Source organism: Pyrgilauda ruficollis, unplaced genomic scaffold, assembly GCF_017590135.1.
Source record: "Pyrgilauda ruficollis isolate IOZ18807 unplaced genomic scaffold, ASM1759013v1 scaffold20, whole genome shotgun sequence".
NCBI classification, from domain to species: Eukaryota; Metazoa; Chordata; class Aves; order Passeriformes; family Passeridae; genus Pyrgilauda; species Pyrgilauda ruficollis.
Window position 1 is genome coordinate 3,465,737 of NW_024519207.1, and position 117,153 is coordinate 3,582,889.

The following is a 117,153-nucleotide window of genomic DNA, read 5'->3' on the forward strand; positions in this document are numbered from 1 at the left end:
TCACTGGGAAAGATTAAGGGTTTCAGGAATATTTCAAAAGAAGCTGAGAACTCAAATTGTCCGTGTCCAGTTTATAGCTCCAGCTTTTTCCCCTAAGCAACTTGTTTATTTTCCTTTCCCCATGTATTTCAAGAACTAATGGTTACATATGGTAACAATGGTTTCACTTTGGGGAAAATGAAACATAGTAGACCCAGATTTTTTGCTTAATTGGTTCATCTTCATTTCAAATTCTCAGTCTATTTTTTTATGTTGCTCTTTAATAAACATGACCATCTATTTTCCTTAAGTGTGGTGCTCTGTAAATCATCTGTAGAGCTGCTATATCAGAGATTAGTGTAGCACTTTATGTATATCAAGATCTATATATGGAGTAGACTTCATAATGAGCATATGGTAGAATACTACAACGCTGCTAATGGCAACAAAATACATTTATACAGAACATACAGTATGCTTTCTTTTCAAAGCTATTAATTTCTGTATGCTTTAATATAGTAGTATATAAGACACCTTCAGTGTTAGATTTAGTGTGAGTTGGGGCATGCTTGGCTGCCCAGCTGGTCTTACAGGGAATTTTCAACTTGTCCGAAATCTTCAGTCCCTCTGACCTTAACAGGGAGTAATCCTTACATCAACAAACAGCAACACTGCTTCCATTAAAAACAAAACACAAAAAAATACTCCAATCCCAGAAAGCATGGAGCATTTCCTCACAGGAAATAAAAAGTGCATATCAGTGTTATGCAGTGTCAAAAGCTAGACACATACTTCAACATCCTCTGCATAAGGGCACATAATGGGAAAAGTGCCATAAGAGGTCAGGCCTTCTAACAAAATCTGATCTCTGGCAGTGAGTTAGAAAAGAACAGGGTAAGTAAATATGAAACTTCCTTTAAATATTATCCTAGGCTTTGAACACTCATAGCTCAGAGATTTCTCAGCAGGAGACCCTCATGAGCAATCTCAGTCGAGTGCTCTCTCTTGACTCGTTCATGCAAAGTTCTAGCACTTCCAGAATCTTAAAAAGGAAAGTTCTGAAAGTTGAGTTGCAGGAGGAAAACTACTATTTTTGAGTTCTTAGGATTAAAGTTGTACATTGAAAAAAAAAAGTCTTCTCCTGACAATTATTTTTATAAGTTCACATTTTGACAGCAATCATAAATAATGTAATGTTGCTCTTGGCTTCTGATAAAATGGGATGCTCTATCATCTGTAACAATCTTTCTAATACACATCCAAAAAGCAATTGCTTGATTTTATGTAGCTTTTCAACAGCCCATACAGTGACTTGCAAATTATTTCCAACGGAAAAAATGCAGACTGTTTTTAAATTGTTTGCACCAAGTAATAGAAATCCCACAAAACCTGAGATATAAGTCATTACCTCTTACAAGGTTAATGTCTATGTTCCTTCCCAGAAAGATATCTGAGAGCAATGCTAAAGCATTTGCTTAAAATTAGGAATTACCTTGTCTTTCAATAACACAATTACACAACTAAAGGCAGTTTGGTGAAAAATGTTACACCTCATCAAACACATGCTACCATAAATTTTATATTTTTAGTTCAGGAAACTGCTTTATTCCTGAGGGTCAAGGACAATGTCTGCTCTACAGAAAGCAGATGATGATAATGGATACAATACACTATCCATAAATAGCATTCACTTTGCCTTACTTATTATTTATTGCTAGAGTCCAATAATAGAAAATCAATCTACTTTAGCTTCACCATTATTAGATTCAGTGCAACCAATTTTGTATTCTTTTGGAATTATATAAATCAAGGTTGTGAGTACATTTTCCTGCTCCACAAACACTTCATATTTTTACACTCATCCTCAGTGAGTGACATGTATGATTACACTAATGTCACCTTCTTTCAGATGCTGTAATAGATTGTGCAGTCAGCACTGGGTTGCATGACTGGGACCAACTCTTTGTAAGAATACTTTATTCACTCTCTTCCAGTCTAAGAAAAAGCAAACAAACAAACAAACAAACCCCCAGAAGACACCAGCAGATTCTGTTTCCTTGGGTATTTTTCCAAGAATACATTCAGGATGTGCATGCAAAGTATAGTTATCCACAACACACCAATAATTTTCTTTTTTTTTTTTCAAATTCAACCCTATCCCAAAGCCTTGACCTCCAGATTCTTCTTTCCTCAGGGTTTTCCAACAGACATAAAGCTTAAGGCAAAATGTTACTTAGACTCCATAAACTCCCCATGCCTGACCACTTGACCTCTGATCACCCAGGCTGCTGCTTAGCTGATTTCCCAGCAGACTTGACCTGTGCCAACTAGAACAGTTCAAGGGTAGTGCACATTAAACACCATTTCCAATGGCTCTATGGGTAACCCTGCTCCAAGTCTACAGACTCCCTCAATGCCATCTCAGCAGGTGTTGCACCCTCAAATACTACATGCTTTCATTTAAGGGACCTAATTTTTGTTTTTTTTTTTTTTAAACTGTGGGAAAGAAAACTGTGGGTGAAACTTTTAAACAAAAGGTAGTGAACAGCCACTTTCAAATACAATGAACTGGATAAAAAACCTTGCAGACATAAGCAAATTAGGTTTGAAGGCCACAGGATGACAGAGAGCACAGGGGAGCTCCAGGGCCATTTGAGATGTAGTGTTGATTGGCCAGTCTGATCTTAAGGGGAATACATCCCTAAATAATATGGACATGAGCTATGCCTCCAGGCAGGGAGAGAGGCTGTGTTCCGGCCATCTACAGTTTAGCAGAGGCATAGCTAAATATGCCTCCAATCTTCGAGTGACTGAGGACCAGACTGAGCTGTATGATAGTTAGTGATGCTCTCACCGCTTACAAAGTAAGTAGGTGGGTACAAAAATGGCAAAAGCAGATCTGCTGACTGAAAAGATATTTTGATAACTGAAAAATGTGATTCATGTCACAATTCTTGAATGAAGTCTCCTTTGCAAGGACAATGCTTCAAAACTGCTTAGAAAGTGACAAATTTCTTCTAGTGTTCTTCAGGTCAATTCAAGTCCAAGTCTGTATTAAACAACAAGATCCTACATGAAGTCCCACCTTCTCATCTAAAGTTATTCTGGAAGCTCACTGAAACCACTGGGCTCACAGCAGACAATGCTCTATTTGGAATATTGAGGAACCTCCACCCTTCTGGGAATTCCCTGTTCCCAGAATGCTGTGCAGTTATTGCTCCTTCATTTAGTGCCCCAGATGAAGTTGAAATGAAGGGAAACGGACAATACAAACTCTTGCATGACATTATAATTAAATGTGTGACTTGTCAAAATCTTTGTTTAACAGGATGAGCACACTTAGCCAGATGCCATATGTGTGTTAATTATAGCAAGAAAGCAAACAAAATGTCAATATTCAAAACAAGTCCTACCAACAGGAAATGGTTATCAAGCTGTGATAAAATGTTTATCAGGAAATGTTTTTACACTATCCAAAACATTTCCTGTCTGTAACCTTTTTTTTGTGGGAAAAAGAATATCTGCTGTGCTAGAAATAGAACCTTTGCAAATAATTAAATGACAGTGCTTATAGAAAATGGTAATAGTCACAGATCTAGCTTCTTTCCTGTTTACTTCTTTGTACATAGTATGATGTAACTCCGAAAGCAAACTGTTTTCGCAAGTTTCATGGGCATCACTAAAGTTTGTACTTCGCAGATTTAAAAATAATTCAAAGCAATTTTTTCACAGGTAATATCTAAGCAATGTAATCATGGAGGGAGTGGAAACTTGAGCCTTTGCTCCCTGAGACTGACAGTGAAACAGTATTTCTATTAAAATATCTGGAAAAGATTAAAGATATTAACCAGGATGAAAAACAGCACTACTGAAGGTATCAAAAGATGATACTCAAAGGGAAGGGGAGTCAGAGATTATCTGTTGAAATGCTTACTCAAAAATCACGAAGAATTATATTTCCATAATCATGACTTTTCAAAACTGGGAAAATTCTGATTTGCTGCAAACATTATGGGTAGTACCACAAAATCACAACAGAGCTTGCATTTGAATATAAGAAAATACTTGTCAGGATCAACCTATAAGACATTACTGAAAATAGAAGCATGATAAACAATTCTTCCTAGATTTTTTCTATCAGCCATACGACAACTTACTTGGAGTCTGTTATTCCATTCTTAAAATAGTCCATCCTTCCAAAAAAGAACAGTGAACTTTAATGGCTTTTTAAAGGGAATTCAGCCACTAAAACTGCTCGAGTATTTGGGAAAATTAGGTTATTGTGAAATAATCTTTTTATTAATCAACACATATAAAAGACATTTTGCTTTGATTAAAAACTGTCATTTGTTCCTATTTTAACTGCACATTTTATACCTTTTATATATATTGGGGTTTTTTTCTTTCCTGTACATGGAAAATGCAATGGAACTAATTTCTTGTACAATGGAACTAATGATAAAATCCTGAAAGTGGAAAGAACTTCAGCAGGTCATCTGATCAATTTTCATGACCTGAATTAGGATCAACAAAAGTTACTTTAATTTTGATCTACAATCTCAAATCATGGAAACTGCAACTGCACTGGGCAATCAATACCCAACTTCCTCATTATCACTGTGAGAACAGTCTTCCCTACTGCCAAGCTGAATCTCCTTTGCTTCAATATTTTTCCTGATTTTTCCTGATCCTGATGCAGTGATCAAAAATTCTCCTTGCTCTTTGCAGCAGCATTTTCTCACAACCTGGCAACATTTCTGCCTTAAGATACTATTTTTTGACATCCCAGTATGAGGTTTACCTGTTTTCATGTGATGCTACTGTACAAGTTAAACTGGACTGCCTTGCAGTGCACCATCAGTCCTTCCTGGCTTCATGTCAAACAGAAATGGAATGAGCATCATCCTAGTCATTAACTGAAATATTGGAAGGATCTACAAGCTGTTTGCAAGATGAGACAGGCACATATTAGAATCATACAATCATATAATAGTTTTGGGTTTGAAGGGACCTTTAAAGGTCATCTAGACTAACCCCCCTGCAATGAGCATTCCTTTCCATTCCAATTCCCTTTCATTCATTGCTGCTGAGTTCTAAATTTGGCATTACATTTAGAAAGAAGAAAAACAACCCTGAGATAATTCAAATGAAAGGAAGAAAATGAGACAGGAGTTCAACAAATGGCATGTAAGGGAAGGCAGAAATAACTGGATCAGGCTTTTACTTGAAGGCATAAATAATGGAGGCCACTTTCCGCTTTCGCTGTCAGAAATTTGTGCACCATTTCTCGTTTGAACTCCTGAGGCTTTAATATAGACCCACTGCTTTTTATTATGGTTTTTTCTTTTCCATTAAATTAAAATGCCACTCAGTACCTAATATTTTGTCACTGTAAGGAAGCCATAAACGGCAATTACCTTTAAACTCTTTCCAATAAGCTAAACAAATAATCCCTTTAGCTATGTCTTATTTTCAAACCATTGATCATCTTCATGCAGCCTATCCCACTTTCACCATCCCTATCCAAATGTATAGTAGCATTATATGCAGCATCCTAATAACTGGCCTAAAATACTAATTACTGGATGCAAATTACCTTTCAATTACTGTTGATTCCTGTCTTGGCACATTCATGAATGAAATTAGCCTTTTTCACTTCTACATCCTCTGGCATTCAGCTGCTGTTCACGGAACTCAATCCTTTAGCTAAATGTTTCAGAATGCAGTTTGTCTGCTTGTAGATCCACATCTATTGCTTGTAGATTTAGGGACATCGCCGTATCAAACTGCATTTTGTCTCAGAGGATCAAATACACCACCTGTTCCACTGCTTCTAAGTGCGACCTTCAGCCTAACACAGTACACAGCACTGCCGAGAGTCACATCGAGCGTAACTCCTAGAAAAATACCCACTATTGTTTTAAAATATGCACTGTAGAATCGATACACACAATTGTTTTAGGGGACAATTACTCTTTGCTTTACTGCCAATCCAAATATTAATATCTTCAGCTTCCAGCCCAAACCATTCTGTGATTCCTTGACTCCATGCACTGGGGAGCACATCAGGGAAGAGCACTGGTAGTCGGCATGGCTCTGCAGGCACTCCATGTCTGATATGGATGAAGAATGGGATCGAAGGCACGTGTAGCCCATAGACTGAGACTGCCATGCAACAGAGCAAGTATGGAGAACATACAAGTATGGGACCTCTGCTTCTTTGGTAACTCTAAGGACAGGTTTTTGCAACTTTAGGTACTTACATAAACCTCCTTTTTGGACAGCCAAAGGCTCGCATCTGAGTACATCAATCTTTAAAATGTCAAAACATCCTTATGAAGCTGTCATTCCCACAAGAAAAACTGAAACATTCCCTAGGTTAAAAAAGAATTTTTGATGGGCTTTCCTTAGCTCCAGAGCAAACTTTCTCTTTCTGAATAAGGTTTCCACTGCAATAATGTAAGAATATCATCGGGTATGGCAGCAAGGGTCTCTGAGTATTTCCCACAGCAAAATAGCAGGCAATTGTCACACAAGGTAAGAGATACAACCAGGCATAACAGACAGGTTATTCCTTTTAGGAAAACTTATCAGGTGTATCTTCTTTGGGTGTGCCTAATTTTAAACATAAGCCATAGGAGATACAGAATACTTAGTATCTCCTCACTTCCTCTGGGAAAGAAAAAAATCAAATGATTGCGGGTTGGAACAGCATAGCAATATTTGACATTCCCCTTTGACCATGTGTCTCCCAGTGTGTGGTTGACACGTGTATTTTGGCCCAGGCAACAGCCTGGAAGGGGCTGCCCAGGGACCTGCTGGAACCACCACCCCTGGAGGTGTTTAAGGAAAGACTGGATGTGGCACTCGGTGCTCCGGTCCAGCTGTCACAGTGGTGCCGGGTCACAGGCTGGGCTCGGGACCTCAGAGGTCTTCTCCAAGCTCAGTGATTCCGTGATTCCGAGGCGGGTAGGGCTGGTGTCTCCCGCGACGCCGAGCTCGCCCTGGGCATGCCTCTTCCCAACGCAGCCATGTCATCCCAGGGGCCAGGCCCTGGCAGAGCTCCAGCCTCTCCCGCAGCGCTCCCCTCGGCCGCGGGGCCCTACCCACGGGCCCCGAGGACAGCGGCCGCCGCTTTCCAGGCGCCAGCTGCAGTGGGTGGATCCTGGGAGGTGCCAGCCGCTTCCCTCCCCTTCCCCTCTCCCTGCGGGCTCGGCGGTGAGGAGGCGCCTGAGCGCGGCAGCATCTTCGCTTGGCTCGCCGGGGCGGGGGGAGGAGCCGCCGCCGCCGCCTCGGAGAAGGAAGGTAAGCTGCGGAGCACGGGGGTGGGAAGGGGAGGGAAGGGGCTTGGCTCCCCCCCTTCGCCGTGCTTCCCTTCCCCGTGCTTCCCTTCCCCGGGCGGCCGGCGGCGGGGAGCGGGGCCGGGGCAGGGCGCGGCCGCCCGTGCTGCGTGTGCTGGGCCGGGCTGGGGCTGCGCTCCGCGGGGCCTCGTTCCTCAGGCACCCGGTGTGTAAATGGCCGATAGCGGGGATGGCGGTGTGTCTGTCTGTGTGTGTCTGCGAGTCTGTCTGCGTGGTGCCGTGCGCGCTGCCCGCAGGTGCGCAGAGGTGCGGCAGTGGCAGCGCTACAGGCGAGCTGAGCTTGGCGGCCCGGTTATGGTTTTAAGGAGAAGAAGGGATACTTTGGAAACCAGTCACTGTTTGATTATTGTGTGGGAGATGGGAGGATTTCATGGCGTTTCCTTGGGCAAGTGAAATTGCTAATGTCAGGCACAGTCAGCAGAGAGGTTTTACTCAGGCTGCGAGTGGGGTGAGGTCTGTAGGGAGTGATGCTTGTGCACCATCAGAAACTATTTGGGCTGATGAACCGATGTGCTTTCCAGTACGTCAAGGGAACTTACAGGAAAGATGGGGAAAGAGAATGTAGTGAGAGGACAAGGGGGAACAGGTTCAAATTGAAAGGGAGTACGTTTGGATTAGATGTTAGGAAAAAATCTTCAGTGTGCTTGGTGAGGCACTGGCACAGGCTGCCCAGAGAGTTGTGGATGCCCCATTTCTGGAGGTGTTCAAGGCCGATTTGGATGGGGCTCTGAGCAACCTGGTCTAGTGGAAGGTGTCCCTGCCCATGGCAAAGGTTGGAACAAAGTTATGTGTGTGATCCCTTCCAAGCCAAATCATTTTGTGATTCCATATTGCAGGATGTGAAGGCAAACACGGGGTAAAGGAAACATTTAGAAGTAATTGTCCTGCTCAGTGTTGATAGACGAGATAATACTGCCCAGATATAGGAAATAAATGTGACAGAACTATGTAGGATGTGAATGATGTGATGGACTGTAAAGTAGCAGGAAGAGACTGTGGATAAAGAAAAATAATCAAGCATATCATTGCTTTGAGACAAGAAAATTATAAAGCTTTTGATGTTGCCTGCTATCAACCACAGGAGTTGGATTTGTATAAGAATATTGCTTACTGAGAGATACTGTCAGGAATTATGTTACAGATGGATTTCTTTCTTAGACTGTAGAATCACAGAATGGTTTGTGTTGGAAGGGACCTTAAAGATCATCTGGTTCCAACCTCCCTGCCATGGGCAGGAATACCATTCACCTGGACCAGGTTGCCCCTGACCCCATCCAGTGGCCGTGAGTACTGCCAGGGCTGAGGCATCCACAACTTTTCTCAGCAAACCTTTTGTGCCCTCACCACCATCTGAGTAAAGAATTTCTTCCTGGGATCTGATCTGATTCTGTCCTCTTGTAGTTTAAATCCATTTCCCCTTGTTCAGTCACTCTCTCCCTGTGTAAAAAGTTACTCTCCCTCCTTTTTATAAGCCCCCTTTAAATACTGAAAGGCCACAGCGAGGTCTCTCTGGAGCCTCTTCTTCAGCCAAGAGATACAGATCATTTAGACACACAGTGATCCAGATGATCTTACATACAGCTGCTGTAAGCTTGCCCAATAAGCACTGAATTGCCTTAGACTTGCTCTCAGGTAAGCAGTGTGAAAATTCTGGGAAAAGGTGGTTCGTTAGTCAGCTTGTGATCTTGGATCACATTTTTAATTAGATTAAATAAGTAGAAATAAAATAGGTGACTAAGCAGGTTTGAAGTTTTTCATTTTAGAAACTTGGAAAAATCAAGAGGCTTAATTAGTGCTGTTGTTTGTACAGGAATCCTGAGGGCCCTAGTAAGTAAAGAAGGTAGAAAACTGTTTTATGCCAAAGGTAGAATCCATTTAGGATTTATGTCCAAAAAAAAATTTTAAAAGGTCTATTGAAAACAACTTCTAACCATCAAAAAGGATTTTAGAAATAAAGACTAGAAAAATGATACTTAAGCAAAGTGACAATGAAAAGGTAAAGTGCCAGTTTGACAGTAAGAACTGGCAAAAATAATTCTGAGTTAGTTACAGACAATTGCTTTTTAAGGTTTCTCTAATCATGTAAGTGAAAACAGTAACAGAAATAAGACCACTGAGTGATACATTTGAGGTAAAATGGCCTTGGCATCATGATGCATATCATCTGTTGCAGTTTGGAGGAGGCTATTGCAGTGGATGTATTTAATGTTAGATACTCCAACTTTTGCCTTGAAAGAATAACATTTTGTCTCTCAATTATTTTTTAAGGGTTAAGAAACCTCTGTTTGTTATGTCTGATCCAGTGCTCTTGCCACTTAACGTCCAGTAGTTCCAGTATCAGAAGACCGGAACAGTGCATTTGGGTATTCAACAGTATCATTTATTGGTAGAGGAAGGGGGTAACTTTTCTTTCCTGTGCACATTCTATTTACTGTTTCCTGTCTTTTCTACAACATGCAGTATCTTCACAGGCAGACAGCATTAAGAGTATTAACAAACTTAATAAAATTCTTAGCTCCAGGTATGCAATACCTGTTTGATGGATATACCTAGGTAAATTCTGGCTTTGTCAGGCTTCCACATGCAGGTACAATGCCACCTGATATCTGAAGCTGGTACATGGTTTATCCTGAACAACTGACCTATTGGTATTTCTTAAGTTCTTAGAGCTTTAATATTTTCTGTACTACAATTCCTTAACCTTATTTTTTTAAGGCTGTTTATTTTGTATATTTACTGCACTATTCTGAGTGGTTTTGTTCTGTTGCATGGTCGATATTTTTAAGAAAGTGTTTTTTTTCTTAAGCTGAATCTTTGGATTAATTTTGTTTCCCTAAAGCTGGTTCCTTGACCTCTCATCTTGGAAGGTCAAAATGAAGTTATCAATTCTACCAAATCAGTTGTATAGTAAATGAAGTTTTATGTAGCATATAAAGTAGGCAAGAGCCAACAATTGCATCAGTTGTATTTTATTATGTTTGTGTTTCTGTATGGATTGCAGGAGCTGAACTGTATTTAGAGTTTGGGTAACAATTCAGCAAAGAGGAGGAACTTTTCAAGTTGTTTTTTTTTTTTTTTTAATCTTGCATTAGCCATATCAAAATTGCGAACAGATGTTTTTCTTCACCTCAGGTTAGATTTAGATTACATTAGATTACACAAGGTTAGATTTTGATGCAGGAATGGCATCTTGTTCCCAAGAGAATGGGATTCCCAAAATGTTTGATTATTTTAACACATCTCAAGGTCCAGAGATAATGCTCATTATGTTTTTTCCTTTTACTGGAGAAGTAAACCAGTAATTATGTGAAACTGACTCCAGCATCTTCCTATAATGCTTTTCAGCACTTAAAGTAGTTGCATTGTTTCCATGATCTGAAACACTTGTTTGCCTTCAAAAGGTATTTTTGCATGTGCAGAAGGAAGTGTAAATACTTTTAAGTGAAAATGTGTTTTGATTGACATTTTTTTATTGGGTTTTTTAGCTGCTGACTTGGACATTTCAGTAAGTCTACTGGTGGCTTAATTTTTTAATAAACACTACTGTTTTCTTGTCTTTGTATTTCTGTCATTTATTTATTTGTTGTATAGCTTCTCTTTGTTAGTAGTTGCCAGCATCTTCTTCAAATCTTCTTTTTTTAAAGTCAGGTAGATAGATAGCCAAAGGTGTGGTATTATTTTTTCCAGATTGACTCTAGGGTTTGTAGAATGAGAAAAGAATTTGGGATTATTTTTTTATTTCTGCTTTAAATATTTTCTTTCTGGTGGGTGATGATAATTTTTTTCCAGTTGCTTCCTCTCTTGTTGCTGGCTGGTCAACAATCCACCATTCTACATCAGTGAAGGTGATAGGCATTTCTAAAGGGGGAAAAGTAAGTGGAATAGGAATGAGAAAAATGAAGAAATTTAATATGAGCACTTGTCTTAGCATCACTAAGAATATGCATTCTGCGTGTGAACGTCTGGAAACTTCAGTAGGGTCATGCTAGAGGTCCCTGGAGCCTACAGGTGGAACTGGATGTCGTGCCAAAAGACAGGTGGTGTCTGACAAGGTGCTTTTGGCTGAAGTTTTACCTCTGGAGATGGAGCCAATAAAGAGTTTCTTGGATCTAGCCTCTAAACTGTGCGTTGATTTGCTTGTGTAATGAGTAGGCACACAGTGGAACTTGCATCAGGAGCAAAGAATTCAGTCTGGTGTCATGGAGCAAGAAAGGAAGGAGAGAAGATTATACTTTAGTTGATGTTTGAAGTTTTCCAAACAACCACTTGTCAAGGTCTGCAATTTCTTGGTAATGGAAAATACCCCATCAGTGGAAGAATAAATGATAAGCTGAGTCCTGTCAATTTATTGTCAGCACTGGGTGTAGTACTGGCATTTCACTGTACATGAAGAAAGAAGATAATTTTGGAAATAGTCTTCCTAGAGAGGAATGTGACCTGTTCAAGGAGTGCATGTTGGCAGTATTGGTGATCTGATCTCTCCTGAAAAATTGCTTGGACAAGTTAGCATCATGTAATGATACTCTGGTAGGAAACTGCTGAGAAATCAGGAATATCAGAGAAGGTTGAGTTCCTTTTCTAAAAGTCTTACCAAGTCCCTTTTCGCTGTGACTTTTGCTTTGTAATCTTTCCTAAGCCTGTGGTTAGAGTCCTTGGGGAAGCTGCAGACAGACGTTTGAATCAGCAGATGAGGTTCATAAATGTTCAAGTTAAGTGGGAGGAAATACTAAGTGGAGTTCTGAAAATTTTTGTTTGCTTGCCAAGTTCCTAGAGAGAGAATCTACAAGAATGTTTACATTCACATGAATCAGTGAACCTGTTTAAATATTTAGGGTTAAATGGTCTTGGACTACTAATGAGGCTTGACTAGCAGATTTAGTATTTATGTTCCTTAACTCAATGTTACGTGTACTGCAGACTTGTGTCTTACTCAAAGATCTATTGTGGCTGGACCAAAACAATGGTCAAAGCTTCCAGTTTCCAAGACCTAAACTCAGACTGCCAGAGTATGCTGTCCAGATTCTTAATTGTACTTGGATTCCAGATAAGAGATTTGTGGAAGCTTAATATAAATATTTTTGCATCAAAAGGCTGTGCACGTCCTCAAGAAATGGATGTTTACAATAATGATGTTTTCTCCTTTAGATTTGCACTTCACAAATTTTTTTTGGGAAATACAGATAGTGAGAGTTATAAAAAGTTTTCAGGCATGAGAAATATTTCTGGCTTACCTTTTTACTTTCTAAAATAAGTATTGCATTCTTATTAAAGGTAGTGGCTAGCTATTTTAAAGTAATGGGATTTTGGCAGTTGTGCACATATTATAAGATTTAGTAGACAGACAATCACAGTAACTTGTCTGAAATAGGTAGGATATTTTTTTCTCCTGTACCTGATTTACTGAAATATACAGGTTTTTGTATTTTCATTTTTGATGAAAATACTGTTTTTAATTTGCTTGACTGCCTTCACAATGGTTATTTTTCTGGAGAAAAGTTTGTGCACAACTCATTGTGCTAATATTTTAAACATATATGAATAAGAATGGTTCTTTAACAGGCTTTTTTTTTCTGTCTTTATTTTTGGGATCCCCAGGTGGATATATACTCTTAAGTCAATTACAGGTTTTTAGAAAGAACAGCTTTGCAGATACAGATACGTGGCACCCGGTACGTACTTTTATTAGAAGACATGAATTTGAATGAAAGAATGAACTGGCATAATTTGAGTCACCCCGTGTACTCCTGTGGGGCTGCTCAGAAATAAGGTGTCTGTGTTTGCAGAGCAAACTGAAAATAGAGTTGCAGGGTAATTTTCTCATAGTTATATATAAGATAAAACCTGTTCCTACTTTTGAGTTGGGAGGCCATGTAACTGATCTTTGTTATAGAAAACTCAAGGCAAAACTGTCGGGAGTCTGAAAAGTAATTAAGTGGAGCATTTTTTATTAATTAACTGAGGTGGTTAGATCCTAATGTATCTTTATGCTAACAAGTCAACTGCTTTTAAGTGAAACTGATTTTGCCTGAACAGGTGCAATTGAAGTGAAATATTGGAATGTGAAGAATCATGGGTATCAAAAGGCTTGAGGAAGGAAATATGGAATTCTACATCTGTTTGAGCTAGAAAATTCAGTTAGTAATTATTCCTTTGGGATCTGAGTGTAGGCTAAAGATGGTCAAAAAGTGGGTAACATGTCAGCATTGCATGGGAGTGCTGGAAGTTGGTGCTGCAAAATATTGGGTAGCCTCGATAATCAGTTTCACTGTAGGACTACTGGCATACTTGCAATTAAATGTTTCAGAACAGTTCAGTAGTACAGGCAAAGGTCTTGATTAGAGGAGTTGTTTCTGCTTTAACTACAGATATTGTGCATAAAATCAACTGTTGCATTCTTGTTTCTTGAACAAATATGTTGAAGAAAATAAGCAATTGCTTAACTTCAAGAGCTCAGCAAGTTCCCCCATTTCCATGAAGGTGTAAAGCTTGGTAAAAGGCTGAGAGTGCTTATCCAGGGCTCTGCTCAGCTCCACAGGCAGGACTGTCTGGTGCCATTTAGCTGCTCCAGCTTACTGCAAGAGCTCAGCAAGTCCCCCATTTCCATGAAGGTGTAAAGCTTGGTAAAAGGCTGAGAGTGCTTATCCAGGGCTCTGCTCAGCTCCACAGGCAGGACTGTCTGGTGCCATTTAGTTCTTGGCGGCTGCTCCAGCTGGGCATGGATGTGTGGATATCCCGTGGGTCCTGTATCTTATCTGCCAGCACTGTTTGGTGTCAGGGGTCCCCAAGGTCATCTCAAATACCAGTAGGTGCTGATGTGTAGCTGACTGAGTCAGCCCTTTTGTCTGTTGTAGTTGAAGGGGAATATAACTTGGCTTCCAGTTGTTCCAGTTTGGTTGTGTATTTGAGCCTTAAGCTCAAAGTCACTGTGGACTTTGACATGAGCTGAATTCTTTTAATGTGCAATTCTTGTAATGTCTCAACCTAGGTGTATAAAATACACTCTGTGTGTGTGTAGATTTGTGGGTTTTGTTGAAGCGTGAGCTTAACAGTTGTGCATATTCAGTATGGTCAAGCTGCAGCAGTTGTTCAGATTTTAATTTTTTCAAGAAAACAATTTTTGGTTTTTTATTTAGTAGATTACATGTTGAATCATTAACATTATCATACTTAAGTCATACTAATTTAATATATTTTGTGTAATTGGGTTAGGTCTTATGGCATGAAGTCTTACATAAGTGATGTATTCAGGAGAAAGGTAGTTTTATGCAGTTACATTTGATACTTGTTTTAATGTGGTATTAGTCTGAAAATTAACTCAGTAAAATGGTAACTTGTTTGTTGGATGTTATTCTGCCTGTAGTCCGAATTTTAGAGATGTGATTTTTTGGGAGAAGTGAACAGATTTTAGCTGTGTCTGAACCAATGTACCTCAAAGAAAATTATGTATACAGTCTTCATCACTGCTCAGTAAAAGAGGCTTGTACAGCTTCAGAGCTGCTTCTAATTTTTGTAGTTTTACTGAAAACAGAGTTTCATGGCTTTATGTTAGGAAATAATTTTAGGATAGTAGAGTTGTGCATATTTGGGAAGAAACATCTGTTCTGAAGATCTCTTTCTATTGTAATGTATGTCATAGAAATTATACAGGTAATTTACAGGGCTGACAATATTTTCACAAGCAGAATGAATTTTTTAGTAGCTCTCAGTAAACCTGAAAAGACACAAATGTTTTTCTAGCATTGGTTTCAGAATGGAACTGGAAAAAGTAAATTTGAAGGCTTAAGCCAGAAATTGAATTCTCTGAGCAGTGTGCTTTTTCTTTGCTGAAAGAAATGTCTTAAAGCATTATGTCAGGAAGGTTCTCAATTTATTTTTACTGCAATGAAAAGACATTGGAGTATGGTGCTCATAAAACATCTTTCTTTCCAATCACAATCTGATTAATTTTCCTATTTGTTTTTAAAAAACATTTTGTCCAAGAATTAACATTCTAGGTAAGAATACAGAAGAGCAGAGTTTGCCTAACTGGTCTTTGTATAGTTGTATGTAAAAGCAAAACTGAGAGAACTTTTTATTTCTTGTTTTCTCACCCCAAAGAAGAAGATAGTTCTGGCTTAATATTAAGTTACAGAAAGTATTGTTGCACCAATATGATATGATGATTTTAACCAAAGCTCTCTCTCTGCAGGGGGACCCAAGCACAAATCCATATGGAGGATGAACCTCCTCCTCAAGGAGTCAGTGCCAAGGTCAGAGTATCGATTTGTATTGGGAATTCTGTACTGCTCTGCTCAAAAGGTTCCATCTAGCAGTAGCTTAGTACGTGCAAGTACTTGTCAAGGTAGACAGAAACAAAAGCTGTGGTTAGAAGAAATGATACTAGCTGAAGAAATCTTGCTTAAGTCATCCACAAAATTTTAAAAGAACAATATGTTCATATATAACGTCTGAGATTCATGTCTAAGTCTGCCTTTCATGACTTCATGCAATATAATGAGGGAACTGATCACTTATGGGATATAAATATTGGTAGGCTAAGAGTTGAAGTTGGTTTTAATGTTTTTGAAACAAAATATAACGTGGAACTGTGTGAGGGGAGAAAGTCTTAAAACGTGGAAGAATGTCTCTTACTGAGTGTAACTAATAATTCCAGAGACAGGATTTAGATTATGGATTTTTTTGTCTGATAACGCTTTGGTTCTTTCTTTTATTTTTTAATCAGTATCATAAGTATTTCCTTGGGTGCTTTTTATAAGAGTAGTTGGGAATTTTTTTCTTTCAGTGTATTATTTTAGTGTTAAGAAATGCTACAGTTTGGGGTTTTTTTTTAACCTGTTAATTATGAGGATATGACATAAGTGCTTTGTAGAATGAGGTTACAGATTAAAAACAACTTTTCTATATAAGACAAATGGGTTCTGACCCACTGAGCACTTGGAATTTACAGCCCACATTATAAAGAAACCAATATGTTGTTCCAGTAAAGGAATCTGTAAAATTGAAGGACACCCTGACTGTCCTTTTGAATTTCAGGCTTCTTCAGTCTTGAGCAAAAGTGGGATACAGTTTTGTTGATGCAGTTGGAAGAATAGTCTGTGGTGCTTTCAGTATTTATTATCATATCTTAAGAGGGCCTAAAATTCTCTGTAGAATACATGGTAACTTCTTGACATAAAAGAAATTATTCTCCAAGCAGCAGATGAATGAAAACTGATTCCATATGGATTCTGGTCCTTCGTTCCTGATAACCCTGCTACGTGTCACAGGGAACAGCGTCTGCTAGGATTAGCTTGGACCTACTTGCTCACTGACTTATTTCATAACATAATGTCTGTTTGTCCAGCTGCCTGCTGCCAAGCTGATTGTGTCAGCAGAATCTTACTTCCCTTTCACTTGCAAATTTGGCTGAAGTTGGTCAGTTATTTGCTGCGAGGAGATGGGGAAAGAACTGGTGTGATCAAAACCGCAACGTTTTTCCTGTGAAGATGGCCAATCCTTCTTTCCCCTTCTCTGAAGTAAATAATAAAGAAATGTGTGATTAGCTGGTATTAGTCAAAAGAAATTAATTTAGGGTGTTGGTTTTGATTTTCTAATGTTATGTATATCCCTGTGCATATTTTTTCATAGTCAATGATACTAATTGAAAAAACAGTATTCTTATGGCTGATATAACATGCTTCAGACTCCAAACTAGTGTTCACATCTTTGTATAATTTGGAGGTAGAAAAAATACATACATGAAAACAAATACACATAATTCTCAAAGATAAGTGTATTCTTGGGCAGAGTTCTTTTATGGTTTCTTTTTTTAACAGCAATTTTAGCACCGAGGGAAAATACACAGATTTCAAATTTTGAATATGCACTTTACACTTTATATTGGAATGCTGTCTTACAGAATTCAATGTATATGGAATTCTGTAAGATAGCACTTATATTGTATGAATATAATGAATATATGACCTCACTATTTAACCTCCTACATGGTACTTTTCTCCATTAATCTTGATCCTTTATTTCTAGATCATGATATATTTTATGTGTTTATTTAATATCTTCCTTTCAAGTATTGTAGAATTAAAATACTGGTTTGTGGCTGAAAAAGGACATGGTGGTGTTTATCTAATTTTTTGCTATGCAAAGGCATATATTTTTTCTGTGCAGATATTTGATAGCATTTTTTATAATACCAGGCCCTGGAGGCAACACTCTTGTCAGCCCTGAAGATGCTGGATGTTGGGAAATGGCCGATTTTTTCTCTCTGCTCCCCAGAAGAGATCAAGTTAATTCGTCAAGCCTGTGTATTTGGCAGTGCTGGTAATGAAGTGTTGTATGCAACTGAAAATGATGAGGTAATTGTCCAAGAGCGTGCATGAACGAGACATGTTTAATCAGTTATGTGTCAAGTTATTCTGAAGGCCAGTAGTATAATACTACACCTAGAGAAAGTTGCATGCGAAAATGTTTGTTTTGTTTGCTACTGAAACATTTTCAGTTTAATTTAAAGGCTTCTTACCACAGTCAGAGAGCAAAGAGAAGATGGAGTTAGGCATTTGTTGCAAGTGCATAGTGGCAGGATGAGAGGCAGTGGATGCAAACTGCAAGATGGCATTTTCTGATTCAGTACTAGGGAAAAAATTACATAAGAGGGGTTAAATCCTGAAGCAGTAGTGAGATTTGTTTTCCTTAGACATGTACAAGAATCTTTTGGACATGGCCTTGAGTCAACTGATCAGTTTAGATCTTTAGTGAGCGCAGGGGTGGACTACTTGACCTTTGGAGGAGGTTCTTCGTTGCAGCCTAAATGATGCGTCTGTGATTCTTTTATGACAGGTTTTTGTGCTTGGCATGAACTGCAGTGGCTGTTTGGGAACAGGAGACATGCAGAGCACTATAGAACCAAGGAGGTTAGATTCCCTGTGTGGCAAAAAGATAGCCTGCCTGAGTTATGGAAGTGGCCCTCATGTTGTTCTTGCTACAGAAGGTAAAGTATGATCTGAATATTGCTTTTTCAGAGTCCACTTAAATTCATCCAGCAGGTGTGAAAGGTCTGGGCTGGTAACATAAGAGAGAGAATTGAGTATTCTGGGCTGTTAAGTCAAAAGTATTTTAGTTGGCAAATATAACATGTCAGGTAGTTTGTTATTTTCAGAAGTTTTTCAAGCCCTACTTTGATCTTTTTACTGCTTTTGGAAGGGTTTTTTCTATCACTTCTCAGTTAAGTTTGAAACTTCTGATTGCTGTTGAAATGCATTAGTGGCTACATTATGACCCTATGTTCTTGTGCCAACACTGTCCTTCAGCTAAAATGCATCTTTTCCCTCCAGTACCTACTTTTGGATGTGCTTTAAAGACCCATTATGTTGCCTTCCAGCCTTCATGCTTCCTGCACTGACACTCTATTATCCTCATTGTGGTAGTGGCTTTTATGTTCATAATTAAGTATATTACACTTGAGGAACAATTATTAATATTGTGTTCCCAGTGAGGTTCTGTTGGAGCCTAATCGATGATATTCACACTTACCTGTCTCTGTTAATGAGAGGAAATGTTTTTCAGTACTCTAGATTATGACTAAAAGTAGATGAGGGGAATTATGTTGTAAATGTGTTCTTTTACATTCAGTTGTGTTCCATCATTTCCTCCAGTCTTCATGGTAGACCATTCTGCATGCTTTTTTATGTGTGCATCTCTATCCCTCTGAGCTTTGTTACTGGCACATCCCACTGACACACTCATACTCCGTAACCTGATGATGAAGTACTACCAAAGAGCAGGTCAAGAATTGATCTTTGATGATTTTTACTCATAACTCCATTTGCTTTAATAGCTTTTCTTCAGCACAGCCTTTTTAAACTTACCTTTTAGAGGGCTGTTATATGTTACACAATTCCTGTGTAAATTATTGTCATTGGCACTTTGCTGTATGTTTCTGTGCCGTATGTTTCACATGTTTACTGAAATTTGTATGCACATGTTGGTGAACTGAGGAAAAAAGGTTGTTGACTCTTGATAGGATAAAGTAATTAGATTTAACCAGTTATTGTAGAGAAGTATTGGTTTAGTGTAGTATATTTTGCCTTTCTAGTTCTGAGGGAATCCTCCGTAGGGAATATGCATATTGTAAGTGAATGAAAGCTTTTTTTTTGAATTTTCCAAAATGGGAAACAGTGCCAGGGCATAGACAAGAAATTTTGATTCGTTGTCAGTAACAGAAATTGAAATGGGGACTCTGACTGTCATTTCATCCTTTCCCCTTCTGTATTACACCATTCCTTTTCTTGCAGCAGTATGTTTTCCTTGCTATGATTATGCTGATACTATCCATTTGGATTTGTGGTCAACACTATGTGAGCCTGGTAGCATTGGTACGTCCGTGGGCTGAACAGCCCCATAGGTCATATATCTATTTATACACTTAAGTATGCATTTTGTTACTGAATTTGGCAGTTTAGTTTAGTTATGTTGTGTACTCATTGGAAAAGTAGAGATTTTTCAACCAGCTCTTTACATTTTCCTTGTAGAAGGAGAAGTGTATACATGGGGTCATAATGCTTACAGTCAGCTGGGCAATGGTACAACAAATCATGGCTTCGTTCCCTGTCAAGTCTCTACTAACTTGGTGAACAAGAAAGTTATTGAGGTTGCCTGTGGCTCTCACCACTCCATGGTGTTAACCTCTGATGGAGAGGTGAGTATAGTGGGAGCCAGTCTGTTTTCTTGTAATGAAACTCACATATGTGAGAAACAGGAAAACACTCTGCACTTCTAGCATTAGACCTTGCTTCCTCCAATCCTCACAGTGCTGATGTAACACAAATGTTTCCAAAAAATTGAAACTTGTGAGGGTGTAGCTGTTTTGAAGTGTGTGCAGAACACTGATTTTTTGCCACATCTGCTTGTAATAGCAAATTATGTAGCCAGTTCCTTCCTATGCTATACTCTACTTTAAATGCTTAGTGGCATTAAAGCTGATGTTAATGTAAATCACATTCACTATAAGGAATTTTATCTGCCAAAGTAAAAAGTTTCCTGGAATTTACCTTGAAGTGCCATTTGTGCCACTTAGATATTCTAGTTTGGGTTCTGGAAAAGTAGCGATGGATTCTTCCAGCATTGACTGCAGCCATCATGTTTCCTCTTGCCTTTGAACAGAGGAACATAAAAGAATGGAATATCTAAATGCTTAGATTGGCATATTTTTGTTAGAAACAGTTCACTTGTAAACCTGTGTGTCTTCCTAGGTCTGTAAAACAATACATCCATTTTCACATAAAAAATGAAATTTTTTATTCATACTGCTTTTTCATCTCTTGAACATGTACTTTGAACTATATATTATAAAGCCATCTTTGATGACAATTCTTTTGCAACAGGTATACACATGGGGTTATAATAACTCGGGCCAGGTTGGATCTGGTTCAACGGCAAATCAGCCAATTCCTCGAAGAGTTACCAGCTGCCTACAAAATAAAATAGTTGTTAATATAGCTTGTGGACAGATGTGCTCTATGGCTGTGGTGGAAAATGGAGAGGTAAGAAATTTCAAGTGAATATTTGGAATGAGTTTTACTTCATGTAATAACTTGGCATGTAGATAATTTCAAACCTGGTAGTCATGAGCTATTATTCAGAAAGGAAGTTTACCTTTCCAAACTCCCTCGAGTCTAGCTCCTTATACTGCTCATAACAACATTTGTTATTTTACCACTGCTGTCTTTAGCATTCATAGACAAATAAATTATTGTCTATACCAGAATGTGAAGTAGTGTATGTGAGAATAATCAGTGAATGTGAGAATAATCACTGTATGATATTTTAATTTTCAGTGCTCATATTCACATATCTTAAGAGAAAACAAAAGTACATTGCATATATTTTTTGTACTGGAGTACCTCTTGAATCTCTCTCATACTTTTTTATCTTCTTTGCAAAGATACAAGGAGGTTGTAGAGTTGTAGATTTTGTTCATATGAGCTGATGATGTTGGGCACTATACATCTTGCTAGCTCTATTTCTCCAAACACTTGAGTTTAGAACTAAGTAGCTATTGACTGCAGTAAAACACAATGTCAGTGAAATTATCAGAGCTCAGTGTTTCCCCTTTTTCTTATATTTGGCATAAAGCTGCTTACTCAAACTGTTGTGCACAGCTTCCATTTTATAATTGTTCTGGTGTGTTTTCTGTTAGAAGATTTTGGAATGAGAAATCAGCTCTTTGAAGAAGGGAAGTATTGTGCTGGATTTACTCTGTGCTGGCAAGCAGCCATATGAGTCACTGATTTTCTGTTCTTCCTATTAAAATATTGTAGCCCTACATAATCTAACTCCTAAAGAGCATGAATGTGGAAGTTAAGATTTCTAGATGAGTACATAACTGGCATTTTAAAGAAAAACATGTGTATGTATATGTGTTTAGATAGGTAGGTATATGTGTGAATATGTTTGTGTTTACCTAAAACAAGAAAAAGAAGTGAATAGTAGCAAACAGCCTAAAGTCCCTGTCTCTGTTTCAAGGTCTATGTCTGGGGGTACAATGGGAATGGCCAGCTGGGGCTGGGCAGCAGCGGGAACCAGCCCACGCCGTGCCGGATCGCAGCCCTGCAGGGCATTCGTGTGCAGCGGGTACGTCTGGGCTGCTCCACCTCAGCCCCTCCAGGAGCCTCTGCAGGAGTCCTGAAGACAGCATATGCTGCCTCTGAAGGAGATAGTCCTTTGTTTAAAAAGTGACATCAGAATAAAACACGTGTCCTAAAGTGGACCTCTCCCAACAGGGGAGAAACTGTGACCCTGTGGAGTTTGGTGGGAATTTTGCCATTGACTGCAGTGAGGTCAGGATTTTACTTAGAGGACTAGACCATTAAAACCGTTTGGTTTTTTTTCTTCTTTTTTATCCTGTGAAAGTTAATTTAAAAATATTGTTGTTATTTTAGTAAATAACAGAGTCTTTCTAGTATATTCCATTCTTCATTAACCCCTGCCTTTTTTTTTTTTTTTCTGGAAAAATGCTGCAGTTTAGCAGTTTGTCTGTCTTGCAGACTGAATTTCATTTTAGATCTGCACTCCAGCCACAGTGACTTACTGGTGTTTGGACACCACACACTGAACAAATTGCCTCCCACTGCATTTGGCTAACATTTGGTATGATTCCACAGTTAGTCTTGACCTTTGGAGATTATTGCACTTTAGCAAGTAGCGGGGCTGCCGTCAGTGTAACTAGCAAAGTGATAACTTCTTTTGTATAATAAGAAATGTTTAAAGTGACTGCAGGACTGTTTCTGGAAGTTTTTAATTGATTCATGCAAAATAGAGGATACTGACAGGAAAATTATACAAGCTGTTAGAAATCATGGGTTTTGTAACCTATTGAAAATTTGCAAGAGCATTTTGAACTTTGGATCCTATTTATTGCATTTACTCAGGAAAGCTATGAATTTAAGTCTTTTAAAATAAACTCATTTAATGACATAATTTTATATTCAGAGCATAGGATGTAGACAGTAGCTTTGCTGGTAGCAATTACTGTTGGATAGTAACATAATAAAGTGAGTATTATGTTCCCCTGTATTTATTCTTCTATTTAGAGAGTGAATGCTCCAGCAAGTTTGGCTTAGATTCTATCCCCATTCACTTCCTTTACTTTGATACTGATTAATACCATGTTGTACATCTCCACTCAGTAAATAACTTGATGGTTTATTTCACTTAAAGAACATCACATGCTTCATGGATGTCAGTGGAGTGTATGTGTTTATAGTGTATCTTTGCAGATCATATGAAGATAGGTGAGCTAGTTATGAACAACATAAATTGGCTTTTGGTAGCCATCTGTCTCTTCTAAATTACACAAACTACTGCAGAGCAGGACTGCTGCTGGTAGTGTTGCCACTGTGTATCTGTCTGTATGTGGGGTATGTGCTGCATATATGAAGTGGATTTTTGGAACAATCTGATGTGAGGAGGCAGCTCAGCAGGACCAAGGGGGTTTCCCTGAAGTTATGAGTTGATAAAGTTGTCTGCTGCCATCAAAATGGAGAGTTTTGTCTCTTCCCTCTCTTTCCTGGCTGATTGCTCGTGTTGATTATCTTGTGTGATTCTCAGACCGCACTGTGAGAGTTTTCTTGCAGTAAGTTTAGAGAATTACAGAATGGCCTGGGTTGAAAGGGACCCTAAAAACCATCCAGTTCCATCCCCTGCCATGGGCAGGGACACCTTCCACTGGACTGGGTTCCTCAGAGCCCCAGTGAACCTGAGGGATGAGCACTTCCAGGGATGGGGATGTACCTCAGCAGAGGATTCTCTGAGCACGAGAGCTGGCACAGGGAGGGGGCAGTTTTGTGTGGCTGTCAGTCAGGGATGAGAGGGTCAGACAGGGAGACCTCAGCTGTTTTTCCAGTGGTGAAGCTATTCGTATTGGAGCAGTTGTCCATGGAGCAACGTCAATGCAAGACAGACAATCTTTTCTGCATATTGCTCAAATTTGTCATATAGCTTCCCTTCTTCCTCAGTTTTCAGCTATTCTTTTTGCTCTGCTCTTGAAATTATCTGTCAGAGTTTCTGACTGGTAAATGTTTTTCCTCAAAGTCACCTCATCTACCTTCCTTTCATTTTTAATAAACTTACCTGTATTTTTAATTTTTACACTAGCCTAGAATCAATGGCATTAACCTATAGCATAAGATATCTATCTGTTTTAACTTACCACTGCATAAAAATGAGGTTTTCTTCTTTTTATTATTCCTTACAGGTTGCCTGTGGCTATGCACATACATTAGTGCTAACAGATGAAGGTCAGATATATGCCTGGGGAGCCAATTCATACGGCCAGTTAGGTACTGGGAATAAAAGTAACCAGTCTTACCCTACAACAGTTATTGTGGATAAGGACAGGTAATACTTACAGTCTTGCAATCAGACATTGGTTGACATACTCACAGAAGAACTACGTAAAATTATGGTATTTTTAATCTATTTATTTTTTGGGAGAAGGAATTTTTTTTTGCAATGGTTCATCTGCTAAATGTGAAGAGAATTATCACTGAAAGTGCTTGAATCTGTCCCATAACCATCCCTGTGAAAGAGAAACTGAACATTCTGAGCCTGAATATGCTATTTTCTGCTTCGGCTCCCACTGTACTTTAAAGGCCTAAATTGCAGTTTCCCTTCAGTGGTGTAGTGTCATTGCTTGAAATCAACAATAAAGGCTTTATTGTCTGTGAATAGAAATTGTATTTTAATATGCTACTTTTGACAAGAAGTGTACTCAGAAAAAGTGAAGTATGGACACCTGCGATTTGTGTTATTTCTGCTATTAAATCTGGTTCATAATCCAGGAGAGAGAAAGGGAGGAGTTATTTCTTGGTATTGTTGCTTAAAAATACAGCTTCGATTTTTGCAAGTTAAATATTTTCCTCTAGGTCCTTGAGGGACAGTAGGGCGGTTGTTTCTGTTGTAAAGCCAAGTATGTATATGATCCGAAATCTTGATTTTGGGCTCCTGTTGTGAAAAGAAGGAAAGTGATATGTCCCTCTTAACCCTGTGTCTGAGTACATCATTGTGAAGAAGTGGCATCTCTGCTCTGGTGATGAGACATGGCCTGATCTTGAACATTGCTATTTCTATGTGTGTACTTGTGGTTTTGCTTCAAATGTTACTGATTTTTTTTCCCCAGACACTTTTAAAATGTTACAGTAAGAATTTAATACAAGTTTTAATGTTGCATGCTGCCTTTGGCTTTTGTTGGTCAGAATATGAATTCTTGGTGTCAGTGAAAATATTGCCTCACTAAAGCCTGCAAGATTTGTGCATACAGCTTTAAGCAAGTTGTTTCCCTGTCATCCCCAGGCAGCTGAGAACACAAGTAAACAAGCAGTAGTTCAGACTGCAAAACAGTGGATTGTGTAATGCTGTACACAGTGGGAGTTTTGAAGTCCTAAATCAGTCTTGGGATTAGAGACATAGCCTAGCTAAAGGACACTTAGAAACAGCTTTAAGTGCTGTTTGGTTTTAAATTTTAGTTTGCAAAATGGAAGTCCTTTAAACATAAGTAATAATAATAATTATATGAGTAAGAAGAAGTATGTTTAACTTGTTGGTTTATAATTGTTACCAATGAGCAAACAGAAAAAAGACTTCCATTGTCTTTCAATTATAAGCCAAAATGCAATTTTCTTTTTTTTTTTTAATCATCCTTATTTCCTTCTTCATCTTCTCCAAGTATTTGCTCTCTACGGCGTAATACAGCTACTCCCCTCACTGCCCAGCACTACCAAGGACATTCAGAGACTTGGAACTCATCATAGCTTTGCTTGAGAGAGCTGAGGGGTCAGCAGAGTATGTGCTGCATACAGGGAGCAGCTCTGGCTGCTCTCTCCCAAGATGCTTTTTCAAAGAGAAACTTGGAGTGCACACTGTTTGCAGAAACACTGCCAGCCCTTTCAATTTTGCTGTGTGTGACCAGAAAGCATTCTTGCTTAAAAGTATGTCTTGCACCAGAGAAAGACAGGAGGCAGTGAGCTTATTCACTGCATTTTGTTCTTAATGAGAGTTACTTGCCTTTCTCCTTTGTGGTGAATGCTTTGTGGGGTGCTCCCAGGATGAGTGGAGAGACGAGAATCTCGACTCCATGTTTCAGAAGGCTGGTTTATTATATTATGATATATATTATTATATTATGATATACATTACATTAAAATGATATAGTAAAACTATACTAAAAGAATAGAGAGAAAAGGATTCATCAGAAGGCTAGAAAGAACAAGAATGGAATGCATTAACAAAGAGCTTGTGACTGCTCGGAACCTTGACACGGGTTTGGTCATCAAGTGAAAACAATCCACATGGGCCAACCTAAGATGCACCTGTTGGTAAACAATGTCCAGCCCACATTCCACAGCCATCAGATAGTTAATTGTTTACATTTCTTTTCTGAGGCTTCTCAGCTAGGAGAAAAATCCTAGCAAAGGATTTTTCATAAAACATCATGGTGACACCACTCCTTTTGTTCGCTCGTCAATTCAGAGTTATCGAGATCGCCGCCTGCCACTCCGCGCACACGTCGGCGGCCAAGACGCAGAGCGGCCAGGTGTACATGTGGGGCCAGTGCCGGGGGCAGTCCGTCACCTTCCCCCACCTCACACACTTCGCCTGCACTGACGACGTGTTCGCCTGCTTCGCCACCCCTGCTGTCATGTGGCGCCTGCTCTCCGTAGGTGAGCCAAAGCGGTTTTTATTCCGATAAAATGGTTGCATGTGTTTGAAGCCTAGACGTAGTTTCTCACAAAAATTTACACCGGGAAGCGTAGTCATAATGGCGTGTTATGTGTGTGTAAGTGGTAATATGGAATGGTGAAAAATTGCTAAAGCCTGATGGCAGAGCTAAACAATTGTCTGTTTTATTGATGTGGCTCATTTCTATGGGGAAGTGCCTCAGGTTTGGGGAGGGGTTTTCTGTGTAACCTCTGTGTGTGACTGTTCAGTGGTTCTGGGTGGAAAATCTGAGTTTGAATTTGGAGATTTGAGTTGAGGAGCTCTGAAGCTTTCTTAAGTAGACTACTAAGAATTGAGGGATCCAAATTCCCATTGGCCACAAGCACTCAGTCTCATCACGAGTGATCGTGACCTGGTCTTCTGAAGAGACAAGTTGCTGGATCGCAGATGTTTGATTAGCATTGGGATCTGTCTTGATGGCCTTGAGTAGAAAGAGTTAAGTATACAGCATTGGCTACCAGAGAACTCATTCTTCAGCTACAATTTAATCCCATAATGGTTTCTAATAAAGTTGCTGAGGCGTTGTTGGATTTTTTGCTTGGTTTCTTGGGTTTTTTTGGGTTGGTTTTTTTTTTTTGGTAGCTTTTTTTTTTTTTTTTTGTAAGTTTGTTTTGGGTTGTGGGTTTTGGGTTTTTGTTTGTTGTTGTTTTTAGGGTGTTTGTGTATTTGTTTATTGTGTGGGTTTTTTGGGGGGGGGGGGGGGGGGGGGTTGGGATATTTTGACCTTGACTTCCAGGTTCCTTTGGAAATAGAGCTATAACACTGTAGCAGTGTTGTACCAAAGCATAAGGTGAAGCCTTACAGAGGAAAAGGTTACTTTACTTCTAAACAAAACAAGTTTCAGATGCACTTCCAAAGCCACTTTTTTGTATGTGCCAAGTAGTCTCTCCAACTTCCTGGCACTATTCAGGAGGTCTGAGCAGGGTTCCTTGTGATGACATGGAAAAAGGATGCTGGCTATCAGGCCCTTGTCATGTCTCCTGGGTTGTTTTTACTTAGGTGACTGTGCTGGTGTCGGTTGTGCCTTTTTGCACACTCCAGGAGCTGAGGGTGACTGGCCTCTTCATCCTGTCCCACCCTGGCAAGCTGTCAGGACTGACTCACTGTTGTTTGTCATCTGATGTATGCGTGGTGAGAATCCTCAGGCAGCTGTCTCCTGGGATCTTACATCTCCTGACCTATATGCCGTGGACATCTGCCATGCTTACAGCCCTTCTCTGCCTTTTTTATTCTGGTGCTTCCACACCCAGGCATTCTCATTCTCTCCATGTTTGTGGCAGTTCTAACATTTCTAATACAATTCTTAGGCTGCCAAGGAGTTTTCTTGGCTTTGTGCCTTGTCAGTGGGAACTGCCTCTTCATTTCCTTCCTCAGGCTCCCCTTTCACTACTGTAACAGATAAAAGCATCTGTTTTTTCTCTAAGAGTTTTAAAGCTGCACCCCACTATATTCAGTTTTCCTCTGATGGCTGTAGAAGTCAACTGGAGATGTGTCTTGGTGGACACCTGGATTGCCAGTTAATTTTGAAGAAGAATTTCACCTTTGCATTAGTTGTTAAAATGCTTACTTGTTTAGCTAGCAGAGGTCTGAATAAATAAACCATGCATTGTACAAAATAAGAACTAACAAAGTATTTTATAGTATTGTTGTTTCAGAAATATTCATCTTTTTTTATCATCACTATATTGGGCTTCTTTCCCCCATCCATGTTATCTGTACCTACCCAAATTGTGCATGCCTGACATTCTCTAAATGAAATGCAAAATGACTGTGCTAAACAAAGTGTAACAGTATCAAAGTGTACGTGTGTGTGTGTGTGTGTGTGTGTGTGTGTGTGTGTGTGTGTTAAGCTTTTTTAGAGCTTGTGGAGAAGGTCTTTCTATTTCCAGCAGAGTACTATTCTAATTTCTAGCTTGATAGGTTACAAGACCTAGCATTTATGTAATTTTCTGTAGAGAACAACTAATTACTGACCCACAAGATCTGTGTAAACCCATAATATGTATTTATATGGTAAGAAGACAAAATGTTGTCACAGTTACGAATGAGGTTTGGGGGTAGAGTGGGTTGTTGATTTTTTTTTAGTAGTATTAAAAAAGATGGTTCTCTGAGGCTCTGTGATGGAGATGTGGATCAGTTCAGTAGGCAAAAATTTTGTGTGCCGATAATGGAGGACTTTTCAAAGCTGTTTGGTAACTTTATAATGCAGATATCATGTGCACTGTGGGATATACAGACATATGACACCAACAGGAGTATGCAGACCTTGACACACTGTGCTTCTAGCACCATTAAGTCTAGGGAAAGCTATTCTTTTAGAATAAACTTGTAAGTGTTGGTATTTACTTTTAGGGACATTGCACTGTGCAATTTTGCTGCCAACCAATATGTTGTTTCTGTAATAGATTCATTTTTGCTGTAATATATGTCTCCTTATGGGAACATTTCAGAAAATTTTATTATTATTTTATTTATTGATCTTCTGAGGCTCTTGTAATAACTAACAGTTTCAATTTGATATAATTTACTCACTAATGGTTGATAGCATTTTCTATCATATGGAGGAGTAAACTTCTGAGACTTTTTTTTTTTCTGACCTTCTATAGATGAGTTAGAGTGGAATTCATGCGTTTTTTAATAGAGATATTTGCTTGGAGCAGGAAACTAGAAAGGACTGAAGAAAGCTGTCCTTTCTTTGCTTTTCTGGCCCAGACAGAACATATAGGCTGCTGGGGGGTTTTACTAGCTTTAAGGAGATGTATTTATTAAGAGTGTTAATTGCTGACAGATACCCAGAATGTTGTAGTGGGAGATATTTGTATTGCTCACTACTTTGTATTAATCCCCTATCTATTCTAGAGCCTGATGACCATCTAACAGTAGCCCAGTCACTAAAGAAGGAATTTGACAACCCTGAAACTGCAGACCTGAAGTTCCTAGTGGATGGAAAATACATTCATGTTCATAAAGTTCTTCTTAAAATTAGGTAAGAAACAAACAGTATAAATTGTATAAACTAAACTGTCCAGCATAATCCATTGTTCTGAGTCATCACTGCAAAAAAATTCTTGACTTATTCTTACAGATTCCCTTTTCTCTGAGTCAGGGGCTCATCTGCTGTTTTTCACTGTTACTCTCTCTGTAATTATCAAACATGTTGCTCTACCTGCCTACACTTCCCTCCATCTGACATTTATCCTCCTTTGTGCTCCTAAATGGCCTCGTCCTTGATTTCCAATAACCTTTTGCTGCCAAGGAAAAGGCTCACTTCCTTCTCCTGTCTTCTCAGTAGTTAGAATCAGGTTTTTCCTCCTTTATGTGCTTGGCTTTTTCCACCAGAATGATTTAAGGGGGTTGTGTTTATTCTTGGCACTCTTTCCTTCCACAGGATCCTTCAGTTGTTTTGGCAGCTTCTGTAGGTGCTATCCAGATGATCTTTTTTCCCCTTTTATGACAGATTTCTTGTTATACATGTTGTAAACATTCTTATCAGTGTTTGACTTTTAAGCTGGCTTTTTTTTTTCTGTTTTTACAACTTTTTTGCAAGTTAAGACCACTTTATGGTGAGATTTTACATAAGCAGATCTACAGAATGATCTCTTTGTTATTATCATGCAGAGAAATTAATTTGTTACTGCTAATGGGGTTTCTCCTGTGATATTCTAGAGACACTGCTTTAGATCTCTTCTGCCTTGCCAACTGCTTCTGCTTCATCCTCCTCATTGTTGTAATATTTTTTCTCTTTGCTATTTTTTTTTCTCAAAATGCTTGGCTATCTCAGCTTATCACCACTTCCATCTTCCTACTTTTGCTCCTGAGTCCTGTTAGTGATTTTTTGTATACTTCTTATGAAATTAAAATTCCCTGTTAATTATTTCCTGTCCTTGTTTTGTTGGGGTTTTTTTCTGCTCTCCTCTGACTACTCTGATTACCTGTATTACTTTTGTCTTCCCATTACTGGTTTCATTGCTTATTCATTACATTCATGCCTATAGTCCACCCTCTTCATTTGGAACGCCATGTGTTCTCCATCAAATACCACAGCAAATCTTGTGTATGTCCAAGATGTTCCTGAGGTTTGTTTTCCTGATAATCAGACTACACGTAGCTTTCCCATTATTTCCTTTTTCTTGTTCTATTTTTCTCAGACTATATGGCATTCTGTGAAGGAAATGTCTAATTCTAAAATGGATTTACATATATGGTGTTACCAAAATAGTGTGAAGGAATAATAAAGCATCAGGCACAGTCTGTAAAATCAATATTTTCTTTGCTCTCATGGTGCAACTGGATCAAAGTATTTAAAAACGTTTTGCAACATTTGGCCTGGAGTATTGTCATGAAAGCAGTGCTGCTAAAAGTTCCTTTTTATTGTTTAGTCATTTCTTTACTGCTCATGAGGACTTCTTTCCATCTTGTTCCATTCCTGTTCTTGAAGTGGATCCCATTGTTGGTGGTTAGTGGCTGGCAGTGCTGGAGGAATGTCAGGGAACACCCGGCCCCGTGGGAGCAGCCCAAGGCCAGCGCTGCCTGCAGGAGCAGACGTCCCCGTGCGTGGGTGGGATTTCCCAGCTCTGCATCAGCCTGCCAGAGCGGGGGTCTGCGCTGGGTCTGCTCGGGGACACTGACAGGGAGAGACACTCCAAGGGATCAGTCACTCCAAGATACTTTGCAGACTGGAGGATGTGTGCTAACCAATTTTTATTTTCATTTACTTAATTTTTCAGGGATCAGTGTGTACCACCTTCTCTCTGACTTTTGTGTGGTGCCATTGGGGCACAGACCATTCCCAAGGTCTGATCCATGCTGGATGGATAATGTTGTCACCACTGCTTAACATGGGGCTCTGGGGTGCAAAACAATGAGGTTTTGTCTGCCTCTCCCAATGCTAGAATGTGGTAAAAGATGTGGCAGAAGCTAAATAATGACTTTTATTTCTTTATGAATTTGACAAGAAGTTCCATTATTCTATTAAAAGCCCCAAAATACTAAGATAAAAAATTCTTTCATTAACAACTAAAATGTGAAGAAATTAAGTCATTTGTTAAATAATTATTTTCCATTTGGATTTAAGTGATACGGGTCTTTAAGTTGTAGTTTTGTCTCAGAGACATTAAAAGGAAACCATCTTACTTTTTACAGGAAAGTTTGAGTAAAAGAAGAGAAAATTCAGATGTGGGAGAATTACAAATTAGCATAGTACAAAGAAGTATGATTAAATTGTGGTTGTTGTAGGAAAAGTTACCAGAAGTGGAGATGTTCATTTTTATCAACAAAAAATTTGAAAACTATGTGCATGTTAGGATGCTTTTTAGGGAACAGTAAGTTACAGTGCATTGTAAATTCCTGTGAACTGGAAGTTGCAGATTACAGCTACTAAAAGCAATGCTTTGTCCTTGTTTGTATCATAAAAGTATTCAGACTTGTAAGGAAAAAATGATGAAAGATCTGAGTGAGAGTGTCTTCACTTTCAGTAATTTAATCCTTGAATGTAGTGATTCATGCTAAATTGTGTATGGACTCTGACACTAAAATAAATGATATCTAAAATCATTAATAATTTCCCTCTTCAGTAGAAAATGCTGGAGAAATCAGGGTCAAATCTCAGAAATGTCTAAGTTAATTGTAAATTTTATGTGCTATGAGACAGGTAATAAAATTGATTGTTAATGTATAATGTATTTTTAAAAATGGCATCAAAACCAGATGGATAATCCATGTAGATATTGTAAGTAGAAATGGATTCTGCCATAAAATATTAACAACAGGAATAAAATTCTGAATTATCTATATCAGGCTTATAAGGCTTAAAGAAATGAATGTGTTCAAAGCAAGAAATCATGTAACTAGAGGTTCTACTTTTAGATTTAGTCTGTAGGACTGACTTATTTTTTTTACCAACTTCTTGCTGCAGCTCATCTTTCAAGCTTAACTCTTTGCAGTGTACAATCTTTGTTCATGTTTTGTAGGTGTGAACATTTTCGCTCCGTACTCAATAATGATGATGAAATTATAGAAATGAGTGAATTTTCTTATCCTGTTTACCGAGCCTTCCTGGAATATCTGTATACAGACAACATTAGGCTCCCTCCTGAAGATGCAATAGGTATTTGCCATAAATGGAAATTACTCCAGATTATTGGTTTTGGAAAGTTCAATCTGTGTGTCATTACAGAGTAAGGAAAGCAGGGCTTGTTGATTTTAGTTTCATTAGCACTTAAATCTTGAATTTGGCAGGTGTCAGGAAGAAAGGATGCAGTAGCAGGAAACATGCCCAAGGAGAATGAGTGGTGGACATGCAATGAGATCAAAGGTGAAATGTTTTCAGAAAGAACTAATTGTTGCTCCTATTAAGAACTTTTTTTTTTTTTATTTAGAAAGGCACTAATGCCATCCTGAAAGTTTACTTGTTTGAGTAGCTGTACTGATTTTTGATCCTGAATGAAAAGGGAGCTCTTCCCTATATGAATTTAAGAGGCTGTAAGTCAGTAATTGATGTCCAGAATGAGAACAAGAGAACAGAACACTTGCATAGTAATAAAATGGTTCCTTTTTTGATGGTTCTGTAGGGGACCTTAAAAAATGCACACATCATCTAGTGGAAAAAAAACAGAGCAAGTCTTTGATTCATTCAGCCTAAAACAAAAGGGTGATTGATTAATTTGAAAAGCCACTAATATATTTTGCACCAGAATAGTTGAAGCTGTATAAATTTTCACAGGGCTGCTAGATTTGGCAACGCTGTATAGAGAAAACAGACTGAAAAAGCTTTGCCAGCAAACGATCAAACAAGGCATTTGTGAAGAGAATGCCATTGCTCTCCTTTCTGCTGCTGTCAAGTATGAAGCTCAGGTAAGAACAACTCCTCAGGTAAGCAGCTGTTTTCTGAGAAATGAAGCTGCCTAATGTAAACATGACTGTATTTAATTGATGAGGCATGATTACTGTAATTTCCCTTTCTGGCTTAACAAATGGGTTTTTTTCCCCTTTTTAAGCTGTTAAATAAAAATTTTAAAACTCCCAGTTTAGTGTTCTCTTCCTGCCCTTTTGGCTTGCCCCTGTGAGTCAGGGTTTTTAATCTGCTTCCTTCCTTGTCATGTGGCACTGCAGGGCTTGGCATGCAGATTTCTCACTGCCATTTACATCTCTGCCTTTGGATTTTGCCCTTTCACTTCCTGAGTTCTCCACCTGATCATTTTGTCTGCTGCTGTCTGGTATAGTCACTCTGGTGCTGACTTTTACAGGCAGTGGGAGGAGTTACCTGTAAAGTCCCTGCATATTTACACTTGTGCTTTTATTTAAAAAATCCACTTTTGCAATACTGTTTACAATGAAATATGCTGACATATAACAAATTACCTATTGTTAATGCTCCCCCCATATCCTGTCATCTGGTCTGCCCTTGGTTCTGGAATGAGTTACTAGCACTCAACCTGTTATCCGTGCTTTTTTGGTAAAGAAATACTTTCAAAGATATTTTCCTTTTCTCATCTTCCTAGTGCTGTGATGATTGTGGAAATAACTGTGTGGTGGGTTTTATTATTCAAAAAGTCTGCTTATGTATTTCAGATGTAGGGGACATTGTTATAAATAATTTTTCAGGTATGGGAGGCAAGTAGAAGTGACTGAAAAAACACTGAATTAAAAATGTTGCAGTAATCCATGCAGCATGGAGACAGCAAACTACCGGAGATGAATTTGTGTAGGAGTTGCAAAGAGGAGATTGGAAGTCAGTGAGTTCTGTGCATGAAAGACAGAATAACAAGAGGCTGGTAGATAGTTAAGAGTGCCAGCTGCCAGTTACAAGGCATTTGTAACCCGGTATCCAAAACAGAAGACATGGATGGCTGGGTCAAAAAAGGACTTGGGCTCTCAGTGTGCTGTGCTGCTACAAGCCCAGCATAGCAGGGAAAACTCTACAGGAAGGCATGACCCAGTGGTTTGGTGCTCTTAACAGCAGATTTTTCATTAAAGTTTTATTCTTTAGTTTCTCCTCTTAAAAGCTTTCCAGAATTTTTGAACATCTTCAAAGCAGAAGTATTTCTGGTTGGTGTGTACCTGGTGAAGGAGTTAAAGATACGTTTAGGTGTGTTGTGAAGTAGTAAAACTAGCCTGAACAAAGAAAATACCGGAGTTCGTAAGGCCTGAGACACAATAAAAGGGATTGGCTGGATAACTAAATACATGTTATCCTCCTCTTCCTTCTATGATTCAGTGTTTTGTTCTTTCAAAACCTGTAACACAGTTTAACACAATTGTCAGGTGATGAATTGGTTCACTTGCCAAATGTGCCAAACTCAGGAGTGCATTGTTGCCCTCCTCCCTGTACCCACAGCTCAGAAAGGGCTGGAAGTGCAGCAAAGATTTCTTTATCAAAGACGTGGGGATAACCTCTGTCTAAGGAATCATGGAATAAACCAGGATCTTCTAGTGTACTACATTAATATAGTAACTCCTGGTTTGAGAACCATGTGCACTGGGTCAGGACTTCAGTAGAAAACTGCCAAAAGAAGGATTATGAAAGAGGCCTCATATTCTGGAAGTTTGAAAAGATAGAATTCCATTTTTTTGTCATTAAATGTGAACACTGCAAGGGAAAGATTATAGTGGTACGTGACATGCCATTCACATTGCAAATTAAATGAAGACTAACTTGACTACTGTATACATCTCCTAGGATTTAAGATGTACAAAAATATTTTTTCCTATCCTCAGAAAATACAAAGAGTTTCTGCTATAAGTTATTTTAAAGCATATTTCTCATACACACTGTAGCAAAGTTTAGACTAATCATCTGCTATAAAACAGAATAAAAAAGACAGTATTTCTTGAAACTGCAAAATGAGTGACCAGGATTCTCTATAATATATGGTCCTCTTCATACCAGCATCAGAAAAATTAGCTGCTGATAGTTTTAACTAGGATAAAAATTCACACATTGACTGTAAAGCAGCTCAGGTTCTAACAGTACCATTTCAGAAGTCTGCTGGAACTTAAGGTGCCATTGTCTTTGATTGTCTACATTTTTTATTTCCTCTGTTTTTTTGCTTCTTCTATTCTCATTCCTTTTCTACTTTCACATTAGTTGTTGATGAGAGATACTTGCTATACCATATTTCTTCTTTAAGGGTATTTTGTGCTTCAGTTTATGCTTTAGTTACATCTTGAAACACAGATTCTAAGGACAAGTTTTCAAAAGGAAATGCACAGGTAGTCTGCTGAGCATCTTTCTACTAGTAATCCTAGGCTGCAATGTTTGTGTAGTTAACATAGAATCAAATTGGCATGGGTTACTCTTTTTGCTGTAGCATTGAGAGTTTTATAGTTTATGGATCAACTCTGACTTCCTTGCTGCTGGCTCCAACTCTGGCTGCAGAAGGTAATTAATTTTTCTTCAAGCAAGTTGTTGCATAGGAGCCAACTAAAGGAGACTGAGCCAGTGCATGGAGAGAAGGATTGCCACTGTTGTGAGGAGTTTGAATGGGAAGAATTTGCTGTGTGCAGTTCTGGTTGTTTGGCTGATGGCTTGCAGCCATCCTGTGCTGAACAGCTGAGCATCCTCTTACAGTGAGACCAGGACAAGACAGAACCTTTTGTGCTATCTGGGACTCCCATTAGACAGAAGGATTCAATTCCTAGGTTTGCCATGAAAGACACATGTATCCTAACATGCAGTTTGTGTTCAGCAAGCATCATCCCCTTTTTCATCATGTTTTGCTTTTATTTCCAGCATGACTAGCAGATCTGCTGTTTTTCACAGGACCACTACTGAATTCAGTGCAGGGAGGACAAGAAATGAGTTCTTGATGCTCTAGTACTGTTTGGGGCAATTTGATGGTTTCACCTGTTGGTAACTTTTCTAATGAATGTGTAGTAAATTCTAGTAAATGTGATGGAGTTCTAGAGTTGATTTAGGTGGCTAATCCTGTTTTCTCCAAGTGGGTTTATTGAATAGTTTGTATGAAAAAACTTCATCCTATCATTTGTGATCTCATCAAAAGGATTGGAAAAGGGGTTGATAATGGGAACAATCTGGTATATTCTCTGCTAATTAAATGACAGATTTGAAACAAAGTAATAATGTTAATAATTTTATTAGTCATTCATATTACAAATTACTCAAATTTGTTCCTAGGACTTGGAAGAATTTTGCTTCAGATTTTGCATAAACCATTTGACTGTTGTTACACAAACTCAAGGCTTTGCAGACATGGACCATGACCTCCTGAAAAACTTCATTAGCAAAGCCAGCAGAGTGGGAGCATTCCGAAATTGAGGTCTGACTACTACCAAGCTGAAGAGTATGTCCTCTTCCCTTCTGGAATACCTTTCCTTTGGAGAACTCCTCTGTGCTCAGAATGTGCAATGGATTGGAAGGACAGTCTCGGTGTCCATCAGCTTAGGGAGTGTGTAGAAGTCCACTAACATGCAGGCTTTGTTGTAAGGATGGCTGCATTTAGGTGTGTGGTGACTGTTCATTGCCAACAGCCAGAATTTAACACAAAAATCTAATGTAGTAACTACCCTTTCCCACCCAAAGTCAAGCAAACTAAGCTTGTCATTATCTAGTCTGTCTAATTTTATTTTTTTTTAAGCAGTATGTGTTTGGATTTTATGGGACAGTGACCTCTTTGCTGCTAAAACTTTGATAGTGTATTTTTGTCTCAAAACTCAGTTAATATGCCATAATGGGCTTCTTTTTATAATCCAGTGAAGATACAAACTTGTTTTTCTGGACATAGGGTAAAATACCTTAAGTTCTTTAGGATGAGAAGCTTTCTGGTGTGTAGGAGGGTTTGTCTCACTTGTTGTTTATTTGGGAGTTAATTTATGAGGAGCTTCAGAAGGATATTACAGTTTTGAGTTCCCAGCACTTGTCTCATTGTTCAGCCAGAATGAAAAGTATCTCCCTTTTCATGGGAGGCATGTCCCTGGCACCCCAATGGAAGCCCTCACCAAGTTTGTCTGGGATGTGAATTGTCATGCTGAGTTTTACTACTAAAAAAACCACCTAGTTACAAACCCAAACAAGCTATCTTCAAGTTCTGCTTGAGGCGTATTTATTCCTGTTTTGCTGTCTCTCCTCAGACAGATCAACTTCAGAAAAATGGAGAAAAAGGTGATTTTGAAGTGGTAACTTCAAATTAATTAAATTTTAAGAGTGAACTGACACTATATTCCAAATGGTGATAAAGGTATCTTGTCCAAATATGGCATTTCAGATTCTCCTGTGGTCAGAGCTGTGAGGTGACCACTCCACTTTCCTGTCAGGGCTGTTCAGGAGAGAGGAGATGCCCTCTGGACACACCTCTCTCCCAGCACTGATCATCAGTGGCTAAGGTGGAGTAGATGCTTAATTCCTAACTGGCTGAAGTGAATTAAGGTGAAAAACCCACCCAGTGCTGCACAGAGAGGTTTGCCCCATTACAGAAGATGTGGAGCTTATGGAGCATTTACTTGAATTTTCTAACAGGTAACTGTGAATTAAAGCTGAGAATTTCAGATTTTGACTGAGTGAAGTGACTTCAAGTGCCTTTTGCAATATTTTACAAATGGGGAAGACAAAAAGCTGGATGACCAGGCTCAGTACACGAATATAATTATATAAGTAATCATGCAACCTTCCTGCAGGTCCCTGCTGTGCCACAGCATCCTTCAATGACCTTTTCTAATCCTCAAATGGGGTTTCTAAGAACTGAAGTCCCTTAAATTATCACATCTTCATGTCTAAGGTGGAAATAGCTGTTCTTTACTCTATTGGAGGCTCATTTCTCAAACAGTCCTGTTCTTTGAGGAAGAGAGGAGGAAAAAGAGGAAGAGGAGTAGTGAGTAGGGCCTTCACCCCAGGCCCTGTGTGTATGAGTGGAAAGGTGAAGCACGCAGGTAGCAGAATTTATTTAGGAAGAGGGTGATGAGCAAGTATTTTAGGAAATGCTGTGGTAAATATTTACTTGTGTTTGAGACATTTGCTTCAGCCCCTCACTAGAAATATACTGGAATATCTACTGCTAACAAACAGATTCTGCCACCCCCTCAGTGATGACTACAACTTCCTCCAGCAGCGTTATTCTCTTCTTAGCAGCTGTGTCAGTATTTTGTATTCAAACAGAAGTGGTCAAAACCTTTCCAATACATAATGCAGATTCATCAAAAACACAGCTTTGCTGGGGGAGGAGATCAGTTTTGTTAAGTTTGTGTTGAGAAGCACTTGACACCAGCACACAGACAGAGGTTACTGCAGACAGGGAAACAGTGTCACTGCAGCGAACAGTTTCAGTGCCAGCCCTGTGTGCTGTAGCCCAGCACTGATCATACCGGTGTGGGCACAAGGAATTCCATTAAGCCAAGGCTGCATATCCCTGGGTAAGCCCCAGAGATGCCAGATTCACCTGCCAGCACTTCCTTCAGGGTAGCAGTGCATGGAACAAGGGTGTACCACCACATCCCAGCCTCGGGGCAGCAGCTGGCGCCAGGCCCTGTCCCACCCACCCCGATGGCATCACGCTGGCACACATCCAGTCTCACTGGGAAATGGAACCAGCTGGGAACCCCCACCCCTGGTAGGCAGTGGTCACTCCAGCTTTCCTAAGGTGTGTATTATGAAAGGTCTCGCCACACGTTTCTGTTGTTTTACTCAGAAGAATCGAACAAAAGACTATAAACATGAAATGATGGGGGTTTTTTTGACTCAACATCTGGTCAGAAACCTTATCTGGCTCTCTAGGGACACTACTGCATGGCATGATAGCACTGGAAAGGGACACCACTCTCCTCCATTAGCTCAAGTTCATGACAAAGTAGTTGAACAGATTGCAGCTGAAATGGCACGCTGCTTAGAACAAGACATTTTTGGCTTAATAGAACAAAGTGTCATTTTTTTCCAATTTACTTCCTTCCTGCTCATTATTTCCACCTAACCATACACATTAAAGCCAACTTGCAATTTCAGAGTAATTGACAAAGCCTGTAATTTTGAGAAAAAGCATCTCTGGACAGAGGGTGATTCTAAAGATCTAATGTGTCAGCATTGGCTTTTATTCTGTATTATCTGACCTGGATGTAATAGTGTTACACTCATAGAAACATTTATTTATTTAATTTTTTAATTTGTGTTGCATGTGTTCAAAGAAAAACCACCCTTACTGGCTTAGGTGGTTAAATGTGGGTGCATGGATGTAAATATGTGCTTGAAACCCAACCATGGGACATTGCAGAAGAAATCAGGGATGTATTTCAATGTGGTGAGATGGACTGCAACAACCTTGTGTTTGTGTATCTTGCAGGTTAAATACTTAATAAAGTATTGTTCTGTTTTAGGATACCACAGAAAAAAGGTATTTATTAAAAAGTGAAAATTTGGTCAAGCAGAAACTGTGTCTGGGGTTTAAATAAAAAGCAATGTTCTGCTTTCCAGAAAGGAGTCTGAAAAGAAAAAAAAATCCATGGGTAGGATCATTTGAAGGTTCTCCAAAGTTACTGAAGCTAAAAGCCAGCACTGCCTTGTCATCTAGTATCCACCTGTAGAGTTCTGTTGCAATGCTTGGTAACCATGTAAACTGCTGCTTTTTTATGATCTGAACACTTTCCATGGGCTTTCCTTGTAAAACAAAGCATTTATTTGCCCCAGAGAGACAGGATTCATTGGCGACCACCCAATGATGTAGAAAGTTTACAGAAAGTTTACACCCTGATTTTACAGAAATGATTTTTTTGTTCTATATAAGCTTACCTGGTTTAATAGACCATTAATAAAATGCCATATTTAAAACAGCTTGAGTGGGACTTTTTTCCTTTCTTTTCAGTAAAAATGAACAAAGTTTGATACTTGTAGATTGAATTGACTGTATGTGGGGGAAAAAAAATGTAAAGCAGATAATATTTCACAGAGGTACCTTGAAGGCTAATTTGTGTTCTTAGGAAATCACTGCCACCAGATAACACATTCGTAAGCTGGACCATTTCTTCAAGTGTATTTCCACCTTTAAAAGAAATCAATGCCCTGGTGACTGAATAAACTGTGATTAATAAAATGGTCCTCAGAATACCAATCATAGTTTCTTAAGCAAATGCATATTATGACAAGCTTGTTACATTTTAAAATATTTCAGCTTGTACTGTGTGCTGGTACCACACAGCCATCATCTTCTCCAGCTGCTTCACATTTGACACAGGTGTCTTCCAGCAGCCACTCCTGTGCCTGAAAATGTGCACTTGCACATTCCCTGTGGCTGTTCTGGTACCTGTGAGGAGCCTGCTCTTCCGTATGGCCCCTCTGCACCAGCACTGCCTCAGCACACAATCCTTCACTTGCAAGTCCAAAGGCAGTGAAGAAGAAATAAGCTCTTATGACATTTAAGAACAAACAGCATTTGGAAACAGTGCAGAGCAGGAAGAAATTAAGGTATAAAACATCAAATGAAGAGAGCTGGGAGTCAGCTCATCCACCCTCACATGGCTACAGAGCCAGGCTGGTAAGATTCCATTCCCTTTACCAATGGACAGAAATGTGCCTTTAAAGGATACAATTTACCTGACCTCATCTTAGACCCAGGGCTTCAGCTTTCTACAGAAATTGGTGCTTGGTGTTAAGCACCTAAAATGGCCATCACATTTTGTGCCCAGCTTCTGCTGTGATTCCAAATTTTCTTTTTTCCTGGAACAGTTTCAACATTCCAGGCCATTTTTAGTACAGCAAGGTCTCACTCTAAGAAAAGTGCTGTCCAACACAGTAAGATCTCCATATCTAATAAAAAGCCTTTAGTTTCAATATGTATTTATTTGGATAGGTACCATATGAAATCACCTAATATAAGAAAATCACTGACTGTAAATCCTTTAAAAGCTATTTTATTTATCTTGAAAGGTGAGAAACTGATTAGTTGTATAAAATAATATTGTACATTTGATGTAAAGCCTTCAGTCTGTTTGAACAAAAAAAAAAAATTACATTGTCACAGTAAAGAAAGAATCTATTTAGATACTGGACTCTGTATCCTCCTTCTAGCCAAAGGACTGCTGTAACAGATCTTACAGTCAGTGCACCCCAATGTTAACATAGATCCTGTCTGTAAAACTGCAAAAAGTGAGAAAATAAACATAAGGTATTCTGGAAAGTTCTGTAAAATTTTCAGTAAGGAAGTTGAAGCCATACTGAGTCTAAAACACCCCTCAATATTATTTTTAATTTAATTTACAGTTTTTGCTGCTCATAGAATTTTTAGTAGTTCTAGGGTTAGCTTTGAACCAACACAACACTGGATCTTTAGAAAATTTCCTACTCTAAATACTCTAGGATCAGCTGAACAATCTGTAAATAAGCTCCCTGGAAGACATTGGTTTAAAATGTTTGTGTAATTAATAGCATGCTTTTTTACTGTACCTGTTCTTAATTTAAGAAGCTGCAAAAGCTAAAATTCATAAAATCAGTAATTTTAAAGCTGGACAACTGATTTGCTTATATTTTAATCCACTGGAAATAAAACATGTGTTTTTGTTAATTAGCTACTTTAACAAAACTTTCTTGTTGCAAGAAAAGTTCCAGAATCTGAATCAGTAACTTACAAATACAAAATATGAAAAAAGTATTAGATGGTTTTGTTTGGGTTTTTTTGCTAGTTGCAACCATTCACAAGTTGCCCAATTAACTGCCTTTTCAGTAAAGGCACATGGATTTTCCCAATGTGGGTTCACCACATTCAGGTTTTTGCAGATGCTGCAGTAAGGCAAATGGGGGATGCCCTGTGCTTTTAGAGACCAGGCTGCTCTTACCTGGAACCCAGCTGGAGACACTCAGCTTCCAGCTGTTTCTCAAGCTGTCTGGCTTGGCTACAATCAGGTGAAAATTTGAAGAAATCAAGAAAATTCTGCATTATTAGAATTTTGAAATCTTGTGCATACCAGGTATGGTTTAGGTTTCTTGGGTTTTTTGGTGGTTTTTGTTGGGTTTTTTTGTTTGTTTTTTCTTTTAATACTTGAGATTTCCCAAGATGAGAAAGGGCACATCAATTACTCCGCATATGGGAAGAAGCTTCAGCTTCTGGGAAGATTCAGTGTGGGATTCTGGGATGAGTCTCTACTCATACTCCATGAAATTCAAACTGAGGGACAGTGTAACTGCCTTCAAAAATGACACTGGGGTGGGAGCTGGGGAAGCAAAACTACAAAATGCCAAGTGTTGATTTCAGTAGTAAGGCTATGAAATTAGTTCACTTTGAATTCAGGTTGTAGTCCTGAGGTGAGGCCCCTTCTCTGCAAGGCCCCCAGCTGCTGTCCCATTTAATTTAATGGGAATTTGATGTGCTAATTATGAACACAGATGGAAATCTTTGCAGTAATTGGCCGACCATTTTCAAAATTTGCAAGTAATGAAAATCTAATAATCAAATCTAAGAAACAAAATTAGTGCATTTCAAATCATTCTAGCTAACATTTCATCTTTAGACATAAAAAATTCAATCCAACGAGACTGAACTGGCTTAAATCAGTAATGCTGCAAAATTTAGACACTTTCCAAGACTTTTTAAAAATCCTCAAAAAATATATAAATTAAATTCAGTGGCTTACATTGTATATATGCTACATCATAAGGCAAAGTATCATGGAAAACATTTAACAATTTAAAAAGTACAAATGCTTTCAACTAGCAGTTTGGAATAAAAAGCAACTAAAAAAGCAACTCTATTAATGAAGGCTGTAAAACAAAAACAATCTTAAGAGGGCCAGCAGTGCAGCCCCTGGTCCTGAGAAGAATCTCACTTTTCTTCACTGGCTGAGGTATCATTTCCATCATTCAGCTTCTGCTTTTGCATTCTTGTTCGAGTAGATGCTACAAAAAAACACAACAAAGAAAAAGAGTTAAATATTTTCTTCATAATTACTTTGGACTGATTATTGGAAAAATTTGTAAAGATACAAGGAATAGAAGTACATTGTTCTATTGTAAGCAAACGGAATCCCTCATTATAGGATTTTGTGCTGTTTCAGCCATTCTTGCTCAATCTTACAGATCTTATGAAATTCCTTCCACCTGTTCACTCCAGTTCTCATTGTCTCTGTGCCCTCATTGTCCATTTCCATTCTCCAGGTGGGCAGATGGTCTGTGTCACATCAGGAATCTCACCTTGCAGCCAGGCAGAAGCTGTGGGCTGAGCAGTGCCCACATCCCAGAGGACAGCCTGCCCAGGAGTGCCTTTTCCCCTCAGTGACACACACCAACACCACTAGACACGAGACAGAGCTCTCCTTCTTAACCCCTGCCATAAGTCAACACTGAAACATTTTCCATACCTTAAAATAGAGGTGCCTGGATCCACACTCCTATATAGCTATATTGATGAATAATCTAAGACTTTTTAATGGGCAAATCTGCTCAGCTGCAGAGCTCAGACTCTCAGAGAGTGAGAATGCCTGGCCAGGCCAAGTGTGCTCCTTCTCACAAGTGGAAAACACAACTCACATGTGGGGTTGGGGCTGTTTTGCTTTTCATGAGCTAGATTTCAATTTCTTTTCAAAACAGAAAAGTGATGCCATAAGATCTGAAAGAAATGCTGACCCACAGTAGAAGAAAAAGCAGTCTCAGACATTTCCCTATAAAAGCAAAGCAACAAAAAACCCTACATATGGTTTTCCTGTGTACATAAATTTCCATTTTGTAATCTGCATTTTCAAGATTATATGCAGGAAGTACAAAAGCTAAGCAAATGACCCAAATCACCTCAGTGTTGAACAATGTTTTCATCTGAGTGGGCCCAAGCTCTCTTATCCAAGGCACTCCAGATTATGAGAAAAGTAATACTCACTCATTTCTGCAAGCTTTTGTTGGAACTTGGACTCCTGTGGTAGGTGTTTGCTACAGAAAGAAAGCATAAGGTTATGTTAATAAAAATACCTTTTTACCTTCATAACCTAAACTGTAAATCCATGGAGTCGCTTTTTGACATCAAAGCGTGTAACTGAGGAGCTTCATGCTTCCATCTCTCATTTGTTACAGCTGCTAAAGCTCACAAATTACCACAAGACAGGATATCAAGAAGAAGTCAAGATGAAGGCCCTGAGAACCCAATACATGCAAGATCTCTGAAAAGCCCAGCGCAATCTCTCACCTTCCATCTGCCTCGTCTGTCCCCTCTATATCGAAGCGCAGCCTCTTCAGTGGCTTCGGGGCAGCAGCTCCTACTTCTGCACTGCGCTTCAGCTGGCACTCACTGTTGCACAACATCTGGTTTATTTTTTGAAACTTTTCAGAAGTCTGAAGTGACAAGAAAATAGGGAAAGAATTGCCAATAATTCCTGAAAACATGCCAACTTTCCAGATTATGGACAAAAAATTAGGAGTTCTAAAACTCTGGAGTTTTAAGAACCATTATCTTGTGCCAAAGCAACTAAAATAAAATGCAACACATTTTGAAGGTGAAGTCTGGATATTTGAAAGGAGTTAACAGAACTTCCCTATAATTACTATATTAAATCAGGTGCACTCATTGGCCTGCTCTAGAGATGTGAGCAGGCTATCCCATTCCTCCAAAAGTTACGTGCATTTAAGACCAGACATCAAAGATGTTAAAACTCACCCCAAATGATTCTCCAATGGACACCAAAATTCTGCCAAATGAAGAAGAGAAGTTTAAGCTCCATTTAACAATGACAGAAGCATTGACTAATTTGCACAGGTTAGCACAAGGCATTAACAAGGTCTCTTCCTCCCTCTCTCTGCGTTAACAGTGCAAATCCATACTGTGCTTTACTGTGTTGAGACATTTCTCTCTGAGCCACAGAATGCTCAATCACCAAATGAACTGAATCACACAGATAGAAATGAATTTGTGGCTTGAAAGAATCAGAGGCCCCCATAGTCTGTCCTGTATCAGCAAGAAGAGCCTTCAGTGCTGGGTGTCCAGACAATCATCCTCTCATCTCTACCTTTAGGTGTCTCCTAATCAAAATCATGCAGAACTTCAACCTAAAATACACAATAATATTGAAACTTTTGTGCACTGTGGGACTCACTTGATCCTAGTCTGGAAAAGCCACTGGATTTTGGTACATTTACTGTCATGCTCGTCTGCTAAGAACCAGTGACCAACAGTTTGAAATCTTCTGTTCAGCCAGCTAAACAAACATTTTGTTGCAAAAAAGTATTTTCTCTTTAAAGAAGCTGACAAAGCTCATCTGTGTTTTTCAGGAGCGTGATGCAGGGTCAAAGCCAACAACATTTATAGCAACCAGGTCAGGAAAGTCCTCTTTGTTGGGGAGTTAAAAAAAAAAAAAAAAGAGGAAAAAACCAACAAAAAACCTCCTTGAGCAGAATAGAAAAGCATTGAATGATGAATAAAGATTCCAAATACAGGAAAAAACTATTAACCGAAATTATATGATAGCCACAGACAAACTAGACTGCAGTTTTTCAATTTGCTTCCACTAAAATCCCCCACATACCTTAAATTTGGTCAAAAAAATGCTTGTCAACAACATACCTAGACCTTGGAGTCATCTTTGTGGGTGACTGAAACCCATCGGAGAATTTGTATGGGCTCTTCAGAGGTGAGATGTAGATGTTATTGCCAGCAGGGACACGCCGAGGAGAGTTGGAGAACTGGTAAGGACTGCGAGGGATGTGGGGGATTGGTGACAGAGTGGGAGGCTATAAAAATAATAAATAAAATAATCATAAGCTTTTATTGCCTATATATTTCTAGTCTACTGAATAATGAATAGAGCTAATGGCTTACCCTGCTGGAAGCATACTGCAAAATGTTTGTTTTCAGCTTCTGCATAAACACTAAGTTGTAAAAGACTATGATGGAGTCATATTGTTCTTCTCGGATAAGAACACGTTTGAAAGTCTGCATAGAGTGAGAAAATCATACACAGATTAAAAAAAAATAAAAGGAATGAAAATTTTACATTTGACAAACTCAAAGTCACTCAACGTCTGTGTTAGATTAAGAGCTAGGATGGCACATGAGTTGTATGCAAGCCATTGTAACTTCTCTAAACTGCTGGAGATTTTTCCAAATGTGTCTGAACACCAGTACAAGCACCTACTTCATTAATTGGCACAGCCCTTTGGTGTGAACACAGTTCTAACATTTTCCAAATTTAAGAACTATTTGCTTTCACACACATGTGTCAAAAAGTCTAGACTACTGTGCATGCCTTGGAAGGCTAAAAAACTCATTACTGTCCTGATGGGGACAAAATAGTTCTATAGGCTTGGAGACAGAAGTCTGGAGTTTAGCCAAGATCCACAAATACACTATGAGAAATTCTGCTACTGAGAGGATGCTACAGTTCCATTAACTGGTGAGGCTTTTTCTATAGATTTCATATACTGTGCTGTGAAAAAACATCAGTACATTGAAGTTCCTGTGAAGGAAGGAACTTCTTCATGTTGCCTGCAACTTTAATACATACACAGCTGTTTGATATATAGCCATACATCTCTATTTGCTGTCAAACCGCGTTTCTGTTGAAAGCTTCTGTAGAAAATAATCTGCTTCTCTTCCCTTCATGCTCCAAGGAACTTAGACAACTCATAAAGAAACTTGTGTTACTTTTGAAAATCTTATTAGCTCTAGACATAAATTTTTCATCTAGACTCCATATACAGTCATAAACCATTGTTACGTATTTTTCAAAAGATGGAATGAAATTTGTTTTCTGAGGAGAGTTACCAAACTATTTCTGCAAGATGTTTAACAGATATTTAGTATTAGAGTCAGTTTTCTCCTCCACAAAATAGAGATGCAGTGAAGCAGAAGTTTTCTTTTGTATGTTCAAGTGTAGCTTATTTTGATTTCAGGGGAAAAGAATTTAAGTTTTTAAGATTTTTATGGAGGTATAACATTTAAGAACTTCCATACCTCTTGATTTGTGTTGCAAAGCTCCTTGTATGCTGAAACTATCATTTTAAATCGAAGATCTACATTCTTTACTTTGCATATGCCATACATGGAACACATCATGATCTATTAAAGAAACAAGACAATTGAAAATTAATTCAGCTTCTTCAAGTTAAGAAATAACTTTCTTTTACTGATTGTCCCCTATAAACTAGCAGACAACTCAAATTAGAAAGAACTTCTAGAACCTAAGTTAACATAATGCTACCTCCATTTCTATGTGATAAACAACTAATTGGAGCAGGTAATAACCTTCTTAAACTCCTACCATGTGCTGCAATTTTAGGGTAGAATAACAAAAAAATTTATCAGCCACACGTGTTGTCTTTGCAAAGAAAATCACTGTATTGTTATGCAAATTATTAGAAACTGTGGTCTTTGTTGTTTTTTTTTTTTTTAACAGTTCAAATTGGTATTTGAAGGTGCCATATTAAGTAATTGCCAGTGCTTAAAAAACTGAGATGACAGACTTCAGTCTAAACTAAGTCCTCCTTTCAGTGATCAACAGATTAATACGAACCTCAGAGTACAGTTTCTAATGGCTAAGAACATACAAAGAACATTTTGTTCAGGAGAGTCTTTTTAACTTTTTAAAACTTTTTTTTTGTTCACATTACCTGGTCCAGGTGCCTGTCTCTCATTAGCTCATACTCATTTTGCAGTGTGTGCTGGAAGAGGGTCCAGATCAAGGGTTCCAGGTCAGGATGGTCGGAGAGAAGGTGAAGGAATAGGGTATGGAGTCGACGATAGGCCAGTAGATACACTTCAGAAACAAAGTAAAATAAACTGAAATTGTTGTAACAGGAGTATACAAAATGAAAGGAATGCAATGAAGGAGGGACAGCATTGTACTACTCGCCGTCTCCAAGGAAAAAAACTACCAGACATCAAGTGAAGGTAGTAGAAGCCAGGCTCAAAATAAATGGAAAAGGTTTTCATACAAGAGACAGTGGACAACATGGAAGGCCACACCAAACACCCCTGTATGTCCATGTCAATTCAAACAAGCACCTGGAACATGAATCTGCTGAGAGTTACTAAGCAGACACAGCACAAAAGGTTCAGAAATCCCCCCAAGTGGGATGAAGATCAAGCCTGGGAAAGCACCAGCCATGTCTGCCCAGTTGTCCAGGTTGACATGACATCTCTTTATGGTCACTGCTGGGAAAAGGATGCTAGGACAGAAGAGCCCTCCATCCGAGGCCATATGGACATTCTTACAGCCAGGATAGGGAAATCTTCACTTCTAACTCTCAGAGTGCACACAGGAACCACCTGCTGGCATCACTTTGCCCTTTCTTCCAGAGGTTTGCCTGGTGTTCACTACAGATTCTACAACAAACTTTTCAGAAATGCTGAGTGCCAAAACCCAGAAAGGATAAACTACAAGAGATAACTTTGCAATGTCAGCACATGCAGAAGGAACAAACCTTTCTTGTAGAACAGAGAGAGGGAGGTAGATTTCTGAGGTTTCTGTGTTTGGGGGGTCACAGCAGGCTGAACATCTGGAGGGGAAGTAGCACTTAGAGGAGGTCCAGATGCCTTCTTCTTAGGAGATTTCACAGGAGAAAGATAGCTGGAGGTGCAACACATATTAAGCATTTAACATCACAGGATGAAGAAATTTCATTATTCAATTTTATATGAATAATACTTGCAGGAACTCTTCCCTTTTTCCCATTAGAAGAAACAAATGGCTATTGTGACCTGTTATCTCCAATACCTGATACAGGGACTTGTTTATTCCTAGGCAAGTAATGTAACAGTTTACAATTACATATTTTATAGGGCTGGGGAAAAATATTTCAAATATTTGAAATATTTTAAATATTTAACTTTCAATGTATAATAAATACCTGCAAATACAATGGTTGAACAAAACTTAAGTACCAAGCCTAAGAAGTAGGAAAACAGAATACAGCTGGATTTGAGTATTAAGGGCAATATCAATTTCACATTTCCCTAGACGTCAGGCATTCACTTACAGGTCTGCAGCAGTGTGGTTGTGCTGGAAAGGCATATTGGGAGTAGAAGGGGGTTCAGGCTGATCAGCTTGGCCTTCTCGCTCTTTTGACTGCTTGATAAGATCAAAGAGAGGTGACCCCTGGAAAAATGACAGGAATCCTGCATCACACTAAGAACAAACAACAACTCTGAATGAATTTCATTCCTTCTCTAAAACCAACCAGCAAAATGTGAACCTCAACAGAAGATTAAAGCTTTGAAGTACTTCAGAGCACTCATACTTTTGCAAATTTTAACCATTTAACTTTGAGTTATTAAATACATCAAATGCTTTTTTTCCTGTTTCAACAGCAGTCCATTAGATATAGGTTAACTGCAGACTTGAGACAGTTGTATTAGTTGTATTCTAGAGTCCCTTACTACTTTTTATTAAAGCCATTTCTGAAGAGTAATCAATACAAGAAAACACACAAAAGGTCACATTTCAAAAACCACAGAACAATACAAACAAAAAAATCCTCCCAACTACCCCAAAAAAATCCAAAACCAAACCATCCAACACCCAAAAAACAGCTAAAGGAAACCTCAGCCCATCGGTGACTGAAAGTTACTGCTGTACCTACTGTCAATCAATTTTTGCTACAACATCTACCCAATATTTTATATTTGATAATATAAACCACAGTCACTTAACTGCACTGGGTACTACTTAGTCTCTGCAGTATCAGGTTCCAGAGCCACCCCTGAAAAGAGTTAAGAGTGACTCTGGATACATTAAGTCTCTGCCCTCGTGGCCCAAAGCAAACCCTAATTTTGATTTGAGTCTAACTATCAGTACTTTAACCAAGTCCTCTGGAATACATCAGAAACTAAGAGCTCGAGGTAGGAGGTGAGAGAGCAGGAGCAGAGAGAACATAAGTGGGATGGAGGAGGTTCTGGCTGAAACCACATCATCCTTCTGCTGACGTTAGCAATAAACAGCAGTCCTGCAGAAACAAAATCTCAGCCTGCCTGCGTGTCACACACAATAGAATTATGCTGAGACAGCAAGACTACATGAGAAAGTATTTTGACACCATATTTATTAATATATTTGAAAGCACAGGGTTGATGGCTTCTGTTTGTTTTATTTTCTTTGAACAGGAGACTCATCCTTGAGTACAATGCTGCCTCTCACCAGTGCAGCATTAGAACTCCTGAAGCAACAGAGAACATTTGAGCAGCAAATATGTGCCTTCTTGAGTGTGAGAGGCGGGGGAAGCAGTGTCCATAAAACTCAGGATTAAGTGGGCAAAACCAGACATGCAGCAATTTCTTCAAATGATCTTCCCAAAAGACAGCAGTAACATCTCTCAGCTCATTGCTCTGTACACAAAGCACTGTCTCATGGTTCCTGATCTGTTTGATCTTCCAAAGGCACATTTTAGATATGAAAATGCACTGGCACAGATGAAAAATCTATAGCTATGAACAGGAGCACAGCATGCATGTAAAGCATGCAGCATCACCTGGCTAAGGCAATAAGAAATCGCCTAGTAAAATTAGACTACATTTACTAGAATTAAAACTAGCATTAAGACATTCCTTATTTAGACTTATTCCTAAAAGAATAACACCTTTTTTTAAGTGCATCAAATAGAAATTCAGAGTAACAAGATGAGAGTGACAAGATTTACAATTTTTCACACTGCAATTTTTAAATTATGATTTTGGCAATACTGGAGCTGTTTCATCCATAGCAGAAAAAAACATCAGTTAGTGATTCATAACCACATAGTTGTTTCTCCATCATTTCTCAACCAGTTCAGCTCTTGGGCTGGTTTGCATCATTTTTCCCTTCATTTAGGAGGGCATGCACTTCTCACTTGTGTCTCCCAGTGCTGCCCTTGCAGGTACATGACCTCCTTTTCTCATTCTTCTGGCCACTTGGCCTCTTCCTTTTTTCTTATTCCCACCAGCACTTCACTTTGCTCTGAGGAATCAAAATTTCTTTCCAGAGCAATCATTGCTGAGATATCTTGACTATGAGTGAACCAGGCTTCATTCGCATCACATTTTATTGATTAATGACTGGAAAAGTATTGTTTTTAATGAAGGAGGAAAAGGGGTTGATGAAAGGGAATGAGAGGTCTAGTAAGAGAGGCAAAAGTTACTATTCTTGAGTTAGCACTTGAGACCAGCAGTTCCAGGTCCTCTCTCACCCCTGCTCCAATTTTGCTCACATTATTCTGAGTGTGATTCCACTAGATAAGGTATGGGGACGCAGCAGTTTGCTACACATGGAAGGGATCTGCCTATTTCTGCATCATTTCCACTCCTCTTCTACCTGCCAGCCTCAACCATCAGTCAACCTCCACATAAGTCAACTAAACCATCAGAAAGCTAACAGAGAAAGCAAACCCAGATTTAAGTCTGCTTGGCAGAGAATCACAGAGCCAGAACAATCAGTAAGAACAGATAGGGCAGCCACACCACGAAGGCTGGGAGCAGAGCAGAACACAAAGTACAAGATGCTGTGCATTTATTGACAACAACCTATTCCATAACCCAATTAGCATGTGGAATTTTATCTGACAGGAATGTAGAGAACTGACTGCTGCTTTCCATCAGTTAGCTGGGCTACCTTCAGCAAGAGGATATTTTTGTGTAGAAACATCTACCCATCGAGCCCGAACAGCAAGATGCAGTGAGTCCCATACATCTCTTTTGGTTCCCACAAATACTAATAGAAGCTGTGGTTAAAAAGCTGGCAAGACAAAGAGGGTGCTGCAAGCCAGCTGGCCCCAGCAGTGCAGAGCTGCCAGCACCAACAATGGCAGGGTGTGAGAAAGCCCCATTCAATGTATGTCCCTGGGCAAACCACAGCCTTGTCACCTATGCTGGCTGCACAAACTTGTCAGCCCTGCGGCTGCATGAGCAAAAAGAGGTTATTTAGCTTTCAGACCTGGTGACATTTAAAGAAGGTGTTTTGTTGATCACCATTTCCACCTTCCTCGCAGACTTCAGGTGCAGCCCCCTCTGCTCTTTCCCCAGGGACCCCTACCACTCTCACAGGTACCCTTCCAAGTGCATGGCCACATAGTTGGAGAAGTAGCTGCTACACTGACAAGACTGATGCCTCACAAAAAACCTGTGTGTGCCACAATGCAGAAACAGAGATGGGTTTTCTCAAGTGCAACTACACTCACACTGTACACCTGATGGATTTAATTACAGCCGTGTCTCCTTTCTTTATACTTGAACACGAAAAACGCTTCTATTCAGTGAATTCAAAGTGCATGCTGCAGCTTGAAGGGCGTTTCCAAGCTTATCGGGGCAAATTTCAGCTTCAGTCCACAATTTGGTATTCAACACTCAAGTGAGAGAAATACAACATCATTTACCAGGCAATTACCAGTCCTCTAAGTAATAATCACAAAAGAACTTTAACCCCCAGGTCCAGATTAATCGAACAGAAACGTTTATCAGGAGCTTGTTTCTAAAGCAATGTTATTCACGCTATCTTTTACAAATTTCATACTGCTTTTTAAAGCTTTTAAGCAGCATTTCAGGTGAACAGGTCACCTCCAATGCATTGCTTTAACAGGAAAGGAGATTTGCAATTTTTACATTAATTTAATGCTCAGTAAGTGATTAATGTTACTAGATGCAGCCACAGAACAAATTTCAGTAATTAAGCAAAATGTTAATTTTCATTCGAGACTTCCCTGTGATGGCTACAGAAACCCCATTTTATTAGTGCAAAAAGTAAGAAAGCAAGAAATGAGGACTTAAAATTTCTCAGGGTCAAAAGGCCGCTGGAATTAGAATGAAGAGTAAGGCTGAAATTTGACTCAGTTCCCTCTCAAAATACCCAGGGCTAACTCTCCAAGGCTAAACTCTGTGAATTAAGTGGGGCTTTGCAGGATGCTTCCCTGCAGCAACACTTCCATCACAAGCATCTGCAGTGATTTTTCCCCATCTGAAAGCTCCTCTTATGGAAAAAACAGGCAGAATTTCTTATTTGTTACTCTTTATTTGGCTACAGTTAAACTACAGGACACACAGGTGCTTCCCTGCTTCCCAGTCTTTGTGTATTGGCTTTATCCTAACTACATGTTTAATTGGACTTTAGTTTCCATGAAAAGACTTTAAAAAACCCTAGATCCTTATATATGAGGAAGAACCACCCTGGGATTTGGGTGTATCCACTGATTAAAGAGGAAAAGCCCTGAGCAGCTTTACTCTAAACAGTGCTATTAGTAGTTCACTATTAAAAAAAAAAATCTCCTTTTGTCTTTGTTTTCTATATGCTTTATGTTTTTGTTCTTGGTAATAATTTCCTAATATATTTCCAGGTTTTAGTTATCTGTTCACATTAAATTTTAATGCAGTGTTTAGCATTTAACTATGTATATATCTCAATGCCAAGGTCCCTCGGGTGCTGGGGTTTTTTTGCCTCAGGCCTTCTTTTTTACTTTTGCTTGTTTTCAAATTATTAAACCAGTCAATACAACACAATGTTAAGACATGTTCTTCATAATGTCATAAAAGATGGCAGTGATTTTGTAAGGCAAAACAGAGCCAGTTTAGAACTGACACCTTTTGAATGGAAGTGCAAGGACTGGATCAGCACAAGCTATTTCTAATCCTTTTTCCCAAGGGAAAACTGCATGCCCAGAAAGTCGGCTTTTGTTTGCAACCTTGTTTTCAGAAGTTTCATGTGACAATTAGTTACCAGAATTCTGAAATAATTCAGACCTGCTAAAACAAAGTAGATGTCACAGTCTAAACTGAAATAATATTGATCATGGAAAAAAACAACAAAATTAGGGATTGTGTCCTAATTTCACACAAGAGTTGTGTTATATAAATTATGTTCGTACTGTGGTTTGTTTTCACAAAATTTATAAAGAAAAACATTAAAAACTACAGTGTTAATAAAATTAATCATTTAAGAATATTGGCAGATCGGCTTTTAACTCCATACAGTATGTGTATGTTTAATACAAGCCCTATTCCTATCCCACCCATCTTGAGCATTTAAGAGTCATCCAGCTTTGTGAGGATCTCCTTTTATCTAGTGATAAAGGAGTTCAAATCTCCCCAGAGAAGGAAAGCCAGGCTGCCACAGTCTGAATACACATCTTACACTTCACTGCTTTAAATGACACTGCAAATCCATTCTCCTCACAGCTTTGCAACAATCTACTCTTCCTCGCAAGTCTCTGGAAAGACCTGGCAAATCTTGTAAGAAAACAGACATTATTTCAGAATAATCAATACCATACTTTTCAGCCCCTCTGCTCCTAAAATTACTCTTCACCAAATTAACCAATTCTCTATGATTTAGAGCATCTCTTAGCAAAGGTCCACAGGACCTACCTCACTCTACAAGAGCATCATGAAAATACCCTTCCTAGCAATGCAGAAGGACTTATGTGAAAACACTTTTTAGCCATAAAGATGATAGACCTCCTGTCAACATAGTGACTAAAACTATTAGTTATGTTCAAAAATGTTACACAAACCAGTGATAATGCTTGGCAAATTGGGAACTTCTGACACAGTTACTGGCTTGTGGCTCTGCAACCAATCACCAGCTCAATACTGAAGGGAAAAAACAAACCCTGGTCAATAGGACTGCTCCTGTTTGCCAAGCCTGTGAGGCTAACCTTTTAAAAACCACTTTGAAAGGAATTTTGAAAGACAGTCTACAAGCAGAACTATGCTTTTATGCAACTGTTTTCTTTACACTGCTCAGAATGACCCTGGGCAGATTGCTGCTACAGGGTTTGCAGCTCTTGCCTCACTTCCTTCAGCAGTTTTTCTGCTCAACTCACACAAGTGCACATGCAGGTACACAAAACAGTACAAAATACAGCAATCCTTGCTTTTTGCTGAACATTATCCAAGAAAATATCATTTTAGGCTCATTTGCCACACTTTTTTTTCCCAGAATCAATTGCTGTGAGCATCTTCCAGAGGGATCTGTGTACTGCACTAGCAGTGCTGCTGCAGAAACAATCTGTATCTGAAGTAATTAGCAAGTTTATCATCTAGCTCCCAGGGCAGCCAGGCTTCAGTATGACAAATTCTTAGAAAAATCTCAGGATTTCTGGGCAAGAGCCAAAGGTCTCAAGGACAACTGAATCAATACCAGTTTCCCGCCACGATCTGCATAGGAAGTTGTGTACAATAAACCAAAACCCACCTGATGTGAACGACTTGACTGCTGGAAATGACAATACATCAAGAAAAAAAATCTTGAGGTTGAGAATTTTTCCAACAGCTTTAAGCTGTGAAAAAACTAAAGGATTTAAAGATTTTCAGCACAGGAAGTAGAGGAGAGATGGTTTAAGGGACTATTATGTTAACTAACATCACACAGTACTAGAAATAACAGTTCTATAATTATTACTATGCAGGAAAAATTCTTACACTGGAGAGCAAAATAGCACTCAAGCACTTACTTTCTTCAGAGGAACTTCTGGGTCACAAAATGCCTATCTTGGTAAAGACAACTTATTTACATAATTACTATTGTAACAATAAAATTGTCATAGCATTGCCTCACATTTTCTATCAGTTTCATTTACACAGTCCCAGTCACCAGAAAAACAATTAAGAGCAGTTCTGGGAAATATTTTCACAAGTACAAGTGGAAAGATGACAATGAAGTGCCTCTGAGACTTTCGGTTAAAGCCTATGATTCAGTTTCAAGTTTAGCGCTCTTTCCAATTTCTCATTAGCTAGACACATTTAGGTACAATGTACAATAAACAATCCTCTTAACAACCTAAAAGCAGTAAGTGTGCCAAGAATCTTTGTAGACAGTGGTTTTTGAAAGAACTGGAGAATATTTTTTAGCAATGTAACCAAGGAGTCCACCAATTACAGACTGAGCAAAAGAAGATGCATCAGATAACCTGCAGAGGATGTAACCAAGCTTCATATACAGAAAGAGCAATTCCCCAGAAAAGATAATACTAGCTAGGGGTTGTTACATGTCTTCAAACCATTAAGAGCAGACTGCTTGTGATATTTAAAAGAAAAAAAGGACTGTAAATATCTTGCATTGTACTTCATATAATCTAGAAGGGAAAAATGGCACAAAATGAAGTTCCAAAAACAACGTGCCATGTTTTGTACGAAAACATGCCAACATGAGCATGCAAACCATTTTATGTCATGGATTTATTAACCAATTCTGGAAAACATTTCCATATGACAAAGAAGAAAAACCTGAAGCTGTAACAAAACTATCCATGTCACAACATTTTGAGCAGAAACGCACCCTCTAAGAAGAGTTTTGATCTCAATTTAAGCCAATATTTGCATGACTATCAAGATGAGATATCTCAAGGTCGTTGTCTATACGCTGGTATGAGCTCAAGGCAGACAAGACCCTGCTGTGCCTGGCTTTTGAAGCAGAAGCATATGCAGAGATTCTGAATGCTCAGTTGGCAGAATTTAAGAAGATATTTCCAATTAAGCACTTCTGCCTTACAAACAGTTATTTAACAATCAGTTAAAATGCAGCATAATAAAGATAAGGAAGACTGCACTGGAAATCAAATTAACCAAAGAATCTTAAAAAAGGTCTTGGGCTATTATTTAGAGTTCATTAAAAAACAAAACAAAACATTCTTCCAAAACCGGGAAAAAAATTTGACAGTGTGATACAAAATAGTATAAAAATCACTAGAAACACCCTGAACTTTTCAACAACTTGTCTTATCAGACCTGAAACAAAAAGCACTGGTACCTATATATTTTTTTATGTTACACCTGTTTCATACTCGCTGTTTAGTAATTGTATACATCTATTATTTTATCAATTACTAAGTGTTTTTCCACGCTGCTTTCTCTCAAAGTGTTGCAGCTGATTCTGAAGGAGATCACAGAATGAGCTGCGGTTCGAAGGGACCTTAAAAGGTCATCTAGGGGTCCAATCCCCTGCCATGGGCAGAGACACCTTCCACTAGACCAGGTTGCTCAGAGCCCCATCCAGCCTGACCTTGAACACTTCCAGGGATGGGATATTCACAGATTCTCTGAGCAACCTGTGCCAGTGTTTCCTACCCTTACAGTAAAGAATTTCCAACTAATATCAAACCTAAACCCAACCTCTTTCAGTTCAAAGCCATTTCCCTTGTCCTTTCACTACACCCCTTGTTAAAAGGGATAAAAGATACTACAGAACTTTCTACTAAAAAAAAACGGAAAGAAAAAGTACTGATCTCCTTACCACACCAGCTTCTTTCTGGTCTTTCCTTCACTTCCCACCACTAACCTCAAGGGTAATTTCACTGATCTACAGCATTAGGTGGCTTCCATAACTACAAACCTAAATTTGTATAACCATAGGAGAAACAATGCAAGAATTACTATGTCAGCAGAATTACTAGGTCAGCATTAGCTTTGCATATAGATCTGAAGCAGAGAAATAATTGTAACTATTATTATCAAAGGTAAGAGTATCCTTTAGCAAATGACAGCAGTCAGAAGTACCTTACTAAAATGTGGAATAGTTGGAATATTCTTATACATGGAATATACATCAAATTATTCTAGGATTCTTAAAAAGAAGACTAAATAAACCTTAAAACAATGCAATACACCAACTTTACTTTATTTGTAATGTAGCTAAAGTGGCAAAGAAGGGCTAAACCAATAAAAAGGTGCAAAAAAATCTAAACAATTTATCTAAGGTCTAAGCAAGCGTGTGGATGTGGTAAATGCAGACCACACTTGGACCACATCAACATCTGCAAGAAGTTTGAGCTCACATTTTTGCAAACTAGGCCAGTACTATTTTTCAGAAAATAATGTAAGACGTGATATTCAGTGCCTTTTCTGATGGCCACACAAGAATCTTTTATGAAGACTGATCAGTGATGGCCAGCTCAGGCTCTGGAAAAACACACTGGAAGGTGCAACACTTCCCCCCTGGATATTTAGAGCAAAATTATGTGGGACATTAGAGAACCACAGAATGGTTAAGGTTGGAAGGGAACACAGTGGGGCATCTGGTCCAACCTCCCTACTCCAGCAGGGTGTTTAAAGCCCAGTGCATTTCTATTTGGATGCATCTAGGATGCATTCACAGGCATCTAGGACAACAACATTTATCTTCTTCAAGGTTTAAAATCTACAGCTACAGAAAGATAAAGATCATATTTGGTTGGTTTTTTTCCAAAACACCAGAAACCAGATCCACCACCTGCCCTGACATTTGAGTAGCACCAATGCAGGAACCTCCCTCCTCACAGGAAACCTTTGTGCTACACATCTATGCAGTGAAGGACCCACACTCAGCATCCCACCTGCAGCCCCTTCGCCCACCCACTGCAGAACCACAACTTGGGCTGGAGGCTTTCTGCAGGACCCATGAGGGCAACCAGTTACCTCAGAGATGCTCTACAAAAGCCATGTTGAGAAATACACACCTAGCTGGGGACTAAAAAGCCAAATCTTGCCAAGGCACAGGCATCTGGGTCTTAATTTTGGGGGTAAAGATAACGAGGAAGCCAAGCCTCCTTTTAAAATGACATTTCAAAAGAAAGGATTTGAAAGACTCTCAAGACTTTTGATGCCCCCTGTTTTGTTTTTTTTTGGTGCTCAGATTCTCCTGAGCAGGGAGTGGATTTAAAATCAAGAAAATTTAATGGCCTCTGCTCTCTCCTTCCTCTGTACAATGCTTGCTCCTTTTAATTATATGACCTTGGCATATAATTAAAAACTGCACCACGTACATAGAAAGAACTTATGAGACTCTCCCTGAAGCAACAAATCAATGACATTAGGCAATACATGAAGAGTACACATCAATAAAGCAGTAAAACTGACTTAGGTGATAAGGTGCACTCAATTACTAAATGATCGAAACATGCTTCCCTGATCTCATTAAACTACAAATATCCTGCTAGAAAACACAAATGAAAAATGTGAAATCCTTCAATGTGCTTTTCTATCGAAGCTCTGCATTTTTATTGTGAAAAATTCTTGGTCATTTTTAAACACAGCAAAACCCGAGTTCAATGTTTCTGAGGCAACCACTATGCTTTGGATCCTAATTTGAGATAATTCAAGTCTTGTAATCCTACTTTTTCTCCCTTAAATTTAAGGAAAGCTTAATCAGCTTCTTAAAACTTTTCTGTTACTTCAGTCAACCTTTTTGGAAGAAATTTTATTGAAACATATTCCTGCAGAAACCCAACATTTTGCCAATGTTTTCCAACAAAAGCATTTCGAACTCTCTCTGCTAGTACTACCAATCTGGTTGTAGTGTCTCTTTTAAAGCAGTGTTTTAAAAGGCATCATATACTCATTTTAAGTCTTGATCACTTCATGAACTGTCATTGTGCATGACTTAATCAAAGTATTTCAGCTCTGTTTTACTGCAGTTACAAACAACCACATTGAATTTGTTACTGTTTACTTCCTGTGGGGTAAGCAGATGCAGGAAGGTTGTGATGACTGGGAAGATAATTCTCTCCTGACAAGGGATTTGAAAGTCCTGAGCTTATACAACCCGCCCCCCCTCCCCCCAAATGTTTCGCTTTAGCTCTCAAGCTCCAGAGCATGTAAAGGTCTCACATCACGTAGACAATAATGCAATTCCAAGTTCTGTTGAATTTTACAGCTTCTCATATTTGCTCTAGAAAAAACAAACCTGAACTGAGCTCAGCCATCTCTCCCAAACTTGCCTCTCACATAATTTCATAAGAGATTAAGAAGTCATAACTCTCATAGCCCTAGGTTGCATTTCAATCAGGATAACCTGCCTGCCTCAGAAAGTATAAAGAATAAAAGGAAGACTTAAAACACAAGCTGACCTTGAGATTTCACCACATTGCTTCTGGTAAAGAAACAGGTAATTTTCACACTGACTTAGGTATATACACTTAAGTTTATCTGGGCATCTATATATACACTCCTGATATTTCAGAGAGAGATGGACAAAGAACACTTGGAAACAGCTGCCAAATTTAAAGGAGTTACTTTGATTTGAATGCACTTTTACTGTGCTATCTTTACTTTCACTGTAAAGAAAATGCTTTTGGTCAGTGTGGGATCTGTTATGGGCAGCTCCACTGCTTTCACCACAAACATATTGGTGTCAAACTCATAGGGAAAGCAAAACCCAAAGTGAGGCCACAAGCACAGCAGAACAGCAGCCAGAAGCCTTACATATACATGACTTGTTAAGAAAAGCTCATACAAGGCACATCAACTAAGACATTCCAATCCAGTAGGAATTCTGATATGTAGACTTCTTTATTTTTTAACTGAGTATCCAATAGGTTCTTTATTTGTCATTCAGTGGGAATTTTCTATAGCTACCCTGAAGCATAGAAACCAATGGCTGAGCTACAGCAAAAACAAAACAGGTTTTATAATTTACTTCCAAGGAAATAAGGCTGCAAATTCATGCATTTCTGAGGTTAGACCCACAAATGACAACCTCAACCTGAATCCATCTCAGGAATGACTATCTATTTTGTCCATTTTATAACTGCAGGTGATACGAGGTACCTGCAGCATATTTATTTGTCTGTGACTTTCTAACTCTTCACTTCAGACTGATTGGCCTGAGACAATGAAAATAAAAACCAATATCAAGAGTGAAGACAGTTGGTCCAAAGCATCCAACACCCTTAAGTCAGTAAAAAAACTTACAGCATCTTCAATGCACTCTGGATCAGATATTTGCCTAGAAAGCTGTCATCCTTTATCACCCCATCAATCTTATGTAAGAAAGCATGACTATGCATACCATGTCTGCATTACTGCTCATTTTTATCCTACTTTGTGGAAAAATCAATTAGGCATACATGGCTCTCTTTTAATACATTATAAACACCATCATTCCAAACAGTTTACATGAAAATAAATTACAGGGTAGTAGACCAAGAGCACAGATCTTACTCTTGAGTTTAGCTGAGGCTTTTAAACCTCACACCGCCAAACACTAGGCTAATGTCTGGCCAAGAGTCAAAACAATACAGATTTGAAAGCCTCAAAGTTGAACATTGCCACAACACTTCCAGCACAGTTTCACTACTGCCTTAAATCAGTTTAAGCACGATGGTGCTTCGCCAAGCTACACATCCGCACTTCGTGCCTCACCCCTTGCTTTAGCATTAGCACAGCTATGACTGCAAATTATGTATTTGTTAGGATTAGTTTTAAACCAAATAGCTGTCCTCATTTGCTGACTGCATATGTACACACAGCACAAAGGAAGAAGCAGAGAGGCTTAAATGGACAACAGTAGGATTACTTCAAGCAACAGCCCACATGTAAACTGTTTAAATCAACCATAAAAAACTGTATCAGGACCCAAGGAGTTCAGGAAGTAAAGAGAAAGTTAAGGGACAGAGAAAGAAGTAGGGCCTTTGTGATCCTTCCACAACAAGAGGTACCTCATACCAACTAAACCACCACGGACAACAGCTGAAGAAGCCTGGCAAAACCCAGAGACTCGAGCAAGGGGTGTGCAGGACATTGTAGGCTGCACAACACTACTTGGAGCTTCCTCTACCACCTTCACTGGAGGAGCAAAATACTATTGCAAGGCTATCTCACCAGGAACTGCAGCACAAAGCTTCTGTTCTCAGTGTAGTGCCTTTTTCTGAGGCTAAATACATTATCACAGAATCACAGAATGGTTTGGGTTGAAAAGGTCTTTAAAGATCATCTAGTTCCAAAACCCTCGCCAGAGGCAGGGACACCTTTGCCTAGACCAGGTGGCTTAAAGTCCCATCCCCCCATGGGCTTGAATACTTCCACAGATGGAGCACCTTTCTTTCAGAGAACCCACTCCCTTGCAGCAAAGGATAAGAATCCCTCATAACAAGAGCACTTGCTCAGGGCATGAGATGTGGGTTCCAGCCTCCTCTCTCCTGGCAGAGTCAAACTAATGTCTCCCAGAAAAACACCTTGCCACTTCCAGAAAGGTTATTAACAGAGATTCAGTGAAAATGGATCATTTATGTTTTGCATTTGAGAACATCACTCCATTTCTCCAAGACTGCAGCAGAAAAAATTTCAATTATCACATGGGAAGCGTGACCTTTGTCCATCCTCCAAAGTTTTGACATTTCCTTTCCTATGTTCTAGGTATTAGCTGATTGCCACATTGAAAAAGCAACTGCTAAATGCGGTCAACACTGCAGTAAAATGGTTCATAAAGTACCAAATTGGTTCCATAAAACTTCAGGACACGGGGTGGAAGGAAAGAGTAGTTGTAAGGGAAAGTCAGCTGAAGTATTTGTAATTGCTGTTTACCAGTACTAATGATATGCTAAATAATCATTTAAGTGATCTTATCATGCAGAATTTAAAGAGGTTGTTTGCTGACTTACACATTTAGAAAGTAATAGTTCTTCACATTAATCAAGCCCAAGTTCTGCTTTTTGGCAGCAGTTTTCCCCTGACAAGCATTTTCATGTCAGTATTTATCTAAACTAATTAGCTTACCAGCTTGAATAATTCTTATGAAACTTTTCTTCTCCCTTTAACTTCTTATGTTCTGGTTTTGTGAAGGAAAACAAATTAATATCATGGGGCTTTGGTTTTTTTAAACAGTATGAACTCACATAGATCTTATTGAATGACTATGGCAAACTGTTTCAATAACTTAATAATGTTATACTTTATAAAAAGCAGTATAGGAATGTGACTGTGGACTTCCTGCTGTCAGCCTCTGACAAATAGAGGTTAAAATCCTCTGTATATGAAGTCAGAGGCCTCCGTTTGGCCAAAACTGAAAGAGGCTGTAAACACTGGATGCAGTATTTGCAAGTAATTTGGCATGAAAATAATCATGTCCTCAAGAACCAGTGCAGTAACACCAGTAATCCTGACACAGAACCAGACTACCTTAATCCTGCCCAGAGAACATATGTTAGGCAAAACCTTACACTAAAGATACTAAAAAATAGTAAGCAATTGCTTTAGAACTACACAAATTACAGATGTTCTTCTACAAGTTCTGTTACCCCGACCACTTCACCCCCTATGCTTGAAAGAGTTTCCAAAATAATATGAGGCTTCTTCTTTCCTATAATTTCTAATGTTTGCTTACTATAGCAAGTGATTTTTAAATTTATTTTAGGTTTTCTTAAAAAAGTCATGTTCTGCACTTGAAAAGTATTTTGAGTAAAAAAAAATTAGCCATGGAACATCTGGCAAATTTCTGCCACCTCAAACTTTGAATTCTTAATCCTGGGGCTTAGAAAGTATAAGAATGAGTAGAGCCAGAACTTGCCACAGTGCTTGGGAAAGGCATTTAACTTATTTCCTGCATCTACAGCAGACAGAAATTTCAAGTATTGATGTTATTTCAATCACGTTTGCAGAGTAACTGAAAAACCACTTTTTTAAGTAAGAGAAAAATGCAAATGAAAGTTTAGGAACTCAGGTATTTTGTTCTAGTTAAGGCATTTCTCTTCCTACCTGATATTTCAGAGATTCCTTTCATTCTATTCCTATCCACTGAAAATCATACTGTTAAGATCGTTCATAGGTTTTTTTCCATTTTCCTTTCCTCTGAAGGATGTCAACATCCACTTTTCAAGCTTTTAATCTCTATGCTCCCTTCCTTCGCTGTCTAGTCCATCCCTTTTAAACCAATCAATCCCTAGATAAAATCTCAAGAAGGTTTCATGTTATCTAACCTCTACTAGCCTACCATGAGATCAACTAGACTTACACCATCAACCCAAGAGTAGAGGGGGAAAAGAAAGTACTCTAGCAGCCTAAAACCTCATATGGAAGGAGAGAAATTGTTTCCTCTATCTACAAGCAGGCGAGGAGCAGTTGTGTCTCTTGTAAAGGAAACTGAAACAATTTTGAAGAGGGAAGAGAGACATTTCAAATGTGTGAGAAGAAAGAAGTCTGGAATTTTATTCTGAGCTTCCTTTTCCCTTTTTAAGTAATTACACAATCAACTTTTACTTGTAATTTGTGATTACATATGCGTTAAGCTAACAAGTTTCCTGACATGGAGGAGCCTTTAACTGCCTCTGCAACAGCTGGAAGGGATTAGGCTGGCTAGATAAAAATACTCTGTTCCTCCTAAGTTTATAACGCTATTTGAAAACTTGCTTGCCACCAACACAGAAAAGGGAAATTTTCAGTTTTATAACAGCTTCACTCTATCTGCATAGGTGGAGACCACCACTGCATTTTAAGATGGCAGTGAGACACCTCTCAGAAGCAGGGTGACTTTGGGGTGGCAGAGCAGGCAGCCCCAAAAGACAGCTGAGAAGGTCAAAATACCCAGCCCTGCTTCCTCTATACCTATTTTTCCAGAGACTTATGGAGGTGAAACAAATTAAGTCTCTTAATGGATCCTTTTGCTTGGCTGGAACCTAATCTAAAAATAAAACTTTTAATGTCTATATTTTTGTCACATTCAGTAGCCACTGTAGTTATCTCAAGATGATATTTAACAGAGGGTTCTCCATCCAGGGGCTTCAAACTATAGCAGTCAAGACAGTCTCACATACCAGTGTGAAAGTGAATGAGCTCTTATGTGGAGGGAAGCTTGAGGACCAAGTCATAGAAAACTTTGCCAGGACTGGAACACAAAATCTGGCACAGCCAAAAAGATTTCCTGGCTCTCAGCCCTACTTCTCAACAATAACAAATTCCTTCCAGCACATACACATGTTCAAAGAGAAACTGCAGTAAATAGACCCAAAAAAAGCTAAAATCCATTAAAATAACTAGATAAATAACAAGACTTATGTCAAAGAAAATGTTATCCTGCCAGGGCTTGTCTTCCCTGCACCAGACAGCACAAGTTCTTCTGCATAAGACTGCTTAAGCCAAGTGAGAACAAATGCCTGTACCATGACACAGGTGCGCCCCTAAAAGCAGTAACAGTAGCTACCGAGTAATGGTCTTACACAGATCATTTTGTGCACCTGACAACCCTTATTTAACAGTGCATACTCTGGCCTTGGAAACACTCTAAGAATTTATTATAATGCTATTGATGTTGAAGTTGCTTTTTCCCACCTCTAAAAAACTTTCAGTATTAGCATCAGCACAGACTAAATGCACACCATTTCAAATGCATTTCACCTTTGACCACAACTTTGGTTTAATTCCAGCTCTGAAGGTGAGGGTATCACCAGAGGAACATACAACACTGGTCAGCACAACTCCAAAAGCTTGAAAAGCCTTCCAAGCAAGTATTTGGTTTATGAAACAAGTATTTATTTGTTTTATTTCAGTGAAATATTTTTTGCCACTCGACTTGGACTTCTGAATTTAAGGGATCCTGCCCCCTGTGTCCTAAATGACAGCAATTAATCAACTCTGTGGCACCTTGGGAGGAAGGTACAGTGTCCTACAGCCACTCTCCTAGGACACTTCTAAGGTTGTAAGCACTTTTCCTTCTGAACCCCTGTGGTGGAGCAGGCTTGCCACACAAATCCAAAATTGCTTAAACAGATATCTAAACTCAGAAACGCAGAATTATGTGGTAACCGCCTGAAGCAGTGCAAAAAACTTGCTGGCTGCTGAAGTGAGAGATGATTTCAAACATCTCATCAGCTCTTGGCTTTAAGGAGCCCATTCTTACTCTGCCTTTGGTGCCTTTTCAAGAGCCACAGGAAGCCTGTTGATGGAAATGCAGGTTTTACTCATATAGCACTAGCAACAAATGACAGGTCCTAACTCATTCCCATCTCTGATGCAGAAAAGGCAGACAGACTCACATATGCATTTCCCTGCAGCAATAGCATTGTTTCCTTTGGAGACAAAAACCCCCTCAGTGTACAAGGCCCGCCCTGCAGCTGCTTCCTCCTGCTTACTCCCTCCTTCCCATCCTACAGGAAAACAGCCTGTGGTGAAGGAGTATAAGCAAGGCCATTACCCTGTCAATTATTCTTCCATAACTGTTAAATTTCTTAAAATTTAAGGGGTTGGGGGCTACTAAACTCTTTTCTGAACCTGTCAGCACAAAGCCCAACATCTTAAAACATGATCCAACAAAAGGAGAGAGCAAAATGAGGCTTCCCCCTTGCTCACGCTGGAGCCTGGCCAGAAGGGAAGCCAGTCCTGATTCCCAACTGTTCCCGGCACACTAACACAGGTTCTTCAGCTTGGACAAGCTCACAAATTAAAACACTGCTTGGCAATAATCAGCTACATCTAAATTAAGCAAGTGGATATACAATTTGCCTTTGCCATTCACACTTTTACACTAAAACGACTCAGCCTGCCTGCTCAGTGGTAACTCTCCTTGCTGAAACAAGAAGGGAAGGAAAAACCTGTCAATTCAGGGATTTCACATTGTCATCTGCAGGTGGAGAAACCCTGCAGCTGAATGCTGTTTCTGGACATACACAAATATCATTAAGGTCATCAATTAGTGCAAAGTGGATGTACTGTACTGCACCAGAAGGATTTAGGGGCAACAGAGCCCTAATGACAACATAACCATACACATAAAGCCCTAAAATAGGCTCTAAGTACTATCCATGCTTGTAACAGGAGCAACAACAAGGAGCCACAGCAAGGCAGGAGCTCTGACAGATAGAGCAAAGGCTGAGGTTGCACCTTCACCACTGCTTTAAAGCACATTTACAGTGGTAAAACGGACCAGACATCCCACCCTGCTTCTGTGCACCCGCACCTTTGTCAAAATGCCAAATCAAGTTCTAATCAGTGAGATACACACTCATTGCCATTAGATTCTCTCCCTAAACATGAATTATTGCTTGAGGCTTTGACCTGTGACACCAAATTTCTGTATGCAGGGATTTTCATTCCAGTAACTGAGCCTGCCCTACAGAGTCTTCATGTGCAATCGAAGTTGGAGCAGTAAAACTGAGCAGAGCTCCTGTGACCTGAAGCAGAACATTTGCAGGAAAGCCCTTCTTTTACCATGCAAGGTTGCCAGGGACAGAAACAAAATTTAGGGTGTGATGACTGCTTTTGTGAGAAAGGCCAGGAAAACCTTTACGCTAAGGTATTTGTTAAGTTGGACATGAGAGACTCTGCCAAGCTCACATTTTCATTTCCGACGGACTTAGAAGTCCAGGATGCACTATGCTTTACATTTAAGCACGGATTTCAATAGTCAAAAAGGTTTCTTGTGGTTATAGCCTATTGAAGTTAAACTCCTTGATTTCACCTCAAAATCAAGGTGAAAATGTTTCACAGAAGACTATAAAGAAAACTTGAAATAAAGTAAGCAAGACCCACTTTTGCATGTTTCTGAATTTTGTCTGACATACTTTACGCTAAGAAACTGTGCCAAAATCCTGTGAAGCGCTATTATTTACTCCTTCACAGCAGACTAGAAAGGTTTTGCCCAGAGCCTTGCTTAGGTGCAACTGATTAAAATACAGTTCAAAAGAACCATGCCACCCAGCCAGATATGAAGAGCTTTGTTATTCTAAGACTTAGAAATAGACTGTGTTTGATGCCAGAAGAGAGTCTATCCAAGTTGTTGTTTAATAAATGAGTCTGTCTAAATTGAGATTTATCTCATATCTGCCCCTAAAGGCAGTAAGAGCTGCTTTTTTTTTAATATTTACTTAACAATGTAATTAGTTACAACATGTTTTTGTTTCAATTATTAGTGACTAATGGGAGTATTTTGTGCATATGTGGTAACTGTCGCCCTTGAAATTACCAGAACCAATTGCACAGTACACTATATGCATTTTGCTGTATTAATTCTGTGCTTACATGTTCAAGAAAATGCTTTCTGTATCACAACATTTCAAAAAACCACTGGAGTCAATTTTTTTTAAAAAAAGAACCACCTTTCTGATTAGAAATAAAGCTTGGGGTGTGCCTTCTAATATGGAACAAGTTTTAAAAAAATCTCTCCTCCCACTGCAACACATCTCAGTCCTGTGAATCTGCAAAAGCAACCCTCTCTTTTTCAGTAATTACTTGGTGCAATTATTTAATTACCTATCAATGTTACTTTGTCCCTCTTGAGGATTGTACTGGTGTATTGGGGGAATTTAGACAGAACCACTCAGCTGATTTCTGGTGATTAATGTGTTCTCTATTACAAGCAAAGCTATTAACAAAAGGCACAATGTTAGTTCAATCCTATATAAAATCCCACAATTACTGCTATTGCCAAACAAAAATAGGAACTTAAGGGCATGAGAGTTTAGATGTTAGACTGTAAAGTCTCACCATAACTAAAGAGAAAGGTTTCCAGACCCCAGCAACACTGACAAAGGACCTCTCAGGGAGCACGGAAAGAGTTAAGAAGCAGCTGCAGCACTCTACAAGCTACATCTGCAAGGTACAGCAGAGAGAGGGGAAGGCAAACAAACCAAACTGAAACCATTCTTCCGCGCCCAGCCTCTTCTTCCTGTGATGTCATGCTACAAATTGCCTGGGCGCTCTGCTCTGCTCTCCAGAAGGAGCTGGGCTGGCAAGAGCTGCCGAGGGCTGCGGGCTGCAGGAACAAACACGCTCTGGAATTCGGTTTCTGCCCTGGCAGGCAGCTGCCTTCTGCTTCTGCCTCCCGCCCCATGGGGCCAGCCAGCCAGCCGACAAACTTGTTGTATAGAAAGAAGGGAGAGGGGGAAATGCAAGTGCCGACACTTTGCAGCGTCCAGGAAATCGTTTCCTAAAGCACACTCTCCCAGTACGTTCGGATGGACAAGGCTTTGCCGGCACAATCTGCAGCCAAGAGTAAGGCAGAAAGTCCTACCATGGCTTCATGGAATCGAGGTGGGAAACGGAACTAAGCAAGCTTTGGGGTGACCTCATCTGCCACAAATGATGCATTTTCTGACTTTTGCAGACTGGCTACGTGATTACAAATAGCACTCGGCAGAGAAGAGAGACTTCCTGGTGATTTCTGCTGGAGATGTACTCCCCTGTCACAGAGCTCACCTTCCTTCCCTGAAGCTTCCCAGCATAACAAACTTGCCAAAGCACACCGTTCAAATACATCTGACCTGACAGTTCTTCTGGAATTTCAAAAAAGTTGCAATAAAAAGACCAGAGAAGACGCCAAATCACAGGCATTTTTAACATACCATTATAATGGTAAGCTCTAATTGTTCCACTGAGGACTCCTTTAAATATACTTTGTACGGGTGTATCTTTAGCATGGTGTTTGTTCTCGGCCTCATAGCGAACTGTGTAGCGATCTACATTTTCACTTGTACTTTAAAAGTGCGAAACGAGACTACCACTTACATGCTTAATTTAGCCATATCAGATCTGCTTTTCGTGTTTACATTGCCCTTCAGGATTTATTACTTTGTAACCAGAAACTGGCCATTTGGAGACATTCTCTGCAAGATTTCTGTCACCCTCTTTTACACAAATATGTACGGGAGCATTTTGTTTCTGACTTGCATCAGCGTGGATCGCTTTTTAGCTATAGTACACCCCTTCAGATCCAAGACTCTCCGGACCAAACGGAATGCAAAGATTGTCTGTGCTGCAGTATGGATAACCGTGCTAGCAGGCAGCACACCAGCAAGCTTTTTCCAGTCCACAAACCGCAGGAACAATACGGAACAAAGGACATGCTTTGAAAACTTTTCAGAGGACACGTGGAAAACCTACCTATCCCGGATTGTTATCTTCATTGAAACCGTTGGGTTTTTTATCCCGCTCATCCTGAACGTGACCTGCTCCACTATGGTCCTACGGACCTTGAATAAACCGCTTACATTAAGCCGGAATAAAGTAAGCAAGAAAAAGGTACTCAAAATGATTTTTGTCCATTTGGTGATATTCTGCTTCTGCTTTGTGCCTTATAACATTACCTTAATACTTTACTCCCTTATGAGAACACAGACCTGGGTCAATTGCTCAGTGGTGACTGCAGTCAGGACTATGTACCCCATAACTCTGTGCATCGCTGTTTCAAACTGCTGTTTTGACCCCATTGTCTATTACTTCACATCAGATACCATTCAAAATTCCATAAAAAAGAACCGGTCCACCAGACCACGAGATGTCAGATTCTCTGAAAGGCCAGTTTCAGAAAGCTTCATTCAACACAGCCTTCAGACCATAAAAATGAAAATATTTGACAGTGACTCTACAATATAAACTATATTAAAAGACTATTGGGACTAAACTGGAATTAGAAGCCTGCACATTTCTTCAGCTGTGGACATATATTCATATATGTAAAGGCTGTGCTTCCTTCACATCTGAAAAGTTTATTACAAGGCTGTAAAAGTGTTAAGCATAATAGCACACAGAAAAAGTGTTTTAAAAATCTATGTCAAAGGTTTGTTCTGACAGATTGTATGTTAGAAATGAACTTTTGAGTTTAGAGGTTAACCAAAGTCCAAGGACTGTTTCCCAAGTCAAACACAAATGAAAAAGTAGGTTGTTTTCCTCGCTGAAGTTAAAACAGTTGCTTCATGTTACTGAGGATGGGGGTGAAGCTACCTGCTCCACACTGCAGGAAAACTGCCCCATATTGTCATATCACTTCAGCTACTGTGTCTTCCCCAGTTTCCTCTTGTTTCTCTTACTCCTCCCCTACTGTCTTTTTCCCTGCACATTCCTTCTTAGGGACCATTATGTTCATAGGAGACTAAAATCAGTGGGTTACAAGAACTTTGTTTCTCCCAGCTTTATCTGATAAAAATACATGCTCTCTCCACATGCCTGGCCCCCATAAAGCAATTACGTCTCCTGGTAGTTTAGAGCATTTGGAAATGTCTCAGACAAACTGGTTTTTCTTCTCACCTCTCTCTTAGAAGCCTGTGTGATTAAAACAAAGTAACCTGTGATGACTGAAGTTAATGTTGTAGGTACAGTACCACTTTATTCAACTCTTTTGTGAGGAGTTCTTAAACTCAGCATGACTTTTGAAGAACATAACATCCTCTGAGTAAGTTAATTTGATCTCAAAGTACAGTTTCTTGGTGAAACAAGACCTTTTCTAATCAGAAATAAACATGTGTATCAAGTTGATTATTTCTTCCAGGAGACTATTTGGTGTCCCATAAAGAAATTCAAGATGCTGTAATTTTGGAGTTCAACTTCCTCTCCATTTTTGCATCCTAGAAATCATTTTAACATGAGCATTCAAAACTTCAAATTCTATTTTCTTCCAAACTTTAAAAAGTATAAAAATAAAGTATGTGGGACTACATGCTGGCAAAATTAATCAAGACACTTGGAAAAGTCAGCAACATTTAAAAGGAAAAATCTACATATATTACTGTTACAGACAGGAATACATACACAAAACTGCTTTAAAACATCCTGCTATATATGTTTCCCAGCTACGAGAACCTGTGTACATTTTCCTCAAAATTAATTTAACATCACTGTAAAATAAAATAAAATTTAAAAGGTAAAATAAGTGTTGTTTTTTCCTCCCCAAAAACAATGGAGTCAAGAATAAGAACTGAGTCTAAACAAATTTGCACTTAAGATTTAGGGCAGTCAGCTGCAACACACATACAGCACTGAGACATTTTTGCACTGGGGCTGCACCTCCTTCACAGAGGAGTGAGTCAATGTAGGAAAAAATGCATATTGAGCCATCAAACTATATGATACGTTGTTACCTGAATGAATTTATTTCCCTATGCAAAGCTTCTGATTACCTGTTATAAATCAACCATACCTTACCTCTTACTACTGGGAAACCGAGTTACTCAATGACTGCTAGGAGCTAGTGTTGATTGAATTTTAAATTTAACAGCATTTTCAATGTTTATCCACATAATTTATGAAAGGAAAATTCATATAGTATGGGCTTAAGCTACAAAGATAGCATATATATAAAGGTCTGCATGACATCTGAAATAAACAATTATCTTTGCTGGGAATCCTAAACTCTTCTGATTCATATCCAACTTCAAAAAAGTGCACGAAACTCTTGGCATGAGAGAAATTGTTTTCCATATGCCACTGACAAATCCAAAGTCCAAAACCAGACATGCATCCCTAAAGTCTCAATGCCTCTCTCTCTCTAAGACCCCCTCCAAGAAGTGTGAGACAAAAGCCCCTAATGTCACTGCTGGGCTGTTTCCAGGGTACTACTCCCCTGAGCTTGTCATAGTTGTTACTCAATTGAGTGACAACTTGTTCAGCAACACCCCTCTGCCTTACAGCAGTGAGCACCCCAGAGCCTCACCCTGATAAACAGAACCTACTCTTTCTGAGATTAAAAAACTGTAGGGGAAGAAAAAACCCCATCACTGACTTAAAAGCAGAACAAGCAGACAAAGCCACATATATGAGTACTTCCCCTTTAAACCAAACTTTCCTTGGTGTATTGCCTCAAGTAGTCTGCAGAAGCACAGTAGCTCTGCTTTGCACTCACTCTCCAGGGCAGCAGCTCCTGTTATTTGAAAGAGCACAGTGCAACACAGTACAATAGCTTTCTGATCAGTTAATGGCTCAATGTCCAGAAGCTATCTGAGGAAACTTTATTATTAAACATTTTCACTTTTTCACAGGGGAAAAATAAAAACACAACAAATATCTTAACAAAAAACCCAACACAGTCAAAAGGCATCATCTGTTATGCTGAGAACCAAACCATCACTTCAAAAATTCCTGATCTGACTGATTCAGAAAAGGGGGAGTAAAACTGTACCTCCCACAACAAGGTGATATAAAGACAGGGTACCAGATATTCAGGACTGGATGAGGTTTTCTCTGCCTTTTCTGGTTCTGCAACAAGATTATCCTGGAGATCTGTGGATGGAGCAATGCTTTCACTGGTGCATTCCTCAACAGATGCACTCCCTCTCTCTGCTCTTGGCTTTGATACCAACTCTTCTGTCTGTCTGGTAAGGTCTTATGACAAAATTTAAATGTAAAATCTAGATAAGAAGTTACATTCCTAAGTCATGCCAAGACATTTCAAAGAAAAAAAGGCTTACATTGTCAGAGCTCCTGAGGATCTGAATGTGTTGCAACTAGTACTTCCTAAAAGTGCATTATTTTTACTCATATGGCTACCCAGGGAGAGCTAGGAGTTCACTTTGACAACCAAAACTTTAAAAATTGTTATTTGTAGTGTGGTTTCTTCATTCACAGAGTGTAGAAAATGCACACTTCCTATAAAAATAAAGGCAGAGCAAATTTAATTGAGTCCAAGCATGTTTTAGATCTAAAGGCAGGTAGATATTGATAACTAGTTAATTAGCTAGCAGTTTTAAAAGACAAAGAAAAAAATTTGCTATAAACACCTTAAACTTACTTCAATATATAATTACTTCAAAATCAAAATATGCCATATTTTATACTTTCTGTATTCAGGTTGAAGTTTTGATTTTTAATTGCCAGGCAATTTTTTTCCACCTCAGTATACTATTTTACTATGTGTAACTATTTTACACTTGAAGAAATACCAATACCAAGTCAAATATGTCTTTATATTTTTCATCTAAAAGTGTGTAAAAAAACTCCATAGAAAATACTTCAGGCAGGTAAGGAATCCTTAAATGAAATCAACCTCCAAGCTTTGGTTTCTTAAGGAAGTAACCTCAGTAACAGAAATGCAAAAATTGAAAAAGAGCTCTTGAGACCAGGTAAAAGATAAGAATAGCTGATCACACCCCAAACATGCAGCTAATCTACAATCCTGACTCCAACAGCAGACAAGGCTGGATGCCTGGGGAACAAGATAACAGTAGGAGAAGCACACAAGGCATTCTCAAGTGCTGTCCCACTTCATCAATCATATCTCAGGATTTTCTGGGTCAGATATATTTGTGTGCTCAGGAAAAACTTTTCTTCTGTGAGCTTCTTCTGTCTTCCTGTAAATGTGTGTAAAGTTTTTAATGTTCACAGTACTAAAAAGTTCACATTGTGCGTGTGCATAGGGGGAACAAAACTAAGAAACCCAAACATCCTTTCATTTCAAATTTACTAGTTTCATTAGTGCCTCTCGTTTCTTTGGAAAGAGGCAGGGAGCACTAGACTGCCATTCAACCCTTCCCTACCATTCCTGATCCAACAGTCTTCCATCACCTCTTGCAAATGAGAAAGAGATTTTCACTTGCAATTTCAAGCACCATCATAACCAAAGATGAGATTTCTAAAATTACACAAAGAACTAAACTGAAATTAGAGAACGCAGTGAGGTTCACTTTGAGACTGGTAATTTTGAAAATCCCACCTGAGCACAGTATCCTCTAGCCTTATTTATTCTTTCAATTTATTTTCTAAGAGTTTTATCCATGAAAAGCAATTTGTTCATACTTTTCCAGCAGTAAATGTAATATTATAAGGTTCTTGCATCTAGGCAGACCTGTGAATCCTGACAAGCTCCCTTTTTTACTAGATTATCATAATTTAGACCTTAGGGCTTCTGGCATTTGAGCACCACTGACAAAATGAAAGATGATACATTTCAAAAGTTAAGGCAAAATGTAAATCACAATGGTTCTAAATCTAGAAGGCCAAAATGCCTGGGCTGCATTTGTTATCCAATGACCAGCATATTGAAAGCATTGTATAAACACAACTATCACTGCATTAGCACATTCACAGAACATACTCAATAGGGTTTATTTAAGATGAGCCAAATTCAGAAAGCCAAGCTTGCAAAGTCTAACACTTTTGCAAGAAGCTGTATGGAGAAGTTTTGCTTTCATAATTCTGGTTTGATATTGAAGCCTTACACATTTATCACCGCACCCCCATCCAGTTCCTGTCATACAGCTGCTCGTAAGAGCAAGCCCAGCTCTTCCCGTAAGAAAACTGAACTTACTACAAAATTAAAACAAACAAAAAGAACCCTTCACACATTTTCTGGTCTTTTATAAACCTACCACATTGTTGGAAAACTAAAGATTCCAGAGCTCAGAATTTAGATTTTAAATAATTCTTTTTATCTACTTAAGAAGCAGTCTGCCCACTCTAGTTCTATCAAAACTTAAAGACGTCCAGCAATAAGAAGGGGTAAATTTTCTGTAGTTTAAACCTGAAGATTAAACCACAAGCAACGACAAAGGAAGGCCGCTAGAAAGCAGCTCTTTTATGATGAGATAAAAAGAATATTTTTGCACACACATAGTTTTAATATTTCCCCTAACTCTATCTTTTTTAAACAGTGAGTTCCTGCCTTAAAGAAAAAAATCCTTAAATAACAATGTTAGCAACAGGAGGCACCCAAAATTAATGCATCCATCTTGTGAATAATATTAACTCTACCTCATATGAAAACAACTTTGGCTAGGTTACCTCTGCTTTTCAGAAGAATTCTGCAAATCCTGCTGCTTTATGAAAGGAAGTCAATTGGAAAACTTTATTAAGTACATAGCAAAACATGGAAAAAAATGAGAATACTGACAGTGAAGCAAGGACCAAAATATCTACCTTTTCAGCCTAACAAAAAAATGTTTCATTAATGAAATCAAATCTGAAAACTGCTGGTCTACTTAAGTTATTTCACACTTCTTACATGTGAAAGAAAGTTTACCACATATACTGCATGTTATTGTATTTCACGCACTCCCCTGGGTGGCAAATGAAAAAAAAAAAAAAAAAATCAGTACTGACTGCTGTCCAGATAAGATCTGTGAGTTCCTCCAGCTGCTGGAAGGCGCAACAGGCACGCAGAGAGCGTGCCAAGCACGGGCTCTGGTGTGGGCAGGGTGACTCCCAAAGGGAAAGCACAGGGTGCTGGCAGTCCAGGAATGAACCCAAGCCAAGTTCAGACCAGGCAGAGTCTACGTGGGTGAGCATCCAGCCTCTGCTCAGGAGAACACCAAGGATGCAGCTGCAGAGGCTCCACACTCAGGTGTACCATGGGCACTTACCAGCCTGCACCTACCCCACTCTGACAGGCAAACCCAACCCAAAAGAAAAGCTTCCACCAAACCTAGAGGGATTATCTTTCTGGAGGTTGAACACTATGTCTGCTCAACAGCTGTGAATGGGGGCATCCACAACCCCCACAAAATTATTACCGCGAAGTTACTGTAAGATAGTGATACAAACACATAACTGAAGTACTATATATTTATACCGTATCAAAGCAGGCACAAAAGCACTTATTTGGCCTACAAAAAAACAACTCAAACCCCATGCTTTTATGCAAACAATAAAGAAAGTGCAGCAAGAAAAGAAACAAAAACATCTTCCAATAATATATAATTTGACAGCTTGACAGGATACTAGTATCACCCTAAGAGCTTGAAAATTGAGCACACAGCTAAGAAAAAAACCCCCAAACCTCCACATTAGAATGTTTGTTTGGCACCCACTTTGCTTCTTAATATAAACTAATTTTACCTTCCATAGAAAAGTTAGCAAGAGTGAGTCAAATGACACAGCAGTAAGGAAAGAAAGAGTAATAAAAGGCTGTGACAATTATTCAGGACTTTGGCTCAGATAAAATAAGCCAGACCAAAACAAAAACAAAACCAACCAATCAACAACAAAACGCCAAAAACCAAACCAAAACTTAATTTTATTAATTTTACCATTTTCACTACAGAGATTCCTAAAACTACAAAGCTGGAGAGCATAGTGCCATTCAAGGAAGGAGCAACAGGGATACAAGTCACAGAACTTAACCCAAGCTTTATTTACTTTTGTATTTAAGGAGACAGTTACATCCAATTTGCCACAAGTCAGCAAGATTTTACAAAACTTAAGAAATGCCAAGATACCTCCCTGAATTCTAATACATTTTTCCCTCATGGGCAACCTTTAAACATTCCTACAAAGTATTTACAATGCAGATATAGCAGCGTTGCAGGATGAAAAGCTGAAGTTCAAACTACCTAGAAACATAGTAGGACTAAAATCAAATTCCTACAGCTGAGATATGACCACCAAAATATTAAACAGTATTAAAATAAACTTTAAAAAAATTCTAAAAGCCCCAACAACTTGAAAAGCAAGGATTGCTAGAAAACTATTTAACTATTCATTGTTACTCATAATCAGCCAGCTTTAAAGAAAAGTCTATCATGTTAATGCAGACTTATTTCTGTGACTAAATCTGTACTTAGTACTGGTGTACAGACAAGATATCTTTATGGTGCACCAAGAGAGGTGGCAGCTCCACTGAGAACAGCCTGTAAGTCCCAGCTGTGTCACAGCTGTAAATCTATAACCAGAGCAATCCTGACACAGCCTGGGTACTTGACCTCCACGTGAAAACACAACAGCAACTACAGGCAAGATACAGCACAAGCAGCCACCTAAAGCAAACCTGGGCATAATTACACAACCGCCTCTTGCTAATCTCCCTTTCATGCTTTAAGGAAGGGGGAAACACAGTTATGAAAAGTAGAACTGAGCATATGACTTGTTCCTACTAACTTTAACAGACAAAACTATAAATCTAGTTTAAGTCTGTCATTGAGACAGATGACAGTGGAAAGTGAATAATTCTATTGTAAAATGCCTGTTTAAAAGAAATAGAATGAACTGCCTCCTGGAAGTACAGATTTGTCTCAAGTGCAGAGGAAACCTAAATATCTAAGTTATAGAAGTAGGACCCATATTCTCTTAATTAGAAAAACTCTATACTTTAAAGCACTAGGAAAAAACTTAACATTCTTAATCAAGAATAGCATCTAAATGTCACAAAATGAAAACTCTGCATAGTTGCTGGGTCTTAGGTAATCCCTTTGGTCGTGTTTGTACTTGAAGCAAGAGCATCTTAAGGGTTGGGCTGACTTGGTATACCTACAACAGATAAACCTGTTAACACTGCTAACATAACGAAAATCCTCCAGTCCTAGTGAGTGCCTCATGCACTTTGTGAGCGCCTACCAAGAAGTGAACACACTGTCAACACAGACAAAAGCAGGAAACAGAGGACCTCAGCTTTAAATGTTCTGGCTCCTCTTCCAGTAGCCTGGAGGATTTGCTCAAATGGTAACACCCAAGCATGAATAACAGCTTGAGTCATCCTCACGATAAATAGGAGTGGCAGGGAAGGTTTTCAAAGTGATGGGAGAGACAGTGAAGACTATAATTCACTATTCTTCCTGGTTTTTCAATTTGCCTTCAGCTGTTAAGGCAGATAAAAGTTTCAACCCTCAAAAAGAACAGCATGGTTTTCATTAAAGGCAACTCTTCAAGAGTACTAGAAAGGCAAGCATTTATTAAAGAGTGTGTGAATATATATAGCCAAAATAAAAAAGCATATAAACATAAATATATTAACATATTTTTATTATACTATGTGCTATTTTCACAAATACCCAAAAAGCAATCATCTTACAGACTCCTAAAACTGTGCCCTGTATGATAAAGGCAAAATCATGGAAGGTTTTCCAGCCACAGCTGTGACAACTGAAATGTCATAACCTTAAAAAAATTTAGAGCACTTGCAGCAGAATCAGTAAGAGCCTTTAGCACTATCACGCCGAGGAGCAGTGGTGGTCGTGACCTCTCTCATCCCACATGCTTCTGGAACATGCTCATGATGCAAGCAAAAATATATTTAGTATGTACAGACAGAAAGCCTCAAATATGTTCTCAGTTCCTTTCTGAAGGTTAAAGCTGCATACTCCTAATGTAACTTTGTCAAAAGGAGCATGGTGAGCACATGACAAGCCATCCTTTGGTGACCTTTAGCATGTTTTGTCGCCTGCAAGAAAAACCCTAGAAAATTCCATATTAAGAACCACTGCCCATTACAACTTCCAAGCCGAGACAAGATACTAGGTGCCTAAAATCCAGAAACCCACAAGACATGAGTGATGTCTGTATGAGCAATCTGAGGCCAGCAATTCCTGAGGTGCCTATCTTTACACTGGTGAAGCTCTCTCAGTAGATTGCATCCTGCCAGTGAGCATGCTTGCAGATGCTGTCCTTCTGGACACGCTCAGCACTTTTTTTGTGCCTAAGGCTGTCCCCCATTCATAAATTTGGTATTCCTGTATCTGAAGAAAGGCAGATATTAGCAGGCATGGAAGGAGTACGCCTGACACAGACTAGCTTTCCCAAGAGAAGCCAGCTGCTGTGCAGAAACAGGCACGAGTCGTGCAGCCCAGAGGGAAGAGAGCGCAGGAACGCGTGACTCATTTGCCAGCGCTGGAGTCACTCGTGGTTGAACCCGCGACTGCTTCTGGGGGTGGCAGCACAACGAGCCACAGCCTGTCCTGAGGCCTCATGGGCAAGTGGCAAAGCACAGCTTGCACCCACATAACCACACATTCTCCACTGCTAATCCATACCAGCAGCTGAAAGTAGTCTCTGAGCTGCATCATGCCCCAGATCTTGCCTAGGCATTGTCCCAAGGAGAGCTGACAAATGCCAGAACAGGCCAGGGAACACGTTACCAAGGAAACACCCCTGATGACTCTGGGGCAATACTTAAGCCCAAACTATTGTCCCTTTGAGGTCAGTAGTACAAACTCAGCCCCAAATACCCAGCCCTTGCTGTCTGGCCTTATTTGGCTACCTATCAAAAAGATTTTAGGTTCATTCTTTTAACACAACAGTAAACCACTTATCCAGCAACCTAATGTATCAAATGTTAACAGTGTGACCATTCCTACTTCTTCCTGATTTAAAAGGAATCACTTAAGATGTCAAAACAAAAGAGGATTTTAAACTGCATGTAGACACCTACCTTCAGAGAAGCTGTAGGACTTCAGACACAGCTAAGAGAAATCCCTACTGAGAAGGATTCAGCCCACAACAAAATGTATTAATTCCCCTTCCTAGATGCTTAATTACCCTCACAAGGAGAACAGAAACCTAATTTGAAATTGTACATCCAAGGAAACAGGCACTAAACATTTGAGAACAGTGAACTCCACAATAACTGGGTCCTTGTACAATCAAAGACCAGGAGATTGCACAGCTAAGCCTGTACTATTCCAAAGCACTAAGGAGCACTTGCTGACCTGTAACTGTTCACAGCTTTACCCTGACCTGGATTTGTCCAATGCTTTTTATGCAAATCTTAAACATATTATTTAATTTTTTTCCTTAATGCATGATCAAAGTAGGTCTGCTGTTATTCCAGCTCAGCAAGTTCACCATATTAATGCATTAATATATTCTTTGGGAATACATGGTTTTGAGCACGAAGGCACTCTGCTGCAGTGAGCTGCATAATTTAAAACCAACAGAAGTCTTTGGTGTGGGATGAGGTATTTAAGTATAAACACTGACTACACAATTAGTTGACAAATACTTATTGCAAACATCGAGCTATGTTAAATCAACGCTGCGTGATAAAACAATACTGCAGATTTCATTGTAAATGTTCAACTGACAATAGAAACCACAGAAAAGAAGAAGCTAAAAAAGGAGAAGCATTATGGAGCACAGTTTAGGCAACGCTACATGAAAGGTTATAAATAAAGCAAAGCACACTTGTCTACTTTTACTCATTTTAACCATTAAGAGAAGGAACTTCATGAAGCCATGTTTTTCTTGCATCAGTCATTAAAACTCCAAACACACTACAACTCCAAATCACAACATATATCAATACTGGTGTTCCTCCCTCCTAATAAAAATTAAACCACTAATTAGGACAGTACATATTAAAAAGCAGTACAACCAAAGAAGGCTACAGTGTCAAAAGCTGCAGTGCGATGCACTGCTTTAGTTTCACATCTGTTTGTTATTCACACAAAAACAAGCATGAAAACCACAGCTGAAGTTACCAGACCAAAGCAGGCTGGGAATCAAATTCCCTTTAGCCTGCCACAATGAACCCTCACTTTCTGTTCTGAGCTGTTGGAAGGTTGCAGGTGGTGATGCAGCTGACCCTCATCCCTGTTAACAGCAAGAGCTACCACATAACCTTTCCAAACTCCAGTCCCAAGAGAAATACCGCTTGGAATACTGTTCACATGGAGGAGCTAACAAGTTAACAGAACACTACGGTCTGTAGAGCTAACCAGGAGAGTGTGGAGTGCTTCTGTCTCTAACTTGCTTTACCTTCAGACAAGGCTGCGGTTGGCCTGCAGCTCCAGTGCAGAAGAAGACAACCCTTTCACTACCCTAACTCTGTACTTGTGAGGGGGCATTTGCAAGGAGCACATTCTCTAAGCAGCAGCATGAAAACCACAGTATCTTGCTTGTACCTTCCCATTCAGAGCATGTGAGCAGAATGGAAGCTGAGAGGCAAGGAAATACAGCTGGATTGCTTTTCAGATACAACAAATATACTCCATAGGCATCTACTTCCTTGAATGGAAAAACCAAAAACACCCCACAGGTATTTCACTCAAAATAGATTGAAAACTGAGAGACTTTGTGTTTGATTTGCTTGCCTGAAAACCTGTTCTTCCTTGTTTATTCCTAACAAACTTTAGCAAACAGCAACAATACTTCAGTCAAAGATGTGACATGGCTTTCTGCAAGGGAAATTCAGATATTCTGGAATTTGTTCACATAACCTTCAATTGAGATATTCAAAACAATTACTTTTTTGGGTGGCCACAAGGGAGGTCAAATTGAGAGAATTAGGGAGAAGGCTGAGCATGAACTCCCAGGTAGGCAGGTAACAAGCTATCCCTTTCATAGGAAACAGATTTTATCTATGGAAGGGTTTAAATCATATTTCAAAAAGAATGATAAAAATTAAACAAAGGCTATTCAGCACTTTTCAGTCTAAAGTAATTTCAGTTCCCTTTAAGTTACGAAATCAAAATAGCACTCAAAATACTGTGAGCACAAATTCAAAGTAAAGAATATTGTATAGTGTATTTCTATTTTGCAAATAAAAAATATGCAGCATTATTAATATATTCTAAACTGATCTCCACATAATCTTCATCTGGAAGCATCATAACTGGTAAATATTTGAGTGGTTAAATATTTACCTTCTCCTTTACGTTCGATAAAGATTTAAGAAAAAAGAAGTACTTATTCACATGATTTAGTCAGTATGTACTTGCCCCTTTTTAAAATCAAGAATTATTGAGAAGAACTTTCAACTGGTTTCCACCCTTTATTTTGTCTAGCTATAATTTTTATCTTGTTGTTGTTAAAAGAAAGGATGACCTAGAAAAGTTTCATTTCCTTCCTAAAGCACAGATGACTAAATCAGCTAGCTATGCAAAAGCCATAAACATATTCACAATGAGTAGCTAAGGAGTAATATATTATCTTCAGAAAACAGTAAAAAACAGAATCTTTTACATTCACTTGATGCAGCTTCCTAAGTCAGGTAAAGGTCAGATGCATTTTTTTTTCAGAGAAATTATACAAGGTATTTTTCCTCACAAAAGCTCTGTGACAAGTAAAACTGCAATAAATTTCAGCTATTTGGTATTAAATTGCTCAATCCTTTTAAATCTCTCATCGAAGTCATCCTTTTTAATGCAGTCAGGAGAATGAGCAATGACTGAAGCAGACAAGCCTTGTAATGAAACTCACTACCTGGGAGGGTGGAAGACACAAGAACTAAACAAAAATAGACAGCAAGTAAGTGGTGAAATCAAAGATGCATTAAGCAAATATTTGTAAATAAATGTTTCTCAGAAGTTTATATTCTTGTTTACTAAACTAGATGATGTTTTTGGGTTTTTTTGCATAAGCTTTACTCGTTCCATGCTTTTCTTCTTCATTTTAACACTTTTTTGGGGGAAAAAAAACCCCAAAAAACAAAACCACTCTCTAACCATATGAGAACACTTGAACTTTCTTGAGATTCCATCTTTCTTGGACTGTTTACAATTAACCTAAAGAAACCACTTATGGTGAGACATTGTTTAGGAGTAAGAAGAAGACATCTGGCTTTTCTCTACTCCTTTATCAAGTGTTTGGAGGTTCAGAGGTATTTACTAGTATGAACTACACTTCTCTAATTGCCTGCCTGTTCTTGAGGGAATTGCTAATTAAGCAGACACTTGCAAACCTTGTACACCATTGCATGGAGGTAATACCCAGATAAGGAATTGCAGAAGAATACAGTAAACCATTCCTTTGTTCACCAGCTAAGCCTTTCTGGGATACCTCAACAGCATCCTGAGTCAGCCATCTAAGTATTTTCTCCTGTTTCTAGTAAGTTAAACTTTTCAGGCAAAACCAGCCAACCTTCAGATGTGAGGAAGGAGTGGATGTTCTGCACTAGAGGCCTCTTGGCTTTACATTTCTAGGTAGGGCTTCAGGTCCCTTGCTGCAGTGACCCAAAGACTGAGCAAGACATTTTGGCACTTCACTACTCCTCCTCCTCCTCCCCTGAGCACTCTGCCATTTACAGCTCATGGCCCTTCCTCACCTCGTGGGCAACCAGAGGAGGCAATGGAGGCCAGCACAGAATCTTGGGGTGCCTGTCCTGGCTGCCACAGCTGCCCTCAGCTTTTAAGGAAAACCTGCTGTGCCCTCTGGTGCCAAGGTTCCAACAATAGGAGGCACTCACTGTCTGGAGCCTGGGGAGACCCAGACCAGATGATACAGAGATAAGTGAAGCAGCAGGGCCCCTGGCTACTTGTCATGCACATTTCTTTTCATCCCCTCTACTGGGCTTCTGTCCACATCCTTCTCTGGCACTAGGTGATCTTTGCAGGCCCCTTCCAGCTGAAATATTCCATGCTATTAGCACTAAATCAGTCACCCCAAACTAGTACCAAACAAGCCCCTCTAGAAACTCAAGACATTAAAATACATTCAAGCAGAGCACTCAGAAAAACTGGAATAATCCTGTGCTTGTTGATGACATTATCATTTGTTTCACAAAAGCCTGCAACACCCATGATTTTTGAAAACACAACTCTCTGGATTTTCCAGCCTGAAAGTCCAGGTCTAAATTAGATTATCCTGCATTCTTTGTTTGACTTATTGGGTAAAAGCTGGTGGATTTGGTGTACTGCTGATCAGCAAGCAAGCTTGAAGCTGGTTTGTAGAAGGTAGCAGGAGCCACTTCTTGCTTGTAGAGTCAAACCAGGTATCTTTTGTCCTCTTAAAGTTACAATTCCCAAACACCTTTTGCATGCTTGCAAGTTTCCTAAAATAGCGTCTGCCTCTTAAAATACCCCTTCCTCTCCGGAACTAAAAGGGGGGGGGGGGTTCAGTTCTAAAATGGTTCCTTTATGTCTGGTCAAAATTACCAGCCTCTATAGTCTCCTGCTTTGTGGCATAAATAGCCTATTTCTGGTTTATAAGTAGCGAACAATGAAAAGAAACAAATGTTTGATTTACTGAAATACAGCCTAAAAAAACAATCCCACCTTCCAGCATTTTATTTTAATGGCATCCAAAAATACCAAAGTGACTGAAATGCAAAGGACAATGCAAAACAATATTTTAAGTACTATTAGCAAACATATCAGAGGCCCAAAACTGAGGCCCTATTGCCAAGAAGGAATAGCAACTGGATAAAAATTAACTTTCAAATAAAAACATTGAACTCATTGCTGACTTTGGTACCAAAACACAGTTAAGGGTATTACCCTTATGATTTGTGCCAGACTAGTAAAATGATGCTGGCTTACAATCACATAAATCAGCAGACCTATGTTGACTTCTTCCTCCGGTATGCTCCCTTTTTCTAAAACCAGAAGACATGCCAAAACTAATCCAAAGGAATGGATTTGTTCTTTTAATTTATTTTTCTAGAACCAAATCTCAGCAAGACCACAATTTATTCTATAGTGCTGGGTTTGACTTCTCTTTTTCTAGTTAAGCACATTTCACAAGGGCAAATTCTACTTTAAAGTGTTACTTACAGATTGCCAAGCGAGAGACTCCATAATTCGATGTTCACAGTGTTCTAGATGCTTTATCATTTCCCGTGTTAGGCTGGGTTCCGCTCTAATAAAGCTTTCAATCACCTTGTAGAAGTCAAAAGCTTTTAAATCAAATACATTCAGAATCCATGGGAAAGACAAGTCTGTTTCAGCACTGGTACTGTCACTTTGTGAAGCATTTCCTGAAGGGAAAACAGACTAAAATTATCACATATTCTACATTCTTCAACTTTTGATGTTTTTTCCTTTTTGTATTTATTGAATCATTCCTAGCTCAGACATTTCAGTGAGTTGCTTTTTATGTTTTGGGCAGTTTTTTTGCTATTTATATTAGAATAGATAGTAATAACTACCAATAAGTAACAATGTAATTAAGGATTTGAGATTTAACTTACTGCCATAGGTAGCCATGACAACCTCAACAGCACATGCCAGAAGAGATGTGTGGAAGATGTTATCATTCAGAAGTTTGCTGAAGAGAAAGGAAGTTATTAGTACTTGACCCAAGACTTCAAATAGCAGACTTCAATAAGAAGTTAGGGGCAAGTACCTGAAATTTTGCACTGAGAGGCGCTCTTCCTCCTGAAATAAATAAATCAGACCAAATTTGTGAATATTCTTAGTAATTCTAGAGGTACTGCCAGTACTGAGATAGCAGCACTAAACTTACCGACTTCAGCATGGACTCCATTACTCTGTAATAGAGACGCACTCCAAGCTTGTACCTCTGTTAGAATGAGAAGTTCAGGAATATTACAAGAAGTTTTGACAGAATGCAACAGGCAGACTCTTGTGTTTTTACAATCCAGAACATTTCAGTTTTTGACAGAGCCACTATAAATAAGTTGCTGTCCCCAGTTCCACTGGTCAGTAACACTGGACAGGCCTCAAGGATTACTAAGGTGTGCGACTACCCCAACCACGAGAAGATTTAACCAAGTGTAACAACACCAATTGTGTTCACACTGATTCACAGCTAACAGGATAAGAAAGCAGGGCTGACAGACAGGAAGGAGACTGTCGAGTACAAACTTGGTTGGGTTTATTTTCCAAAATCCTTGTTGAAAGCACAGCTGCTCTCCTGACTTTATAAGGAAGTGAGTCACCTTTGGCAGTTTAAGGCCAAGTTAGCCTAATGAATGCAAATATACGTTTCACTTAATGCATTTTGCCCAAAAAATTTTTCCATTCTTCAGTAAAGTACTTCCAACATATTTCCACCCAATTCCTATTGCTCCTTACATATTAAGAGGAATTTCTTACATGCTATCTTTACAGTGCTTCCTCAATCTGAAAAGCATACTGTTACTTTTTACCTTTACTGATCTACAATGAATGAGGACAGTCAGTGAGTCAGGTCTCACACCAGCTAGTGCTAACTAACAGAGCTCGAGTGAGTGATATTGAACCCAAATACTTACCTGTGAGCCAATTTCAGCCCATCCCTGTCCAACTGCTTCAGCAAATTTCTTTTTGAAGATGTGGTCAAAACTTTCCACTCTCTTCAGGATGCTATCCTTAGGGTTCACTGTGCAATTCTAAAAAAGTACAGGAAACAAATTAGTGGAAGGAAAGACAAAGAAAAGGCATTTTACTTCAAAAACATATCAATGATTTAAATGATTAAAAGTCCAGCTTCCCTTTGTAACACCTTTCAATAAGGTCATTAGCATAAATAAAAATGGAGTATTTAAAAGAGTGCTGTACATCTTTCTATCTTTTCTTTCCCTTCTATACCCCCTTGCTTTTCCATTCAATACACACATAAAAGAATTTTAATATGTTGCTTAGTAACTGAAGTATTTAAGCACTTAAAAGGTTCCTCCACACAACAATTAGAGAGAAATGTTTTCTAAAATGACTGATTACGTTTAAACCAACCCAAATAAAATGTACTTTTTCAAAAACATGCATCAGATCTACAGGTGTATATTTTGCTTGAGTGGTAATTCCAAGAATCTTACACAAATCTTCTTTGTAGTCACTTACATTGAAGTACTTGATGAGAACATCTGATGGTTTATCAGCTGCTGAGTTTAAAATCATAATCAACTGCTGAATGTTATTCATTGCCGCTCTGGAAAAACACAATAAAATGCATAATAAGCATTACGGTTGGCTTGACAGTTTCCAGAAAATGAACAGCAAATCCACACACCAAAAATTTATGATTGCAGTTTTCACTCCAGTTATCAAACAAACTGTTCGGGAAAATCTACTGCACTGTAGTAACGACTATGAATTCTAACAATGCAATTTATCGACTTACTTACACATGGGTTGCGATAATTTTAATAACCAAAGAATGGCTTAACACCTAAGAAATAGCTTGATTCCTCTATGGTATTGTTACTTCCTGAATTTTTCATTGCTGTTTTTGGTTTTAAGTAGAATTTTGTGTGTTTGTGTCGCGGTTTAATGTAGTTTAGTTTTTAGTTAAGGAAAAAAAAAAAAATCCAGGAGTTACGGACGTGATTCCCTGTAAGGACCTTGGCAGCTTCCTTTGGACCTGACAGAACCAGTCAGCTGGCTAGTTTCGAATATTGACACTCTGTTAAACCACTTAAGAGAGCTGAATATGCCTGTGAAATCACATGAAAAGACGAACAAGGCCCGGGAAAAGCTCTCTGCTTCCAGCCTTTGAACAGGTGACTGGACCTTGGCGGGGCCGCTCTGCTGCGCGGCCGGGCCCTGCTCTGCTGCTGCCGAGTTCCAGCCACGGCCGGAGGGCCAGGCTGGCTCTGCTCGGCTTCGGGTGGAGCAGAGCCGGGCCCCGCTCCAGCTGTGAGCTGCCCAGCCATCCTGCTGGCACCATGGAAAAGAGAGCAGAGGCAGCCCTGCAGCCCCACGGCTGGAATTGGCCGTGGCAGGGCTGGAAAACAGCCATGCAGCCAGAGCGGCCACTGCCCGGCAGAGAGCACATCACCATCCACAGGCCCGGGCAACATACTAACTCTCTCAGTGCACAGATGAAACTTGCAGGCATCAATCCCCTCTCAAGCGACAGAAAAAGGAAAAGGTGAAGACACGTAGAGAAAACAACATGGAGACGCCAAGGTTAGTAAAGAAGGAGTCAAATCCCAGATGGAAGGAGAATGAGGAGATGCCTACGTCTTGCGCTGATATTGTCTTGTAAGGCTATGGTGAAGATATAATTGATACATCAGACTTTTTTTCCCTGCAACTCATGGAATGCTTTGGGGGGATGTAGTGTTCTAACCACAGCCATGAGCACCCAAGCAAATGTTGAAGTAACTGTGCTCCAATGAGAAGCTTGAACCGAGAAAGATGAAAAATATGAGAAACCTTGCCCCAGGATAGAAGAAGAAAACCTCTGTTCCCAGAGATAAAACAAGAGAACTTTTTATTTCTATACCAGAACAGCTTATTCTTAAAATTGTACCCCAACAAGCTGAAATGCCCCATGATGGTAGCCGTGGGGAGACTACCAAACCATGGGAGGGGACTTCACGGTTGCAGATTTTCCAGGCAGCTGCTATTTGTGAAAATTAAAACCGCAAGAGAACTGTTTCTTGTGGAAAAGTCTCCATGGCATGGCAAGAGAGACTCCTCCCCTTAAGTGAACTGAAAAAAAAAAGACTATTTTAGAGGTGGTATATTCACTGAAAGTTCCAGGTTTTGTCTCTTTACATTGTTAGTGGGAAAGGAAAGAAGAGTTGGGGAAGGAGAAGTGTTCTGAACATTTATGAAGGTTTATTCTGATTTCTTTTTTTTTAGTTCTGTTAATAAAGTTTTCTGTATACCCTTTAGAGTTTTAAGCCTGCTTTGCTCTCCTCCTAATCCTTATCTCACAGCTGAAAATGAGTAAATAATTCTAATGGGTGCACTGACGTTTGGCTGGCCCACTAGAGTTTGTCTGTTTCAAATTTCTATATCATTTAACCTCAATTTGGCTCTCATCACCAGTCAAGTAAGTGGAAACCCAACAAAAATGCATTCAATCATTACAACAGAATGCATTTTTCTTTAAGCTACTTTTTACAAAGTATTGGTAAAAATCACTTCTGCCACAACTCTTCTAATGATAAGGAAAAGCATAAGAACACTGGAAAAACATAAAATGAAAACATACAAACCCCTTCTCATTATACTCATAACTAATACTTACACCCTTTTTATATAATAACTTTCACATAAATGACCAGATGCAAATCCACTGATAAAAATTACTACATTCTCTGCAGTTTCAAGGGGCTTTAAAGCAGATTCTATGAATCTAGGTTCAGAAATATGGCACTGTAAGGCAACTCAAAGGAATAAGCACGGTGCTTTCAGCTTATACTAAACAGGGTACTTAATACAATATTTAATCAGGGAGAGATAAGGATACACTTTCCACTCTAAGCTGGTGATCAAACCTTTGCTGCCATCTACTGACACTTCTTTGGCTTCATGAAAAACAGTTAACTGCAGCCCAAAATCATTACTGGTGAACAGGCCTTCACATGAATTGCCTTAAATAGCAACAGTTTTGGAAAAATCAGAGCAAAGCCCAAGTGAGAATGGAAAGAATCTAAACATCACTAGACTTTTTCTCAAGAACAAAGTTGGTTTAGCACATTTCAAATTTTTAGCAATGCAGAAACTTCATACTCCTGGACTCTCCTGATGTCAAGAACTTTAAGGAAGCATCTTTGCCATCTTTGTGTCTACCATAAATAAAAAAGTATCAGTGATCAGACTTACAGTATCATTTATGGCGAAAAAAAACCAACAAAAACAAGGCCACAGTTCCTTAAAAATTAAAAAAAGACTACTCTAAAGATGAATATTTTTAGCTATGATATTAAACAAAAGAAGACATTTAAGAGAAAAACTCATACCGAACAGGAGTCTGTGGAAGTATAACACTGATTTCCTCATCTGGATTGTTTTTTAGTGGTGTCCTCTCCAACTGTGAGCTACAGAAATGGAAAACAAACTTATCAAAGACTAATACAATTCAAAAGACATTGTTTTCTATAAAGACTTATTAATCTGAAGAGAAAAATATGTTACAGGTTTTTAGAAGATCTAGATGTCCAATTACTCCAGTTGTTTAAATTCCCAAGTAGATCTGCTTTGAGCAGGATGTTGGACTAAACAACCTCCAAAGTTTCCTTCCAAGCTTTTTTTCTATTCTAGAATTCTATTTACAAACAGGTTAATTTATATGCAGAGATGGTATAAGTTGCATTTTAATCCCATTTTAAATTAGTATATTTTCATGGCATAGATAAATTCAGACTCACATGGTGAGCTCACATTAAATTACAGAGATATTGAATTGTCAGCAACCACTAGCATATAAGAGTAGAACTGAAAAAAAAAATTAAATCAAACAATCATAGAATGGTTAGGGTTGGAAGGGACCTTAGAAGGCCATCTAGTCCCATCCACCTTCAATGATCAAGGACATCTTCAACTAAATGGGGGTCCTCAGAGCCCTGTCCAGCTTAACCTTGAATGTTCCCAGGACGGGGCATCCACCACCCAAGCCATTCAGTGCCAGCTGATCCAGAGCCATAACACCACCTCTGGGCAAGCTAGCATGACATGCCTCCTCCTCAGCTTTCCCTGGATGAAAAGGGCCTTGCACAGAGGAAGAGCCAGAGCAGAGCTTCCAAATCATTTTAGGCAGTCACAGTCATATGTTCCCTCATTATTTAAGTGATGATGTAAAGCAAGGCTGGTGATGCCAGAAACACCTTAGCTGAACTACAAAGCTAGCAGGTCAACAGGACAGGGAGATCTCCATTTATAACACAAGGGGGCAGAGAGCAACGCAAGTTTGCGCTCTCTGTTATGAAATGAAAGCAGTAAATGGAAATATTACCATGCAATGACATCAGGCTGCAGAGTCTCATCATGATTCAGAAATAGTCTCGCGTCTATATCTTTGTTCTTGAGATACAGCTCGTCATACTGTTTCAAGATAACTTCAACCTCAAAAAGACATTGAAAAAACCCTGATTTTATTTTACAGGAACAAGTTTCACAATCTACTGAATAACGTAAGTTATTCCTACCTCATGATTCCAATGGTGAAATGCTAAAAGAATTACTGAAACATACGCAGAGGGAAATTACTGTTTGTAAGAGAAAACAATCCAAGATGATAAGAATTTTTTTGCAAAATGTAGGTCTTGACACTGTAAAAATAGCTAGATTAGAAAACAGACCTGCAAACCAAACTAACATTTCCACATTTTTAAATCTTTTCTTCTAGAAAAAGGGGTGTCTCCAAGAGCAGGAAATGTAAAATGCTTGCTCTTAGAACAGCTGTTGGGCAATTGGCTCAGTCCCTGTCTTTGTGGGTTTGGACAACAAGGCCTAAACTCAAACCTTTTTTTTTCCTCAGTAGAAGTTTCCTCATTTTATATTAATATATTTGCACTGGAGTAGACATGCCTATTGCTACAAAAATATACTTATTTCATAGCCACACTGTAGCTTTTTAATAACTGTTAAAAGTTTCTTAATTGACTAAATCCCAGAATGATCCGACTTCACTTAGCATGGATAAGTTTACTGAGTTTTTCTGAATGTTTTTTAATTACTTCTTTTTATTTTTACTTTGAGTGACTAACATTAACTGGAAGTCTGCAATTTTTTTTATCTGGCCCTCCAAATCTGCTGCTGTGCTCATGCAGAAGTGTGCAGCCACCTCAACTATCTGCTCCCTGAGCCCTTGGATTTATTAAATGATGCTGTGCTCTGGCAAACTCCTGCTAGAAAAACAGGCAACAATGCATATGAACCCAAATTAGTCCCCTCTCAGTCTCAAGAGAGAGAAAGCTGCAAATACATCCTACGCAGCTTTGCTCCTTACCCTCTTCTTTACCTTTGCCAAATGGATTTGCTCCAATCTGATTTCACAATTAAAACTTTGAGATTAGGCCTATTAAACCAAAGACTATATTTCAATTCTCATTGTCACTATACTTTTTTTTAAACTTAATTATATATTCATTTTTTGTTATCTTCTTAATGGCTTATGCATTCTTTTCATCTAAAATATTTAAGTATTTCATAAATTTCTAAATAAATCAGCAGCTCTTAGACAGGATGGCTGTACTAAGCTAACTTGGAAGAAACCTTCAGTCAAAAATAAGAGTTCTGTATCAATCTATTCATTAATGCATAATGCCTGACCAGTAAACACATGGGAAAGACAAGCAAAATACCAACATTAAGCCTCAAAAGCTTTTCTTGCTCTGGAAGGAACATCAAAATTTTTCAAAAGCTCGGTGTTTTTTTATCAAAGTCAATGTAAATGTACCACATTACTAGCTATTGTACTGATGATCTCATTCATGATTTTTGGTTAGCTGATTACATGTATGAACCAATTACCTCTGAAATACAGCTCTAACTTTCTGTGCTGGCACTCAAGGTTAAGGAGCAAAGATCATGTTTTTTCTTCCAATGCATCCTTTTGTAAAAGTGTCACCAGCAAGTCATATGCTAATAATTTTGATATCGTGCTTAAATTGATCAGCCTTGGATGAAAATCCTCTGATTTGAGAATAAGCTGTATAATGACCTTTATCTGGAAGTTCATATAGGGTTTCCCAACTATACATACACAAATAAATTAAAAAGTCTAAACAGGCTACTGATATCCTGGAATTAATTTAGGAAGAGATTAAGATCTTCAGTGAGTCCTGTACTTTGTTCCCCACCCAGCACACTATGACACTGAACAGATGATATATTTGATTGAACCCTGCAGACTCATTGCTCTGATCAGCTTCAGAGCTGCTTATTTTCAGGTTATCACATCTATTGGTGACACACAGCTAAACTTACACTTTTAATAATGATGAATGTAAACACACTGCAAGAAGTTACCTATTAAAATGCACTCTGGATGCAGTTGCATAGAGGGAGAGTCTGCTGCATCCAGGCAACAGCTCAGCAAGATGAAAGTAATTTTGCACAGACACAGCAGTCCAAACTCTGCCAAGTTGTGAAACTGAGACTAATCTTCAGGCTATCTTTCCAACAACACTACAATAACATGTCTCATTTATATTTAAATTAAGGTGTGTAATATAAGACTTTAAGCATTTATAGTGACTTCAGAGACCTAGTATTGTAATAGTTGTATATTAGATGAATGGCCTTACCAAGGTCATGGATATGCAACTCTTACTTTTGCTTGGAGCAAAAGCTTTTTGCTTTGAGCATAGCCTCAGGAGATTAATTTATTAAATTCAAAAGTATAAGCTAAATATACTTTATGAATACTGGAACCCCTGCTAGCCCACATTCCTAAAAAACAGTTCATTTTGCTACATGATTTTAGAAGAACCTATTAGAACTCCACCAATGGGTAAAGGGTATCTTAAGCAATTTGGCTCGAAGTAAAACACAGTTGAGCTGCCTCTACTGGGTTTGCATGGGAAGGTTTTGGTAACCGGAGGGGTCACAGGGGTGGCTTCTGTGAGATGCTGCTAGAAGCTTTGTCCATGTCCACCAGAGCCAATCCTGACAGCTCCAGGACTGACCCTTTCTATTGGTCAAGGCAGGGCCAATCAAGAGTTATAGTAGTGCCTCTGTGATAACGTATTTTTGAAGGGAAAAAAGTTATTACACAGAAATAACTGCTGTCTGAGAAAAGAGGTGTGGAAGTATGTGAAAGGAGCAGTTCTGCAGACACCGAGGTCATTGCAGAAGGAGGGGCAGGAAGTGCTCCAGGTGCCAGAGCTGGGATTCCCCTGCAGCCCAGGGTGCAGACCATGGTGAGGCAGGATGTGCCCCTGCAGCCCAGGGAGGTCCATGGGGATTCAGAGATCCACCCACAGCCTGTGGAGGAGGTGGGTGCCTGAGAGAGGCTGTGACCCCGTGGGAGGCCCGTGCTGGAGCAGGGTCCTGGCAGGGACTTGCAGACCCATGGAGAGGGAGCCCACACTGGAGCAGGTTTCCTGGTAGGACTTGTGACCCTTGGGGGGACCCACACTGGAGTAGTTTGTGAAGAACTGTTGCCTGCGGAATGGACTCATGTTGGAGAATTCATGGAGGATGTTCTCCTGTAGGAAGGACCCCCCACTGTGCAGTGGCAGGAACATGTGATAAACTTACTCCCCATCTCCTGGCACTGCTGATGGGGAGCAGGTTGAGCCTGGGAGGGAGGCAGGGGTGGGGGGAAGGTGTTTTTAACATTTATTTTACTTTTTACTATCCTGCTCTGATTTTGCTTGCAATAAATTCAACTAACATCCCTAAGCTGAGTCTGTTTTGCCAGTGGTGGTATTAGGTGAGCAATCTAAACTCATGAACCTTTTGCTATATTTTCTCTCCCCATTCTGCTGCAGAGAGGAGTTAAAAGAGAGAGGCTTAGGTGGGTTCCTGGCACCCAGCCAGGGTCTGTCCACCACAATGTCTTAAATTCCTCCACTTACCTCTGGTAGTCCATTTGAAGCTACAATACCAGCAGAATTCAAGAAAGGAATGAAGCTTGTGAAATACACATTTTTGACCTTAAAAAAAAAAAGGAAAAAATGTAACATTAGCAAGGTAGAGAGTCAGCCATCCATACACTGCTTCTGCATCTTTAAATCAAGAAACTGAGACAGTTCTGTAATGCACTGTGGTTTGTTTTCAATAAAGCAAGAACAAAACTTGCTATACATCCAAAACACAGTGATATGTAAGCATGCAAATACAATCCTTTGCTGGAATACTAAGTGATTAAACTGGAAAAGAACTACACTCTTTCCAGCTCTCTCACATTTCTGCTTCCATCATCCATTTGGATATTCAAAAATCAGTCCTTTTTACACAGAAATAGATTTAACAGCAGAGGGAAAGGTGAATGGGGTCTTTTAAGATTTTCCACAGAAGGAATGTGCTTTTTGCATATATTTTCTCATCATGGGGTGCAGCTGTGAAACTCCATCAGAGCAGCCCTACATCCATATGCTACATGCTGTGATCAGCCTGTAACTTCATATTGTATTCTTCACAAATCAGTTACCCCGGCAAAATTATCACCCAGACCAAATGGCTTGTTTTGGCTGGTTTTTGTTTGTTTTTTACATGACTGACTAGAGAAACTATAAAATGGTAAAATACCTTCACTACTGAAGGTAGCTACTTGACAGAATAGTTAACCTGGCCCAAATAATGACACTTTATAAAAAGACCATTTAAATAAACACATATTCCAGATGGAGTCTAGCAGCAAGTTCTATCAGACTTTGAAGTGCAGGCATTACCTCATCTAAATTACAATCATGCTCTTTACAAAGGATTTCGATAATTTTTGTGTCGGTATCAAGCTGCTTTGCAGTACGTGAACTCCTGTTCTGACCTCTTCTTGGAGTGCGAGCTGAACCATTTACAGTCACTGCAGACACAGAAGACTCTGGAAAAATATTCAGAACCATCACAAAGTCAGAGCCATCTTAAGAAAGAAGAAATTCAAGTTATTAAACCTAGAAGATTCTACTTCTTATATACTTTTTTCAGGTCTTCCCCTTAAATATATTTTCTTTCTCATCCGTTCAGCTAGGTAAGAAATCTTCCTTACAGAACATCTATACGAAAAGAAAGTTAATTTTTAAATTTCTGTATCAGTATTTGGACATTTTGTTTTTAAAAAACTACTCTACACAGAATGAAACAGCACTTTCTGCAAGTAGCTTTAACTGAGAATCTGTTTTGCAAATCTAGGAAAGCCTTATCGTTTCACAGATGAGTAACTATTTTTTCTATTTTTAAAGAAGTATAAAACAAGAAGCTGAAGGACAATAAATCAGTGCAGGACTTAAGTGATGGTGGGAACCTGGAATATGGTCCTGGAGGGAATTCCTCCTTTCCCCAAATACCCCCAGACACACAAGCAGAAACAAACAAGTCCACCTAGAAGAACGTATCAAAAAAACTTAATACTGTGAGGTAAAAATATTTTATTTTGTTAAACTCAAAATAGATGGTTTAAATATGTGAATTATAGTAATAACATACATAAATATGATTAAATATTGTTGGTTTAAACCTGACACTGTAATCAGCATGCTGTTCTCACCTGTAACTTCATCTGCACTTGACAACTGTTCTGAGAAACTCTGACAAACTACACTGCAGAGGTGGCTGCATCACAGTCCCCTCAGTGTTAGTCAGATCATAAAGCTTGGCATCATTTATCACAACATGAAGCCTCTTGGTCACAAGGGTTTGAACAATACATTGTGTAATTTTCTCAAAGAATGCAGAGCAGTTTGACAGCTCATACAGAGCTTCACATTAGAAACCCAGTGCTTTGCACTCAGGACAGTGATACTCATATCTGCAAATTAATCTCAAGTGGCAGAATTTTTTTTTCAAGATCTGATGCACAGAACCAAACTGTTTCTAAAAAATTAACTCCTATTCTGCATGGTTTCACTACGAAAAAATAAATCAGTGTGAACACAGAATTCAAAACCAGGTAGTTTCAATTAAGTGGTTTTTGAAAAGGATCTGCTTTATAACACCTGAAATAAGCAGCAGCATATATGTCTGTCCTACTAGGAATGACAAATTTAAATTCAAAATAGTACTGGAGGAAAGCAGGGATCTGCTTGTCCTAAGTCCATCCTTTATTCACATTAGAATAAGACTAAGGTTATTTTTTCTTACCTGCAACAAATAATCAATCACTAGGTCAGATAAATGTCTCCAAAATACAGAATTTAAAGAATATAGTAGTGAATAACTTATCTATTGTATGACATTACAACCTAGGTAGATGTTTAGTTGCCAAAGAAAGAAATAAAGCAAATATATTTAGGCTAAATATACTAGGGTTGCATCTTAACCCACCAGAGGATAAACTAAAAAACTGAGTCACATCCTGTGGCTTCAAATATTTCAGTGTATTAATTCCATAGCTTGCTGAAGAAAATACTTAACACAAATAGAATTCTACCTTTGAAAGTATTTATAAATATTTACTTTCTCTAACCTTTTAGTGAGGTTTTCCATGTTTTAGATTTAAAAACTTAATGGGTAAAAGCTTACTGCTGAATAGAAGTTTTTATAGAGAAGACCCATTATATTTTTACTTAAAATAGTGACACTTGCAATAGTAAACAGGATGCAATAAAAGCAAAGCTGTCTACATTTTACATCTACTCTTTTATTTTGAGCTGCTATCCAGTGTATATTTGTTTTAAATATCTGTATAGTCCAGTATCTTGTACATTTCTGCTGTTGTCATACTGTTAAACATCAATAAAGTAAGAGTCCAACACATCAATAAAGTAAGATACCACCACATTTTCCTTTTGTAACACAAGACAAACCTAGATAATAGTTCTCAGTTATAATCTACCCAGAACCTGAATTCTTTTACCAAATTAGACCTGCTGTTTTAACAAATCCCTAAACAACTGGTATAGGGAAAGGACATAGCAAAAATTATATTAAATATACTGCCACATTCAGGTAACTGAATTCAAGTTCACTATCATGTAAATTTAACTAAAACAAAAAAAAATGCATTTCAATAAGCTTAAAAAGTTTAATTATGTTAATTATGAATACTAGTATGGCTAATAGAAATATAATAAATTTATTTTCTGCTTCAATGAAAAAAAAAATTCTTACTGTATGGTTCCTTGAGCATAGCAGGAGGTGACAGTTTGATAAAATAATCTAAGACACAGAGCAACAACTGGAAAGAAATCACCAGGTCATCTTCCACTTGCAACACTTTACCTGCAAATATTTAAAAGGGTAAAGAAAACCTTTTTGAGAATGGCTAACTTAATTCTAAAAGTAATTTTGCAAAACAAACATTTGGAAGTTCATATAGTAAAACACTACCACAAGAATTCAGGAAGCATCATACAGGATGCCAGTGCTCTTCAAAGGCTATTGATTTTATAACTCATGGCGCTTCAGTTCATGGCTTTAGAGACAGCATACACACAAACAAAATTACTGTGTACAAAATCCTGCCCTCAGAGCTCAGCCCTGATTCTTCTCTTTACTGTAAAAGAATAACCTCTTACTTCCACGTAATCCCTCCCTGCTTTCTTTTTCTGTGGTCTCATGCAAGCTTTTTGAAAGCTGTTAAATATTCAGAAAGCAGGAGCTGCTAGCATACAGTGAAGAGAAATTCAAAACATGCTATCACACTGTAGGCTCAGCCTGTCAAATTTTTATGAAATTACTTAAAAGTCACACAAGTAATAGCATGATGAGCACTTTCAGAGCTGCATTATTCCAGTTTTTCCCAAATTATGACTCGTATGCCAGAGAAGATCTACAGGGTCATCCCAAGATAGCCTGCATTGCCACGCAAAATTCAGGAAGCCGATAGTGGTTTTGAACAGGTACAGATCTACCTGTGCTCTACTTACATGTGCAACTTTTGTATTTATTTTCCATCAGAAGTAGCAAGCATCACCCAGGCTCTTCTGAAGCTCCACCTATTTTCTAGTAAATTTCAGCTTTCTTTGTTCTCAAGAAAAGCCCGGCTAAAAAACCTTTTGTGAGTTTTGCTTTATGCTTACACTTCGAGAATTCTAGTGACAAAGCTCCAAAAAAACTCAGCTGATCCAAGTCTGATTTTGATATCAGAGATGCATACACTTCACTGATAACAGACACCTGCAGTAAGCAGCACTTGAGAGACATGATTCACTCCTTTTAGTAGGAGTACAATGAGACAGGAACTCCATGGACTACTACAAATGCTTCATCACTCAACACTAACTGTAACTTACAACTTTTCAAGAAAGATTTGTAGCATTCAAAGGACATGCTTTCAGAAACTTACTATAATACCTTAAAATTAAATTTGTTTTATTAAATATAATTTATAATATATATAAGCTTATTTTTGAAAATACGCCAGTTTTTTAAGCTAATTATCTATTATTAAAATGCTGGCAGACTACAAAGCACCTCAGAATAGAGTTAAATCCAGAACAGCAAGCTTTAAAGTAAAAGAAAAAAAATAGAAATTTTAGAAAGCTTAAGTATATGTTTATATACAGAAAGTGTATCAGTGAGAAGAACAGCCAAATTGTATATAAAGAAATATTATTGAGCAGTTACAAAAGCCAGGCAATCAAAATGTTTTGGGTCTGTACAATACTTATTTGTAATAAGGATACTAGTCTCATCCTGGACATGTAAAACAAACAAACTCAATTCAAAAATATTCATCAAAATTACTGTGTTTAAACCAAAACTCACCTTTTGCCAGCAAAAAAGTAATCCAGTAATTTTTTAGGACTAATACAGAACTGAGTTCAGCAGAAATCCTGCAGGGAAATAAAAATACTTTGCATTGATAGCTCTGTAATAATTTAAACTACAATGTTTGAAAACATGCTTCTGTCCATGGAACTATTTAACAACACACAACATTTCCCATGGAGTTAAGTTTACTAAAAATCTCATCCCATTCCCTCTGCAATTATGACTACACATTTGAAAAACTGAAGCCCCTGTAAAGCCATTCAAGAATCAGGAAACAGCTGTATCATCCTCGGAAAAGAAACTGAATGTAGACAATTCAGCTGCTCTGAGCTGTCTTCTCTTGTGTCTTTCACTAATGCCCTGCTCCCCAGCCACAGCATGAACTCAAGCTCAGTGGGGAGCTCTTAAGGCATCTTTTAGTACACTCATTTGTTGCTGTGATTAGGAAGCTCACTCTCCATCCCAAAGTTTATTTCCACCATGCCAAGACATATGCCATTGGGTGGCAATACTTCATGGATGAGGGATAGGTATATAAAAATATATATAAATGCAATATGATACATATCTACTTATATATATATACATACATACACACTATATATTTTTATAAGAATATCTTATATAATATACATAACGTGTATAGATCACATATATAGAGATATATTTGCAATATATATATAATTTCTGCATTTCCCATCATCTCACTGAAATTCAAAGTCCACACTAAATCTAAAGTAAACACACAGCATACTACAACTCAGGCCAGTCCTGAAGGGTTAAAAGATAACATGTCATCATGTTTTACATCTTACTTGACAAACACAATTTAGGAAAATCAAACTTACTCACTACTAGGTTGTTCCAGATAAATAAGGCCACAAGTCCTAGAAAACCAAAATAAATTATTATTTTTGAACATGCTTCTGCAAGAAAACTATGCAATATCTTTGACTTGAATGCAGTTAAAAAAGAGACCAGATCACAAAACATTTTTCTAACTTAAAAAAAAAAGCTGACTCAACAGTTAACAACAGATCAACTACAGCCCTGCCAAGCCTGAAATAATGTTGTTGTTTGCAAATTTATGTCTAAGCTTAGACAGCAAAACAATTTTAACTTGGTATAATAAAATTGCTTTCTTTCAGAAAGAAAGATTTGTACATACATTGCTACTCAGTCTCTTGTACAACACAGCAAAGTGTGCTACAGCTGCACAAAACACACCATAAAGGGTATTTAAAAATCTTTAGTATTTCTTCAGTGTCACTGCAAGCCTTGTGGAGTAATGTTGCTTCCCAATTATTCTAGGTACATACCATTTCAAAAAAAAAATTCAGTTTATGCAAAACCAAACTAGGATATATATGCCTTCATTCTACAAACTACCAAAGGATGATCTACTACCCCTTTCAAAGATTATTTAAGAGATATTTGAGAGTCTTTTGTGAATCGGAAAGCAAAATGTTAAATAAAAAAAAAATATTTAGATAGTAAACCAATCCTCTTTATATCTGTAAAAAGTTTAAAGTGAGTAGTAATCACTTGTCATGCTACTCTTACTACTGTTTGTACTGCAACAAGGGGGTTGTTTAACAGCATTGTGATAGTTATGGAATGAAACGTAAGAGGTGTTTATTTAATGCATGTAAACAGCTCAATTTCACTGTTCTGCAAATATTAGCCCACACAGTTTAAATGGGCTCCTATAACACAGAGTTTGAAAAATTCAAATACTTAAATGTTGACAGACAAAGAAATCAATTTCAAAATGAAAAAGCATACACTACCTTTCAAACTTGTGGTATAGTGCAAATAATACATCGTATTTCTTTTTCAGCCTTGATACAGTGCTATCAACTTTAGTGCTTACAGTATCCATGTTAACATCCACCTCTTTCAGAAACTGAAAAAATGTGCATACACTGAAAAAAGGAAAAAAAAAAAGACATATTACCATAACTTGTGAAAACAAGTATTCTGAAATAGCTCTTAAAAAAGAGAGAAAATAAAAACACATCTCCATGAAAACCCATTTCTTACTTCACTAGACTCCAGCACGTTCTTACTACTATTACCAGTGACTGAACCCTTGCCTTGGGAAACATTACTTGTTTACCTTGAGCCCCACCTTTACATTTTCCAGACAGCAGGAATACTTTTCAGAGGTATCTCACGATACAGGCTCTACTACAGAAGGAAACTTTTCTTGCCTAGCACAGATACTATCTCTGGAGGTCAGAATTTGCTAACTAGACACACCTTTGCTCTTGTGCTGCTGGTAATACCACAAATATCCAACACACACCTCTCAGCTCTCCTGTTCTGCTTTAGAAACACTCCAACTACTCTAAGAACGTGAACCTTGGCTCCATCCATGCTAAAGAAAAACCTAGGTATGAAAACTGAGATTAATGCGTTGAATTATGTAGAATTTCAAGTCTTTCAACAGGACATCTCCACCCTTTGGAAATATTATTACACAAGGGATCAAAGTTCTCCCCACTCATCCATGGAATATTATGGCCACCAAGGAAGCATTTTGTTACATTCATTAATAAAATGAGCAGATTGCTAAAAATTAAAGAGGAGGAAACTATCAAATATTTTCAACTATTTCAATTGTATCGAATAGATTTTGACCCTTTATCAGAATATAATATGCTGAGAGATTTTTTGATCTTTGCCAGATTAAAGATACATGACAAAAAACCAGTCAGAAGCTCATTTAAGAATGCTTATGATGGAATAAAAGATCTTTCCAATATATCTGAAGGCTCTAGAAGATGACTAGTAGAAATCTCTGCCAGTTTGACCTTATAGCTGAGAAAAAGCCCAGGGCTAACAAGTGATTGAGTATTGCATCACCATCAGCAGAGTAACAGCTTACTCTTTGAAACTGTAAGGGAAAAAGTCTCTCACTTTTCAGCACAAATTTGTCTGTGGAACTTGGGTGGAACACGCTGGACATTGCTGCACAAATGCAACTGGCTTTCACACGGTTCCAAGGCAGTCAACACTGAAGAGATTAAGTCAGAACATTGGACCTGACCCTACTCTGGGAGATGATGCAAGGTAGAAGAGGGCATGGAGAAGTCAAACCATAACAGATGACTGCAAGGGAAAGGATATTCTGGCCCAAGCCTGAGGTTATTGCCATGACTTAGCTTCCTGCCCTAGAGCATCAAGACGCTCTGCTCCTGCACATGCTTTCCATACACAGCACAGAATTCTTTCCTTAGGTGAATGTAACACAAGGCTGCTGTTTCCACCTAAATTCACCTTAAAAGCAGATACCATAATCTTAATTTCTGTATTATGAACTTAATTAATATACAATATAACAGTAACAAACCCCCAGCAAAAAGAGTATATGGAAGTACAAAGTTTAGCCTGGCATTAAAATGCTTGAAAAAGAGCAGCATGCTGGTAAACTGTTTCAAGATTAACGCTTCTTTTCCCTACTTCCTGATTTAGGCTAAGCCTAATGCAGGGAAAAAGGTTTTATGCAAAATCATCATAGAGGGAAAGAAAAAAAGAAATATTTTAAGTGCAATTTGCACCTACCTGAACCAATTAATACTTTAGGGAGAGCAAGAACAACAATTAGGTGAGTGATACAACCAAAGCCAACCAGAGATGAATCAAACAAGTATCACTGCTCCCTCAATTAAAATATGACAGCAAGACTTCTGGTTTACCAATATATTCATAACTTCCATAAGTAACCTCCACTTAGTAAAATCAACTAGTCTGATACACACAAAGATTCACTATGCCTTAAAAACGTTCTCTTTATAAAAATGTTGACAAGTTAATTGTTGAAATCTAAATTCACACACTTAAACACACTTACCTCATGTTTATACTTTTCAAAAGCTCAGTGAAAGTAAATGTCACTTCATCCAGATCAATTGCTACAATAAAGATACATACACCCCATGTTTCCTTTTTCTTTGTGTTGCAAGCCTTTTTGAAAAAAGAGAGGAAAGGGTTTTTATTAATCAACAGAAATGGGTAATGCATGGAAGGCAATAATTTGTCCAAACATGATTAGAAATGGTTAAACTAAACATCCTCAAACAAACATTTCACTATGACAGCCAATTATTTTATAACAGAAAACCATTCCAGGTTTTACAGTACAGGTAAAAGACTGAGCATTTCAACTCTTATTCCTACAGTACAGGATCAATTTTACCCATATAATTCAGCAAAGCTTTGAAATACAAGCTTTGGTTCCATGGAATGTATTTGCAGAGCAGAAGTCATGATTTTTTTTTTCCTATATTACCATATTTGATCATAACAAAACACTGAAAGTTAAGGAATAAGAATCCAAGCCATAAATACATAATTGAAATCTTTACAATGACAGGCAACAAACACTCATAAATGAGTACAGCTGTGTCAACCACTCATCACTGTGGTTTGCTGAACCACACACCCATCTCTGCTTAGTAAAGTGTGATAGTAAAAAGCACTTCCAGCCATTTTCTTACTGTACATCTACATTTAAGGTCTGCCTTCTGCTATTTAGAAGGTGCAAGTTATAACCAATCATACTTCAAAAGAAGCCAACCCACGACGACAGACACGGCATCCATATGGAATAGAACTCCTGATGATGGCTCACAAGCCACTCACTCAAAGCCCAACAGGCATCGCTTAAGATTCCAATACCATTCCACCAAAACAGCAACACAGTGGAAAACCCCTGAAGAACAATGGCTTGTAGAATCATGGGAAAAAAACCCTTAAGTAGATCTATCCCAAGTTTTGGAAACAAAGCTGTCTTGAAGACAGAACTAGGTATGGGTGCAGGCCAAAACTGCAAAAACAGCAAATTTGTAAAATACTTTTCAGACATCCAGCATTCTTGTAAATAAAACTGCAACATCACCCAGGCCCACAGCAAAGGAGCAGGATCTGAACACATTCTCCACAGCTCTAGGTTGGATATGACATCTGTTGGAGGACAGAGGTGAAATGGAGCACCAGGAGCAAGTGAATGGAAACACTGCATTCCTGCTCTCCTACACTGTTTAGCTTTAGGCTCCCCAGCCTACTTTTTTATCTTTTCCCTGATCACTCCACCTAGCTGCCTCCTAGACAACACCAATGCGAGCTGCAGGGGTCTGTTCACTCTAGAAAATGTTCCCCAAAGGCAGTAGGAGTAAGACTGCACCAGACTTAGCTCATTCCATCTTATGCGATCTTCCAAATCCTCTGCACTGTCAGCATCCACTCATGTCCTTGCTTATTCAGCAGTGTAACCATGACCAATAACCCACTGTGCCCATAAATGATACAATTTCACTAATACTGCCAACATTTTGTTTTGTTTTGTTGACAGTTGTTCTGTAACTTTCTTGGGAATGGTATTTATACATCAGGAAAGAGTGGCTGAGGGCTTTCTCCAAAGAAGAAAAACTTTGACCAGCTTGGGCAATTGTTAAGTTATAGAACTGGCTTCAATGCAAAAAACTAACCAGCCACCCTCAACAATGTGACAACTGACAATTATTTAAGTCACTACTTTCTTCCTGCATTCCTATTTGAGTGTTTCTACAAATCATGACTCCTTGCACAAGAGAAAATTATTTTGAAATACGCTATTAACAGACTGAAATGCATTTGTTGATCCACAAAGGGATATAAAAAATTATGAAGGTCAATGCTAGCTAGTGAACTACCAAGAGGGAAGACTACTCACACTGAGCATATCGCTAACCCTGGAGTCAGCTGGCCTTGTTTATTAAATAAGTTCCTTTCACTCCATGCTCCTGCAAATTCAGGCCATGATGTTGTCCTGTAAATACAGCATCTCATAGGGCAGGAGGACTACCAAACAATGAAATTGTTCCTGGTTTGTTGCCTATCCAAACAAGCCTAGCTTTCCTGGGCAGCCTAGCTCAATTCTGGCAGGATGAGTGCTAGAAGGCCACAGCAATGCTTTATTTGATAGGAGCGAGGTCTGGTTTTGCAAGAACGTTCTTTAAACCCCTTGTCCAGTAAGGCTGGGGGTAACAACTCATTTGTTTCTACCATTAAACAAGAAAGCAGTCTCAGAGGCAGCCCAGCAATCCATGAGATTCAAACCATTACAGATGGCCAAACTCCAGTATCAGGACTACTCCCACCCATTGCTGAAGGTACAGGATGCTTTGGACAACTTCTCAACACAAGATATTGGATGACTGCTGGCCTAACAATAAAAATTATACACAATCCAAGATAAATAGATTGCGGATTGGGGTTTTTCTCCTAGTAGCAAAGAAAAGGTGAGCAGCACCTGAGCATGCCTGCCTTATAGCTGAGACAGGAAGGAGAGGAAAACATGAAAGAACACCAGACTGAGACTAGCCCACCAGCTGCTGCTGGTTAAAACAAAAAAAGACATAGGTGAACTGCAGCTTTCTCAGAAGACAAGGTATCTGCCATAGCCATGCATGAAAATGCCTGTGATTTTAATCCATAAGTATTGTTGTTGTTTAACCCCAGCTAGCAACTAAGTACCACACCGCTGCTTGCTCACCTCTCATCCCCACAGTGGCAAGGAGTGTCAGAAACCAGCCATCACAGCTTGAGAAAAGAACAGTTTAATAACTGGAACAAAATAAAATGCAGCAATAATAACAACAATACTAATAATAATTGCACTGGAAAGGAAAGACAGAGGCGTAAAACCCAAGAGAAACAAGTGATGCTCAATACATTTGCTCAGCACACATCGACCAATGCCCAGCTCATCCCTGAGAAGCAATCAGCAACTCCCAGCAAAACTCCAGCAATTTATAAAGTGAGCATGACATTCTATGGTATGGAATACCCCTTTCAGACCAGTTCAGAACACCTGTCCTGGCCATGCTCCCTCCAGATCTTTGTGTGCATGCCCACTGGCAGAGCATGGGAACCTGAAAAGTCCTTGACTTAGGACAAGTACTACTTAGCAAGAACTAAAACATCAGCACTGTCAACATTCTCATGCTAAATCCAAAACACAGCACTATACCAGCTACCAGGAACAAAATCAACTTTATTCCAGCTGAAACCAGAACAAATATAAACATCATGGGGCAGGGGAAGGGGAGAAGAGGTAAGGAGATGTCTTCCTGGCAAGTCACACTCATAAGAACTCTCCTCTTCACACCCCTTCCCTCCCCAAGTTCACTTCTTTCCTATGAGTTAAAGTTGACTGCTGAACAAAAAACACAGCAGCATCACTTTTTCCAAATATTTTGCTTTGTTTACAGCCAAAGCAGATGATTAATCTCAGAGGGACTTGAATGCATGGGAATGAAACGAAGACAAATTCATAGCCAGAAATTAATTTCTGAGGGTTTTCTTCCTCACCAGTCTGACTCAAGATCTTTGTTGATACAGCATCACTGCAGCAAATGGGCAGTGCAACAGCTCAACATCTGCCTTGGCTGTCCTTCAGTTTCAGTAAGATGACTTGTGGTGACCTTAATTCAACTCGTCATGAAGCAAAGCCCCCCTACCAATCACTCTAAGATTATTTAACACCTAGTAGTCTACACAGATTTCTTTCTCTTTTAATCATCTTTTATTTAGGATTCCCAGGAACCTATGCTATAACTTTGGGCAATGTGGGTCAGTTCTGTTGAATCAATATAGTGGGAAAAGACCTAACACACAAAATCTTTTAAAATATTTCTCATTCTGGACTTACCACTACTTTTATTCAATCTGATTTTCACCAGATGACTACTTCATTTAAATCTAGAGAAAACAACCTGGGAGGAGTCATTGGCTTAAAATGCTCATCCAACACTTAATTATTGTAAAATGGGATTCTTGCCTCTCTTCTTTCCAGATGTAGCTGAAAGATGTTAAAGGCACTAACAGGAATAACTTCTGTTCTCTGCCTCCAGAGGTTCTCCAGTGCTAAACCAGTCCGGAGGAGGAGATGGTCACAGGAAGTCTCAGCTCTAGTGTGCAGTTAGAGATGTTTACTCTTCTGCCAACACCAATATCAATTTTGATGACAGTCTACAATAGTGACCCAGGAATAGAAACTTCAAATGATGTTGTGTAAAAGAAGGTCAAGGGAAATGTACATGAGAAATATGCAAACATAGATGGACACTTGAATCAAATGGGATATAGGATGTCTCACTGCAAATATCAAGCACCTGATTTTTGAAGAGGAAGATATGCACCTTGGTTCCTAACATAAAATCTCAGTTACTATGTTCCAATCAATATAGAGAACTACCTTGATGGTACAAGAACACAGACATTTGTTAGAGATAGTCCAAAGGAGGTTACAGAGATGATCAGAGCGCTGAAGTGAGTTGGGGTTGCTCAGCCTGAAGAAGAGGCTTCAGGGAGATCTTACAACATGTTCCAGTACCTCAAGGGAGCTATAAGAGAGCTGGAGAGACTTTTTAAAAGGACATGTAGTGACAGGACAAGGGGCGATGGCTTCAAACTGAGAGAGCATATTCAGATCAGGATTCAGAACAAATTCTTTACTGAGAGAGTGGTGAGACACCAGGACAGGTTGACCAGAGCAGCTGTGGATGCCCCGTCCCTGGAAGTGTTCAAGGCCAATCTGAACAATCAGCCTGGGCCCTGAGCAATCTGGTCTAGGGGATGCTGTCCCTGCCCATGGCAGGGGGCTTGGAATGAGATGACCTTTAAAGGTTCCTTCCAACCCAAACAATTCTGACTTTACATGTTTATGATTACAGTGGGTGGAAGATGACTGGAGGGTAGATTCAAGAAGCTCTCACAATAGAAAACTGTTTAGAATAAAAACCTGCAGAAAAATATCCCAGGGAAAAAAAAAAAAACAATCTGTGACCATTATAAGCCCTGTGCAAAGTTCTGTGCAAAGACAGATCCTTCATTTTTCAGCAATACCAGTTTTAAATTTTCTATTGAACATTGTCTGGGATCAAAGATTATTATTAGTTCATGACAGAGGAGATCAAATTCAAATATAATACCAACTGAAAGTAATGAAGTCAATGGAAAGTATTGAACTAGTAAAAATAGTTCACTGATATGCAAAGTTCCCATTACACTTTTAAAAGACTGGAGAGGTCATCAATCTCTGCCCAGGATAGGCAGAAGATGAGTAAAAAAAGAAACTCTATACCAGTTGCCTGAGCTTTTAAAGTCCAAGGGCACATACAAGCAGTGCATCTGCTGCTAAGAGACTGAATATCATCAGCAAAGGGCCATGGAGATGATTTGTTTGTTTTGGGACTTTCAGTAGCTCTTCTTTTTTTAATAACAGAGGATCCTAAAATATCTGTAATTTTGCTCATCCATCCAAAGCTTCAATGGATTCAGGTTCAGTTCAGCTGCAGTTCTATAAATTAGAGACAAAGTCTAGACAGAAAATACTTTATTAGCTCATATGTATTTCATGCTTTTGCCAAAAGCAAGAGGCCTCTGTCATTTAACATGAGGATGAGGTGACTTACCAATTAAAATGTTCTCTTTTTAATAAGAAACCACAACCAAAAGGAATTTATTCAATTTAAATATGAAATTTTATGGATTGGGGACACTTGGCCTGCTGAACATGAACTCTTTGGTCTATGCAGACCAACCTTCCATATTTAAGTAGTCTTTATTTCATTCCTTAACTTAAGCTACAGTTTACCTTGTACGTTTTCTTCACTAAGAAAGCAGTTCAACTCCTGCACAAATCAAGTGCTCTGCAGCATCTGCATACCAGTGTAAGTCACCAGTTGGGGAGAATTTCAGGATGTAAGAAAAGTAATTAAAGACAAGAAAAAACGCCTGGAACATCTTCATATGCTAGAGACACTCTGAAGGAAAAGAAAAGGCAGCAATAATACATCTCTCATGGGGTACAGAATTGGCTGGTACAGAATTTTACACCACTGGTTTGAATTATAACAGAAACAAATTAGTACAGTACTTGGGGGGAAAAATAAATGGGCAAATAAAGCTAAACTAGGAAAACCTAACTATGCAGACTGCAGATCTTTCACCACGACAATTTTTTAATAGTGGGTTAGACAAATACTTGATAAAAATGGCTCAGGAATTCCTGACTCTGAACAGCTCAGCTGCAGCAGGAGAACAGTGAGCCACATTTCCCAAACAGTGCTATGAACAGCCAACATAAAAAATGGATCTCTTACCCACGCACCACATATTATAGCCAACTAAGCCAATGAGCTGGAAGCATACCAGTTCCTGTGCCTTAAGGCCCTTGGCAGACTCCAAATTCTATCAATTTCTTAAACCACTTCAATTTTCTTTGGAAAAGTTTGGTTCGAATTTAATCACCAAATGATCTGTTCCTCACATGGATTCTTTCCAATACATTCAGCAACAATTTGCTCAAGCTTTTCTTTCCTGCTTATAACACCCCATATTCTATTTCAGATTCTCATTTTGTTGTTCTCTACCAAAACAAACAGTAGCAGAACATAACAAACGCCTTGAGCTTCTTCACAGCAGTATTAATATGACTTCCTGGACTACTTCTAATATCCCTTACACCAGCAATCACATGCTGCTCACCAAGGCACATTAGTAATTCCACTAAATCTATTCTTTCCACCCAGAATTTACAAGCAGTATTGGTTCATAATACAGATTTCAGGAGAGTTACAAAAAATTAAGAGTACAAGAGAAGCAAGGATCAAGAGCCAATGTTAAGCCAACAACAATCAGTGTGTAAAAGTTGTGAATCAAAGACTGTAAAAACTATAAAATATTCTGTTCATCTAGGCAGCTTGGTTTGATAAAGAAATGATAGAGAGAACAAAAATATTTGTATGACACCAATGCAAAGCTCTTGTTTAGATAAACACATCCATGTACACAATAAGCTTAAATGGGAGTTCACCAGATATCAAAAGAATTTAAAAATAAACATCTTTCTGATTATACATCAGACACCTTCCTTCAGCCCACACACCAAGAGTGCTGATTCAGCATTTGGGATTCTAAGAGATTTTGAGTTACCATTTTATTGTAGAAGAATGTAATTAAACTTGGCTGTCACAGAGGAAAGCTTTAATGTTCTCCAACTATAAAGGAAAACACCACCATATTTAACAGAGCTGTGGTGCTTTTGAACAATCCCCCTCTGCAGACCTGGTTTTCACAACTAGAGGTCAGCCACATTTTCCAGAAAAGTTGTGTTACCATCTCTCTTGTCACCTTCCTCCTCCTCCACAACTCTCAAAGAGGTTCAGCCCTTTCAAGGACTCACAGCCCAGCTGCAACAGGGTGCATCTGTATATCCTTGACTCACATGCTGTGGAAATAGATAACTGGAGAGCACTGCAAGGAAAGCTACAGAGCACAGAAAGAAAGTGCAAGATAAGAAAGCTGAAATTTCCAAGTATCATCACTAGTAGCGCAAATGCTCAAAAGAAAAAATATCGGAGTGGAAAGGTGTGACATCCTGAAGGAAAAAAAGCAGTGTCTCCATTGGGCATTGGCATTCATTCCAGGGAGCAGCAGATAACAGGTTCTCTCCTCCTGACTGATGCCTGCCTGGCCAGTAAAATGTCTCACTGAAACACAAGGCATATTTAGGCTGGTAGGTCACTACGTTCTAGCAATTTTTTGTGTATATGCCTGCCAAAAATAAATGCTTTATGCTTTTAAGCCACATGTACCTGGTTTGCAGAGTCTCTGCACATGCACCATAAGTGACTCAAAAAGGACAGTACTACATGATGTTTTCTTTTCAAGTCACTAAATATTCACTAAGCAAGGATACAGCAGATGTTCAGCCTGCATCCAAACCCACATCTGCACCCTGAGTATCTGCCAGTTACCACAGTACCTAAAGTCTTGGCCACGCTGCTTCCTCGTTACCACTACAAGTGCTCTTCCCGTCCTCAGAGATTTGGCAGGCACAATTCTAGTATCAACCACAAAAAAACAAGGCCAGTGAACCAAGAAAGGCAAGGCTTCAGGTGTTTGTACTTTGTAAATGGCTTGAGAGGGGGATTCTTAGATGCCACCTCTATTTCCATAAGCAGCCTTATGATTTAAGCTTCTTCAAAGTCAAACCAACAACACTGTAAAGAGAAGTGTTCTGGTAAGTATTTGTCTCAACTGGTGGCCTGCTGTTTAACTCTTTGCTTGAGAACAGAAAGCTGCTACACAGCTTCTGCTGCAGTTCAGAATTAAACAGAGTACTACTGAATCTCACTGATTAAAACACATGCAGTTGGTGCCTGGGACAGCCCCTCCAACATAATACTTTACAAGAGAGAAGAAAAGAGCAGCCTCCTCCTGAATCCCTGCAACTTGAACTAGAGAGTCATCCAGAGAAGCCAGGCTCACCATAGCAGCTTGACTTGGGAAAAGAAGCAGCAATTAGCCAGGCTGTTTATTTGCTTGACTTCAGAGTCAGATGAAGCTTGCTCTCAGCTAGAAGTAGCAACTCCAATACTGTGCAGATCCCCATGGAAGCACACACCTGACTGCTTACTCATTTCAACACCCTGCAGATAGATCTCTAAGTTTGAGGGAAAGGCCTTGGACTGAAATATAATGTAGATATTTTTCCCCTGTACACTGAAAGGCTCTCAACAATCAATTTTAATTGCAAGACAACAGATATTAGTTATATATCATAATGAAGGTCTGGTTCTGAATAGATAAAGGAAGCAATCTTCAGATGCTGAAAGGTTTCAAACACCATGTATCTTATCTGGCCACTGCTAAGTAACGATCAGTGAAAACAAAACTTCACCTGTAAATGAAATTTGCAGGATTATACTGCAACCTGCCTTGTTTTTTTTCAGTCAAGGGAACTGACTACTTCTGTTTTCATTCTTGTAGGGGAACTCAACTACGCTTTTAGGTAAATGTTTCCCGTGAACATCCGTGACCAGAAATCTGTTACTGAAAGAGCTGTGCACAGTCTCTCTTCCATGCTATTATTACTTTGTGATGTGAATGCATCAAGACCTGGTATATCCACACTGCAGTTTAAAAAACACAGATTACAAACTATTAGTAGTGACAGCATAGCTGTGACAGGTCAGCTCAAGTTGCAGAAGGGTAAGCAGAAGTCAGAAGTCAGAACATGCACATCAATGAAAGTGCCCACAGCGGGAATAATACCCCACCTGGGTATTACAAAACTGCATCAGGACTCTACAACAAAGCTTCTGCCATGATTTAGCTGTATTATAGCTATTCTCTGAGCCAGCTTGTTGACACAGCAGTCATACTGAGGAGAAGGAAAAGCAAAAATCAAGAAAGGCCCTAACACTTTATTAATCTGTTTGCACATGCCCAATGACTAACTTTGAACGGAAATGCCTCAATGATAAGCACAGGTTAACATTATGCAACAAAAAAGGAAACGTTCCTGTTTCTGCAATAGTAATCTCCATACCCTTTCTGCAGCCTCATAAAGTACGCAGAGGGGAAAAAAATACACAGAAACACACAGTAAGACTACCTGTATAAAGCTGACTAAGACATATTTGAAATAACTTGCAGTTCAAAGAATTAGCTGATCGCATGGTGCTGTTTTCTACAGTCACTTGTTAGTAACCTAAAAGGACTCCTGAACACGTACCTTTATCAGAAAATAGTAACAAAAAAGGGCAATCTACAGAAGCCAGTTTACACAGACGTGAACAACATGGCAACATCCCACTTCAGTCTACCTTCACTTGGAAAAAGCTAAGTCACAGTACGTGAGCTTTGGTTGTGGGACCCTGGGCGGCCGCTGCAGCGAAGCTGCGGCTCAGACCGGAGCTGGGCACAGCACAGACTGCTGCCGAGCGATGCTGCGAGCAGCAGCCACTCACCAGAGCTCCATCCGCTGCCGACAAGCTCTCGTACGTCTTCCACGCTTTCTCCCTCACGCTCTCCGACACCTTCAGCGCATCACAGAGCACGACGAAGTCCGCTTCGCCCACCTCGACCCTAGGAAAAGCATCGCACATCGCCAGCGGGGACACGGCACCGCGGGGCGACCACGGAACCCACACCGCCCGCTGCCGGAGCCGCCCCGGGCTGACACCGTCCCACATCGCGGCCGCCGCCCGAACCGCGGGAAAACAGCGTCACCGCCACTCTCCGTCACTTCCGCACCGGCGGCCGCGCCCCCGCCCCGCCCGCGGCCCCGGACACGGGGCGGGACCGAGCGGCAGAGGCGGCGCGGGCGGCAGCGCGGCCCGGCCTCACGGAGCCGCCTCACGGAGCCGCCTCACGGAGCCGCCCGGGCCTCACGGCCGCCACAGGGACGTCAGCCGCGCCGTGCCTGACACTTCGGGTACTCAGGGGATACAGCCGATACATCTTTTCCGTGAGATGGGAAGGAACGCAGAGCTGTGCGTAAGAATAACTGCACAGAATAACTGTACAGGTGCAGAGCAGGGCAGGAATTGCAGATCCTTTAGGACTGCTGGTTCATTCAGACCAAGTGCCGGGTCCTGCACTTTGTCCGCAACGGCCCCTGGCAGCCCTACAGGCTGGGAGCAGAGTGGCTGGAAGGCTGGCCTTTGGAAAAGGACCTCGGCATGCTGGTCAGCAGCAGCTAAACTTGAGCCAGAGTGTGCCCGGGTGGCCAAGAAGGCCAGTGGCATCCTGGCCTGTGTCAGCAATAGTGTGGCCAGCAGGACCAGGGCAGAGATTGTCCCCTCATACTCAACATTGGTGGAGTTACATCTCAACTGTGTCCAGTTCCTCATGAGAAGAAAGTCCAGAGAAGGGCAGCATAGCTGGGGAAGGGTCTGGAGCACAAGTCCTGTGAGGAGCGGCTGAGGGAGCTGGGGTGTTTAACCTGGAAAAAGGAGGCTTGGGAGACCTCACTGCTCTCTGCATCTGTCTGAGCAAAGGCTGTAGTGAGATAAGGGTTGAGGTAAGGGTCTTCTCCCAGATAACAAGTGACAGGACAAGAGGACGTGGCCTCAGACTGCACCAGGGGAGGTTTATGTTGGACATCAAGAGGAATTTCATCATGGAAAGGGTTGTTAAACATTGGAATGGGCTGCCCTGTGGGCAGTCGTGAAGTCACCATTCCAGGAGGTGTTCAAGAAACAACAAGAGATGATGGCATTTGGTGCCACGGTCTCGCTGACAAGGTGGTGAGTGACCAGTAAAAGGGTGGACTCGATGATCTCAGAGGTCTTCTCCAACCTAAATGATACAGGGACCTCTCAATCTGCCATTCATCCAAGTCCTAACTGAAATGTTATTTTTAACACTGTGCAGTAAAATCACATTTAATGTAAGAAGTTCAGGCTGTGGGCATCTCCTGGATTTTAAGTCAATGAGGTTCAAATCGCCAGTGCTCTGATTCAAAGATCTTAACAATCTGCTCTGTTGTCTGCAGTTGCATACTCACATTTAGAAGGCCAGTCTCTGCTGCAAACAAGCACATTTATTTTCAGATTTACATGATGACAACTTCTTAGAAAAGGAAAAAAAAATTGTATGTAAGGATTCTTACTACCTGCACATATCTGACATTCGTCTGTAAAGCAACTGCTTTAGTGAGACTGCTGTCAAAATTCTGGATTCAAGAAAAACCCAAATAAAAATCAGCATGAGCATTAATATGTTATACAATTAAAATTCCCTAGTATTTTTACATTCATAAATTCTAGTAATTTGTCCAGGCTTGTCCTTTATATTCATTAACTTGAAACAGGAGAACAGTGTCTGGCTTCTGCTTTATAATTAGAATTAAACCAATTACAGAAAAGTGAATACAGAACAAATCAAAATACACATACTCCAAATTTAATGTTTGAGTTGTAGAGTATAGTGGGATTTGGACATTCCTGATAATGATTCTAGTAAAACTGTGGCAGTAACTTTACCCTGCTTTTAAGCACATTTAAATACTTTGGTATTCAGATGGTACCAAATGCTGTGGAAGGTTTGGGGTTTAGGACTGTCTGTCATCAACCATTGAACCACAGACAAGTACAGACCAGCTTGGAAAAGTAAGCTGAAGACCTAAACCACAGCTGAGTCCATTGCATTGCCTCTCCTCACAACTGGCTTTAAGAGCACAAAAGAATTTAAAATGAGAGAAAGCATCTCAGAAAACTTGGTCCCAGCCAGTGGAGACCATGCCAGCTGTCAGCAAGAGGGAAACAAACACACCCTCCTGGGCCGCTTCCCTCACAGCTGCTTTAACATGCTGCTACAGCCCGGCCCTTCATCGTCCAGATGGCAGGCAGAGAATTTGTCTCATGGCCCTCAGTGCATTGCTACTTTTAAAAAGTTCACAAACCAGCCTCAGGGTAAATACTAGGGTTTTTTTTTTTAATTGTTAGTGCAATGAGCACCTTCTCAAGTCAAATTTTATGCACTTTTTCATCAAACAAGGCTCTTAGGGCTCCCCTCCATAAATAGGTAAAAGCAAAATATAGTCTCAGAATGCTTCAAGTTACAGCTGGAGGGAGACAAAGGGAGCAGCAGATGAATCAAGCAACAATAACCCTTAATAATCCATCCCAAAGCCCTGGATATAGTAACTACATCTAAACTGCAGTAAGAAGAGGTAACATGTATGTACTTCCAAAGAAATGCACATCCTTGAGTGAAACCATATTCATGTTGCTGCACCTTTTTTCCCTTCTCCTTTTAAGAGTACTGATTTGAATGTTATAATCCTGTATTTTAAAACATCTTCTAAATGAAGCCTTTAGACTTTTCAATAAAATTACAAAGGAAAGAAAAAAAATCAGCTCCTACTGGGGGAAGACAAAAGAAGCAAAGGAAACACTGCAATGTCAGATAAAGTATTAATGATAATTTTTTCATCTGACCTGACAAAATCTTCATTCTAAATATCTTGCTGCAACTGCTTTTAGAGTATAGGTCATGGACATGTGTGAAACATTGTCCAGTCAGGCAGTCCTGACTCATTGTTTCCAGCTGCCACACAACCTTAGGTACTTTTATTATCCTAATTTTTTCACTTAAAAGTATTGCTGTAGTTTCATGGTAATTGCCAGTGGGAATTAAAGCCATTATTTCAATTATAGTAAAATCAGTTTTCTGAAGCTGCATGACCAAAATGTATGCATTTAAAAACCCACTAAATTGAGAGCTTCTGGATATTAGTCCAAATACTAAATATTGGCAGAAATTCTGCTTGAATAAAGCCCATAGGCTGTAAAACTCAAGGATTATAAAGATGTCTGCATGTATCACACCCATTTTCCTGCATGTAACAGGCAGAATTAACCAGGGAGGGAACAGAGCCTTTCCTGGCCAGCCTTTTCTGTGCATTCACATTCCTTGCACTGTGTAGCAGCTGCCAGCCCTTTGCCATCACTGTCACCTGGACAGAGCCCAGCTGTCCCTCTGGAGCCCCAGCACTAGTGCTAACAGGAGCAAGGAGGTGACAGACCTGCAGGCCAACTTTTTATCAGCTGCTGCCCTGCAGCCCCAGGCCTTAAGAAGAGCCTCACCAGAGAAGCACCTGGTGCAGCAGGCAGACCCAAGTGACAGTCTTGCTGCAGGAGAGCCTCAGGGACACTCAGGCCACGGCTTGCAGGCCCTTTGCACTCCCCAGCATCACCTCCCCGGGTAACGCTGTGATTGCGTTGGATCAGCTCTGCTTTTGAAGCTGGAAAGGGTTTGCTGGGGCGATGGGGTGAAACTGACTGGTTGTGCCTCTTGGTGGTGCTGAGCCTGACCCCTATGCCATTGTTTCCTACACAAATACACAGCTTGAGATGTGAGGAATAAAAACCACTTCTGTAAGTTAATATTTCTACAGTGATGTAAAGTCCATAGGGACCATAACAAACATCTACCCATTTCTCTTCAAGATGAGAGGTATCTGCCAGATATTAACTTCTAACAATTCAAAGCCTCTCTCTATACATTGACATCATTAATAAAAGAATATTT

General features: G+C 39.2%; 3 protein-coding genes across 5 annotated transcripts; 2 read left to right on the forward strand and 1 right to left on the reverse strand.

Annotated features, from left to right (window-relative positions):
- The first annotated feature begins 7,206 nt into the window (after positions 1-7,206).
- On the forward strand, positions 7,207-40,379 carry RCBTB2 (RCC1 and BTB domain containing protein 2). The gene is made up of 13 exons (XM_041466901.1): positions 7,207-7,284; positions 15,529-15,589; positions 17,534-17,692; positions 18,174-18,324; positions 19,865-20,031; positions 20,717-20,875; positions 21,858-21,965; positions 24,088-24,230; positions 26,361-26,551; positions 29,469-29,595; positions 32,579-32,715; positions 33,331-33,461; positions 36,745-40,379. The coding sequence occupies exons 2-13, from the start codon at positions 15,551-15,553 to the stop codon at positions 36,883-36,885; spliced, it is 1,653 nt and encodes a 550-aa protein (XP_041322835.1). The 5' UTR covers positions 7,207-7,284; positions 15,529-15,550; the 3' UTR covers positions 36,886-40,379.
- Positions 40,380-41,444: 1,065 nt separating this feature from the next.
- On the reverse strand, positions 41,445-113,222 carry RB1 (RB transcriptional corepressor 1). Its single transcript, XM_041466900.1, has 26 exons — positions 113,085-113,222; positions 103,136-103,248; positions 101,070-101,204; positions 100,128-100,166; positions 99,274-99,341; positions 97,675-97,785; positions 95,301-95,449; positions 94,485-94,562; positions 90,914-91,023; positions 89,922-89,999; positions 87,067-87,154; positions 86,499-86,615; positions 85,748-85,804; positions 85,628-85,659; positions 85,473-85,549; positions 85,057-85,259; positions 49,495-49,613; positions 48,940-49,085; positions 48,127-48,272; positions 47,471-47,575; positions 46,337-46,450; positions 46,082-46,248; positions 45,179-45,209; positions 44,711-44,856; positions 44,408-44,457; positions 41,445-43,434 (listed from the first exon to the last, which is right to left on the reverse strand). Exons 1-26 carry the CDS (start codon positions 113,220-113,222, stop codon positions 43,361-43,363), a joined length of 2,691 nt encoding a protein of 896 aa, XP_041322834.1. The 3' UTR covers positions 41,445-43,360.
- LPAR6 (lysophosphatidic acid receptor 6) lies at positions 68,894-71,781 on the forward strand. 3 transcript variants are annotated; one of them, XM_041466904.1, is made up of 2 exons: positions 68,894-69,184; positions 69,281-71,781. In XM_041466904.1, the coding sequence occupies exon 2, from the start codon at positions 69,503-69,505 to the stop codon at positions 70,523-70,525; it is 1,023 nt and encodes a 340-aa protein (XP_041322838.1). In that variant the 5' UTR covers positions 68,894-69,184; positions 69,281-69,502; the 3' UTR covers positions 70,526-71,781. The 3 variants fall into 3 exon arrangements, with proteins under 3 accessions (XP_041322838.1, XP_041322836.1, XP_041322837.1); XM_041466902.1 differs by having other exon boundaries at positions 68,894-69,145; positions 69,258-71,781; XM_041466903.1 differs by having other exon boundaries at positions 69,170-69,184; positions 69,258-71,781.
- Positions 113,223-117,153: the final 3,931 nt, after the last annotated feature.

Coding starts and splice junctions, on each gene's coding strand:
- RCBTB2 (XM_041466901.1), top strand. CDS start 15,551: ATGGAGGATGAACCTCCTCCTCAAGGAGTCAGTGCCAAG. Junction 15,590..17,533: donor CTCAAGGAGTCAGTGCCAAG/GTCAGAGTATCG, acceptor TTATAATACCAG/GCCCTGGAGGCAACACTCTT. Junction 29,596..32,578: donor AAAGTTCTTCTTAAAATTAG/GTAAGAAACAAA, acceptor CATGTTTTGTAG/GTGTGAACATTTTCGCTCCG.
- RB1 (XM_041466900.1), bottom strand. CDS start 113,222: ATGTGCGATGCTTTTCCTAGGGTCGAGGTGGGCGAAGCGGACTTCGTC. Junction 103,249..113,084: donor CGGCAGCGGATGGAGCTCTG/GTGAGTGGCTGC, acceptor TTTTTCAAAAAG/GCTTGCAACACAAAGAAAAA. Junction 86,616..87,066: donor TTCTCATCAAGTACTTCAAT/GTAAGTGACTAC, acceptor GTACTTTTTTAG/AATTGCACAGTGAACCCTAA.
- LPAR6 (XM_041466904.1), top strand. CDS start 69,503: ATGGTAAGCTCTAATTGTTCCACTGAGGACTCCTTTAAATATACTTTG.